The sequence below is a fragment of the Lactuca sativa genome, chromosome 4 (assembly GCF_002870075.4).
Source record: "Lactuca sativa cultivar Salinas chromosome 4, Lsat_Salinas_v11, whole genome shotgun sequence".
NCBI classification, from domain to species: domain Eukaryota; kingdom Viridiplantae; phylum Streptophyta; class Magnoliopsida; order Asterales; family Asteraceae; genus Lactuca; species Lactuca sativa.
The window spans coordinates 106,583,365-106,727,543 of record NC_056626.2 but is presented as its reverse complement, the minus strand read 5'-3'; the positions used below and the strand labels follow the sequence as shown (position 1 = coordinate 106,727,543).

The 144,179-nt window shown below is 36.7% G+C and overlaps 6 protein-coding genes across 8 annotated transcripts; 3 read left to right on the top strand and 3 right to left on the bottom strand.

Annotated features, from left to right (window-relative positions):
* Positions 1 to 89,207: 89,207 nt before the first annotated feature.
* Positions 89,208 to 90,193, top strand: LOC111886235 (uncharacterized). Its single transcript, XM_023882471.3, has one exon. The coding sequence runs from the start codon at positions 89,296 to 89,298 to the stop codon at positions 89,980 to 89,982; it is 687 nt and encodes a 228-aa protein (XP_023738239.1). The 5' UTR covers positions 89,208 to 89,295; the 3' UTR covers positions 89,983 to 90,193.
* A 1,100-nt stretch (positions 90,194 to 91,293) lies between these two features.
* Positions 91,294 to 95,331, bottom strand: LOC111886184 (chaperone protein dnaJ C76, chloroplastic). Its single transcript, XM_023882415.3, has 9 exons — positions 94,969 to 95,331; positions 93,749 to 93,877; positions 93,403 to 93,532; positions 92,768 to 92,888; positions 92,520 to 92,601; positions 92,326 to 92,376; positions 92,123 to 92,161; positions 91,726 to 91,840; positions 91,294 to 91,610 (listed from the first exon to the last, which is right to left on the bottom strand). Exons 1-9 carry the CDS (start codon positions 95,206 to 95,208, stop codon positions 91,477 to 91,479), a joined length of 1,041 nt encoding a protein of 346 aa, XP_023738183.1. The 5' UTR covers positions 95,209 to 95,331; the 3' UTR covers positions 91,294 to 91,476.
* Positions 95,332 to 111,651: 16,320 nt separating this feature from the next.
* On the top strand, positions 111,652 to 113,734 carry LOC111886227 (pentatricopeptide repeat-containing protein At2g20710, mitochondrial). Its single transcript, XM_023882463.3, has 2 exons — positions 111,652 to 112,075; positions 112,335 to 113,734. The coding sequence occupies exons 1-2, from the start codon at positions 111,782 to 111,784 to the stop codon at positions 113,457 to 113,459; spliced, it is 1,419 nt and encodes a 472-aa protein (XP_023738231.1). The 5' UTR covers positions 111,652 to 111,781; the 3' UTR covers positions 113,460 to 113,734.
* A 1,800-nt stretch (positions 113,735 to 115,534) lies between these two features.
* LOC111886206 (myb family transcription factor PHL7) lies at positions 115,535 to 120,429 on the top strand. 3 transcript variants are annotated; one of them, XM_042901118.2, is made up of 7 exons: positions 115,535 to 115,807; positions 115,886 to 115,931; positions 117,320 to 117,500; positions 119,194 to 119,313; positions 119,418 to 119,475; positions 119,643 to 119,712; positions 119,790 to 120,429. In XM_042901118.2, exons 2-7 carry the CDS (start codon positions 115,926 to 115,928, stop codon positions 120,123 to 120,125), a joined length of 771 nt encoding a protein of 256 aa, XP_042757052.1. In that variant the 5' UTR covers positions 115,535 to 115,807; positions 115,886 to 115,925; the 3' UTR covers positions 120,126 to 120,429. The 3 variants fall into 3 exon arrangements, with proteins under 3 accessions (XP_042757052.1, XP_042757053.1, XP_042757055.1); XM_042901119.2 differs by having other exon boundaries at positions 115,536 to 115,807; positions 117,287 to 117,500; XM_042901121.2 differs by having other exon boundaries at positions 115,536 to 115,807; positions 115,886 to 115,933; positions 117,308 to 117,500.
* Positions 120,430 to 120,472: 43 nt separating this feature from the next.
* On the bottom strand, positions 120,473 to 122,432 carry LOC111886181 (uncharacterized). Its single transcript, XM_023882411.3, has 4 exons — positions 122,097 to 122,432; positions 121,865 to 121,997; positions 121,481 to 121,642; positions 120,473 to 121,154 (listed from the first exon to the last, which is right to left on the bottom strand). Exons 1-4 carry the CDS (start codon positions 122,282 to 122,284, stop codon positions 120,642 to 120,644), a joined length of 996 nt encoding a protein of 331 aa, XP_023738179.1. The 5' UTR covers positions 122,285 to 122,432; the 3' UTR covers positions 120,473 to 120,641.
* A 4,436-nt stretch (positions 122,433 to 126,868) lies between these two features.
* Positions 126,869 to 129,508, bottom strand: LOC111886180 (protein ENDOSPERM DEFECTIVE 1). The gene is made up of 6 exons (XM_023882410.3): positions 128,176 to 129,508; positions 127,783 to 127,902; positions 127,584 to 127,700; positions 127,403 to 127,492; positions 127,177 to 127,284; positions 126,869 to 127,082 (listed from the first exon to the last, which is right to left on the bottom strand). Exons 1-6 carry the CDS (start codon positions 129,295 to 129,297, stop codon positions 127,014 to 127,016), a joined length of 1,626 nt encoding a protein of 541 aa, XP_023738178.1. The 5' UTR covers positions 129,298 to 129,508; the 3' UTR covers positions 126,869 to 127,013.
* Positions 129,509 to 144,179: the final 14,671 nt, after the last annotated feature.

Below are 144,179 nucleotides of genomic sequence, written 5' to 3'. Positions count from 1 at the left end.
AACTGTTTTTTTCTTTATTATAATTACTTTTAAAAAAACAGGTGGAATTTTGTTATTTAAATTCAAAAGCTTCCCGCAAAAAACTCATACGCGCTTTGTTCAACGTGCCCAGAACATCTCTGGAACACGTACCCTACTATTCGTGAATGGTTGCCACACTGTCAAGTTGTATGAAGGATGTCCCTTCTATGCTCTTGCTGTATTTGGAAGAAGAATTCAACTCTCTAATAAATAAAAAGCTTTTCTTCTTCTTAATGCACTTATGATAATAGCGTATCTTTTTCAACTATACAAATCACTTATCATCATCGTTAAATAAAATAAATACACAACAGGATCAAAGTGAACATCGAGACAAAGATCAGGAACATTCGATTTATTGGCGAGCTTTGAAAATTCAAAATCGCACCAGCTGGGCTCGTTTTCAGCTGCCTAAAGCTAACCTTTTCTTGATTTTGTTCTGGAGTGCGTGATTCCATTGTTTCTGGTGAAGTCACAGACATCCATCTCTCCAACCAATTCCAAGCAGAATCAGATTTTGAAGGGACACATTTGATGTTGATTTGTTTGTTCTTCGGTGCAGATTCCAGTAACTTTTTGAACAAAAAAAGGTTACTTTTTCCGATTATTATAACAAAAGGATAAAATGGTAATTTTGTTTACCTGTCGAGCAAGACTGTTACTTAGTAGCTTCTCAATGGAAATATATTTTGGATCCGAATGTAGTTCAGATGCCACGTTATCACGTCGAGCACGAACAAGAGCTTGCATCTTGACAATAGCTTGAACACATCTTAAAGTTCCCACAACATGATTCCTGACTAAATGCCCTCTCATAACAGCTTGGACATATTGAGATGTTTTCATTTAGAGGAAGAAGCCGATAACATGGAAGATGATGGTAATATGTTAAATCTGTATTTAACTTATTAAATTTATTTTTATTTATTTATTTATTTATTTTTAAGGGTTGACAGATGCATCTTTATCAGAGGAGACAATCGGAAACACCAATTAAGGGGCATTGGGCATGGCATTGCAGCTGCAAGAATGGATACAAAGTTAAACAGTGCAGGGTGGATTAGTGAACAAATGGGTGGTGTCAGGTTGGATTACAATTTACATGTATCATTTTAAATAAAATAAGTGGGAAAAAAAGAAAATGAAAATGAGTAATATTTATATTCTTTATACTTGTAGTTACTTGGAATATTTGAAAGATCTTGATGAGAAAGTTAGTTAGAAGGATTCACCATAAGAAACAAACATAATTTATTTATGGAATCTAACATTGGTTTTTCTTTGCTATCTGTATTCACTGTCATTGGTAGCTTTTTTACTTTTCAATTGATAACAGTAACCAGTTTGTCAAAAAATGTAATCAGATAGTGATGTTGATGATGATACATGAATCGGTTTATCAACATAGTTTATTTATGGAATCTAAACATAGTTTGCTGTGGGTGTTGGAGTTGGTGGTGGGAGCTCTGGAAACAAGATGCCAACTCTAGAGGATATGGTACCAATTTGACAAAGCTAGCAGAAGAGGTGCTTCTTTCAATGTATTAACAACAACGGTAAGTAAAATCTTACTATTATGAAGCTCTTTTCTTAAACCTACCTTATTGACCTGTAGCTGATTAAACATAAATTTAATTATGCAGGTTTTGAAGTTTTTGATGGAAAAGAATAGTTTTAATGCTCTTCATAGAAAAGTATGTTGGTATTTTAGGAAATTTGGCTAATAATTTTGTTAATTTTATAAAAAATATACTACGTTGCTTTCACATTTGTTGATGAATTTCATCGCTTTCACATTTGATTATTTGTATGACATTAATTTTTGTGCAATTTACTGTATTTTTTGTATATGGTATTTTATTTTCTATTATGAGACATGAAATGCAAATTTAATTTGAAAATTAGTAAACCTATAAATATTTTTTTTAAAAAAAAAAAATTAAAATTACGATACGCAAAAATGTGTGTCATCTTCATTTATGACATGGCCTTTCTTGACAGCGGCTTTAATGATATGCATTGCGTGTCGTAAATGCGTGTCATCTATAGACGACGCGCAAAAGCGTGTCGTCTCTCGTTATGACAGGGCCTTTCTTGACACGCATTTGCGCGTCATCTGAGCGTTTTACGACACGCATTGCGCGTCATAAAAGGCTGTTTTTCTAGTAGTGACCTATAAAAATATTGGATAAAGATGGGTAGATGAATGATTAGAGGTGAAAGATGATATAGATGAACATTGGTAGCTACACCATAATCTGTAGGTGTTTTTGAGCTATGATGTACTCAAAACATCCTAGCAGCTACGCCTAATAGAGAACATCAAAATCCTGGCAGCTGCGCCTAAATGATAATATTGGCAGTTATGCCTAATAGATAACATTGGCAGTTGTGTCATTGTCGGCGATGGACTTCATGCCTATTCCTTAGGACAATCCTTGGGAATGAATAAATGAAGAATAGATGATTCTTAGGGTATATACATAAGAATAAAGAAGATAATGGGAATGAGTAATTGGGTTAATTGTTTGATGATGAAACATAATAACTATATTATTGTGGGTTGAAAACCTTATGTACTCACCAGGTTTCCCAACCTGACCCACTAAGTTTATTTGTATCAAAGGTATCGATACGAAGTTGCATTAAATTGAGAGATTAAAGGATATGTAAATCACTAGTGTACATTAATGTAAGGTTTGTTTATGCTTATGTTTCTGTATTGACAATGACATCCCAGAGTTTTAATATAAACAAAATATATTTCTTCGGAAATGCTTTGATAATATATTTATCATGTTTTCTAGGAACAAATTTCACAATATTATTCTTTAAAATGAATACTCTGATTTTTCAAATAAGCATTTTAAAATGACCATGAATTTGGGGATGTCACATGAACAGTAATGAATTGATATTGGGCTAGATTTTGATTCAAAAGAACATTAGCAAATTGAGAATTCAATCAAACAAAAGAAGATTAGATTGGATTGGGCTTGATCAATGAAAATTTTATTGGATCACAACAATTGGGTTTTTCAAAAAAAAAATTGATCGAATGAGTCAAAATGATCTAAAATTTAATAAAGCAAGCACGAATTAAAGAGATTTTGAGAGATCATTAAAAGACTCACCATAAACGTTCAAATTGTGTTTAATGTAACCAAATCAAGAACCATTACTTCAAAAATCACTTTGATCTTCGAAGACCCGCTATGATACCAATTTTAGTGAATTATGAGCATTTGATTTGGCATGCGGAATTATAAGAACACAAAGAACACGGTGATTTGGTTGCTAAAATATGTATTCGATTATCATAAGGAGTATACAAAAAAATGAACTAGATCTAGTCTACAAAAGTAACTCACTCAAAACACTCTATCAACTACATCTCTCAAGCACACTCTACAATTGGTATGCAACCCACTATATTTAAAGGTGCTAACATCTCTCTCTCTTTCTCTTTCTCTCTCTCTCTCTCTATCTCTCTCTCTCTCCCTCCCTCTCTATCTCATGTCATAAGGCATCAATCCTATATGTAAGCGGGTCTTCTCAAGTCAAACCATTACAAAGTCAATCCATGAATAACTTTGCACCTCAATAGCCTCTCCAATGGATCCAGTCCCTTCTTAAACATTACATACATTGTGTCCACTTCATTTACCTTCTTTCACACCTTCAATTTATGTTCTTTCACCAATGGAAACTGAAACAAATCATACAGTTCATTTTCAAAATGAGTAGATATGTTCATCCCCAAAATTTCCTTCAACAAACCACACACATTTCTCTTGTCCTTTTTTATTCCTCCAAAATTCTCTCATACAAACTAATAATTAGTCATCCTAAAATAAATTAAGAAATTCAACCTCGATCAAATTAGAAACAATGAACTTAAGTGAGATTGAGAAAGGGAAGGTGTAACATCCCGATGATGAGGTATTTTATATTATGACCATTTATATGAAGAAATATTGGCATTTTCGTAATTTTGGGTCGAAGGTTAATACGTTAGGAGTACATTGTGTACTTTGGGTGTACATTGCATATGTAGGGTGTACATGGGAGGGTTTCAAACCCTAAATTTTAGGGTTCTGACCCTATTTAAGCGGCCTCCAACATCATCTCTAATCATCCTTTAACATCTTCATACAACTTTTGCAAACCCTAATCCACTTTTGAGCACTATTGAGCTTTGTATGTGTTTTGGTCACCTTGAAGGAGAGAGGAATAAGAGAACATCATATTGAAGGAGTAGGACACTTTGGATCCAGCATCTCATCACCATTTGTCATCACTTTGAGTTAAAAAGATTTGATCTTGATGAGGCTATGCATAGGTATAAGTTAGTCAAGAAGTTTGTGTCCTTTTGGTCCCATTAGTTTGTTATTGAAGTATGAGCTACTCCAATCCATTTAAGTTATCTTTTCAGGAGTTTTGAAGTGTTTAGAAGCATAATAATGTGGTATTAACCATTTTTCCCTTCCATGCATGTGCTACAACGACTTAATGGGCTAAGTGGTTAAGGTTTTTCATATTAAGAACGAATGATATTTGGGACTTGGATCTACATTTTGGACGTAAAAGGTGAAGTATTAAGCACTTAATGGGTTAAGTTAAGTTCCAGTTGTGTATGTTAGGCATACCATTTGGTACGTTGCGCAGGCTCTAGCACCAGCTACATTGAGAATCACCCATGTACGCCAGGGTACGACAGAGCTCCCGAAGGCTCGAGGTCGTGCTTTTCAGCTCAGAATAGAGGAGGCCAGGGTGGCACCAGATTCCTTACTAATATGTTTCCATTTTTCATTATGTCAATTATTTTATGGTATGCTTGTATGTCCCTAATTTGCCTGTGTATCAATCAGATCCGTTTGATGGTGCGGAATCCCAATCAAACGGATGATGCCAGATCACAATAAGAAGAGGAGAAGAAGAATATTAAGAATCTTGATTGTATTGATGATATGAATGAAATTCCTTACAATAGATTCTCTCACACAATATGCTCTCTCTTCCTCTCTCTCTTGGTCGTACAATCTCTAGGGTTCATCAATCTGTTCCTCACACCCTAACACCTATATTTATACTTGGGAGTATGGGCTAACAGAACTTGGGCCGTAAATGGGTTTACGGCCAGAAGGTGTATCAGTCAATATGCTCTCTCTTCCTCTCTCTCTTGGGTTTACGGCCGTAAGGTGTATCAGTCAATATGCTCTCTCACACAATATGCTCTCTCTTCCTCTCTCTCTTGGTATCAGAGCCAAGTTGTATCAGTCAATTTTGTCAGATTTGGAGCATTATTTGATCTTATTTTCGAAATATTCTTGCGTTTTTGGATAGATCTCTGAAAAATAAGGGGGGTTTGTTCTTCATGTTTTTCATAAAAAAAAAGGTTTTTGATCGAGTTTTGGAGCTTCAAAGTCGAAAAATCGGTGTTTTTGGTCGGAGTTTGCGGCCAACGGCTAGGGTTTCGGAGTTCACGGCCGGAAACTGTTCACGGTTGCTGGAGGATTGCGGCCGGTGTTTGCGGTCCGAGGAGTTCACGGCCTCGGTTTGCGGCCTCGGAGTCTACGGCCTCGCAAGAAGCAGCCTCGCTCAGCAGCCTCGTCGTCGCATAGCTCCTCGGCCTCGCAACTAGCTTCGCTTCGCATTTAAAAAAAATAGGAAACGAGTTTGGGGGCTGCCGAGAATCGAACTCGACACCTTCCATTCATCAACCAACGCTTTAACCAACTCCTCTAGAATCACCTTTGTTCCTTTCCTCCGCATTCTTTACTCAAAAACACTCCTTTTCGGTTCCAAGTTTCGCAAAATTGTCATTTTTAGCCCAAAAATTAAATTTCTTTTATTTTTAAATTCCTTTTTCGTCAAAAATAATAATAATAATAATAATAATAATAATAATAATAATAATAAATTAAAATAAAATAATAATAATAAATAATAATAATAATAATAATAATAACAAAATAATAAAAATATATATATTTATTTTTCACTTTTATTTTTTAACTTTTGACCTTAAATTTTGACTTTGACTTTCAAGTTTGACCTTTGACTTTAAACTTTGACTTTTTCGTTTAACTTTTAAAATTTCAAATTTAGCTTTACGGTTTGACTTTTAAGTTTGACTTTTCAAGTTTGACTTTTGAGTTTAGCTTTTTAAATTTGACTTTTAAGGTTGACTTTTAAGGTTGACTTTTAAGGTTTATAATCAAAGGGTTTGACTTTTAAGTTTGATTTTGGCTTCTAGTTGTGTTTTTCAATTGATTTTAAGGTCTACGAGGGAGTTGAAAACATGAAAGAGAGTCATCAGGATATGTTAAGAAAAAATTTCAATATTTTCGATTATATCCCTAGAGAAACCCTCGAAACTCAGTTGCAGCGATTTACTACACTTACTACTAAGATGAATATAGCTGGGATCTTCTTGTCTAAGTTTGAGATAAACAAAAAGCTACTGAATTCACTTCCGAAATCGTGGGATATGAACGTGGCTGTCATCAAGAAGACAAAAGATCTCAATCATCTTAGTCTTGCTAATGTAATTCAAGAACTTGATGCTTTGAAGTGCAGAGAAACAATGAGTTCTGAAAACATTCCGGTCACTGAAGTTACATGTACTCTAGCTTGTGAAGGCACGATTAAATTTCTTTGGGAACAAATTGATTTATTTAAAAGAAAATTTGAGGACCTGAGATATGAAGGATATCAACTCATGAAAGGACAGAAACCCCTGAAGGCTGAATTAGAAGCAAAAACCAAGGACTTTAGGAAACTTCAGGAAGAGTATAGCAACAAGTGTGAAAATTATGATTATGTTAAGAGACAACTTGCTGCTGTAACTGAAGAACTTGATGCTTTAAAAATTAAGTGTGGAAAAACTGATGTCAGTTTCAATAATTATACCGCGTCAAGTCAGACAGTCGAGTCCTTATATGAAACCTAATTAAAATTCAAAGAAAATCAAAACAAGGGTCTAGGGTATGATAGTGTACCTCCTCCTTATAATCATAACTATATATCCATCCCTATGACACAGGAAGAAACTGACAGGGAGCCACATCTTCGATATGGAAAACGAGCTGGATTTGTGTCAGGAGGAGTTATTAATGTTGAAAATACTGATGTTTCTGTTACATGTGCAGGCATAGTAACAGAGGATGAGAACAAGGAGAGTTCTTCTTAACAAACCAACATCTCCTTGAACTCTGAATCTGTTGCTTCGAACTCAACTGCTTCTGATCAACCTGCCGTTGAGAAATACAGGCCACCAATTCCAGTGAAACAGAGTTCCTGTTGCAAGTGTGCATGTGGGAACAATAAGAGACAATGCAAGGATACGCCACTAGGAGCAGGAAGAAATAACTTTACAGTGAAGAAAAATACTTGTTTTCACTGTGGAACACCTGGACACATTGCGAAAAATTGTCCTAATCGCGCATACGTTCCCTACTGCGCATAAGGATGGCAAAACGCGCCAAGAGGGAGATATTTCAAAAGAAACTCCTCAAGGTCACGTTCAGAAAATGATGAGTGGAATGCACATAAGAGCAAGAATCAAACCCCAAAGGATAAGACTCATAATCCCAAGGGTAAGAAGGGAATGTCGGCCAAGAAGCCAAATCCAAGAGATGCTCCTGTGAAGCCAAAATCAAAGTCATCTCAAAGGCTGACATCAAGATCAAAAGCAAGTACTGAGCCACCCATCCGATCGAAAAAGAAATGGGTTAAACCCGACTATAGATGGGTTCCGAAGGTTCACTCTCCCAAATCTCCTAATGCTTCTAACATTTCTACATCTTCTGTTTGTGATAAGCAGTATATGTCATGGGAGAGAGTACCATGCAAGGATGACAAAGGTCGACCCAGTTTCAAAATGGACTGGGTTCCAAAGACCAACTGATCCCGCTCTGTGTCGGAGCAGCTATGGAAGCATATCATCAGATTTGAGTTTGTTGATAGTAGCTATTCCAGGCACATGATAGGAGGCATCTCTCAATTGTGCAACATTTTGACCTTTGCTTGAGAGTATGTGTCCTTTTGCGGGAAGGGAAGAAAGGAAGGGATCACTCATCGGGTTAGTGCTTAATGATATGAAGAATTTTTGGATCTGTTCTGAGATTACGCATGCTGTTCTAGGACCTTCTGGATGCAAATTCAATCGGTCACCTATGGTTTGAATTTTCTTCTCTATACTCTTGAGTTTTTTTTTCTTAAACCGATTCACTTTAAAGACTAATTTTTGTTTTAGGATAGTTTAAATTTTCGCTTTTACTTTCGTATCTCTCCTATGCACAAATTTAGGGGGAGAAATAAAAACAAAACAAAAATTTTAAAATTTTAAAAAATCCAAAAACAATAGAAAATCAAAAAATCAAAAAAAAAAAATATATATATATATATATATATATATATATATATATATATATATATATATATATATATATATATATATATATATATATGTTGGTTATGAAATGTGCTTGCAGGAGATGTTTTGGGAAATGAAATTAGAAAGTGATAAAGGGCAATCTGAATCGGCGTAACGTACCTAAGTTGAATCGTCTACGCTCTGTTTTTGATGCGTCGGTAGGCACGAAAGATTCTAAATGGACTTGACTAGGCAGAGTTGAACTTAGGAAATTTATAGACTTGACAAATTTTGAACTAGTTAGATTCGTTCAGCCTGACAATACGACGCTCGGATAGGTTGAGCAGGGAGATATATATGGGAATCTACTCGTCACATTAACTGAACTCGTACTTGGAACCGTAGCTTAACTTTTCCTCAATGTGCGGATTCTGTCCTTAATTCCGGTTGGATGGAGCAACTGGTAAATTCCAATAAATTAGGTCTGTAGAATATCATTTTCTTTCTTTCCGTCTATTAGTCATATGTTGTCTCCTTTGCGTGACTTCCAATCTGACCTAGTACACAACTAATGCAACTCTATTTCTTTGCAAGTTATATATGTGAAATACTTCTTATCTGTTAGCCATATGCTGTCTCCTTTGCGTGACTTCTAATCCGACCTGGTACACAGCATATGCAACCTTCTACTTCTCAACCCCTCTGAAGTATAAGAAATAGAATTTTGAATCTATCCTCTCTCTGAATGGTTGTCTGCTCACCTGGTGTAAGGAGTACTCTGGAAGTTCTTGATGGCTGGGGCATATCAGGAAGCGGGAAACACGTTCTAGTACACTTAAAATTGAACACATACAGATTGTCTATAGATCTCGCTGCTCAATTTAGGTGGACAACAATATCCCTGGTCGTCGTTAGATGAATGGTCCTTAAGATATAGTATTTAAGGAATTAGGATCAGATATAATTTTTAGGAACTTAAGTTCACCTTGTCTTGTAACAAATAGTATGTCCTGAATCTGTCACAATTTTTCGTGTTTAAGTGGACAACAATACCGGTGATTGACCAGACAAAGACGTGAAGATAGAAGGTACCGACAAGTGGATTAAGGTTGTCTAAAAACTTTGATCCCAAATCACTCTTAAAGTTAGCTATCATTTTATTTTGTTAAATCTATTCATAGTTTCTTCTAATTTAAATATTAGGGAAGAATTAAAATTTTAAAAACCAAACAAAAATCAGAAAATTAAAAATCCAAAAATAGTGTTATTTCTGTTTTATTTCTTGTTCAGAAAAAAAAATCCAAAAATATTTTTGTTTCTGTTTTAATTTGTGCGCTAAGTTTTCTTTTAGTTTTGTTTTGTCTTGAAAAGTGATTTCAGGTATAGATAAGACTCATGGAGTTTGAGTTGAAGATTTCTGAGCCAAAGCTTCGTCCGTAAGAATCAAAGAATTTGCATTCGAAGGAGCAAGAAATGAAGATTATTCTTTCTACATTCAATCTTTCAACCCCAGAAGCAAGGTGAAGCTGAAATTGAAGAATATGTGATGGATTGCATTGAAGCCTCCTCAATCAATCTGCTGCTATCTTAAACCTGTTGAAGTGATCCAGAAGATTTGTTCTCTCTGATGTTCTCTCTGAAGATTCTCAAGCTGAAAGCGCTATCTTTCAAGAATCAGTACGTCAAGCCTCGTCACCCGACGTGTGTTCAAAGCCAAACTCTGAAGAAATGCCCAACTGCTCAACATGAAGTCATTCATTGAAGATAAAAGCTGAAGCTAAGCTCTCGATGAAGATTAACAAGAAAAGCCAGCTACTTTTTAGGGGGAGCTTGTTGGGTCATTTAAGAAAAGAAAAGAAAGCTATAAACCAAGGGGGAGATTGTTGGGTCAAAAATATGGTTTATACTTTGCTTTTCTGAGAAATTGTATTTTTATGTATTGTTTAGCTGTTTACGGTCGGTGAGTGAGTTTACGGCCGTAAACCCTGTTTACGGCCCATGTTTTCCGTGTGTATATATATATATATATATATATATATATATATAGGGGTGAGGGGTGTGAGGAATAGAGTGATGAACACCAAGGAGCTTAAGTGTGTGTATTCTAAGGTGTGAGAGAAACTAGAGATAGAAGAGTGTGTGTGAACTATGTGTATGGAGCTTCAATCATTTCATTGAATACATCATAGATTCATCTTCTTCTTTTTTTTCTTTTCTTCTATTTGATCTGACATCATTCTTTTGATTGGGATTCCGCACCATCAAACGGATATGATTGATACACAAGCAGATTGGGGACTTACAATGCTTATGTTTATGCTTCTGATAGGTACCTTCTTAGTGAATTATTTACCTGCTCTTGTGTTATTCAACTCGGGCGTGAGTCGATCCTTTGTATCTCAATCTTTTAGTAGGGGTTTCAATATGAACCTTGGAGAGCTGGAGTGTCCATTGCAGGTTTCTATCAACAACAAACATGAGATTTCTGTATCGGGTGTTTTCCGGGATTATGTTTTGGAGATTTTTTGCGTGCCTTACTCAATTGATTTGATCCCTATTCCCATGGGTGACATATGTGTGATTGTAAGGATGGATTGACTGAGTAAATTCGGGGCTATGATCAATTGCGAGGGTCAACAGGTAATAGTTCGAAACCCAAGTGGGGAAGAACTAGTTGTTTATGGAGAGGGTACCAGATTGGGATCAACCTTTTGTTCTGTTTCTAGAGCTCGATAGTATATTCAGCATGGATGTATAGGTTACCTTGCTTATGTAGTCGCTACCCGAATTGGGAATAAGGTTTCGATTTCAGAGGTACCAATGGTTAAAGACTTTGTTGATGTGTTCCCAAAGGAATTGTCTAGTATTCCTCCGGAGAGGCAAGTCGAGTTCAGGATTAACTTGGTTCCGGTGCCCCTATTGCTAAGGCGTCGTACCATTTGACACCTCCTGAGATGCAAGAGTTATCTTCTCAGTTTTAGGAAGTATCGGGCAAGCAGTTTATCAGACCAATTAGTTCTCCTTGGGGAGCACCGATTCTGTTCATCAACAAGAAGGATGGTTCGCACCGGATGTGCATTGATTATCGGTAGTTGAATAAGTTGACGGTGAAGAAATGTTATCCCCTTCCACGGATTTATGACCTCTTCGATCAGTTGCAGGGTGCATCTTGGTTCTCCAAGATCGACTTAAGGTCAAGGTATCATCAGATTAGGGTTTGTGCCATATTTAAACAACTTATTTTTCCTTAGTTGTATCCTTTAGTCATCCTTCACTGCTCTACACCCTAAGAATGAAACCCTAGCCTCCCATATGTGTTGATAAGCTTTGGAAATAATTTTGTGTTGTTTTGTGTGCATTAAAGAAGGTGGTGCTTGATGACCAAGCTTGGGTTGGACTTGAGGTTGTAGATCAAGAATCTTTATTGAATTTGCTAGCACCAGAAGGTATAAAGTTCTCATGTTGAACCTCTTTTTGTTAGATTGGGAATAGGGCTTGTTTTTTAGCTCATTATGGTCTTATGAGTTCGCCTTGTGAGTTTGAGCCACTCCAAGAGCTAGGAATAATAGATCTTAACCTCTCTGATGTCCCTTGAGTAGAAAAATGTTATCTTGATGAATCATATTGGTCCATGCATGAGTTAGAGACCTTATTATGGGTCTTAATGGACAAAATTAGGTTTTAGGTTCCATTAAGACATGAAAAGTGGTAAAGTTGCAAACTTTATGCATTAATACCTTGAAATGAAGTAGATCTGAGGTTTGGACGTTAAGAGCTTAAGTGGTTAAGACAAAATTTGGACAAATGGGATTGTGGACGGTACATGGGGCTTAATTCCTGGTACGTTGCGCGTACTGGGACAACTACCCGTTTTCGAGTTAACACTCATACACCGCACGTACAAAAAGTACGTCAAGCGTACGAGCTGAAGTGGACTTTCGTCATTTTGGGGCATTTTTGGACTCGGGATTCTTTTGTTCTTCGGGCCTTAACTGGATCTTGGGCCTTATGTATGTTAGTCCATCGTTGGGCCTTAGGTTTACGATTTGGACCATTTTTGGGCCTTGGGTCATTATTGGGTTTTTAAGCCAAGTTTGTTGGGCCCATTACGGAAAGGGTAAAATAGCCTTTTACCCTAGGAGTGAAGTTGTGGAGTTGGGACCCTAGTTATGGTTACTGACCTAATTATTAATTAGGGTTTTGTTCGTTTGGTTAGTAAGGTGATTACTAGTTACAGCAGCCTGCGTATTTCGTTATCAGTAGGATCGGGGTGAGTTTGTTCACTATATTGTAGGACACTAGGATATGTTATGTGCTTGTAGTTCTTGTGACTCATGTTTTATGTGTTATATGTGTGCTTGTTTGCTATATGTATGTGGGGTGAAATAGACCCTGGGGTGAAATAGACCTGGTACAGCCTTGTGTTGACATGTGAGTTCAAATAGACTCAGGGGTGAAATAGACTCGGTACGGCTTGGGCCGACTCATGAGTTGAAATAGACTCGTGGTGAAATAGACCCGGTATAGCCTTGAGCTGGCAGATATGTATGGTATGTGGTATTTTGCGGAACCCACTAAGCTTTGTGCTTAAAGTATTTAGTTTATGTTCCAGGTACTTCTGGATCCAAGGGTAAGAGCTTGGGGTTATTACATCGCCTACACCATATCGTTCCACTTTTTATTCGACTCAGATGTACTTGGATGTTTTGATCATACTCTGATTTTATCATGGTGTTATGAATATGTTTTAAATGATGGTTTTATTATAATTAAAAAAGAAAATTTTAGTCTTAATTTTTGGGATGTTACAAGTTGGTATCAGAGCCTTGGTTTGAAGGATTCAGGTATACTCTCGGGTGTGGCAGAACTCAAACTGAGGATTTGGTAAATTTTACAAAAAGAAAATGTTTTATAAAAAAGAGGTTTCTAATAAAAGAAAGGGGTATGGTGCATGCAATCGACTGTGCTCAAGTAAGTTTTTCCAAAATACTCATATATGTTTATGTTATGCTTTGAATTGTGAATATGAGAATCGTATGCTAGTTTAGGGCTAAGGATCTGCTTAGGATTTACATGATAGAATTCTAGGAGAGATGCCTTTGTATGCCTACTATATGAGCTTGTAGACTTGCATGCTAGCACTGATCATTCAGTGATAGGATGGATTGTTTAGGTTATACTTGATTTCGATTACTCAATGCTTGAATGTTGCTTGTTTTGTGCTTTTATGAGTTCTAACTAATTTCATCTAATTGGTAAGAAAATATGTGAAGTTACGTATTATTTAGATTAAATAATTTTAGAAGTTTAGGTTTTAACTCTATTGCGCAACCCTTTTTGGAGTCCAACCGTTGTAGTGTGAGACCTTTCATTCGAACAATTATCTGGTGTCGGTGATATGCAATTTTATTTGCAAGTTAGTTACAGGGTGTTAGGGGGAGTTCCTTCTGCAGCTGATGGCGGGGAGTAGTGTAGTGGTTGCCCTAGGAAAGCCTAGTTAGAGATTTAGTGTTGGGAGCCTTGTCTTGCTGAGGATTGTATGTATGGATAAGGGAGTGACTTGGAGAATTTGAAGTGATCCTTGAAGAAAGTATGGATAGATGTGGAAGGTAGTATGGTCTTGTACTACTGAAAGCAGAGGATCCGTACGCAATTCAAGGAAAGTTGCAATGATACGAGGAAGCTTGTAGGGTATGGGATTCCTCAATGTGTGTGTATATGTATATATATATATATATATAAGGTTCGGGTTCGGGTTCGGGTTCTAGATTCAGACAGTTAGATGATCAGATGTAGGAGTTCACTTCGTTAGAGATTGCCGACAACATACTCGAGCAGACTCATGTGATCTTTGGTACGATCAAGGAGGGTATCATGGAGGTTTTTGAGGAGTGCTTGGGATCATTCCATTCTAATATGGTAGTGTTGATGGGAGCTCTCACTTTGACTTTCTGTGAGTTCTGGGCATGTGGAGCCCCGGAGTTCTTCGGGAAGAAGGATCCGATCACGAGCAGACATTGGTTAGCCGATGTCGCTAATGCCTTCTGCACTAGCAGTTTCCCCAATGGGGCAAAGGTCAGACTCGCTTCCTGTCTTCTGAAAGACAGAACGTGAGACTGGTGGGAGGTAGGACATGCCTTGGTGGCGAGGCGGTTGAGTCCGTGACTTGGGAGGTCTTTGTGACAAGATTTCAGGTCGAGTTTGCATCTGTGATTGAGGTATAATAGTTGGTGCAAGAGTTTCAGGATCTCCACCAAACGACTAAGACGGTGGCTGAGCTCATCGCTATGTTCCGCAAGAGGACATTGTTGGTTCCATAGTATGTGGCGGATGAGGAGATGAAGAAGGCGAGGTACCATGAGATTTTGAGGAGCGATATCTGGCAGTTTGTGAGCCGATCCAGTTGCAGGACACTATAGGATATGATAGGGAGCACCAGGGAGATGGAGATTAATTTGGAGATGGAGAGGAAGAGGAAGTCGGATCAGGCTTAGGGTTCATATGGCTCGGGCAAGAAGCCCAAGGTATTTGATTCGAGATCGAGAGGCCAGTAGGGTCGTGGCCGCTATGGAAAGTATGGCAAGACGCATGATGGAGGTTGCAGGGTTGGTGGTGATTGAGGTTGTTATAAGTGCGACAAGACAGGGAATTTTAGTCAGGATTGCATAGCTACTACCCATGGATCAAGCCAAATATTCTTCTATTTCAATAAGATGGGCCATAAAAGGCCCATTGTCTAAGTCTAGGAGAGGTAGGACCGGTTGCAGCTCCCGCTCTAACGACTTTGAGGATCATAGATGGCCGCCAGGGCAAGGTGGATGTGCCTATTGTGAGGAGCATGGATTTTCTACTAACAGCCGAGGAGGCTCGTGTAGCACCTGATGTGGTGACGGGTATGTATATTCTCCTTATCTATTTATTTATTTGGAATTATTCTAGTTATATTTGTGTGTTTCATTTTAGGATTGTTCCTCGTGAACGGTATCTCTACCTTAAAATTATTTGATTCGGGGGCTACCCGTTCTTTTATATCTCTTACGCTCAGCAAGAGGTTTGTTGGTACTCCGGGGGAGATAGTGATGGGTTGTATACAAACAATCCTATGTGTACATGCAACCCTAGCATTGGATCTATGTTTTCACTATTAGATACACAACATTATGAACACATAATGAAACCCTAAAGATGATTTCTATTTTCGAAATTAACCAAGAAGGTTAGATTACATACCTCTTGTTGTTATATTGTAATAACAACTTAAATCTTCAAACCCTAAGTCTTTAAAGCAAGCACCACAAGTGTAGTGCCTCTAATGGCTCACAAACAAACCTAGCAACCAAGGATTACTATGGAGAGAGAAGGGAAATGTAAAATTCGGCTCTAAGCCTCTCTTGGAGTGCCTTAGACGAAATCCAACCCTATAAGGGTTTATATAGGTGATAAGGAAGGTTTAGGATAAGGCAGGTGTATCTTAGATAACCCTAATCCCTTAACTTCCCCCCTAAGGCTTCCAAGGCACCCTTAGAGCCCAAGGAAACCCTAAGACATTCTAGATTTCGTTCCCCACCTCTAAGGGAGGTTCTAGAATGCTTCAATGCTCAACTTGTGAACATTATCACCTTTAGTCCCTGCAGTTTCAATTAATTCCTTTAATCCTAAAATTAATTCCAAATTAATTTCTGATTAAATATTAATTAAACAATATGATTTCTAATTAATATATTATATCCATAATACATTAATAAATCATTTATCTTGATTTCAAATTAATTTATTAACCAAGTAATAAATTAATAAATCATTCTTCTCTCTCCAACAATTATCCTATTCCATTGCCAGGTTTGAAGGCAACCCAAAAAGACTATGCACAATCGGGTCAAGTACTTGACAAACATGGTTACGGGCTTAGACACTAATCCAACAGTCTCCCACATGGATAATTCTAGTAACCACAAATGTAAGTACAACTCGATTAGCAATCGTAGCTCTCAAAGACGCTGTCAAACTCTGATCTTATTAGTAACCTGTCCTTCAGATAAGGGATCATATATTCCTCCATTCTAGATATCGTATAGACACGAGACATGGATTAAAATCATTCTCTTAGTCTATGTGTTGTTTCTCGATTTCCGATTTACGACGATCGACTAATTGAACAAATCAAATCAGCCCTAGCCCGGCCGAGCATTTACGTTTGTCATCACTAAATCATCGAGGGGCCAACATATATCACTTTTATCCCACTTTGGGTAAAAGGAACGGATAAACTTTGACTCAATGTTTGCTTGCACTCACTCACCAAATCATACACAACAATAAGTTTTATAACATCGAGTTACCGGTGCATTTACATATTAGCAATGTGCAACCGATTCACAAGATACAACTCACACATCTTGGTTTAAAGAATACAAGATATTATCGTCTCACCAATCGCTCGTGATAAAATCCATGAAGCGATCCAAGTGAACATGGGTTTAATCCAATGCTCAAAATCATATTCATAAGCACTCATTAACGTTGTAGCAAACCTTTGCTATGTCTAATATGCTCTAGACAATCTACAAACCAATTCATGACAGTCTTCATTCATACTTACTTCCAACGTATGACTGACTGTGGTCCGTTTGAATAATTCGATTATTCTTAATAAACTCAATTATTCTGGAAGTCAAAACATGCAAAGTGAAACACAAAGGTAATACTAATCCTATATGGTCCCAACCCTTGAGTATAAATAAAACACCTTTATTTAATCACCATATTGATTACTCATTATCTATTGTTTAACGTTTCAGATAATAAACTTTATAACTTGAATTATAACCACAATTGTCCCATGCTCCAAGCATGCACACTTTGGTTTTCAATGGTCTATTACTTTGTGAAATAGATCAAGTGAACACATTTTCAATCATTCTCATTTCACAAATCTGAATTCTTTACCATAAGCACAAGAATATCAAATTCTTGTTACTTATAGAATATGTCAGATTCTAATATTTTATGCAATGATCCTCTTGTGAAGTTACATCACAAAATCACAAAGACTCGGCCATCGAAATCACAAGGTACTCTATCAAAATAGTTACAGAAGAATTCTATAAATGTGATGTCTCTCACTCAAAGTACATTCTTTGAACATCCTTTTGCATAAAATTTTCTAATCTAGACATAAATTCTTTTAATTTCCAACTCCCTATTATGGAAACATTTCCATATTTACTATATGACAACTCATTCTTAATAGAATCTTATTTATTCATAATGATGTCGATATGGTCCATTCAATGCCATACTTCTAACTACTCACAAGCGACCAATCCTTAGCGAGCTTTGGATCGTCCTTTGATATTTGTTTAATTATCTTAGTCAAAACCGATTCTTGTCCTTTTCCCCTCTTAATGCGCTAGACATTTGGAAAAATTTTAGAATGGTGAAATATTATAGCATTTGCAATCGATCCTATACCCAAAGCGTATGGGACACGATGCATAATGTCTTACATAAAGATACGATAAATCTATCAATCTTTTGACATAATATTTCATGTGTCACGTTCTTACAATTTGAACTATGAAGAGGGATACCGTAATCATAATCAAAATTTTAAGAACACACTATGTATCCTTTGACTAAATTTATTAAAATTTCTCAATCTAAGCTTTAGATCTTGAAACGAAGTACAATATTCTCTCCCTTAATTACAGCAAAACAATTTTTCAACCCTTACGACATTGCAAAGTTCAACACTTGTTTTTCTATAATTAATATTGCTAACTTGCAATACTTACCATAATAATCATGCTCCCACTTACATGATGATTATTTCTTTACCAGCATAACACTTATGCTCCCACTAGCTTTAACATGTATTCAGAATTCAACTGAACTTCTAGAAAACAATTTCATAAGTTCATATTTCTAATACTAGATTCTTCGATAAGACTCTATCTAAGCTTCTCAAACTCATACACCTTTCCCTGGACAGCTCATATGTATATGTCTAAACGATTTTAAGACTCATATCAATAAGTCTAAGATGTTCAGACTATTTGCCATTTCCCACAATTCGAACTATGAAGAGGTATGCCGTAATTAAAGTTGAATTTGAGAAACCCAAATCATATAATGCTATCTTCAAAATATCTCTTAGTGAAAGCATTTCCTTACCATCATTCTTATGAACGAAAGAAACCTTATGACACTTAGATTTTGTGGTGTATTCATTCTCGTCCATGTGAATTTTTCGTAACCATAATCACAAGATAATGTTGATGACAAATCCAAAATCTTATGGATAGAACTTGCTTTTCTTAATTTCTTGCCATCAAGGTTCCCACCATTGCTTCCAAGTTATTTAGCACTTCACCCCTCCATTTCAATGTACTTTCCATTGAACAAGGTGCCTTGCCCTTATACAATCCATTGAGAACTCGTAGAACTCATTTGCATAATTAACTCAATTTGGAATGGCACAGAAACAAAATTATGTCAACACGATAGGTCGTAAACCTCAAGTCATGTGTTAATGTTGTATTATAAGGTCTATTCTTGATTTGTTCTTGAAACTTTTCAAGACCATTAAGACTCCCACTGACTCATTGACATATAAGATTCCCGTGTTAAGAAACATTTCTTGACAAACAAATATTCAAGAGTTAGTGCAACTTTTATCAAGACAAAACTTTTCACATAATTGGTCTTAGTTGGTCTTTGTCTTATCCAAGACATCACAACTTACCAATTTCAAATGTGCGAGAACAAGAAAACCTTTTCCAAGTTCCACATTTGATGAATGTTATAGACCTTCTTAAGACTTATCACCTAATTCACAATCTTGGAGTATAACTCTAAGACTTGACATTGGAACGAAGTATGATTGACTTCTTGATTTAACCATTTTCACAATTCTCATTTCCTCTTCTTAGACATACAAATTGTACTAAGAATCACTTAGAGGATCAATTGAGATATGGTTCTTAATCATTAAGTCTGATCATAAAACAGAATAAAAGGTACTCTCCCTTCTTCTTAGAACAGAGAAACTTTTATCATTCTGCCTACTTGATTCTTCTTATTCGTTCTGCTATTGATTGAAACTCTTTTAATAAATTCAAAATTATACTTAATCTTATAAGTGTAACCATATTTACTAAACATTAGTAAATCACGACGAATATCTTGTCACTCTTGTGGTGGACTTGATCAACACACAACTTTGTGTACTTGATCTCATTGTCCTTCACTTGACACTTTGCCAACGACTAGTCTAAATTTCCCAAATGTGATAGTTTTCATTCATCATGCAATTCTTGTTGCACGATTCCAAGTTCCTATCCACTTGAAACTTGGGGGATGAAAACTCTCCCTACTTGTTAAACTTTTGACGCTTCCACAAGTAATCTAATTAAGAATCAAATCCATATTTCTAATATTTAGAAGTACATAAACATCAATTTTTTCATATATTCCATTGCAAGGATAATCAAATAAGATAAAATCCAAAATTTATTTTATTCATCAAAACAGCTGAAAACATGTCCTTACAACGCAAAATTCAAATGAAAAACTATGTATTCTAATACTCCTAACAAATATATCATAACTTCCTAAGCTCAAAATCTTATCTTCGAATCCATGCGATCGCAATCCATTTCTTCGTGACCAGACTCATCTTGCTATTCCATCAACCTTCCTTTCTTTTCTTTGATCCTACAAAACATGCACATGTAATCTTATCACATCATTTATAAAGAATAGGAATTTAATGGAGTTAGATAGTGGATTTTTATACCCACTACCAGAAAACAGGGCTTTAATGACGCGCAATCTATGACACACAGTGATTTATGACCCGTAAAAGTGGGTATCGTAAAAAAATGTCATCTCTGTTAAAATTTAAAGGATTTAGGGTACGCATTTTCGCGTGCCCTAGGATTAGATGTCGTTTTATAATTTTTTTCACCTAAAACGCGCCTCCTCTTTACTAAATTTGAGCGGGAAATGAAATCCTAAAAATTAGAAAAGCCCGCCTTCCTTTTCTCCATCACTTTTGTTTCCCTCTTTGCCCTAAGCCCTAAGCATGTTTTGTTGATACTTCCCCCTCAAACGTCATTGTGACTCCAGTCGTGTTACCCTTCACTACAGTTCCAAAACCATAACCACATGAGCCGCTTAATAGGCCACGAACCACATTCTAAACGTTCCGTACCCAAACGCAGTACAAAATTAATCCCGACGCCGGCCGAAACGCTCTCTGTTACAGCGTCGTCACGATCCAATCAATCAGTCAGTTTGTGATGCGAATGTGTTTGTATCGACTTGGGTTGCTCCGATTCATGATTGGGTTCAGCGAATTGATGATTTATTTGGTGATTGGATCACCGATTTGGTGATTGGATCGCCAATTCGGCGATTGGCAGGAATTCCGTCGACAATTCCAAAAATCACTGATTCATCAAAAAACCACTTCGACTCTTGTTTTGATTCCTCGATACTAGGTAAGATTAGCATATTATTTCAAACCCCTCTCCCCTTATACTTCAACTTCTTCAATTACATGACTCTCGTTTTTAAATGTTAACAATTTACCACTGAGCAGTGACTTTCAGTCTCCAATTTATATTTTGCTTCTCTTCTATTGCTATTCTTCGTATTGAGTTCACGTGGTTCATTAGTTAATATGAACTTAACTCAAATCCTTGAATTTTGTACATGAATGTGGTTGAATATAGTTACATTGTCCTCACATAGAATATTGTTAATCCCACCTACAGGCTACACAACGGTCAGGGCATCCTATTAAATCCATATGCAGTAGGCTCAAGGCAAAGGAGGGTAGGATCAGAGGCAATCTGATGGGGAAGCGTGTTGACTTTCAGTACGTACAATCATCACTCCAGGTCCAACCATTAACATTGATCAACTGGGAGTACCATGAAGTATTGCTTTGAATCTTACTTATCCTGAGACTGTTACTCCTTAATCCTTATAACATTGAAAAGTCTTCTTCTTCTTCTTCGCTTTATTATATTTTTCTCTACTTCTTCTTGTTTGAGTTTTAGCTAAACTTGTTTTTTCTTCCATTTTCCATTAGGCTTAAGGAGCTTGTTGAGTATGGTCCTCATCCTCCTCCTGGTAAACCTGGAGCCAAGCATATTATCAGGGACGATGGTCAAAGGCTTGATCTTCGTTACTTGAAGAAAAGCAGTGATCATCATCTGGATTTTGGATACAAGGCATGTTGTACCTTCTGTATATCCTTAATTATGTTGTCATTCTTGATAAATGATAACCTTGTTATCCTACACAGGTGGAGAGGCACTTGAATGATGGAGATTTTGTGCTTTTCAATCGACAACCGAGTCTGCATAAGATGTCTATAATGGGGCATAGGATTAAGATCATGCCATACTCCACCTTCTGGTTAAATCTATCTGTCACTTCACCATACTTCACTTGAATGATGGAGATTTTGAGTTGTTAAAGGTATGCCATTGTAGCTTATGTTCTAAATTATATAAATGACAAATATACCCTTCTGTTTGTAATATACACACTTTACTTGAAACAACATAAATTCATAGGAAAATGAACATATGGAACTTCTGCAATGTTGCCCAAGCTTGAGAAGGCAAAGATAAATAGGGCCGATGTGGTTTTGGAAGCAGAAAATGTTGCTTCAGAGACTATACTATTCCATCTAATCCTTATCAAGTGCCTAATGGAGTACCTATTGTGGGTAGTTCAGTAAAACTTGATGTTTTCAGAAGGAGATATGCTTGATAAATTATATATGATTTTGCATTTTTTTTGTTTTCAGAAGGAGATATGCCTGATGGGAGTTGGAAGTGTGGTAAATGTAACAACATAAACTACCATTCATAACGAAATGTAACAGAAATAATTGTGGTGCTGAAAATGAGAAAATCTACATCCAAATGGAACTGTGTGATTAGATTCTTTCCATGATCAACAACTCCAACAGATTATGTGCAGAGAGTGAAGTGTTGGAAGCAATGCACCAGGTTAATTTTTTTAATCTTCAATAATATTCATATCATATTGCACTATAAATGCGTATACATAATAGACATGTTTGTATATTTGGCTTGAATACTCGTATTTTTATTCCTAAGTAGTGGAACCGAATTCCTTGGTTGACCCACCCACGACATGGCATCAACCTCACCATACTTCCTTTTTTTATGTTTTGATTATGAAAAATTTTAAGGCGATTGCTGGAGAAGCTGGGGTTCCATTTTTCTACCGGGTAGGTTTCGAATTTGAAGAAATGTAAGTAAATTTTATCACACTTTTATAAACATAATGCTCGATTGCTTGTGTTGTGGGAAAAACTTTATCAATTTTATGCTTTCAAACTGTTTACATGATGACATAGAACAGATTTATTTATGTTTTAGACTAAATGTATTGCTGGTTGTTTCAGGCTCCATGTATCATCTTTATTGATGAGATAGATGCTGTTGGATCCACTAGAAAGCAGTGGGAAGGTCATACAAAGAAAACACTTCATCAACTGCTTGTGGAAATGGACAGGTTTGAACAAAATGAGGTACCCACAGAAAAGTCAAGTCCTTTTTTGTTTTTTTTTCTTCTTATACTTATCACGTACCCCTCTTCTTCTTCAGAGCTATGAACTTAATTTTTATAACAAGGCATAATTTGAATGGTTGCGACAAACTTGCCTGATATTCTTGATCCAGCTTTAACAAGACCTTCAGTGAGTTATGATGATGTCCCTTAATAGCAATGTAGTATTAGGTTATATAGTTAGCGATGATTATTTGTATTTGACATTTTAGTGCAATGAATTATCTTTCTTATTTATTGTATTTTATGTTGTATTTTGTGTGACATTAACTTTTGTGCAATGGATTGTATTTTTTGTATATGGTATTTTATTTTCTATTATCAGACATGAAATGCAAATTTAATTTGAAAATTAATAAATCTATAAATAATTTTTTTTTTAAAATAAAAATAAAAATTACGATACGCAAAAATGTGTGTCATCTTCATTTATGACATGGCCTTTCTTGACAGCGGCTTTAATGATACGCATTGTGTGTCATAAATGCGTGTCATAAATGCATGTCGTAAATGCGCGTCATCTCTCGTTATGACAGGGCCTTCCTTGACGCGCATTTGCACGTCGTCTGAGCGTTTTACTACGCGCAATGAGCGTCGTAAAAGGCCTTTTTCTAGTAGTGACCTGAAGCAGAGCCACACTTCTTGACTCTTCCATCTCTTAGACTCTTCAGTTCCTTTGGCAGCTTCGAATCCATTTCCCTTTCCCTTGGCAGCAGAAACATGTGGCCTCTCCTAGAGCGTCCACGGAAGCATGGTTGGTTGATTCACTAGACAAATATGCTTCATTACTTCGCCAAATCATTTCTGATTCAACAACAATAAGCATGTAAGTTAAGTCAATGAGGGTCGCGTCAATTTCCATCATATAATACTCTCTTATGAACTTATCATATGATTCAGGGAGTGACTGAAGAACCCAGTCCACAGCCACCTTATTGGGGAAAGACGCACCTAACATAATCAACCTATCGATGTGTGATTTCATCCCTAGCTAGGACGTGAGCACACACAGGTTTACCATCTTCATGTTGCATTGCCAATAGGGTCTCGATGATCTTGAACCTTTCAAATCTTCGATCTTGTGGGTTGGGGAGAACAACGGGAGAGGAGGAGGGAGTGAGATCAAGCTAGTCCATATTGATCCTTCACTTTGGAACAAGCTATCACTTTCAATAGGAACACCTTTTCTTTGGGATCCAGGAAGACCACGGTTAGAATCAGACATCTACAAAACGAGAGAAATTTCAAGTTAGTTGATTGATTGAGTCCTTAATAAATCACCCAAATGAGATATTAAGGCTAGGACCCAACACAATACGCCACAACCTAGAAAAGGGATGCCGTAATCTAGTTGCAGAATATTTGAAGGTAAGTGAATGACGATTCACTAATTTTCCACCATGAAAAACGAAAAAAAAAAATTTAAGTTTTAAATTTATGAAAAACTCCTAGATACTTTGAGATTCATTGAACATTTCAATGGCATGTTTAAATCTCGATATGCCCCTCTAGTTTGTGACTGGGATACCGAGGATCACAAAGCGGGTGTGAATAACCATGCAAACTTACATGGTGCCCCCACATGTTACAATCATCTATTCGATGTGCCGGTAAACCACACACGCTCCACCGAACTATGACAAACATTGAGTCACCCTTTGCTACCTTCGCTTAGAGCCATTTAGTGTGCCGGTAAACCACACGCTCCACTAACGTCTTCACAAGGGTACAAAGTGTAATTTCATGGAATTGCATCAATTCACTTTTGCCTAAGTAAATAAGATTGGGAATTTGTAGAACATTTAATTACTTTTGTACTTCATTATACTTCTAATGGAAGGTTTGTGTCCTATCCTACCCGTTCGGCTAACGACCCTCCACTAATCAAGAGTGCGGTGGGTAAGAGTGGATACCCATTCAATCGCCATTTTATAGGCAATTTTCTTAAACACGCCTTATAGACCAACTTCGTGAATGAGGCCTACTAACGGTAAGACTGACTTTTACTTATACATATATATAATGTTAGACTTTTAATGTTATATATAGTATACGGTGTGTTTTACACTTTTAAAATACTAGGTGGTCAAATATAACAATTATACTTTTAACTGTAAACCAAAACTTTTATGGATTTATTAAACTTCTTTTAATTATACACCTTAATTAATTAATAAAACCATAAGGGTGTGATTTTAACTTTTTAAAACAATACTAGGGTTTTAGAATTTAACATTCCAAAATTAAACTTTTAATCAACTTTTAAATTCCAAAACTTGAGGGCAAGATTTTGAAACTTTTTCAAAACAATTTAGTTTTAATTTCTCTTAAAAATTTTCGAATTTATGACATGTAAATTAAAATTTTAAATGTTAAAACTCTTGATTTAATAATTATCTTGTATTAGACTATTAATTTAATTATTAAATCATAAGGGATTATCTAAATCATGAGGATAATTACCATTTATACATTTAAAATATCCTAATCCCTTAATTATCTCCCTAGATCTCGAAAATAAAGATAGGATAATGCAAAATCTATAATTAACATATATAACAATTAGAGGATAATTACAAGATATGGGATAATCCAAATCCCTAAAATTTAGGATTTTATCTTGGGGAGGAGGCAAATTTCGAAAATCAAGGGATTAAAACAAACCCTAGATTTCGAAATTTAAGGGTTTAAGTAAAGGATTTGAAGATCTTATTCAAACTCTTGCAAATTAGGGTTTGCAAACCCTAATCTCGAAAAACCCTAGCCTCCTAGGGTTTATTGGCAATAAACCCTAATATGTCAAGTTCATACAATTGAATAAGCTAATTGAAAACGAGTTAACCAATGGCTCTGATACCACTGATGGGTTTTATACAAACAATCCTATGTGTACATGCAACCCTAGCATTGGATCTATGTTTTCACTATTAGATACACAGCATTATGAACACATAATGAAACCCTAAATATGATTGCTATTTTCGAAATTCACCAACAAGGTTAGATTACATACCTCTTGTTGTTATATTGTAATAACAACTTAAATCTTCAAACCCTAAGTCTTGAAAGCAAGCACCACAAGTGTAGTGCCTCTAATGGCTCACAAACAAACCTAGCAACCAAGGATTACTATGGAGAGAGAAGGGAAGTGTAAAATTCGGATCTAAGCCTCTCTTGGATTGCCTTAGACGAAATCCAACCCTATAAGGGCTTATATAGGTGATAAGGAAGGTTTAGGATAAGGCAGGTGTATCTTAGATAACCCTAATCTCTTAACTTCCTCCCTAAGGCTTCCAAGGCACCCTTAGAACCTAAGGAAACCCTAAGACATTATAGATTTCGTTCCCCACCTCTAAGGGAGGTTCTAGAATGCTTCAATGCTCAACTTTTGAACATTGTCACCTTTAGTCCCTACAGTTTCAATTAATTCCTTTAATCCTAAACTTAATTCCAAATTAATTTCTGATTAAATATTAATTAAACAATATGATTTCTAATTAATATATTATATCCATAATACATTAATAAATCATTTATCTTGATTTCAAATTAATTTATTAACCAAGTAATAAATTAATAAATCATTCTTCTCTCTCCAACAATTATCCTATTCCATTGCCAGGTTTGAAGGCAACCCAAAAGGACCATGCACAATCGGGTCAAGTACTTGACAAACATGGTTACGGGCTTAGACACTAATCCAACAGATAGATTGTCCATTAGAGGTTGAGATTGCGGATGATCGATTAGTCCGGGTAACGAGGGTTCATTGGGGTTGTGTTCTAGATATGTTCAGCGAGCGGTATTCGATTGATTTGGTTCCTATTCCTTTGTGTGGGAACAAGGTTAATGTAGGGATGGACTGGTTAAGTCCCAATGGGGCAGTGATTGATTGTGAGCATCAAATGGTACGTATTCAGACGCCAAGTGGGGGAGAGTTAAGAGAGTGCTCAGCGTGGGTCGATTCTATGTTCAGCAGCTAGGGCTAGAAGCTATCTTCAGCAGGATTGTTCCGAATATGTCGCCTATGGTATGGATACCCAGGAGAAGGGTAAGGCGACTATGGATGATGTGTCGGTTGTTGGGGAATATCCGGATGTGTTCCTAGAGGACTTTCCTAGAGTGCCTTCGGAGAGGAAGGTGGAGTTTAGGATTGACTTGGTTCCTGGTGGGGTTTTGATAGCCAAAGCACCACATCTAGGGATGCCAATGGGGGCAAACGAGACGAGGAGTGCATCCCCCGCCTCCGCCCCTGAAATTTCCCCGTTTCCCCGTCCCCCCGGATGTGGTACTTTGGCTATTGGAGTCGTACCAACAATCCCCTTTATTACCCGGATATGTTCCCAGAGGACTTGCCTACAGCCTTTCTACCCCCGCCCCTACCCCCAAATCCCCTTTATTACCACCTCCCCTGCCCCCTACTGATTTTGGGCTGCCTTTTTTTAGGCTAAAAGAAGTTGTTGTTTGGGCTAAAAGAATGGATTTTTTACGTAACAAATAATATTTATAGAAGAATTTTACATGTTAAAAATAAAAAAGTTATGAAATCTTAGAAACATTGTACTAACAACTTAACATGTTTTTTGTTGAATTTTAGAAGCTCAAAATCATGTTATTGTTTATTATATTTAAATAATTAATATATGTATAATTTATTAACGGGGTCCCCATGGAGGTTCAGGACGGGACTGCCCACCTAGGCCCCTGCTCCTGAAATTAAAAGGGGGGTTTAACCTTGCCCCCGTCCCCATCCCTGCCCCCGGTTTTTTTAATAAATACCCTTGAACGAGACAGGGCCCCCACGAGAATTTTTGACATCCCTAACCGTATCGGTTGGCTCCTCCAGAGATGCAAGTGTTGTCTACACAGCTGCATGAACTATTAAACAAGGGGTTCATTCCACCGAGTAGTTCTCCATGGGGAGAACCAATCATGTTTGTGAAGAAAAAGGATAGGTCACATCATATGTGTATCGACTACCGAGAGTTGAATAAGTTGACAGTGAAGAACCGTTATCCACTCCCGAGGATTGATGATTTTTTTGACCAGCTTCAGGGTGCATCTTGGTTTTCCAAGATTAATCTCCATTTAGGTTATCATCAGATGAGGGTTAGAGAGGAGGATGTATAGAAGACGACATTTCAGACTTGTTATGGTCATTACGAGTTCGTGGTAATGCCTTTTGGGCTCACCAATGCTCCAGCCGCATTCGTGGATCTCATGAACCGCGTGTGCCGACCCATGTTGGTCCCTGGCCGAGTACGCTAGGCGTACTCCATGAGTATGTTGAGGGTACTAGCTCAAAGTTTGGTTGCATAGGCACCCACGTACGTTGGGCGTACGTGGAAGTATGTTGGGCATACGCTAAGCAGGGGCGAACCCTAATTTTTAGGGTTTATGCCCTATTTAAACAACTTATGTTTCCTTGGTTGTATCCTTTAGTCATCCTCCACTCCTCTACACCCTAAGAACAAAACCCTAGCCTCCCACAGTGTATTCTTGAGCTTTGGAAGTAATTTTGTGTTATTTTATGTGCATTAAAGAAGGTGGTGCTTGGTGACCAAGCTTGGGTTGGACTTGAGGTTATAGATATAGAATCTTCATCAAATTTGCTATCTATAGAAGGTATAAAGTTCTCATCTTGAACCTCTTTGTGTTGGATTCAGATTAGGGCTTTTTTTGAGCTCATTATGATCTTATGAGCTCTCTTTGTGAGTTTAAGCCACTCCAGGAGCTAGGAATGATAGATCTTAACCTCTCTGATGTCCCTTGAGTAGAAAAATGTTATCTTGATGAATCATATTGGTCCATAAATTAGTTAGAGTCCTTATTATGGGTCTTAATGGGCAAAATTAGGTGTTGGGTCCCATTAAGACATGCAAAGTATAGTTGCAAACTTTATGCATTAATACCTTGAAATAAAGTAAACCTAAGGTTTGGATGTTAAGAGCTTAAGTGGTTAGGACAAAATTTAGACAAATGGGACTATGGATGGTACGTGGGGCGTAATTCCTGGTACGCTGCGCTTACTGGGTCAACTGGTCGTTTTCGAGTCAACACATGTACGCCACATGTACGAGGAGTACATCGAGCGTACTCGGTGAAGTGGACTTTCGGCGTTCTGAGATCTTTTTGGACTCGAGATTCTTTAGGGCTTTTGGCCTTAACTGGATTTTAGGCCTTATCTTTGTTGGGCCATGGTTAGACTTAGGTTTATGAGATGGGCACTTTTTGGGCCTTGGGCCATTATTTGGTTTTTGGGCCATGTTAGCTAGGCCGATAAGGAAATGGTAAAATAGTCTTTTACCCAAGGAGTGAAGTTGTGGAGTCGGGACCCTGGTTATGATTATTAACCTAATTATTAATTAGGGTTTTGTTTGTTTTGTTAGTGAGGTGATTAGCAGTTGCAGCAACCTGTGGATTTCGTTATCAGTAGGGTTGAGATGAGTTTGCTTACTATATTGTAAAACACTAGGATATGTTATGTGCATGTACTCTTTGTGACTCCTGATGTATGTATTATATGCTTGTGTGCCTGTTTGCTATATGTATGTGGGGGTGAAATAGACCCCGCAGTGAAATAGACCTGGTATAGGTTTGTGCTGACATATGAGTTGAAATTGACTCAGGGGTGAAATAGATCCGGTTTGGCTTGGGCTGACGCATGAGTTGAAATAGACTCATGGTTGAAATAGACCCGGGGATAAAATTGACCCGGCACAACCTTGAGCTTGCAGATATGTATGGTATGTGGTATTTTGGGGAACTCGCTAAGCTTTATGCTTACGGTTTTTATTGATGTTTTAGGTATTTCTAGATACAAGGGGAAGAGCTCAGGGTGATCGCATCACACACACCATATTATTCGTCTTTTTATTCGACTCTGATGTACATGGATGTTTTGATCATACTCTGATTTAAGGATGTTATGAATATTTTTTGAATGATGGTTTTATTATAATTAAAAAAGAAATTTTTAGTCTTAGTTTTTGGTACGTTACAGGAGGTATGTGTATGAGGATTTCGATTGTTTCGCCATTGTTGGATTTCATCAAAGAGTCTCATGTTGAGGGAGTCAAGGAGGAAAACTGGAAACAAGAGAGGATCAGGGGCGAGATCGACAAATTTGTCACCGATAGTCGGGGAGTGTTAACCCAATGTGGTCGGGTTTCTGTTTCGGTTTCTGGCGGGGTCAGGCTGACAATTTTGGATGAGGGATATAAGTCTCGCTTTTCGATACACCCAGGAGCCATCAAGATGTACATGGATTTGAGACTTAGCTACTGGTGGTCGTGCATGAAGAGGGAGATAGCTTGGTATGTCAAGACTTCCTTGAGTTGTCAGATTGACAAGGTCGAGCACCAGAGACAGCATGGCAAGTTGCAGCCATTGGAGGTTCCCATGTGGAAATAGGAACATATTACTATGGATTTCATCACCAAGCTACCCCGAACGGCTAAGGTGCACGATGCAATTTGGGTGATAGTGGATCGGTTGACCAAGAGTGCCCAGTTCTTAGCTATTTGTGAGAGCAACTCGATCGAGAAATAGGCCGAGTTGTATGTTCTCAACATTGTTGCTCGACATGGTATTCCAGTCTCCATTGTATCTTATCGAGTTGTTACGTTCACATCTAGTTTCTAGTAGAAGTTCCATGAGAAATTGTGTATGAGATTGCATCTCGGCACTACTTATCATCTGTAGACAGATGGTCAGAGTGAGCAGACCGTTTAGACACTTGAGGATATATTGAGAGCTTGTGTTATTGATTGTGGGGGGAGATGGGAATCCTACCTTCCTTTAGTTGAGTGCTCGTACAAAAATAGCTACCACGCCAGTATCGATGCACCGCCTTTTGAGCTCCTCTATGGGAGGAAGTATCATACCCCAGTGTATTGGGGAGAGGTTGGACATAGAATCATGGGAAGGACCAAAGTAGTACTTCGGACGACAACACTTATTCAACAGATTAGACAAAGACTTCAGACGGGTCAGAGTCAGCTGAAGAATTATGACGACAAGCGACGATCCAAGTTGAAGTTCCAGGTCGGAGATATGGTTTTACTAAAGGTGTCACCCTGGAAGGTTGTAATACGCTTCAAAAAGAGGGGCAAGTTGGGTGTAACAGACCAAAATCTTAGTTAAAAATTTTCATTTTTAATTAAGAAATTCATTCCCATAAATTATAAAATTCCAATTACAATTGTTTTCAAGATTCATAACATCAAATAAAACCAGAGCGGCCCAAATAAAATGCCAAAGAATGCATGTCGCGCCATCACGCCGGGCTCTTGCCCTTAGATCCTGAAGTACCTAAAACAACCAACAAACTGTAAGCTAATGCTTAGTGAGTTCCCCAGAGCATACCCCATATAATCCACATAACCATATAATTTGTATCAATCAGATAAGCCATGCATATAAACATATAAGGAGGCCCTGGAAACCGTCCAGGGTCTTACCCCGGGTGCCCTGGAAACCCTATAGGGTCTTAGCCCATTGCCTCAGGAACCCCCTGAGGTCTTAACTAAGGATGCCATGGAAACCCTCCAAGGTCTTACACCCTAGTGCCTCGGGAACCCCCCGAGGTCTTTACTTAGGATTCCATGGAAACCCTCCAAGGTCTTAAACCCAAGTGCATCGGGAACCCCCCCCCCCCCTCTTCGAGGTCTTTCATGCAAGTGTTGGATTAATGTCTAAGTCCATAACTATAATTCGTTAGACTTGACCCGACCCGGCATGGTCCATTTGGGTTGCATGGCGTCATGCATTTGGATAAACTATAATGAGAGAAATAACACTTAAGTTTTGTTAATATATTATAAGTTCTAATATATTAATAAGATTGTTTAATTAGTATTGTTCAAGAATTAATCTAGGATTAATTAAGTGATCAAAAGGAGACTAATTAAATATATGGGTTGATTGTGTAAATCATTCATTCTTATATATGTGGGCTTGTGATCCAAGATTCCTTATGTTGGACTAAGTCCATGGGGTGACCCATGGATACTCCATGGAGGTTAAAATCCATGGAGCATAAGGAATGGGAAAAGTTATGAGTTACATGGTGTAAGCCTAATAGCCACCATATAAAAGAATCCCATGGCTCAAGAAATCGTGCACTAATGTGTGAAAGAAAGGGCTAGCCAATTTTCATGAAATTTGGATTTCTCTCTAATCTATTCCAAGTGTATTTGGTGTTGTGTGAACCATTTGAGGTGTCACACTTGGGGCACTAGGCACTCAAGCTTCATGAAGACATTCCACATCCAATAGGTATGTAATTCTAACTTAATATATTCATATTAATCTTGTTATTATGCTAGTTAGGATGAATACCTTGGAAAGTTCATATTTGTATGTATAATAGAGAAAACATAGATCCAAGGTATTTAGGGTTGCATGTACACTTAGGAGTGTTAGAATGCTCAAAACCCAACAACAAGTACCACAAATACAACTAGCATACCACATAGCAAATAATCAACTAGCACATCACATAGTAATAATGGGTCGGCCTTGATGCCTTCGACCCATTGGTATGGTAAGGAGACTCACCTCTCAAGAAATGTTGAATTGATAAGTTCAAATCCTAACTCACACTCCGAACTCAACCGTCTACAACCTCCCTGTAATCACTTCGACAAAACCCCGAATTAACAAAGATACCCTTACAGTCAAACTCGGTCAACCTAGTTCAAGTCAAAGTCAACAGTCAAGGTCAACATTCCATGCTTGACCTATCTAGTTGAGTGCATCTGGCAACATGTCAAGTTCCTTCATTGTTCAGAAAGCCAGGATAACCCTAGCCAACTCATCGAGGTATCTCACCAACTCGCCGAGTTCGCTCAGTATTCAAAAGGCAGGAAAACCCTATCCAACTCGCCGAGTTGGTAAGGCAACTCGTCGTGTTTTTCCCCTGTTGCATACGTTTGGATTTTCCTTTGATTCTAGGGACTTTAATGCTTAGATTTGAATTCATAATGTGTCTTAAAGGATAAAGTTTCCAACTTTAACCTTTGCTACCATCACAAATGTCCAAAACTCTTAACCAAGTCTTTTAAACCCAAAAGCTTAACCATTAAACCCAAGACCTTAGAGATCTGGATCCCACCCCTTTTTAGAAGAGGTTCTAACCTCAAGGACGTCCCAAAGATTGAAGTTTTATAGACATGCATGTCCAATGCATGTCTTGAAAATATAATGGCCCCAAAAGGAGAAATATGCCCTAACTTCCAAGCATGGCATCAATACTTGATCAAAAGTCAGATCTAGCCCACTAAGAGGCTCTCTTACCCGGGAGATTCATAAAGTTGCATGCTTTATGAATCCGATGCATGCACAACTAAGAATGAGGAGGGATGAAGGGAAAAAATATGAGGTCTAGCTATGCATGTACATAAAAGTTGGTTTTTGAATACTCACAACAGTTCACCCCAGGACCAACACGAAGATGCTTGCTAAATCCTTGCCTCTTTCTCACCAACTTCTCTTCATCTTGCTCCAAAGTGCCAACTAGCTCACAATATGGAAGTAAATAGGGATTAAAGTTTGTGATATCGATATTAGGGTTTATGGGGGGCTGATAAGGGTTCATCCTCTAAGGCTTAAGGAGATTATATAGGGTGAAAACCCTAAAAATTAGTGGTTTCCTTTACAGCGTCAACTCGTCGAGTTAGGGCTCCCCAACTCGTCAAGTTCCAGTCCAAAACCCTAAAATATTGAGAAATAAATAATACCTGGACTAAGCGTTACATTGGGGCCCTGATATATTGGGCCATTTCGGGTGATAGCCAGGATTGGCAAGGTAGCATACAGATTGGATCTTCTTATGGATTTTAACCAGATCTACAACACCTTCCATGTGTCTCAACTTCATAAGTATGTAGCTGATGATTCGGCGGTCGTTCCTTTGGAGGATGTTCAGGTTGATGATCGCATGAATTACATTGCGAGGCCGATGGCGATCTTGGATCGGAAAACGAAGGCTCTACGCAATAAGGTGGTAACATTAGTCAAAGCTCAGCGGCAGCATCGGAAGGGTTCTGAATGGACTTGGGAACCCAAGTCTGAGATGCGAGAGCATTACCCGGAGTTGTTCATGGCAATGGACTTCGAGGACGAATTCTAGTTAAAGTGGGGGAGAACTATAACATCCTGATGGTGACGTATATTCAATTTTAACCCTTTATATGAAGAAATATTGCATTTTTCCCCAGTGCATGAGAAAGATTGTAAAATGACCCATAGTGGCATTTTCGTAATTTTATGTCGAAGGTTAGTACATCGTACGTACATGTGCGGGGCTCGTACGTCACATACGCAGGGCATACATGCGAGGGTTTCAAACTGTAACAACCCAATTTTTCACGTCCAAAAATTTCATTTTTAAATCAATACTTTGGAAAGCATTTGTAAATAAAACATTGTCTGATCAAATCATTCCACAATCATAAATCGTGTTTGAAAACCAAAATACGAAATCAACTAAATATCAGAGTACAAATCCCAGAACAATCTCGTATGGCGGAAACAGTGTATGTGTGTGATGTATCGCTACCGCGCCAGCTCCTTCCCCTTCGATGAAGAGGTACCTGAAACCAAAACTGAGAACTGTAAGCACGAAGCTTAGTGAGTTCCCCCAACGTACCACATACCATACAATCAAATAACCTACAGTACAATCATATATCATACCATACTTGTCAGGCATTTCTAGGGTGCCTGACCTACCCGGTACGGCCATTCTGGGGTGCCGACCTACCCGTGCGGCCATTCTGGGGTGCCGTCCTACCCGTGCGGCTATTCTGGGGTGCCGACCACCCTTCGGTCCTAACAACTGAACCTCGGGGACTGTTTTACCCCCTACCACTACTACTATCACATATCATAACATAACATATTATCAGACATATCTGGGGTGTCTGACTACCCTTCGGTCCTAACAACCGAACTCGGGGACTGTTCCCCTCCTACTACCCCTCACACATATCTCAGATCATGCTAGCATATAATCATGACATCAGATATTGTCAGACGTATCTGGGGTGTCTGACTACCCTTCGGTCCTAACAACTTAACTCTACTACTATAACACATCAAGCTAGCATATAACATATCAGGTAGTAGCAAACCTAAATGATATCACAAAGACAATCATCTAACATACAACTCCTACTGGTGGGTCGGCATTATGGCTGTAGACCCTCCGATACTGGAAGGTAGCTCACCTCGAAGTAGCTGCTGATCTGCGTGGGAACTGTATGCCTGTTGCTGCTGCTCCGGAAATCCTCCGGCTGTAAATCCCACGAAACACTCAATCAAACAGTGCTAACTGTTCTTAGGGTAAAATGACCATTTTACCCCTGACCAAGTCAAAAGTCAAAGTCAAAGTCAACTTCCAATTGACCCGACTCGCCTAGTTGGCTTGCTAACTCGTCAAGTCCCTATCCAGTCGATTGTCCTCACTCCCGTCCCTACTCGTCGAGTTAGGCATTGACTCGACGAGTTCTCCTTCTATACAGATATCCAATAGTCCTTCATTCGACTCGCCGAGTTGTATGAACAACTCGTCGAGTTCATCTTCATCCGATGAACACTCTGGTCCGCGACTCGCCGAGTTGTATGATCAACTGGCCGAGTCTGTTCTTGAGGCAAGAAGATTGCCTTGGACTCGCCGAGTCAGGGAATTGACTTGTTGAGTTCCTCCATTACTGAGTATGGCTTCTGACTCACTGATTCCACTTAAAACTCACTGATCCCACTCAGCGTAACTCAAAAGGGGGAAAATCGAGAACTCGCCGAGTCCAAAGAACGAGTCGCCGAGTCGCATGCATGCAACTACTATATACTCGATTCTGCTTGAATCCAATGCATTCCATTCATAGATATGGGTTCTTAGGGTAGGTTTTACACATAAAGTTTCCAACTTTACGTGTATTCATGCATCAAAAGGGAAATAAGAGGCTTAACAAGGACTAGAAGAGTAGATCTAGGACTTATACACAAGTTAGGCTCATAAAGGCAATAGATCCGAGCTCCTAGAGCTCAATCATTCCTAGATCTGAAGTCCCTTAACACTATAAGCTCATTACTCAAAGATCAAGACTAGAAGAGGCCTCAAAATGACTATCTTAAGCTCTTAATGAGATAATAATGAAGGAGCAGAGAGGGTTTCGAGTCTAATACCTCTAGAAGCTCTGAAATGGCACAAAGATTCTGGATCTTCTTCCTCTCCTCTTGATCTACCTTCTTCTTTTCTCCAAAACTTCAAGGAATTGCACCAAAAGCACTCAAATTACTAAAAGAAGGGTTAGGGCTTCGTGAGGGGTGTTCTGGATGCAATGGGGGCTGTTATGAGGCACAAAACGATGTTTAAATAGGGTGCAAACCTTTGAAATTAGGGTTTCATCCAGACTGGCGGACTCGCCGAGTCCAAAATATGGACTCGTCGAGTCGCCAACTTAAACGTGCTCGATATCTCGTCTCTACTCGGTGAGTCGGGCCTGCAACTCGCCGAGTTCCAGCTAAAAATGCAAAAATACTTAAATTAAAATACATACCAGGTGCTACACAAACCCTAAATTTTAGGGTTTGAACCCTATTTAAGCATCTTTATGGCCTCGAACCTCATCTTTAATTAGCCTCCAACATCTTCATACGATTTTTTCAAACCCTAATCCACTTTTGAGCACTATTGAGCTTTGTGTGTGTGTATGTGTGTTAGTTACCTTGAAGGAGAGACGAAGCAAAGAAGATCATCCTAAAGGAGTATGACTCTTTAGATACAGCATCTCATCACCATTTGTCATCACTTTTAGGTAAAATGCTTTGATCTTGATGAAGCTATGCATAGATCTAAGTTAGTCATGAAGTTTGTTTCCTTTTGGTCCCATTAGTTGGTTATTTTTAGTATGAGCTACTCCAATCCATTTAAGTTTTCCTTTCAGGCATTTTGAAGTGTTTAGAAGCATAAAAATGTGGTTTTAATCATTTCTTCCCTTCAATTCATGTGCTGCAAGGACTTAATGGGCTAAGTGGTTAAGGTTTTTGATATTAAACACTTATTGGCCATGCAAGAACATAAAGTTGGAAACTTTATGGTCAAGAACGATATTTGGGACTTGGATCTGCATTTTGGATGTAAAAGGTGAAGTATTAAGAAATTAATGGGTTAAGTTGAGGTCCAAATGCGTATGTTGGGTGTACCATTTGGTACGTTGCGCGTACGCAGCCAAAACCTCGATCCTGGTCAGCCATCAAGTATGCCCCACATACAAAAGAGTACGCCCTGCGTACGAGGCCTGAGTTGACTCGGCTGGGTTGACTCGGTTGATTTTGTTGATTTTGACCGGTTTTAACCAAGGGTATTTTGGGGAAAAAAATTATTAATTTAGAATGGGAAATGTTTTGATTCTTAGGAGTCAAGTAGAGCCAGTTGTCGGAGCAGGTATTCATTCCGATTGTATTCAGACTGAGATGTGAGTTTTCCTTACAGTACACATGGGTCGAAGGCACCAATGTCGTCCAACTAGATTATGTTTTCTGGTTATGAGATAGTACTCTGCTAGGATGTAACTGATTTGTAGATATGTATGATTATCTGTATTTGTTGGTTCTGTGTTTTTGTTTATCTGTTACATATGTCGATATATTTTGGTTGGGTTGAGGCAGTCCTGCTTTAGACACCCGGGAACGACCAGATAGGCTGTAGGCCCTACGACGCAGTCTAGTCAGGCCGGCGGCCCGTGGAGCGGTCCAGGTAGGATGTAGGCCTTACAAGGCGGTCCAATCAAGCTAGCTGCTTGTATTTGTATGTTTGATTTTCATGTGGTGTGTTGGTACTTTGAGCGAACTCACTAAGCTTTGACTTACAGTTTTAGTTTATTGTTCCAGGTACTTTAGAGGATCGTAGGAAAGAGAAGGTCTGATCATGCACATCTTCCTATTTTCATGTGATTGGTTTATTTGGGACACTTTGATATGATGTTACTTTTGAAACAATGAGTATTTTTGTAAACAATGATGGTTCATGGTTGATTTTAAAAAAAAAAAATTCTTTGATTTTTGGAGTGTTACAGAAGGTGTCAGTGTCAGATATGAGAAGCATATATAAGATTGAGGGTATCGTTAAAGTTTCACTAGCTGAACAACGATGGGAAAAGGTCGTGATGAAGAGCGAAGGGAAGATGAGGAAGGTGACCTTTGTTTTTAGAGATAAGAATTGTGTGACTTCATTGTCGAAGAAGAGGACGGTAAGGTTTCATTGCCAGAGATAAAGATAGTAAGGCGTCATTTTCGGAGATGAAAAGGATGACTGGGGGCGAGGTTCAAAAAGAGAATTGTCGATTGTTTGAGGAGAACGAGTTTTGGTTGAGGAAAAGAAAGAAAATGATTTTTTGTACAAGAGTCAGAAGTAAGGATATAATCGTCATTTTATATGACTTAAACGGGGCAAAGTAAATGACATCAAGTTAAGACTATTTGTGTGACAAAAACAATCCTCGGGTACTCTTCATGTCCAAATTAAAAAGATTGGATTTGATTAAAAAAAAACACATAGTTACACGAACCATTTTGTAATTTACTTTGTATTTAAGATATTTAAAGTTTATTTGACGATACATACTTTCCAGGACAGTTTTGTAATTTACTCTTGTATTTTAAGATATTTAAGATTTATTGGAGAGTACATGTGGAATCAAATAATTGATAAGAGTTAATTATATAAATAATCTTTGTGGTTTGGTTTATTTTATAGGTTTAGACCAACCTTTGAAATATTAACATGCAGTGGTTTGGAAAAATTACACATGCGAGCACCACCTGAGATAAAAATATAAATTTACCAGTATAAATTATTTTTACTCGCCTATATTAATTAATTAATAATATAAAGTAAAAATGACTTACTTTCACATCACTCCACAGTCCACCCCCACCCTCATTGTCTTAATCTCCTCCCTCCACCACCTTCACCAAACCAACTCCGGTTACCACCTCGCCGTCTCCGGATACCATCGCCAACCCACATCCTTCAAAAATGATTCTGGTATATATTTTGTGATGTTGTCTGCTACTTATTGAAACCTGCTACATTTTTTGTAGCTAAAACTATGAAAATTGATGTTAAATTCGTTCTGAGCTCCAATTATTTGACAAAGCTACGAAATTTTATCATTTTGATCATAATAAATTGATTACCTAGAGTGCCATAGCTACCACCATCATTACCCACATGCTAAAAACCAAAAAATCACAAAAATGGTTGGTTTTCATTATCAGAGTAAAATACTACTTTGAAAAGGGAATCAATGGTGGAACCAAAGGCTCTACAAACCGGTAATTCATGAACCAAAATCAAGGTTTGTATAAAACCTACCACCTTATAATTGGGTACAAAATTATGTCAATGAGACCTCCATACCACTTCTGGGAGCCCTGCTTCCAATTCTTTACTTCATTTCTCTTCACTTAGAACACCCCATAAAATTCTTGAATTCACTTTAAAGAAGACAACCACTTCGTTTACTCTAATAAAATCAAATCCCAATATGTATAAATCAAACACAAAATCTCAAATGACCTCAACGTAAAACTCTATTTTTATATGATAACCATTTGTATTTAAAAACTTATTAATGACACTGCAATATGAATTAATAATTTTTTAATAATAACATTGAGATTTAATAAAATGCGACTCCAAATTCAAATTTTACTTATATTCTCTATACATATCTATTTTATTTAACGGTCGATCATGTTTATAGCTTGGTTTATCGAGCCCTTGTGTTCTACTCCTCACAGTTCAATGAAAATTGTATCTCACTTTCTTCTCCACATGGATCCAATCCTTTCTTAAAGATTTCATACATTTTGTCCACTTCATTCACCCTCTTAACTTCGATTCATGTTCTTTCACCAATGGAAATCGAAGCAAATCTTACAATTCGTTTTCAAAATGAGTAGATATATCGATCCCCAAAATTTTCTTCAACAAACCACATGTGTTTCTCTTGTCCTTCTTTTTTATTCCTCCAAAATTTCCTCGTGCAGACCAATAATAGGTCATCCTAAAACAAAATTAAGAAACTAAGCCGTCGATCAAATTAGAAACGATGAACCTACGTGAGAATGAGAAAGGGAGGGAATCAATGTCGAATATGAGAAACCTATCTAAGATTGAGATTGAAGGTGACAATGATGGGGAAAGGTCACAATGAAAAGGGAAGGGAAGATGAGGATGGTTGTCATCGTTTTAAGAGACAATAACTATGCGACTTCGTTGCCGAAGAAGAGGACAGTAAGGCTTTGGGGGTGTTTGGCTTAGCTTTTCACAGCCAAAAGTCCATTTTGTAAAAGAAAAAAATAAAAAGATATTTGGCAAACTAGTAACTTTTGGAGTTTTAATACAAGGAAAATCTAACTTTTTGGAAAACTCAGGATTTCCTAACTTTTTGTAACTTTTTGAAAAAGAACTTTTGAGCTTTTAAAAGTTAAACCAAACACCCTCTTCATTGCCGGAGATGAGAAGGATGACCGAGGGCAAGGGTCAAAAAAGGAATTGCCAATTGTCCGAGTTTTGGCCTTTTGGGTGAGGGAAAATAGATACAGGGTTTTTTTTGGTACAATAGTCAAAAGTAAGGGCATAAACGTCAACTCATATTTTTTAACCATATGACTTAAACGGGGCAAAGTTAACGGCGTCAAGTGCAGACACTATCCTCGGGTACTCTTGGTGTCCAAATTAAAAAGATTGGACTTGATTCAAAAAAAACATACTTACGGGGACCATTTTGTAATTTACTTTGGATTTAAGATATTTAAGGATCATTTGACAGCGACCATTTTCCAATTTACTCCTTGTATTTAAGATATTTAAGGATTATTTGATAGCACATGTGGAATCAAATAATTGACAGAGAAAATTACAAAAATGATCCTTATGGTTTTATTTATTTTGTATATTTTGTACGTTTATCCAATATTTGAAAATTTGACTGGGGTCATCCATATAGTTTGAAGAAATTACACATGTGAACCCTAACAAAGATAAACAAAATAATTTTGTCCTTTCGAACTTTTTTTTCTTTTACTCGCCTATATCAAATAATATAAAATAAAAAGAACTCATTTGTACCTTACTCCGGAATCCACCACCCCCACCCTATCGTCTTAGTCTCCTCCTTCACCACCTTCACAAAACCAACTCCGGTTACCTCCCTCATTGTCTCCAGATGCCATCTACAACCCATATCCTTCAAAAATGATTATCGACATATTTTGTTATGCTGTCTACTACTTCTTGAAACCCTTTGCATATTTTCTAGCTAAAATATGAAAATTGATGTTAAATTCGTTCTGAGCTCCAATTATTTGATAAAAGCTACGAAGTTGTATAATTTCGATCCCAATAAATTGATTGCCTTGACCGTCATAGGTACCATCATCATTACCCTTCAAAAAAACACAAAAATGGTTGGTTTTCATGATCAAAGTAAAATACTACTTTGAAAAGGGAATCAATGGTGGAACCAAAGGTTCTCTAAACCGGCAATTCCGGAAACCTACCTCCTTGTAATTGGGTCCAAAATTATGTCGATGAAACAAATAAATAAGCTAATAAGGATAATCTAATTAATCAAATAAGTTGAAGTATAAGGTTTGACCATAAAAGTCTTAGGTTTCCGCCACAACAATGAATCTCGGCAGTTTTAACTTAATTTCTGATGCGATTTCAGCGAGATAACTGTTGGAAAGGGTAAACTGATATTTTCATGGACCACGGGCGTAATTTCTCCAAACCGTAGGGATGCCCCTATCAATTTTTCACCAAACTTACGAAATGAACCAAATCCCGGAACCATAGGGACCATTTACGCAATTTACTCTAATTGAGATTTGAGAACAGAAATATCAGTGTGCACACAGCACAGCACAGTACGCGGGTGATTCGTCGATAACTTGATAAATATTCTTGTCCACTCGCGTCTTTTTCCTTCTTTTTTTAATTTCTTATTATATTTTCTTTTTGCATCATACGAAAACATGATGAAACTTCCCAGAAGGCAGAAGCAACCATTTGTCCACGTTTCACAACTCAATCAAGACTTACAAGGCGTAAAAAACTCCTTATAAATCACATACCATGGATAACACGTAGCACCACATCATATATATCCCACCATCAAAATGTCAAGCGAAGAATACATCTACAAACTCTTAGATTCATACTGGTATAAACACCAGATTCTTACACGAAATCGACCATCAATTCGGATTCCCGAATCCTATAAGGAAGAATATGGATCAACGCCTTCGCCCAAGACACCTAAAGATGAGATCATGGCGTTGACGACGGGTAATTGTAAAAATGATGTGGAGATGAAAGGTCTACTAAGATTCTGGGCTCATTCGGTTGCTTCAACTTCCACATAAATGTTTAGCTCCCTCTTTTTCATCGATTTTTTAGTGTGAAAAGTAGGAATTACCACTTGATCTGAATACTACTGAATCAAGGAATAATTAGTATAGCTTATATGATATATATGTGTGTAAGCTATACATGTATGCATGTGTTTGGAGATTGAACAAGTGCTCCATTTGTTTCGGTTAAAAGCTGTAAATCTGCCGGATTTAAACAATCTTATATATTAGCACCAAGTGCACTCGAGTGTATGGATTTTAGTGTCTTTTGGATCCTGAATGCATAGAATTTTCTCAGAATTATTCGTGCAGTGAACAGTGATCCAATCGAAAGCCACATTAATGCTTTTTTTTTAGAACAACGAGTTAGTATATGTCTATGTTAACTAACTGATTAGTTAGAATTAGTTATACAGTGGGTTAGAAGAAGAGCATTTATGTAATTTCAATTATTTGTTCAGTTAGTTTGATAGCTTGTACATATTAGAACTTATGCATTGTATTGATTCAATTCGGTAATGAGAAATGAAGAATATCGAAGAGTTTCTTTCCCAAATTTCTCTCTTCAATCTCAGTTGTAACATGGTATCAGTTTGGTGATCCGATCTTCCGCATTCACTCTGTTCTTCTTCAATTTCTTTCTTCTTCATCGATTTACTTCAATTCATTTTCAAAAGAAATGTCTCAATCTGTTAATTCCTCATCTCAATCTCATGTTATTGATATTTCGAATCCATTCTATCTTGGATCTTCCGATAATCCAAGTAATGCTCTTGTTTCTAATGTTTTCAATGGTGTTGGATTTTCTTCCTGGAAACGTTCCATGACGATTGCCTTATCTGCCAAAAACAATATTACATTTGTTGATGGCACGACATTGAAGCCTCCTGATAATTCTCCATTATTTGCAAATTGGTCGAGAGTAAACTCCATGGTTATCAGTTGGATACTCAATTCATTACATCGTAACATTGTTGATAGTCTTATCTTTCTCCCAACTGCTTACGACATCTGGAAAGAACTTAATCGCCGATATGAACAAGCAAATGGCACTCAGATCTATCAAATTCAACAGTAAATTTACTCTTTATCTCAAGGATCCGACAATTTTTCAACTTACTTCACCAAACTGAGTAAAATTTGGGATGAACTTCGTCTTGTTCAAAACATTCCTGCATGTACATGCGCTACTGCTACAAGTATTGCTAAATACTTTGATGAACAACGATTTATTCAATTACTCATGGGATTGAATGATACTTATAAAGTTCTTCGTGGTCAAATCCTAATGATGAAGCCTTTGCCAAATATTTCAATTGTTTATTCTATGATTGTTCAAGAAGAACGACAGAGAGAAATCACTATCCCTACTAACATCAATCATTAGACAATTGCAATGAATTTTTCACACGATTCTTCTTCTAATTTCTCAAAGAAATCGTTAGTTTGCACTCATTGTAAAAAGACAGGGCATTCCAAATCTCAGTGCTATCGACTTATTGGTTTTCCATCCAATTTCAATTTCACGAAGACAAAGAAAGATGAGACAAAGTCTGTTGTTCAAATTGCAACTTCTGATACTTCTTCTGCAATTTCTCAAGAACAGTACAATCAACTTTTGCAGTTACTCTCACAACATAATATGTCATCATCCAGTCAAGCAAATTCTTCTATTCTTCAAGAAGCAATGACACATGATGGTAATGATTTCTCTTATGCTCACTTTGTAGTTAATGTGTCCAAGTCATCTACATTTCTTACACCGCATCTTTCATTCATCATAGAAACAGGTGCTACTGACCATTTGTGTTCTAATTCTAAACTTTTCCTATCTTTAATTCCTTTCACGCAACCACATTCGATTGGGCTTCCTAATGGTCATTCTTTGTTCATTATACACTATGGTGATGTTCAAATTCATGCATCAATCATTCTCAAAAATGTATTATATGTTCCATCCTTCAAATATAATCTTGTGTCAATCTCCAAGCTTACATCACAGTTGAAAACATTTATTTTGTTTACTGATGAGACATGTCTCATGCAGGACCCCATATTGAAGAGTAGATTAGCTCTTGGAGTCATTGGAAAACGGATAAATGATCTTTATGTGTTTGAGTATCATGTTCTTAAACAAAATCTTTCTCACAGTTTTTCTATTTTCACTTCTGTATTCAATTCTCCTTTGTCCTCAGTTTCTCATGTAACTCATAATTCTTCTGATTCGAATGTTATGTTGTGGCATAAACGTTTGGGACATGTTTCTATTGATAAACTCAAACATTTCTTACATTTACCTATGAAGTATGATAATGATGCTATTACATCTTGTTTAACTTGTGCTCAAGCAAAACAAACATGTAACGCCCCGATTCTCAAGTATGGAATTAAATGAAATCTTTTTGGTTGAAAGATCTACTCGACGAGTTGGTTGCCCTACTCGTCGAGTAGCAGCGAGGTGGGATCGCGCATTTAGTGGTCTACTCACCGAGTCCATAAAGGGACTCGACGAGTAGGAGCTAACAGATGAAACCCTAAATTTCGGGGTATTTCACCCTATTTAAAGGATCATTGGCCTTCCCCAGCCTCCCCTTCACTGCTTCTTGCCCTTCTAAAGCCCTAATCGTGTGTGTGTGCTCATTTTGTGCATTCTTACGCTTGGAGGAGGATTTTCTTGGTGAAAAAATCTTGGAGATCAAGCATTAAGAAGCAAGGAGCTTGAAGGACCTGAGATCTATTGTATTTAGCATCTTCTGGAAGGTATAAATCGTTACCCTAACCTCATTCATTCTAGATCCCCTCTTTGGTCAAATTCTAGGGTTTTCATAGTATGATTGGAATCTATTCTTCTATGCAATCTCAGATCTGAAGTTGTAACTTCAGAACTGAGCTCCTTTGGGCTTCTTGGTACATAAAGTTTCCATCTTTTGCAAGAATGAGACTCTCCCAAGGTGTAAAGCTCCATTGGAAGCATAGATTGGTCATTTAGGGCCTTTAGAACCTTTCATGTGCGTAAAGTTTTCAACTTTACGTGATAAACATACCTTAAAAGTTTGGATCTGTAATATGGAGCCTTACCATGGCTTAAAAAGCGTCTGCATGGATGAAGGTCTGCGAGGACTTGGCGAGTTAAATGAACAACTCGGCGAGCCCGATGAAGATGGCCATGAACTCGACGAGTTAGATGAACAACTCGGCGAGTCCGTTGAAGTTTGTAATCTGGAGCCTTACTCGGCGAGTCATTAAAAGACTCGGCGAGTCGACTAGGGTTCTCCCAATTCTTGGACACGTATGAACTCGGCGAGTTAAAGGAGAACTCGACGAGCCAATCAAGGATTTCACGACTTCTCGAGTTCAGGAAGGACTCGACGAGTAAGTGAACTACACTCGACGAGTCGAGTCAACATGGACTGTTGACTTTGACTGTGGACTTTGATTTTGACCATGAGTTGACCAGTTGACTTCTAAGGATATTCTGGTAATTTGGAGATTTATGAAAGAGGACTTTATGGTATCTATAGGTAGTGAAGTTCGTGTTGGTGATCCAGGAGTTGAAGCTTTCTAGTTTCAGACATCCATTGCGAGGTGAGTTCTCCTCACTATATCAACAGGGTCTAAGGCACCAATGCCGGCCCTTATTGGATTGGTATCCGAGTTTATTCCATGTTATGCTTATTGATTTACATCCTGGTAGTTAGGATGGTGATATGCTTAGTGACCTGGTTAAGTCGATATCCTGGAATATAGGATGATGATATGTTAGTGACTGGTTAGGTCGGTATCCTGGTTATACGATGTTGTTATGCTATTTGATCTGTTAGATCGGTTGACTGTTATATATGCTAGCATATGATATGTATGTGCACATGTTTGTTGATTGGGGGTTGGGTTGAGGCGGTCCTGCTTTGTGCTGAAGGCCAACATACCCAGGGCAGTCTGGATAGACTACAGACCCCGAAGGGTATGTTAGTCAAACCGAAGGCCCGGCGAGCGGTCCGGATAGGCTGAAGGCCCGGCGAAGCGGTCCAAACGTGCCGAAGGCTCGGAGAGCGGTCCAGATAGACTGAAGTCCTGTGAGGCGGTCCAGTCAAGCTAAAGGCTCATCATGCATGTTGTTTTGTATTTGTTGTTATGTTATGAGTATGGTTTTATGAGGTTGGTTTGGGGGAATTCACTAAGCTCTCGGGCTTACAGTTTCAGTTTATTGTTTCAGGTACATCAGGGGATTGCGGCAAGGTGATGGCGTGATCGTACAACTCCTCATGTTTTATCTATGTCTCTGGGAAAAATTATCATATTATACATTTGAAAACAAAGTTGTAATGATTTTTAATGGTTTGAAATGTTTTTAAAAATTTTAAATTGGTTTGAATTTTTGGGTGTCACAAAACAATATTGTCTTATCCACATAGCATTTCAACTTCCAAGGCTTCTTTTGATCTTATACATATTGATGTATGGGGTCCTCATAAACATAACACATATGATGGTTACAAATACTTTGTTACTATTGTTGATGACCATACACGACACACTTGAATTCATTTGTCGACAAACAAGAGTTGTGCCTTCTCTATAATCCAAGCATTTGTCAATCTTGTCAAAACCCAATTTCACAAAATCATCAAATGTGTCAGAAGTGATAATGCCAAAGAACTTGGATCAAGCAATGATGGAGTTGCTTATTTCAAGGAACAAGGGATTAGTCATCAAAAATCAACACCACATACACCTTAACAAAATGGGCTTGTTGAGAGGAAGCATAGACACATTTTAGAGGTGGCTACAGCTTTATTCTTTCAATCAAGAATAGGAGTTCCATATCGGGGAGAATGTGTCAAAACTGATGTTCATATCATTAACAGAACCTCTTCCAAACTTCTGCAAAACAGAACGCCATTCGAAGTTTTATATGGCACTCAACCTAATATGCAAATGTTAAAAGCCTTTGGATGCTTATGTTTAGTTTCTTCTACTCCAATTGGTAGAGACAAATTTATGCCTAAAGCCGACCCTTCGCGTATTCCTTGGCTATCCTTTTGGTCAAAAGGCATACAAAGTTTTAAATCTTGTCACTCACAAGATACATGTCTCTCGAGATATCAAGTTTTTTGAACATATGTTTCCATTACATGCTCTCAAATCTGTTGAGTCATTTAGCCCAACACCTTCCTACATTCCTAATATTCAACCAGAGAATCATGTTTCAAATGATTTTATTCACAATTTTGTTCCCATTCAACCTTCCAATCCTTCTTCTATATCAAATTCCCAAAATACCCCTGAACCTCCCATACAACTCAGAAGGTCTTCTAGAGTCCATATTCCTCCTGCTCATCTTCATGATTATGTGTGCAATGCTGCTATTAGTTTTGATCTTAATTGTACTCACACTATTACAAATTTTTGCATCAACAATTATCAACAATATACATCTATAATATGGTTTCGCATGATTCATATATTTTTAATGTGGGAACTATCATCAACGAGCCAACTTTTATCATCAAGCAAAGGGCATACCAGAGTGGGAACAAGCGATGCATAATGAGTTGGATGCATTACAAGAAAATGGGACATGGGATGTTGTTAAACTTCCTAAAGGAAAAAAGGCTATAGCTTGTAGATGGGTCTATAAGATCAAACAAAAATCTGATGGAACTATAGAGAGGTATAAGGTTCGTTTAGTAGCCAAAGGGTTCACTCAAAGACATGGAATAGACTTTCATGAAACCTTCTCTCCTGTGGTTAAATTCACCACTGTTAGGAGTCTTGTTTCTATTGCAGTCAAAAGGAATTGGATTATACATCAATTTGATGTTAATAACGCATTTTTACATGGTGAATTACAAGAAGAGGTATATATGCGTTTACCACCTGGTCATGAGTCTTCTTCCTCTTCTTCACTTGTTTGCAAACTCAAAAAATCTCTTTATGGGTTAAGACAAGCATCTAGACAGTGGTATGCTAAACTCTCCACTGCATTACGTTCTAAAGGGTGTTTTCATTCTCCTAATGATTATTCTCTTTTCTTAAAGAAATCCTCTTCTTCAATTACAATTGTTGAAATTTATGTTGATGATATACTTGTTACGGGTGATGACATTGGAGAGATACGATGCTTAAATGAGTTTTTACATCATCAAATTAAGATTAAAGACTTAGGTCTTTTACATTTCCTTCTTGGAATAGAGTTTAATAAACTTGATCATGGCATGATGATACATCAAACCAAGTTCATCAAACAACTACTTCAAGATTATGATCTAGATGATGTTACACCAGTTTCAAGCCCTCTTCCTCCTCAAGTGAAGTTACTTCCAAAAATCGACAATCCACTTCCAGATGCAACAATTTACCGACAGCTTATTGGTAAACACAATTTCTTGTTGCATACTCATCCTGACTTAGCCTTCTTTGTACAACATTTAAGTCAGTTTAATCAGACACCTTCTCAAGAACATTATTCTGCTGCTATTCACATTCTCAAATACATCAAAGGTACTATTTCACAAGCTTTGTATTTTAACAATAACAAAGATTTCAAGTTGGATGCGTTTTGTGACTCGAATTGTGCAGCATGTCCCATTACCCGAAAATCAGTTAGTGGATACTATATTCTGTTTGGTGGATCTCCGATTTCATGGAAATCAAAGAAGCAATCAACTATATCCTTATCTTCTACAGAAGCTGAGTACCAATCAATGCGACGAGTCACTGCTAAACTTTCATGGTTGAGTCGTCTTCTTGATGAATTAGGAGTTACATAAATTACTCATATACCCCTTAAGTGTGATAATATGGCTGCTATCTATATTGCCAGTAATCATGTATTTCATGAACGTACGAAAGATATTGAAATTGATTGCCACTTCATCCGTAACAAGGTTCAAGAAGGTTTAATCTGTCTATCTCATGTTGATACTAATGAACAATTGGCAAACATTCTTACAAAACTAGTTTCAGGTTCTCGACATTTTGAGGCTACATCCAAGCTTGGTCTGATCAATGGTCCTAAGCTTGACGGGGGGTGCTAACTAATTGATTAGTTAGAATTAGTTATACAGTCGGTTAGAAGAAGGGCATTTATGTAATTTCAATTATTTGTTCAGTTAGTTTGATAGCTTGTACATATTAGAACTTATGCATTGTATTGATTCAATTCGGTAATGAGAAATGAAAAATATCGAAGTGTTTCTTTCCCAAATTCCTCTCTCCAATCTCAGTTGTAACAGTCTAAGATTGAACTCAATACCTCCATGTTAGAAACACCTTGTTAGATACATTGTTAGCCATGTGGTCTAACCCAACTTGTTCATTAATTTATATGATCAAGAAAGCTTACCCTAATTTTATGATGTTCTCTTCTATACTATTATAGTCTTACTTTTGGCTTGGAATAAGGATTTTCTAAATGTCAAACTCTAGATTTTACCTTTGATTTAATCCACTACAATGCCATGATCAATTTAGAATGTATTATTCTTGGGTCTTCTTGTTGATTATATCTAGGGGATCGTATATTTGGAGAAGTAAGTTTTCTCTGTTGGGTTTTTGGAAGTTCAGTTTTGTAACTTCTTTTTCGATCTCCCTAAAACTTAAAACTCTATTATTGTTTACATATAATAGTCTAATTTTAGATTGATTGTTTGTGGCTATGACTACTTAGACTTAGAATCAATTTTGTTCATTCGATTATTTTTTTCAAACTAATATAACCGGAACGCATCCTCTAGTAACATGTTATAAGTTTCTGTTGATCCTATGTTTTGTCTTCCTTTTTATCTTCTTTATTATGTATGAATCTGAAAAATATCTTTCCAACGAGTCCACCATCCTCAATGTTTCCAGTCCTTTTGTAATTGGATCTTCTGATAATCCATGATAATCCAAACTGTGTTCTTTTTTTTTAATATTTTTAATGACGTTGGTTTCACAGCTTGGAAGTGATCAATGATGATTGTGTTTATCTGCTAAAACATAATTGGATTTGTTGATGACACACGCATTCAACCCCTATCAGGGGCGGATTTAGCCTGGTCCCGGTGTTGCACCGGCAATACCTACTTTTTCTGTCCGCAGTAAAAAAAATTCGATTTTTTTTTGTTTTTACCTATTTTCATGTATCAGGAACACCTATTTCATCTCGGCAACACCTACTACGTATTCCTGCATCCGCCCCTGACCCCTATCACTTCACCTTCATATTCTAGTTTGTATCGTGACAATTCTATGGTTATTAGCCGGATCTTGAAGTCTTTTACTAAGAACATTGTCAATAATGCTCTTTTTTTTTCAAACCGCATATGAAATTTGGATAGCATTAAATCAAAGGTACAAACAATCTAATGGTGCTTTGATTTACCAAATTCAACAATAATTATGTAAACTAACACGACACAGAACGGCTAGGGTTTTATATTATTATCGAATGAGAAGTATAGGATACAATGAAACAAAAAGACATAATATATACATTGGCTAACTGGCACATAAAACCCAACACAAAATAAAGCCCAAATCTTATTAGGCTAACATCCTCCCTTAAATTCACAATGCAACAAGAATAAGCATTGAGAGCTTGTCAGACAAAAAATGAAATTGATGAGCAGTTAATGGCTTCGTATGAATATCAATGATCTGCAAAGTAGAAGGAACATAAGGAAGGGAGATAGTGCCCTTCTAGAGATGATGTCGTGTGAAATGACAATCAATCTCAGTGTGTTTTGTGCGCTCATGAAACACTGAATTCTTGGCAATCATTATTGCACTTTCGTTGTCACAATACAAAGGCATAGACTAAGAGATGTGAACGCCCATATCTGCAAAAAAGCCATTTTAACCAAACAATCTCACAAGGAGCGATAGTCATGGCCCGATACTCGAATTATGTAGAAGCTCAAGAGGCAACATCTTTTTTCTTACACTTCCATGATATCAATAAATCTCCAAAAAAAAAACACAATACCCAGTAGTGGACTTAAGATCATTAATATCATTATCCCAGTTAGCATCACTATAGGCACGCAGCTCAAGAGATGATGTAGATGGAAAAACAAGGGTGTGGAACTAAGTACCACGAAGATATCTCAAAATACGTAGAACAGCTCCCCAATGAACAGTAGAAAGGGCACTAACAAACTGGCTAACCACATGATCTGCATGAGCAATATCCGGTCTAGTGACATTCAGGTAACCCAAACTCCCTATAATCGTACGATAAAGGCTTGGATCTGATAAGGAGACACCATTGGTTGGAGAATACTTTGCATTACTCTCTATAGGCGTATCAACTGTCCGATTATTTGTGAGTCGTGCGTGTTCAAACAAATCTCAAATATACTTCGTTTGAGATAAAAGATAACCGTTTGAAGATTGAGTAAATTTAATTCACAAAAAATAACGTAGCAAACCCAAGTCTTTCATAGCAAAACGGTGAGTCAAATCACGCTTTAAAGACTTTATACCATCATGATCATCAGCAATAATAATCATGTCATCGACATATAAGGAAAGAATATTTCGACCTGCACTTCTACATCGGACAAATAGAGCCGAGTCATGGTTACTTGGTTGTAAACCAAGCGAAGTAACCCCCATATAAAATTCCTAAAACCAAGCACGAGGGACTTGTTTGAGGCCATATAGTGCTTTTTGAAGTCGATAAATGTCACACCCCAAAACCGGAACGGCGGAATCGTTTGGCGGTGGAGGACGTCATGTACAGTATCACAACAGTGAATAGTAGTAAACAAGCAACAACATCATCCATTGCATTAATAATATAATTTCATACAAGTGTGTTCTATCAAGTTATATAGACACCAAATATATACATCAAAATAAAAGAGGAGTCTTGAACAAGCTCCATCTTCTCAAAAACCTGGCACCGGTACCTGTCTACTGGTGACCTGAGAATACAAGTTATTTTGAAAGCGAGTATCAGCTTTAAAGCTGGTGAGATTCAGAAGTATATTAGTGTCTGTGTTTGTATGAAAGCATTTGTAAGATGTTTGTAAGATGTAATGTATAAGTTTTGTAAAGTTTGTATGTTTGAACACTCCTAGAAAACCTTATGTTTCCTACTAAAAGTAGCCTTCTACCAAGGCATCTAGTATATGTGTGTGTGTCTTGTAAGAGTGTGTATTTTCCCTTATCCGACTATCATTAACCAAAAATATAGTTTTTACATTACCGTGCATCGTGTGAATGTTCACGAAGTGAATGTAATGGGAAAATATTATAGTACTGTAGCGTTGTATTAAGAACTATTGCTGTACTAACTACTTTAAACTAATTGTTATTTAAAGTACCATGTGATCGGCATGTATCCTGCCACCGACTCAATAGTAAAACGACGATGTAAGACGTCGTAAGAAATGACATTTGGCACCCGTAGACTTGCAAGTCTCACTGTAGCGAGCAACAAGGTGTAGGATAGTCAATCCAGTATAGATCTATACGCAAACTCATACGCTCTCCAATTAAGGAGATTCTGGATACAAAAACGATCATGGCAGGTAGTGTCATGCCCCGTTTAGTGGCTCACATAATTGTATTAATGTATATGTAATGTATGTGCTGGCTGTATTGTGTGTTCTTTCTCTGTCTAGCCTGTATGTTTTGTTTCTCATCATAGTATCTATTTTTAGTTTCTCGGCATAGTATTTATTGTTTGTTGCTGACTCATGTATGAACTGACTCATTGTATGTTTCATTGTTCTAGTAATAGTATTAGTCTCTCCCTAAACTATACCTATTATAGTTTACTAGTAATGTTATTTGTATATATAAACTTGTTTATATACCCTTGCTACCCAAAGGTATTGAACTGAATGAAGTAACCTTTTATATCTATATACATATATATAATATATAACTAGGATTCAAATGACCCTCGGACAGATAACCTTGATACCCTAAGTCCACAACCAAATAAGGACAGGAAGTAAGGTGAGCTATCAGTCCTAGGTCCTTTCAATCCTACTTATATAACTATATCTATATATATATATATATATATATATATATATATATATATATATATATATATATATATACACACACACATTTAACAGAAATATAAGTTTAAAAGAGTTTAAGTATCAGTAATTGACATGTGAAAGAGTTGATAAAAGCATTTTATATGTAAAAGAGTTTTTAAAACAGTTTGAAGTAAAATAGTTTGATAACACAGTTTGAAAGGTAAGAAAACCACTTGTTTGGTAGTTATTAATCACATGTAATTGATGTAATAACTATAATTGTTCAACTTGTATACCCCCCCCCCCCATAAAAGCATATAAAAACATATAAAAGGTTGTTTAAGGGGTATGAACTCACCTGTAGTGAGTGGTATGGATGAACTGAAGAAACAGGATTGCTAGGTGTCAAGTGAAGACTTGAGCACACTCAAAGATCCTAGTTAACATATCATAACACATATATGTATCCAATTAGTCTTTAAACAACTAATCAACAAAGTTTAGACATCCTAGGACATGTTAAACACCTTATATAAGTGTTATAAGTCCCATGTATTGCATCTAAGTTGTAGGACATTGCTATTGGGTTTAGGGTTCAAGGGAACCCCCTTATATGAGTTTACGGTTTTGTGAACATCACTCATTGAGTTTATGGTCGTAAACTCATGAGTTTACGGTCGTAAACTCATGCTTGTTTGACCATGTTTTGTTTTGATGCCCTACAAGTCCTTAGAAGCATTTCCACTTGAAGTATAAGCATATGGAAGGGATTAGGGCACCATTTCACTCCTAAATGGAGTTTACGGCCCTTAGACCATTTTCCCTTGGGTTTACGGTCGTAAACCCCTATGGTTAATGGTCTTTTGATGTTTTCATGTGCTAAGCTCATCAAGGAAAGGATCTATGCTATTTTCCAAGGCTTAGAAGGGACTAGGTCACACTTTGGCACACTTTTTAGTGTTTACGGTTCAAGAACTTCTTGGATTGTAAACACCTTCTTCACGGTGATTCTTGGGTGATTTCTTGATATATGGAAGTTTAACAAGCCTTAAGATACTCTAGGATAGAAGTATTTACTAGATAGAGGCTTGAAAAGGTGCTAAAAGTCCAAGAACACTAGTGTGTGTTCTTGGTGTTCTTGGTGAAACTTGAAGATCTAACCTTTTGGAATGATTTCACGGATAGAAGTGTGTTAGATCACTAGATTAAGTAATATATCAACTTAATAGGGCTAGAAACACTTACAAGTTGAAGATCTTGAAGAATTGTTGGATGATACTTGAGAGAGAATTGATATTTGGATCTTGATTTTGTTAAAAAGGGTAAATAATGACTAAGTGTCACTTATATACCCCCAATTTAGGGTTTACGACCGTAAACACCTTTGTTTATGTCGTCAACTCCAAACTCTTGGATCATTGGGGTATTATTGTTGCACAATAAACCCTAGAGCATCCTCTCTCCTGATATTTCCTAAAGTGCTAATCCTAAAATACTCAAACTTATTACAAAAAGCTTGAAAATTAGCAGCAGCAGTTTTGACTTCTATTGAATTGAAATGTTGTATAGAATAGAAATTTCGGGTTGTCACATCATCCCCACGTTAGAAGGAATTTCGTCCCGAAATTAGAGTTTAAGCAAATAAGTAGTTACAAATAACTAAGTAAAAAGAAGAGGATATTTCAGTTTCATCTGATCCTCTCGCTCCCAAGTGAATTCCGGTCCTCGCTTGGCGTTCCAGCGAACCTTCACTAACGGGATACGGATTTGCTTCGTTTGCTTGACCTCCCGGTCCATGATCTCTATTGGTTCTTCCACGAAGTTGAGGCTCTCGTTGATCTCGATCTCGTCGAGTGGGATTACAAGAGTGTCGTCGGACAGACACTTTTTCAAGTTCGAGTCGTGGAAGGTAGAAAGTACGTTACTAAGTTCGCGTGGTAAGTTAAGTTTGTAAGCTACAGGGCGGATTCTTGCTAGAATCTCGAAAGGCCCTATGTACCTGATGGGTTTTATCCATAAGAACTTTCCTATGTGCGCATGCAAAACCCTAATGCTTGGATCTAGGCTTTCTAATTAAACATGCTTTGAATCCAAGACTTCTAATGACTAATTAGGTTAAATAACAACATTGAAACAGATCTAGAACCATACCTTTTAATTCCTTGTTGATCTTGTAGTCTTGGAGCTTCTAGAGTCACAATTGTCACTCCTCTAATGGCTTACAAACACCAATAGCAAGAAAGATGATTTAGGAGAGAGGAGAGGGGAGGAAATCGGCCAGGGTTCTCTTACTTTTAGGTGAAGTTCCGATTTCCCTTAGCCATGGGGTCTATTTATACTTGTAGACTCCTTAAGGGTTACAACCTAAACCCTAATTGGATAATCTTCTCTTAAGGCTATCCAAATCCATTCCATAGATAACTCCTTGGACGATTTTGAAGCTATCCTTGCTTCTAGAATCCGTCCCTTGTATATCTATATGGATTTACAGTCTAAAGCTTAACTACCAAACAATTGACAGTTTATACCCTCTTATTTAATTAATCTCTTTAAGTCACCAAATTAATTCCAATTAATTCTATGACTTATATTAATCAAATAACAATATATTATTCTTTATATTATTCTCATAATATATTAATAATATTTACTCTCTCTTAATAAATCATCCTATCAAGCTGCTATGGTGAAGGCAACCCAAAAGGACCATGCACAACCGGGTCAAATACTTGCCTAATATAGTTGCAGCCTTAGACACTATTCCAACAGTCTCCCACTTGGATAAGTCTAGTAACTATATGCACAAGTACAATTCGGTTTGCAATCGTAGCTCTCAAAGACGCTGTCAAACTCTGATCTAATCAATCTTGTCCTTTAGATAAGGGATCGTACAGTCCTCTGTTAGATATCATGCTGACAATCCTATGGAACAGTTAGTCAAGCATTTAGGTTTCTTGATCTCTGATTTATTTGACATAGAACTTAATCGAACACATCAATTCAGTTCTGACCGGGCCCGGCACATAAGTCAAATCAAATCATCGAGCGGCCGAGATATCGCTTTTACCTTCTTAGATAAAAGTTACAGATAAACTTCGACTTATATGCATTTACTTATTCATTAACTAACTATACACAACAATGCGTTTTATAACACCAAGTTACTGATGCATTTTCGCATTATCAATGTACAATCAATCAACAAATAATAAACCATATACCTAGGTTTTAAGACTATATGATATTATCGTCTTACGATCACCCTTTTATATCATATTCCATAAGGTGATTCCAGCAAGCGCGGGTTTGTTCCAATGCTCAAAACTAGTTCATAAGCACTCATGAATGTTGCAGCAACCCTTTGCTATGTCTAATACCATTTAGACAATCTACACACCAATTCATGACAATCTTCATTCATATCTACTTCCAATATATGAACGATTGTGGACAATTTGAACAATTCGATTATTCCTAATGAACTCAATTATTCTGGAAGTCAAAACATGCAAAGTGAAACAATAGCTAAATAATTAACATAAGATAGTAACATTACTCATAAATAAAACTCCTTTATTTAATCATCAAATGTTAATTACATTTATCTATTACACGTTTCTAATACTATCTAATCTATGCTAATATCATCCTTCAGCCCAATACTCCTAGCATGCTGCAAGTGCTTAACCCTACTCAGTCCCTTCGTAAGCGGATCTGCTGGGTTATCTTCTGATGATATCCTCTTCACTACGAGTTGTCCTTCTTCTACACGATGTCTAATGAAGTGATATTTTCTGTCGATATGTCTTGATCTACCATGATCCCTTGGTTCCTTGGTTAAGGCAACCGCTCCTTCGTTATCACAGAAAATCTCCATGGGCTCCTTTATGGCAGGTACAACTCCAAGATCACCGATGAAGTTCTTTAGCCATATTGCCTCCTTCGACGCTTCGCTCGCTGCAATGTACTCTGATTCGCACGTTGAATCAGCTACGGTCTCCTGCTTGGAACTCTTCCATGTCACTGCTCCTCCATTCAGGGTAAAGACCCAGCCCGACTGCGAACGGTAGTTGTCCCTGTCGGTCTGGAAACCAGCATCACTATACCCTCGTACCTTCAAGTCATCACTCCCTCCGAGGACTAAGAACCATTCCTTCGTCCTCCGAAGGTACTTAAGGATATTCTTCACCGCAATCCAATGTGCTCTGCCAGGATTCCCTTGATATCTGCTAACCATGCTCAAAGAGAAGGCTACATCAGGGCGAGTACAAGTCATAGCGTACATGATTGAGCCAACTGCGGAAGCGTATGGTACTCGGCTCAATTCTGCTATCTCAGCTTCGGTACTCGGACTTTGAGTCTTACTCAACTTGGCATTACTTTGTATCGGTAATTCTCCCTTCTTCGAATTTTCCATACTAAAGCGTTTTAGTACTTTATCCAAGTAAGTATTCTGACTAAGTCCTATTAGTCTCTTACTTATTTCTCTTACTATCCTTATTCCCAAAATGTAAGAAGCCTTTCTGAGGTCCTTCATAGCGAAGCACTCCCCGAGCCAGGACTTAACCTCCTACAGAGTCGGGATGTCGTTTCCTATGAGTAATATGTCATCGACATATAGAACGAGGAAGCTTACTATACTCCCACTGGCTTTGACATATACACATGATTCGTCTTCGCTTCGTACAAATCCAAAATCTTTGACTTTCTCATCGAAGCAAAGATTCCATCTGCGAGACGCTTGCTTAAGTCCATAAATGGACTTCTCAAGCTTACACACTCTATTTGGATGCTTCGGATCCACAAACCCCTCTGGCTGAGCCATGTAAACATCCTCAGCCAACTTCCCGTTAAGGAAAGCGGTCTTGACATCCATTTTCCAAATCTCATAATCATGAAATGCGGCAATTGCTAGCATCACTCTAATAGATTTTATCTTCGCAACTGGTGAGAAGGTCTCGTCATAGTCAACTCCGGGAGTTTGAGTAAAGCCCTTCACAACTAATCGCGCTTTATATGTGTGTACTTTTCCATCCATGTCGGTCTTCTTCTTGAAGATCCATTTGCACCCAACGGTCTTACGTCTGGGCACATAATCAACCAAATTCCAAACTTGGTTGGCATACATGGATTGGATCTCGCTATCCATTTCCTCTTTCCATTTCGCAGACTCCGGGCCTGCCATGGCTTCCTTATAGCTATTAGGTTCATCGAGATTTATTAGTGTACCATCACTAATATACGTGTCCCCTTCGGTAGTAATATGAAAACCATAAAACTGGGGATGAACTCTAACTCTATCGGAACGTCTAAGAGGTAAGGACTCGTCAATCGGTTCAACCGGAGTTTCCTCCTCGGGTTGTATGCCAGCGGTAGAGGTTCCTTCATCTATCGACTCTTGAATCTCTTCAAGTTCGATCTGCCTCCCACTGTCTCCTTGGCTTATGAGTTCTCGCTCTCGGAAAACTCCTCTCCTCGCAACAAAGACAACATTGTCCTTCGGTCTATAGAAGAGATATCCAAAGGATTTCTGCGGGTAGCCGATGAAAATGCATCGCTCACTTTGAGGTTCGAGCTTGTCGTGAGTATCTCGTCTTACGAAAGCCTCCCAACCCCAAACCTTGATATGTGCCAACGAGGGAGCTTTCCCTGTCCACATCTCGTGAGGTGTTTTGGCAACCTTCTTAGTAGGGACTCGGTTAAGGATATGGGCGGCAGTCTCTAAGGCATACCCCCAAAAAGAGATAGGTAGTGAAGCACGACTCATCATAGAGCGAACCATATCCAATAAGGTTCGATTACGCCTTTCTGCCACACCATTCAACTGCGGTGTCCTAGGAGGCGTCAATTGCGAAACTATTCCACACTCCTTGAGATAATCGTGGAATTCAAGACTTAGGTACTCTCCTCCTCGATCGGATCGAAGCATCTTGATTTTCCTGCCCAGTTGATTCTCCACTTCATTCTTGAACTCTTTGAACTTTTCAAAGGTTTCTGACTTTTGCTTGATTAAATAGATATACCCATATCTACTATAATCATCGGTAAAAGTCACGTAGAAGCGGTTCCCATCCTTCGTGGTTGATCTAAACGGTCCACATACATCGGTATGTATTAAGTCCAATAGACCTTCACCCCTTTCACACGTACTCGTGAAGGGTGACTTAGTCATCTTTCCAATTAAACAAGACTCGCATGTGTCATCTTCCCTAAGGTCAAATGACTCCAACACTCCATCCTTTTGGAGTTGGGCTATGTGTTTCTTGTTGACATGTCCTAGACGACAATGCTACAAGGATGCTTTATCCATACTAGTGGAAGAATCAATATTCAAAACATCATTTCCTAAGTTATCAACAATCATAACAGTTTCATAAATTCCATTACATGGTATAGCTTCAAAGTAAATTACACCATTTAGATAAGCCAAAATAGAACCATTCTCATTATTAAAAGAAAATCTAAAACCTTGTCTATATAAACCATGAAATGAAATGATGTTTCTAGCCATTTCTGGAGAATAGCAACAATTGTTCAAATCTAAACACAAATTATTCCTAAGCACTAAAGAATACACTCCAATCTGGGTCACAGGCGACGATCTTCTGTTCCCCATGATTAGATTGATTCTTCCTTGCTCCACATCCCTACTTCTTCTTAGTCCCTGCACATTAGAACAAATGTGGTAACCACAACCGGTATCAAGAACCCAAGAAATAGCATGATTAGAATCGTTAGATTTAATTGTGTATATACCTGCGAAAGATGGCTTGATCTTTCCTTCCTTGATGGCTTGCAGATACTCTGGGCAGCTTCTCTTCCAATGTCCTATCTTGTGGCAGTGGTGGCACTCTGCCTCCTTAGGGTTAGGGCAGGGCTTAGCGGAATCAACTTTTGTCCCACTATAAGAGGCACCATCTCGGGCTTTAACCTTGCGATAGTTCTTAGACGAAGCCTTCCTCTTCTTTCCCTTTCCTTGACCAATAGCCAAGACAGGAGCAGCAGGTGGATTAGGAGTTGGTGCAACAGACTTGTCTTTGAACTTGCTCTCAGCGACCCTCAAGAGACCTTGGAGTTTGCTTAGGGTGACCTCCTCTTTGTTCATGTGGTAGGTCATCCTAAATTTATTGTACATCGGAGGCAACGAGTGAAGCACCATGTCAATCGCCAAGTCTTCCCCAAAGTCAACATTTAACTTGCGAAGGCGGTCGACATACCTTTGCATCTTTTGCAGGTGCACGGTAAGAGATTCTCCATGACCCATCTTAGCGGAAATCATGTTGGTCAAAATCTCATAACGCTCTTGTCTCGCGTTCTGGTGGTATCTCTCCAATAAGTCTTGATGCATCTCGTACAGGTACATGTCCTCGTAGGACTTTTGGAATTCGGAGTTCATGGTGGAAATCATGATGCAATGTACCTTCGTTGCATCTCGCTCATGAGTTTCAAAAGCGGTGATTTCAGCCGGAGTAGCGATTTCAGGGTTGATCTTCTCAAGCTTCTCATCGAGGACATACTCCTTATCCTCATAGCGAGCAATGGTGCGAATGTATCTTATCCATTCGCTAAAGTTCGTTCCATCGAAGGTGACCTTTTGGCAAAGGCTCATCAACGTGAAAGAACTAGCAGCAGCGTTGTTTGCGTTCGACATCTATAAATAGAAAGGACAAAGATAGATTAGAATAAGAATCCCTAATTATCACCCAATAAGAAAATTAGGGCTAGGATCCAACAATAACATTTACATACTAGAAAAGGGATGTCGTAATCTAACACGTAAATAAATTGAAGGTAAGTGAATGACGATTCACTAATTCTCCATCACAAAGCTTAAACTATTAGTCCTAAGTGTTTTGAGAATTCCTAGGTTCGGATGAGATTCATTGAAACTATTCAATGGCATGTTTAAATCTCGATATGCCCCTCTTGTTTGTGACTGGGATACCGAGGATCACAAAGCGGGTGTGAATTACCATGCAAATTCACATGGTGCCTTCATTGTAACGATCACCTATTCGATGTGCCGGTAAACCACACATGCTCCATCGAACTATGATAAACAATGAATCACCCTTTGCCACCTTTGCTTAGAACCAATTAGTGTGTCGGTAAACCACACATGCTCCACTAACTTCTTAGCAAGGGTGCAAAGTGTAATTTCATGGGATTTGCATCAATTCACTTTTCCTAAAGTAACTAAGATTGGGAAATTTTAAAATATGTGTAGTTACTTTGTATTACTTATTATACTTTTAATGAGAGGATGAGGTTGCCCTATCCTACCCGTTTGGCTAACGACTCTCCACCAATCAAGCAAGCGGTGGGTGTGAGTGTACACCCATTAAGCGCCATTTTATAGGCCGCAACCTTATACCCACCTTATAGATCGGCTTCGTGAATGAGGCCTACTAACGGTAAGACTAGCATTTAGTTATACATATATATATATATATTATTCTAGTAATATCATATTAGTATAAGGTTGTATTTTAAATCTTTTAAAATCTAGGGTTTGAAATTTAAGTTGTCTAAATTAAAACTTTTAATCACAAAATATAAATTTCAAAACTTGAGGGCAAGTTTTAAACATTTAAAACATGGAGGATCAAATAAAAAATAATTCCAATTAACAATTAATATCCTAATTATCTATATTTGATTTTATTCAAGATTTCTTTTTTAAGATAATTACCAAAATAATCAAAATAATTAATTAATTATCATATAAGGAAATTAAATATTTTATTAGTTGATAAATATCTTTAATTAGATCAAGATAATAGTCATATATATCAAAAAATCGGATTAGGGTTGATCTAATATGATTAAGGTAAGTTTCCATAAGATAATTATGAAGAAATCCCGAATCTGGCCATTCCTGACGCTTGGACTCGCCGAGTGCACAAAGGGACTCGCCGAGTCAGGCCAACTCGCCGAGTCCATGACTCAGAAACACAAAATTCGAATTTTACAGTTATGTTTCAGAAAATTAAGCAACAATTTAATGAAAACCAAGCTAGGCTCTGATACCACTGATGGGTTTTAGCCATAAGAACTTTCCTATGTGCGCATGCAAAACCCTAATGCTTGGATCTAGGCTTTCTAATTAAACATGGTTTGAATCCAAGACTTCTAATGACTAATTAGGTTAAATAACAACATTGAAACAGATCTAGAACCATACCTTTTAATTCCTTGTTGATCTTGTAGTCTTGGAGCTTCTAGAGTCACAATTGTCACTCCTCTAATGGCTTACAAACACCAATAGCAAGAAAGATGATTTAGGAGAGAGGAGAGGGGAGGAAATCGGCCAGGGTTCTCTTACTTTTATGTGAAGTTCCGATTTCCCTTAGCCATGGAGTCTATTTATATTTGTAGACTCCTTAAGGGTTACAACCTAAACCCTAATTGGATAATCTTCTCTTAAGGCTATCCAAATCCATTCCATAGATAACTCCTTGGACGATTTTGAAGCTATCCTTGCTTCTAGAATCCGTCCCTTGTATATCTATATGGATTTACAGTCTAAAGCTTAACTACCAAACAATTGACAGTTTATACCCTCTTATTTAATTAATCTCTTTAAGTCACCAAATTAATTCCAATTAATTCTATGACTTATATTAATCAAATAACAATATATTATTCTTTATATTATTCTCATAATATATTAATAATATTTACTCTCTCTTAATAAATCATCCTATCAAGTTGCTATGGTGAAGGCAACCCAAAAGGACCATGCACAACCGGGTCAAATACTTGTCTAATATAGTTGCAGCCTTAGACACTATTCCAACAGTACCTTGGATTTAGCTTTCCACGCTTTCCGAAGCGTATCAAGCCCTTCCAGGGTGAGACCTTCTGTAGAACACGATCGCCCACTTGGAATTCCAACGGTTTCCTTCGTTTATCAGCGTAGCTTTTATGTCGGTCTTTAGAGGCTTTCAATCGTTTTCGAATCTGAATGATCTTCTCTGTCGTTTCCCGTATGATCTCCGGACCTGTGAGAGTGCTGTCAAGAACTCGTCCTTTAGATAACTGGGTATCACCCACCTTAGCCCAGCACAGAGGGGATCTGCACTTTCGGCCATAGAGGGCCTCGAATGGAGCAGCCTTTATGCTCGTGTGATAACTGTTGTTGTAGGAAAATTCGACAAGGGGTAAATGAGTATCCCATGTTTTCCCAAAGTCGATCACACAGGCTCGCAACATATCTTCCAAGGTTTGGATAGTTCTCTCACTTTGTCCGTCGGTCTGTGGATGGTAGGCTGTACTCATGTCCAGCCTAGTTCCTAAGGAACTTTGTAGCGACTGCCAGAACCTCGAAGTGAACCTACTATCTCTGTCCGAGATAATGGATATGGAAACACCGTGCAGTCGTACAATCTCCCGTATGTAATTTCTTGTAAGCTTCTCCATCTTGTCTGTTTCTTTAATTGGCAGGAAGTGTGCAGACTCGGTCAATCTATCAATGATGACCCATATGGTATCAAGTCCACCCGTTGTCTTGGGAAACTTGGTTATAAAGTCCATAGTAATCCACTCCCACTTCCATTCCGGTATTTCCGGTTGTTGTAGTAAACCGGAGGGTTTCTGGTATTCGTCCTTGACCTTCGCACAAGTAAGGCATTTACTCACGAAGGTAGCAATCTCTGCTTTCATGTTAGGCCACCAATATAACTTTTTAAGATCCAGATACATCTTATCTGAACCTGGGTGGACGGAATAACGAGTGTTGTGCGCCTCGTTCATGACCAAGTCTCTGAAACCACCGAGTTTCGGGGTCCAAATCCGATCCATGAAATAATAAGCTCCACCACCCTTAACCTCCAAGTTCTTATTCATCCCTCTTCGGGATTCACCCGCCACATATTCAGGTTTCAAAGCGTTGAGATGAGCCGCCTTAATTTGTGTGGACAAGTGTGAATGGATAGTCATAGGTAATGATTTGATTCAACGACCAGAATATTCCTTCCAACTGAGGGCGTCAGCTACTACATTGGCTTTACCCGGATGATAACGAATTTCACTTTCGTAATCACTGAGTAGCTCGACCCACCGTCGTTGTCTCATGTTGAGCTCCTTCTGGTCGAATATGTGTTGCAGGCTTTTATGGTCTGTAAAAGATAGTGTTTTTTGTACCGTACAGGTAGTGTCTCCAGATCTTCAGAGCAAACACAACTACTCCTAGTTCAAGATCGTGGGTGGTGTAGTTAACCTCATGTGTGTTCAGCTGTCTCGAGGAATAGGCGATGACCTTACCTCGCTGCATCAGAACACGTCCGAGCCCTTGATTTGACGCATCGCAATAGACAACGAAGTCTTCTATCCCTTCGAGGAGGGATAGTATTGGTGCAGTGCACAAGGCTCATTTGAGTGTTTGGAACGCTCTCTCCTGCTTCTCTTCCCAGTCAAAGGCCACACCCTTCTGGGTCAGTGTTGTAAAAGGTTTCGCAATGCGGGAGAAGTTCGGAATGAACTTGCGATAGTAGCCAGCGAGGCCTAGAAATTGACGAATTTTTGTAGGCGTCTTCGGTGCCCACCAGTTCTCAATGGCTTTGATTTTGGAAGGGTCCACGTGTATTCCCTCTTCTCTAACCACGTGCCCTAAGAATTCAACTCGTCGGATCCAAAATTCGCATTTCGAGAACTTCACATAGAGCTTCTCCGAACGTAATGTTTCTAGGACTTGTCGCAGATGTTGACTATGCTCCTCCTTACTACGAGAGTAGATAAGTATGTCATCGTATGAAGATGATGACAAACTGATCCAAGTAAGAACGACACACCCTATTCATTAAGTCCATGAATACAGCAAGCGCGTTTTTTAATCCGAACGGCATCACTACGAATTCGTAGTGCCCATAACGAGTTCGGAAGGCTGTCTTCGGAACATCCTCCCCTAGCACTCGTAGTTGGTGATATCCGGATCTTAAGTCGATTTTTGAAATGAAGTTATCCCCTTGAAGTTGTTCAAATAAATCGTCGATACGAGGCAACGGATAACAATTTTTGACGGTCAGTTTGTTGAGCTCTCTGTAGTCGATGCACATACGAAACGATCTGTCTTTCTTCTTGACGAACAAGACTAGAGCTCCCTAGGGTGAGAAGCTTGGTCTTATAAAGCCCTTGTTGAGCAGTTCGTTAAGTTGACAGGACAGTTCTTGCATCTCTGCAGGTGCTAGACGATAGGGCGATTTGGCTACGGGGGTAGCCCCTGGAACTAAGTCGATTTGGAACTCGACTTGACGTTGCGGAGGTAATCTTGGGAGTTCTTCTGGAAAGACGTCGGGAAAGTCGCGTACTACTGGAATGTTCTGAATGTCCTTCGTTTCTTGGCTCACATCGACCACATGAGCAAGGAATGCGCGACATTCCTTTCGCAAGAATTTCTGAGCTTGAATGCTCGAGATGATACGAAGGTTCGTGCCGGGTTTGTCGCCATAAACTACTAAGGTTTCGCCAGACAGTAGATTAAGGCGAACACCTTTTCGTAACACGTGATGTCGGCACGATGAAAACTCAACCAATCCATGCCGATAATGATGTCGAAACTTTTAATTGAGACCGAAATGAGATCGATCGAAAATGAATGGCTATCTAAAGTTAGGGTACACCCTATGAATATGTTGCTACTGCTCTCTGTCTTTCCATTAGCCATTTCTACAATGAACGGTTCTTTAAGTGCTCGTGATTTTTGCTTAAGTAAATGAGCAAATTTTTGGTTCACGAAACTCCTCTCCGCTTCACTATCAAATAGAATGCATGCATAAGAGTTATCTAGGAGAAACGTACCAGTGACCACTGTGGGGTCGGCAACCGCTTCCTCATGGCCTATGGCCAAAACTCTTGTCACTCCACTGGAAAACCCTGCCTTCGGGCAGTTCCTTTTGAAGTGGCCGACCTCACCACATCCATAGCAAGCTTGGCCTGCTCCTGCGTCGGGGACTTGGTTGATTGGCTTCGCCAGAGCTTTACAGAAACGGGCAGTGTGCCCCTTCCTGTTGCAGTTCAAACACTGCATTTCCCGGCAGGCACCGACATGATGGAAGTTGCATTTGTTGCACTTGGGCAAACTTCCAGCGTACTACTTTACCGGAGCAGCAGCGGCAGGTACTATTGCAGCATGTACTGCTACGACCTGCTGATTTTTGGTAGCCTTTGTCTTCTTTTTGTCATCCCAAAACTTTCGCTTGGAATCAGCGGTTCTTGCGGGTTCTGAGATGGCCAGGGTTGTTGTTGCGGCCGGGGTACAAACCCCATGGTCTATGAGCCGCTGTGCCAATCGTTTGGCACTATCAAATGTAGTGGGGTGTGATGCCAAAACATTTCCCTGGTATGGTGGCATCATCCCCCATATATATCTCTCGATTTTCTTTCCCTCAGTATGAACCATGTTGGGACAGAGGGCCACCAGTTCACAGAATCTGGCGGTGTAGGCGACTACGTTGGAGCCCTTCATGGTTAGGCTCCACAGTTCTTCCTCCATCTTCTGGATCTCGCCCCTCGGGCAGTACTCCTCAATCATTAGGTCTTTCAAAGTTTTCCAGCCCATAGCATTAGCCACTATGAGACATAGTGACTTAACATGGCTATTCCACCATGTTAGGGCTTTTTTTTCAAAGGTGCAAGCAGCAAACTTGACCTTGCTCTCCTCTGGACAAGAGCAAATTTCGAAAACCGATTCGATTTTCTCGAACCATTGCGAGAGGGCAATGACTCCGCCAGTCCCTTTGAAGGATAATGGCTTGCAGTTGGTAAAGTCCTTCTAGGATCACTCTTTCAAGCGCACAAGGATCTCACCATGAGTAGATAGGATAGGGGTTCCTCCTCCAGTGGAACCGGATGAATGATATTGAGCCATAGTTGTAGCCACAGCTGCAGCTACAGCAGCATTTAGAGTTGTCGTGTCGAACTGAGGCGTAGGTGGTGTTGGTGGGAGAGGATAGCGTCTTGGTGATTTACGTGGAGGCATCTTTGAACTATAAGTTTACAAAGATGAAAACATTGATAAGAATTTAATAGAATAATTGATGAGAATGACTCATGGACTAAATCGCCATAGTCCAACAGTACAAATGAATAACACAATTAATTGTAAATGAAAGCATTTGGATATAATTTCCATGAGATTTAGATATCTGTCAATATTACTGGAATTACAGATGTAACAAGTTCGGGAAAAATGGCCAACAGAAAGAGGCCTCACATCAACCAAAATGGGAAAATTTTGATAGGGCTACAACCTAACCAAGACCTAACAGGCCTAAGATTTACAACGATAGGAAATTAGACCAGAGTTTTACATAACTAGGTTATATCCAAAAAGAGAAGTTGATGAGAATCTATCGGCGACGAGAACTACCAGAGTGAGTTCTTGACTCCGACAGAAGAAGTTCTATGTCCCTCACGCGCCTATCAGATCTTGCTTGCTGAGCTCGAAGTTCCCTGACTTCAGCTTGAGTTTCAGTGAGTTCCCTCTGAAGAGCTGCATTATGGACCAGAGTCCTTTCATGAGCAAACTCTAGCTGGCAAATGTGGACTGTGTTAATGCCAGAGTTGGCGTCAATCTCCATGACTCGGTCGATAGCAGCTCGACCCTGCTCTGTGTTCCGAGCAATCCTACGAACTACGATGGGTAGGACTCTGTCAGCTGAACCTCCCTCAGTGAGGTTGTAGAAGCTTCTGTCTCCGTTGTAGGGAATGGGTTGACCTTGTTCTTGACTCCATCTATTAGAGTTTATGTCCCATGGGGGAGTGGGTCCTTGAAATGTTGGACGAGGGTTTGGGTTTTGAACAACTGGGGGTAGGTTGTTGACTTCTGGCTCCGAGTCAGAACCATCAGAAAATCCGTCAGCTTCATGATCATCCAGAGGGATTGGGTGATCATCTTCTGGTTCTTCTTCCATCCATCCTGCATTGCCGTGGTTGGGGTAGTACGGGTCTCCGGGAAGATGGAATCCAGCCATTATATCTACGCGAGAAAAGGGATAAGGAAATAATTAATAAATAAACTAACTAGATAATTATAAGATGAACTTTATCAGTTACTCCGATAATTGTTTAGAGCATACCAGTTATATGTATTCCAAAGCATGATAGACCTTCGAATAAGTCATCCTAACTCTAAGCCCACAACCAAACAAGGAACTGGAAGTAAAGCAAAGATCACAGATTCTATGTCTATGACATCCTAGTTACATATAACCTTAGCGTATCCACTAAACAACTATTGACATACTAATAAAGACCTTTAGTTCTCAGATAAGTAATTGTAGTAACACAAAATACTCTTATAGTATTTTAAGTTTATGTTATGTTCTACTGTTCTTATTGTAGTAGTGTTGGTAAGTTTTTAGACTTGTTGCAACCTCACAACCACACTTAGGCACATGCTAATCACTCCTTGGATAATGTAGTTGATCAGACTACATCTTCCCAGGGTTGACCATATGTCTCTAAGTCTACTTGTGTTGTCCAACAATCGTAATACTTTTGTTATGTCCTAGTGACACTGATTTTAGTATGAATGCAGGTATGTATACTTGGTGAAATATTTTATTAGTTAAAAGGATAAACTCTTTATTAGAGTATTTTAATCCCGCTTGTGTTTATAGTTCGTATATCTTTTATGGGTAGATACACTTGATTCACTATAAACAAAGCTCTGATACCAATCTGTCACACCCTAAAACCGGAACGGCGGAATCGTTCGGGGGTAGAGGACGTCATGTATAATATCACAACAATGAATAGTAATAAACAAGCAACAATATCATCCATTTCATTAATAATATAATTTCATACAAGTGTGTTCTGTCAAGTTATATAAACACCAAAAATATACATCAAAATAAAAGATGAGTCTTGAACAAGCTCCATCTTCTCAAAAACCTGGCATCGTTACCTGTCTATTGGTGACCTGAGAATACAAGTTATTTTGAAAGCGAGTATCAGCTTTAAAGCTGGTGAGATTCATAAGTATATTAGTGTCTTTGTTTGTATGAAAGCATTTGTAAGATGTTTGTAAGATGTAATGTATAAGTTTTGTAAAGTTTGTATGTTTGAACACTCCTAGAAAACCTTATGTTTCCTACTAAAAGTAGCCTTCTACCAAGGCATCTAGTATATGTGTGTGTGTCTTGTAAGAGTGTGTATTTTCCCTTATCCGACTATCATTAACCAAAAATATAGTTTTTACATTACCGTGCATCGTGTGAATGTTCACGAAGTGAATGTAATGGGAAAATATTATAGTACTGTAGCGTTGTATTAAGAACTATTGCTGTACTAACTACTTTAAACTAATTGTTATTTAAAGTACCATGTGATCGGCATGTATCCTGCCACCGACTCAATAGTAAAACGACGATGTAAGACGTCGTAAGAAATGACATTTGGCACCCGTAGACTTGCAAGTCTCACTGTAGCGAGCAACAAGGTGTAGGATAGTCAATCCAGTATAGATCTATACGCAAACTCATACGCTCTCCGATTAAGGAGATTCTGGATAAAAAAAATGATCATGGCAGGTAGTGCCATGCCTGTTTAGTGGCTCACATAACTGTATTAATGTATATGTAATGTATGTGTTGGCTGTATTGTGTGTTCTTTCTCTGTCTAGCCTGTATGTTTTGTTTCTCATCATAGTATCTATTGTTAGTTTCTCGTCATAGTATCTATTGTTTGTTGCTGACTCATGTATGAACTGACTCATTGTATGTTTCATTGTTCTAGTAATAGTATTAGTCACTCCCTAAACTATACCTATTATAGTTTACTAGTAATGTTATTTGTATATATGAACTTGTTTATATACCCTTGCTACCCAAAGGTATTAAACTGAATGAAGTAACCTTTTATATCTATATACATATACATAATATATAACTAGGATTCAAACGACCCTCAGACAGATAACCCTGATACCCTAAGTCCACAACCAAACAAGGACAGGAAGTAAGGTGAACTATCAGTCCTAAGTCCTTTCAATCCTACTTATATAACTATATCTATATAGATACACAATTAACAGAAATATAAGTTTAAAAGAGTTTAAGTATCAGTAATTGACATGTGAAAAGTTGATAAAAGCATTTGATATGTAAAACAGTTTGAAGTAAAATAGTTTGATAAAATAGTTTGAAAGGTAAGAAAACCACTTGTTTGGTAGTTATTAATCACATGTGATTGATGTAATAACTATAATTGTTCAACTTGTATACCCCCCCCCCAAAAAAAGTATTTAAAAACATTTAAAAGGTTGTTTAAGGGGTATGAACTCACCTGTAGTGAGTGGTATGGATGAACTGAAGAAACAGGATTGCTAGGTGTCAAGTGAAGACTTGAGCACACTCAAAGATCCTAGTTAACATATAATAACACATATATGTATCCAATTAGTCTTTAAACAACTAATCAACAAATTTAAGACATCCTAGGACATGTTAAACACCTTATATAAGTGTTATAAGTCCCATGTATTGCATCTAAGTTGTAGGACATTGCTATTGGGTTTAGGGTTCAAGGGAACCCCCTTATATGAGTTTACGGTTTTGTGAACATCACTCATTGAGTTTATGGTCGTAAACTCATGAGTTTACGGTCATAAACTCATGCTTGTTTGACCATGTTTTGTTTTGATGCCCTACAAGTCCTTAGAAGCATTTCCACTTGAAGTATAAGCATATGGAAGGGATTAGGGCACCATTTCACTCCTAAATGGAGTTTACGGCCCTTAGACCATTTTCCCTTGGGTTTACGGTCGTAAACCCCTATGGTTAATGGTCTTTTGATGTTTTAATGTGCTAAGCTCATCAAGGAAAGGATCTATGCTATTTTCCAAGGCTTAGAAGGGACTAGGTCACACTTTGGCACACTTTTTAGTGTTTACGGTTCAAGAACTTCTTGGATTGTAAACACCTTCTTCACGGTGATTCTTGGGTGATTTCTTGATATATGGAAGTTTAACAAGCCTTAAGATACTCTAGGATAGAAGTATTTACTAGATAGAGGCTTGAAAAGGTGCTAAAAGTCCAAGAACACTAGTGTGTGTTCTTGGTGTTCTTGGTGAAACTTGAAGATCTAACCTTTTGGAATGATTTCACGGATGGAAGTGTGTTAGATCACTATATTAAGTAATATATCAACTTAATAGGGTTAGAAACACTTACAAGTTGAAGATCTTGAAGAATTGTTAGATGATACTTGAGAGAGAATTGAGATTTGGATCTTGATTTTGTGAAAAAAGGTAAATAATGAGTAAGTGTCACTTATATACCCCCAATTTAGGGTTTACGACCGTAAACACCTTTGTTTAGGCCATAAACTCCAAACTCTTGGATCATTGGGGTATTATTGTTGTACAATAAACCCTAGAGCATCCTCTTTCCTGATATCTCCTAAAGTGCTAATCCTAAAATACTCAAACTTATTCCAAAAAGCTTGAAAATTAGCAGCGACAGTTCTGACTTCTATTGAATTGAAATGTTGTACATAATAGAAATTTCGGGTTGTCACAATAAATTTCACCTAGTTGGTGAGCAATACTAGGGGAGGAGACATGTATTGAAATGCCCCAAAAATAATAAGCTAAAATTTTGTTCTTAAATTAATAAATCGTTAATACATATCCTTTACATGAAACCAAAGTGATTCAGAATTAACAAAACATTATCAAATCGGAGTAAAACACAGAATGCGAAAACATATGGTGTGTGCTCTGCAATCATCTCGAGCTCTTCCTTTTGAAAACCAAAGTACCTGAAACATAAAACTGAAAACCGTAAGCACAAAGCTTAGTGAGTTCCCCAAGTTACCACATATCGTACATAACAAAACATATAATGGGCCCCGCCTGGCATCGGGCCTCGCCCGGTACAAACATGTAAACAAATAAACATATAAACATATATCATAAAAACACACAACATGTGCCATAATCACAGAGATAAATAGCATATATACTAGTCTTTGGGCCCTACCCGGCATCGGGTCTTACCCGGTACTCATAAAAACGTATACAGATAACTAGCATACAATACACTCATTAGGCCCCGCCTGGCATCGAGCCCCGCTCGGTAAACATAAAATACATAACACATGCAAGATTCATGTAGAAAACAAGCATGTTGAGCATAACAACCATGGGCCAGCATTGGTGCCTTCGACCCACTAAATATAGTGAGGCGACTCACATCGCACTGTTGAAGTCCTGCGGATAAAACTCTAGCTGCTGGCTGGCAGATCCTCGAACTGTCAACATCAAAACAACACCTAATTAATAATTGTGTTCCAAAGCATAACCATAAATCCATACTTGGGGTAAAAAGACTACTTTCACTCCCAACCTAGCTTAATCCAAGCCTAAGGCCCAAACTCACACCATGAAGGCCCAAAAGTCAAACAATCAACAAAGGTCCAACATATGGCCCTATTTTCCAAATTGAGCCCAAACCCCTTACATGGGCCTTACCCTAAAGCCCATCCAATTTTTTCCTAGTCCATACACTTGTTCTCTGGTGGCCCATCAAAAGAAAGGCCCAACTTGAAGCCCAAACACGATTAGTGTTTCACATAAAATGACGATTAGATTTAAGTAAGAACACTTAAACCATTAAGGACTTAATACATTAAGCCCATCACTCCACTAGGTCAATCATACAATGTGGTCAGGCATAATTCATAATTCCAATCCAACGATCAACAACGCGGGTCCCGGCAAGTCCCAAACAAAAGTCTCCAAGATTAGGGTTTCCAACCCAAAAACATGCTAATTAGGTCCAAGGTTAATTAGGGTTCCACTAGGTTGGGCACCACCCACTGCCACCTCGGGTGGTGGTGCTCGACGGCAGTTCACGGCGGCAGCCACCACCTTACTATGGTAGTCTTTATGATTTTAGGCCAAAAAAATAACAAAAGCAATCCAAACATTGGTCCAATCGCACACAAATGCACACAGCCACCAGAGATGGTGGCTAGTGGTGGTGATGGGTTTTCTTTGGTTTCCCGGCCAAGCAAAGTCCATACAATATCATACCCATAAAATACACTCACACACACACAGACACCCCTCACGGTGGCTGGTGGCGACAAAAGAAGGCACCATAGCGGCAGCCACCATGGTTCGCTGCCATGGTGGTCCGTCTAGCTCTCCAGCCAACATCACACCCACGCACACTTCATGGTGAAGCAGCAACACACACACACAAACACGACTTTTATCGTAAAACAAGCACCCATCTCAACCATTTCAGGTGGCAGGCGACAACCAGAGCACAACAAAAGGCAGCCACTCGGATCTACGGCGGCAAAGGAACGTGGGTCGGGGTGAGCAACCGAGGAGCAGAGAAAAAGATGCGATCGAGAATTACAGCAGCGGCAACCATGACATCGACTTTTCTCCTCTGGTCTCCAACTGATGTGACATCTTCCCGGTTTCCCGTCGGTCTTCGATATCGCCGACAACAAAAGCCACCGGTGGACACTCGGTGGTGCTAGGTGGTTGAAGTTGATAGCAGCGGCTAGAGGTAGGGGAATAAGGTGGCGGTTGTATGAAGGCTTTAGGGTTAGGGTTTGAATGAAAGGAGGTGACAGATTTACGGATGTCCATATACAAACTAAACTCATAATTACACTTCCAACCCCTCCCTCTCAATTCTTTTCAACTTAAATCCATAATTTACCAAACAACCCTCATCCTTCATAATTCTTAACAAAACCAATCCAGAATTTACACTTTAACCCCCAAAATCCCAATTATGACATTTAACTCCCCGAAAATCAACACCCTGCTAAGTTATTACTAATTTAGGGCTACAATAAAATGTAATATACATCTCGAGGTTTAGGGTTAATTATTTATTTACTTCTTTTATTTAATTGATTTTTTTTAATTTCAAACGGAATGTTACATGTATACATCCTCATGAAGATCACCATTCAAGAACACTTTCTTGACATCTATCTAATAAATCTTCCATTGGCGAATGGAAGAAACTACAATCAAGGTGCGAACAGTCATCATTTTTGCAACAGGAGAAAACGTGTCCACATAATCCATACCACACTTTGTGTGTACCCTTTCGCAACAAGTCTGGCTTTATAATGCTCAACGAATCCATCAAACTTTTTTTTGATTTTATATACCCAACTATAACCAATCAAGTGCTTTCCAATCGAATGCAGAACCAGCTCCCATATATGAGTCTAATAAAGAGCTGCAAGTTCCTCAACCATAGCGGTCTGCCAAAGGAGATTAGAAATGACCTCTTTGTAGGATGTTGGCTTAGAGAGATAATGTACATTAGCAATAAAGGAGGCAAACACTGGTGAGTAAGAGGAATACACAAAGTCAGGAAGCTTTGTGGACATATTATTAAGATAAGGCCTCAATAATGGGGGATCTTGATGATTTGTAGGCAGAGGATCAGGGAAAGGTGGTGGATCAACAACACGTGGTAGATCAGTAGTAGGTGATGGATCAGTAGAAGTTGGTAGATCATCAATGTCAATGCTAAACGGGTCAATAGTATGAAGCTCCTACCGGGTTGCTGACTGAATAGCAATGTTATAGAATGTAATGTGCTCCAAAAATGTGACATTATGAGAGACATACATGTAAGGTTCAAAGTATTCCATGGATGATGACAGGGGGCCTCCTTTTATGACATGTGGTTTATTGGCCTAAACTTGTTTGTACCCTATAAATAGTCATGTAATGGTCATTTTAGGGAAAGAGATGCAAGATGTAGTCACTAAATGAGATGAGGTTTCTTAGGTAGAATAGATAGATTTCAATCTTTTCCTTTAGTGTAATTTCCTCATCATTGTTGAATAAAATATCTTGTTCACCAATTACATCTTCATGATTTTTTTCGTTCTTATATTCCGCATCATCAAATCGTTCTTGTGATTTTTCCCCAACTAGTGGTCTCAGAGCAGGTATTTCAAGATCAATGTGATTTTGAAGTATCGGTTCAGGATTTGATGAATTTCTACACAACTTATTGGAGATTCTTGTATTTTTGGTGTTTTGGAATCAAGCTTCAAGTTCAATCTACTGCTCATGGAGATTTATGGTGTTTGATACTGTTCATTATGGTAATTCCAATCCCATTCTCATTTAGTTCATATTTTTCTATGGATCTGATTTGTTTTATACTCAAAGTCTTTTGATTCAATTATTATCTATAGATCCATATGTTTTTGCATAAATCACGAGTTACCACTGATCATTATATTCATTATTTTAGGATATGATATTCATTTGATCAAGCCGAAAGTTCAGCCCAGTTATATTCACAAATTCATTTTTTCTTGTTACTGTTCATTCGTTCCATTCTTGAGCCCATAGTTCTTAATTATTGTTCATTGGTTTAGCCCACATATTTTTCTTTGAAATCGTATGTTCTGAATCATGCAATTTAACTCATCTCAAAATTATGAATGTTGTATCTGCAAATCCTTCATTCTTCTGTTCTTGAGTCGAAATTCCTAAACATTACCATTCTCAAAATCGATTATGATTTTATTATTTGATTATGTGTTCGAATTGAGTCAATTTAATCAATAATGTTCCCATATCGATTTTGTTTCTTGATTGTATTGATCTGAGAAGTTAAAGATGATTTGCAGATTCGATGATTTAGGGTTTTTGTGATTACCAACATAAGTTAGGAATCAAGAATTAGATGAAGAACAGATGACACATAGTGAAGAACAGATAAATATGGTGATGAATTTGATTAAAAGTGGTGTTTGATCTGGAAATTGATTTGTGAAAATCAATTTGGTGTTTGTCAAGTATTTGAATCGAAACTGAAAGTGAATGTCTCTTTTTTGAATATTAATATCATGTGAATCAGTTTATTTGCTCAAATCGGAATTGGAATTGATTACCTCATAATCGGAATAAAGCACTTACACTGATGAAGCCAATTGTGTAATCAGAACGTTGCGGGAAAGATGGCTTGAGGGCTCAACACTTACTAGATGCCCTTTGTGGAGAAGGGTCTGCTATTGCCACGGATCTCATACATGCTATCACTTCAGTGGTTAATTTATGGTTAGCGGGAAGATGTCCAACCATTTTGGCAGAGTTTGTTGTGACCGCTCCTCTCACGCCTCTACTTAAACCTGACAACGGGATCTGTTCGATTGCAGTAGGCACTATATGGAGACGTCTGGTTTCCAAGGTTGCTATGAAAGGTGTGGGTAAAGAAATGGCCAAGTACCTTAATGATTTTCAGTTCGGGGTTGGTGTATCCGGCAGTGCTGAGGCTGTGTTACACAGTGCCAATAGGGTGTTGAGTGAACACCATGCTGATGGGTCTCTTGTAATGTTGACTGTGGATTTCTCAAATGCCTTTAACCTGGTGGATCGATCAGCATTGCTCCATGAGGTTAAGAAGATGTGCCCTTCCATTTCTTTGTGGGTGAATTTCTTATACGGGCAATCAGCGAGACTTTATATCGGAGACCAACAAATATGGTCTGCCACTGGGGTACAGCAAGGTGACCCTTTGGGCCCTCTTCTTTTTGCCCTCGTTTTGCACCCGCTTGTGCACAAGATTAGAGACAATTGTAAGCTCCTTCTCTATGCTTGGTATCTAGATGATGGGATTGTCATTGGGGATCCAGAGGAGGTGGCTAGGGTGTTGAACATTATTCGGTTGCATGGTCCCGGCTTGGGTCTTGAGTTGAACATCAATAAAACAGAGATTTTTTGGCCCTCCTGTGATGGTAGGAAGCTTCGTGCCGATTTATTCCCAACGGATATAGGGAGATCTTCTTTGGGGGTGAAGCTCCTTGAGGGGGTTGTTAGCAGAGACCTAGGGTTTATTAGCGGGCTGGCTATGAAGAGAGTGGTCAATGTTGTTGATTTGATGGGCCTTCTTCCACAACTATGTGACCCGCACAATGAGCTACTTTTGCTTTGATCATGTATGGGCATTGCAAAGCTTTTCATTGGTTTAAGGACATGTTAGCCGGTACACATAGAAGAGGCAGCTTTGTTCTTTGACAAAGGATTGCGCAGGTCTATCGAGGATATGGTGACGTCCAATGGCGCCTGGCCTCCTTACCTATTCATTTCGGTGGTTTGGGTTTGTACTCGGCATACGAGGTTTTCTCCTACGCATTTGTAGCCTCTAAGGCCCAATCTTGGGCATTATAAGACCACATCTTACGTGACAGTGGCGTATGTGGTATGGACTCGAATTACATATGTGCTATGACTCATCTTCGCGATACGATTCCAGGATTTGACTATAGCAGTTTCACTAATAAGGACACCGCCCCCCCCCCTAAATCCCAAAAAACTTTGGCGTGTGCCCTTTTTAGTTAAATCGTCCAAGATATGGAAGTCGACTTCGACATGACTGTCAGACAGAAAGCAGTCTTTGAGTGTTTTCACGCACCTCATGCTCAGGATTTTATGTTAACTATCCCTATTGATGGTCTTGGCCAGCATATGTCTCCTGTGGAGTACCGAACTATCCTTCGTTACTGCCTCATGATTCCCATATTCCCAATTGACGATATATGCCTAGTTTGCTGCAAGGCATGTTTGGATACCTTTGGGGAACACGTGGTTCATTGTAGAGAGCTCCTTGGTTTCAAGTACAGACATGATGTGGTTCGAGATGTTCTCTTTGATGTTTGTCGGCATGCTGGTATTTTGTGAAGAAAGAAGTGTCAGTGAACTTTTTGATGGACCCGCAGGATGGAAGGTCCACACTTAGACCGGTTGACATTTTGGTCTTTGGATGGATAAGAGGGAAGCATGTATGTGTGGATCTTACTGGGGTTTCTCCTCTCGTTGGTTTGGGGAGTGGCGGTTTCACAGCAGGGCATGCCGCTTTGAAAGTCGCTGTGTGCAAAGTGGTAAAGCACGAGAATGCATGTATAGAAAATCAACATGTGTTTGTACCTTTTGCATTCGATACATTTGGGTTTCTTGCACCAGAGGCGGTGGAACTCCTCAATAGAGTCCAAAGGGTCATGTATTCTAATGTCATATCTCCTAGATCCACAAATGTTGTTTTCAAAAGAATTGGTTTTGCCATCCAGAAAGTGCTAGCGGCGTAGCTTGTTGCCCGTTTGCCTTCAATCGATATGTATTGAACTTTATAAATTGTTCAATTTGCACTAATGGTCTTCGTAGTTGAATGAATGTTATCGGAGTGGAAGAGTTTAGAACTAGAACCGTATTCGGAATTGGGATGATGGTTGGTATGAATTAGAACGAGATGAGAGGTCATCGGAACTTATTTTGGTTTTGTAATCGGAACTTTTGGCATCTCAGTTGATTTCATTTCCGAATGATATGTTTTGATCTCTCAATTTGACTTGACTTCGCATCTTAATGCAATTTGACTTGTTGTTTGGTCTCGCAAGCGATTAATGGGTCTCGCAAATTGATTCAGATTTCACATCTGATCTTGATTTCGCATATGAAAGCAAATTGAAGCAATTGTGACTGGTGTCGCAAGTCGCTGTTGACGTTCGTATTTTATCTGATCAAGTGGGGAAGGAAGCTAATGTTCTACATATCTAGTCCCCTAACTTTCATCAAAATGGCAATTTTAGTCCAAATTTCGAAATGATTACAAATTCAAGGGTTGATGAACAAATTTGGATTTTTTGTGAACATATTTTTTTCGTGACCAGTAAATATTGGATTCCAACAAGTCTTGGCGGTTCAAAAGGTCGTGTTTCGCAAAATTTCACATTTTTGTCGACTTTTTTGAATTTTAAACTTCAATGTTTATTCCATTTTGTCGAGGGGGAGCATAGCAATGATTTATCCAATTTAATATCATTCTCATGACCATTTGAAGGTTTTATAATCATTTTTTATTTTTTATTATAAAATGGGGAGAATTTGACATGGCCATTCGAAGTTGGATTGTGACTTTTCAAACTGGAGATTTTTTATTAAGCTTGTGGTTGGCTGCCTCCATTATGTTGTTGTTAGCAAATACCACTATTTTTGGTTTTGGCTCTTCCAAATCATTCCCGCAGGAGATCCGGACCCTTTTTTCTGATCATTCGATAAAAAGATTCATTCTCTTCATAAAAAATAGGAAGTAGAACCAATAAAACCAATAAAGATGTCGTTTTCCATTCATACCTGGAGTTGAATACCAAATCTGTCACACCCCATTAAAGCGGAAATATGAAGTGCGACAGGTTAAGGTCTCATCACAAAGGTAAATAGGAGTACCAACCATAAACATTAAGCGTTTTAAGTTTACATCACGTACAAAACAAATACATAGTTTAATACATAACAAAAGTGACAACTAAAATCATGTTGGCGTCTCATTGATTCACTTATTGTTCCCTGAAAAGCATGAAAAAACAAAGGCCAACTATAAAATAGTTGGTGAGTTCACAGGTTTATAATGGTACATTATTTCAAAAATGTAGTTATTCTATAAAAGTTCCAATTCAAATAAGGATGAATGTCATTGCATTCTATTCACAACCAAGCCTAACGACCGTTCTTGTCCCATTCCATCATGTCCATGGTTCCCATGATGTCAGTTCATGGAAATATGCACTCGCGGTTCTGGGTGAGTGGGGGCTGTCGACCCCAAATATCGCTATCGATAAGACCATCAGCTCAAATATGAGTTAATAGGTTGTATCGATTCTCCGGGGACTTAATCATACAAGTTCATAACACCAAATTCATAGTACAAGTTCATAATACAAGGTTCATATAACAAAGTCCATATCATATAGTTCATAGCACAAGTTCATAAAATAATAATGTTCATAGAAATTGTAGCATGCTTTCCACCCCAAAACATTAAAAACGTAAAATAGGGGCTGTGAATGCTCACCATGGAAAGTTTGTGGCTCGGGCTTCGTGGTTTGATGTTGACAAGTGCGATTCCTACTAGCGTCCTAGGGAACAAATAGTTTTTAGTGAGATATAATCTACTAATCTATTTTCTAGGAACTACCTATCCAACTAGTGATGTCGTAATAGTGCCCAAAGTGTGTACGATTCATTATTGGTAACATTAGTTCATATTACATTGTGTTAAAAATTTTAGAAATGCATGGAATTAAATTCCCAAAAATTACAAAAAAATTGGTTATCTGGTTCTAACAAAGGGAATTGGTGTCCAGAAATTTTGTAAACATTTTTGAAGGTTATTTGATATTTTTTGTAAATTAAAGCCCAAATAATGGATAAAATTCAAAATAAATAGTAAACAATTTCTAAAATTATCAATTTAATTTTTACAGGCGCCCATAATGTTCCTAAGGCTGAAAAAAATATTGGTTAGGGTCTTTGAGTGCAATGACCCGAATTTGTAAATTCATGCTCTAATTTAATGAAAAATATGTATAAAATACCAAACAGTGTCAAAATCATCTAAAAATTTACATGTTTTTCTCATTCTATGAACACATTACTACTGAAAATTTTCAGATTTTTATCTCTTTTGGAAACAATTATTTTGAATTTATAGCCATTAAATCATTATTTTTATAGAAAATTAAGGAATTTGTTCTAGGTCTTAGGATTTTACAGATCATCACTTGTATATATGAACTTTCATAAAACAATTTTATTCGAAATATATTTTGAATAAAAATAGGGTATTCAACCCCCAACAAGTTAAGCAATGTAGCACAATATAGTGCATGAGTTCTAGATGTAGCTGAAAGTTTACGAATTTTTATAGAACATTCTATGGGGTTTTAACCCACAAAATTTTAGACATAGCTTGATGGATGTGTTAAGTTTGTAAAATATTTTTCCCCAGATTTAATTTGGGTTTTAAGACCCTTGATCATGTAAATCAAAACTAATGATCATAGAAAGAGTGTTGTTTGCGCAATTATTTTGTAAAAATTGTCAAAAATCCGATTTTTAATATTTTACAGTAATACCAACTGGGTTCGAAAGTTAAATCATCTAGAACTTCTTCATTTCCTTGTGTGCACTTAACTTGGCTCAAGAGTTACAAGTTGAACTAGGTTCACGACTTAATAGATCCCTCGGAACAATTTGTGTATCTTAGCTTGTATTGAACAATCACATTGATATTTGTATGAACCAACTGAGTGGTAAAGTGCCAAATTTGAACCTTAAGTCCAAACACAACACTATGTTCGATAGATCATAACCCAAGGTAAGTTAGCAACCCTAAAATTTCCATATTGGAAAAATCTAATGCTTAACAAGGTTAAGTATTTTAAGCTAATATGAACAAAATTAAATCATAATATGAACCAACTATAAAGTTGATGAGAAATTCATATAATTCATGATTCGAAATGTGAACCAAAAGAAAAATCCAAGGATATCAAAATCTTACAACCACATATTATGAATCTTTGTTACAATTGTTGAAATATGAGAAATTGATTTTTATAAAAATTAAATAATAGGTTATCATTTTCTAAATTAATTCAACAAATATAAGTTTACAAGTTATTACCAAGTGTAAATATTTCAACAAAACCCAATAATTAAAACCTTAGGAGATTATGATAATGTTTGAGTTTTTATAAAATATAAAAATCTAGATTTATAAAAATTCAAGGGAGGCTTTTATTATTTGATCAAATATCAATAAAAATACCATCCCTCTCTTAAAATTTCGACCATTAGGCTTTTCCCTCTCCCCCATGCCTTAAACCCCATCATTACACCTCATTTGAACCACTTACACACTCCATCTCATACTCCTTCTCCAAGAAAACTCTCCCACTTCCAAGACCACTCCTACACATCAGAAAATCCTCCATTCTCTATCCTAATTTTGGATTTTTGAAGGTCAAGAAGTGTTCTTGCTTCTCTCAAGATCAAAACCAAGGTAAATAACACAATCCTTTATCATAGTTTTATGATTTTACTTCCTCTTCTTCATAGTTCTTCTTTACTTTTCGGATTATATGCCCTTATATGGCTAGAAATACTTGTTTTTCCTCTTAGTATTTGTAGATTCTCACCATAACACAATACGTGTGTTTGAGATGGTGAAAATCTGGGATCAAACCCGTGCAAAGAGTGAAAAGATGCACATATGTTCATATGATTTCAAAAATTGAGTTTTACATCTTCTTCTTCGTTTATTTTGTGTTCTTACATGACAAAAAGTATTTAAACCATTTCTAGTACATCTTGGATTCTTATTCACTACATGCATGTGCTAGAAATTAGATTTGTGGTGCAATCCTAGTGTAAGATTTGGTGGTTCCAAGGAGTTCTCTATCACATGAATGAAACACCCACTTTGGGGCCTTGGAATACAAAGGGTTTCATATCAAATGATAAAGACAACACCAACCATAGTATTAAAAACATTACAAATTTACAATGGGTTTGAACAACTTTAAAAAAATTACAATGTGAATTGAGGTATAATTGGTATAGGTTTCGACTTAAGATTATTACTTGTGTCTATCTAGATACTAACCTTATGTCTAAAGTCAATAGCTACCGATGAATACTCATTCTCAATACTAAGTATATCGCTCCTAAATTGGCTAGTGATATAACCTAACTGGTTAACCTAGCACTTGATAAGAGATAAAAATATTTCTGAATAAGACATTATGGTAAAAGTGCACTTAGTATGAAAGTGCATATATCATTTTTAGGTATTGATGAATTTTAGGACAGGGATCCCAAAGGTTCTACCAATGACCTGGTGCTTTGATTGACTCTAACTTTTAGAGATTTATCGATCAATTGAAGTTACAAATCTTTAATTTGATTTGTTACATGATATTTTTTGGTGGCTTATATCAATAGCATATTTGAAGATCTTTGTGACTTGGAGGGGGAGTTCTTCAAGATAAGAAGTGATTTGGTTTCTTAATTCCGAAATGGGTTTTTATGGCGGGTTTGGCTTTCTTGACAATCTTTGGGATTACATTAAAAGATGAAGTTGAAAAATATTACTTCTATGCTTGGTTTCGTATTTCTAAATCCTAGAACCCGTTTTGAAGACTATTGGAGAATCAAGATTTGTGGATTTCTTTGATATTCCTCGTCACAAGATCTTTTCTTATTTGCTAGAGACTTGTTTTGGAAGTTGAAGCCTTGTCATCCATTCCATACTTTAAGGGGGAGAATGTAAGATTCAAAGTATTCCATGGATGATGACAAGGGGCCTCCTTTTATGACATGTGGTTTATTGGCCTAGACTTGTTTGTACCCTATAAATAGTTATGTAATACTCATTTTAAGGAAAGAGAGGCAAGATGTAGTCACTAAATGAGATGAGGTTTCTTAGGTAAAATAGATTGATTTCAATTTTTTCTTTTAGTGTAATTTCGTCATCATTGTTGAATAAAATATCTTGTTCACCAAATACATCTTCATAATTGTGTTCGTTCTTATATTCCGCATCATCAAATCGTTCTTGTGATTTTTCCCTAACAAGCTAGCACATCTCTTGGACCTTGGTAAGTGTCCAGGATCCAACCTTTTTCTTGTCATGTTACTAGATCTCTTGAATTTTTCCCTTTTATTCATGTCTTGATGGATTTGAGTGGTGGGATCTCATAAAGTTTGCAACTTTATGAATCTCCAGGTTAAATAGAGTATTTGGTGTCTTAGATCTGGATTATGAATGAGTTTTGGTGTCATACATGGGGTTTTGGTCATTAAACCCTAGTTTTTGACCAAAAATGGAAAGGGCATGCATGTCCATAAAGCCACGATCTTTAGGGTTTATTAGGAGTATGAAGTCATTCTGGAAACTTTGGAGGTGCAACTCTAAGGATTGGGTGCTTAATGAGAGTCTTGATGCATTAAGTTATGTGTAGGAGTGTGGGTCTGGGATCTTGACTTATTGAGGGGTATTGAGGAATAAAGTAGGAAACTTTATCCCTTTAGACCATGTAATGGACCAGATCTGAGTTGTGGAGCTTTTAGAATCGAAGAAAATGACTTAACCAATTAAGTTGTTCGGAACCCAGTGCCCACGGCCTGGCCTTAGGTCGCCATGGCATGCCAACTGGGCTAGAGTCAACTGTTCTATCATTTTACTGCCATGGCGTGGCAACCGACTGGAGTTGACTTCAAATTTTGACCATTGACCGTTGACTTTGACCAAGTTTGATTTATGGGCATTTTGGTTATTTTGAGCTGAAGTTTGAGTATAGGTCATTGTTTGTTGTATAGATGACTTATAGAGTTGGCATTTGGATCAGCGTTCTTTCTGCTATCTTTTTCAGACTGTGATGTAAGTTTTTCCTCATTATACTTATGGTTCGAAGGCACTAATGTCGTCCCACTTGATTATGTAGCCTTGTATATTGGATTGATGTTATGTTGAGTATACGTTAAATTGGTAGATCTGTATGATTACGTGTCTTCACTAAGTGTGCGTTAGATTGGTAGATATGTATGATTACATGCGTTGTTGGTTATTGATTATTATTGTGTATGTCGACATGTTATGGTTTGTTGCATTGAGGAGGTCCTACTTTGTGCTGAAGGACAAGATACCTAGGGCGGTCCGGATAGACTGAAGGCCTGCGAGGCGGTCCAGTCAGGCCAAAAGCCCGATGAGTGGTCTAGATAGGTTGTAGGCCCAGCGAGGCAGTCCATTCAGGATGAAGGTTCATGTATGTATATTGTTATCTATATTGGTTGTGTGTGGTATTTCGGGGGAACTCAGTAAGTTTTGGCTTACAGTTTAAGTTTTATGTTTCAGGTACTTCAGATGATCGAGGAAAATCAAATGCGTGATCGTACACATCCTTTGGTGATATGTCTTGGGAGATGTTATGATAGAATGATTTTGGAACAATTGTACTTGATCTTGGGATTTTATTACTTGGTTTTGATTGAAAATAATGACTTCTCTTTAATTTAAAAATGAAAATTTTATTGTGATTTTGGGATGTCGCAAACATAATGCTGGTGAGTCCACAGATTTGGTTTACTTGAAAAATACTTTGTCGAGTTTCGTTGTTGTATTCTTATGTTGCGTGTTAATTGTTCCTTTAATGTTTCTACTAGTGGGTTCAGATAGTTTAGTGACTAAATCTGAACCTATATGGTAGATGGGTGTATTGTATTACTTTCGTTGATTTCGAAACCCGTTGTTGGTACCAAGGTAATATTCCCCTAATATTCTTTTATCGTGTGGTAAGTACTACTTTCTTATTCAAGGTGTTTTAAGTTTGATAAGGGTAGTCTGAACTCCTTTCCCCGAGTTTGAGTGTACTATCACTACTTATTTAATTAGTAGTATTTGATAGCTAGTTTTAGTTTAACAAAGTTACGATGAGTTCCTATAATCGAGTTATGATTGTTGATCCCGAAAACCACGATGCTTCATCGGGCGTCGTAAATGTGTTTAGAAAGTTATGTTTGCTTCGATTTGTAGTCAAGTTGCTATCAACCATATGTGGGAGTGCCAATCCCGTATAGATCTATACATATCTCTCCTGCTCACTTAAGATTTAACGATTATAGGTCAGGAGCTAGCTAAAAATATTTAGCGTGTTAATGAATCGTGTCTCATCTAACACTTGTTGTGGGAGCCACCCATGGTTGTTCGTATTGTTATTCTTGTTGTATTCATAAGGTTTTACTTATTATATATATATATATATATATATATATATATATATATATATATATATATATAATTAGTGTGTTTTGTGTAGCCGAGTATTTGAGAAGAGTAACCACTAGGTACTAAGCTTATCCAAAAGGTGACTATAATATCAACTAGAATATCAACGTTTCATGGCATCTGGTCAATGTAATAACTAGGTATGATCCTATCTATCACCGTGAATCAGTATAACAACTAGACATAATATTAGCTAAAACGTTTAGGCAGAGTTTCTATGGGGCATGATATTATCCTAATGTGATGAGCATACCTATCTAACTATAATTAGTAATAACTATGTAATAGTTGCATTTTAAATTGTATCCCCCCCCCCTCCGAAAACGTTTAGAAATGGGGTCCTGAACTCACTTGTAATTCCTGAAACCGTTGATGTAGGATAGAATTTGGGAGTCCGGAACTCAAGAGACGCTTTGGGAATTAGTGGCGCAAAAATCGAGAGAGAGCGAGAAAGTGGTGGTGTTGAGGTGAGAGAAAATATCAGTCTGAGCTTGCTATTTATAGGGAGTTTTGAGATGCACGCCACGCAGTGTGTGCCGCGCAATGCACGTGAACCACCAGGTGTTGTTGACACATGTCCTCTTCTTATCGTGCCACGTCATCTGTATCTTGACGAATCGGGATGTCAAAATACACGTTGCGCGCAGCGTGCGTGAGAGAATGTTTTAAAATTTTTGAAAAGTCGTAACTCTCACATATGAACTCCGTTTTCAACGATTCTTATATATCCGTGTAGGTCTCAACGTACTCTACAACTTTCCTTTTGGTCGTTTTGGCTAGTTTTGACTTTCGTTTTTCAACTAGTTTTAATTAGTATTATGATTTTATAAAAATCATAACTCTCTCATAAGGTTTCCGTTTTATGCGTTCTTTGTCTCATAATTCCTACTTTAAGTAGTATTATGATTTGCTTAGTTGGTGATTTTTTTTTAAAAGTCAATCATTCCCTTTGTAGTTTTCGTAGTTTTATCTTCTTACATATGGTAGATATTTATTTATTAAAATAGTCATATATCACTCATATTGTATTAGATTGTTGCGAAATTTATTTTTCTAGGATCGTGGTAGTTTCACTAATCTATAAATGTTAACATGCCCTCAAAGTGATGCGATTTTTCATGCACTTATTTTTGGGCCTAATTGTTGACAAAATCAAGAATTTGAGCATATTAGGGGGTTACATGACCGCCCTTCTTACGTTTTCATGTTTTATCGTTAAGTACTAATGGCGATTGTTGACGTATTTTCCAGGTTAGTACCCAACTGGATATATGTTATTATTGTTGTTGTGAGTAGATTTCTAGATAATCCTCACATGCATGAGTCTCGCTACCCCTCGTCAGGAGGCCTTGTTTGTGGATGTAAGGGAAAACTTGACAAATTGTCATGTGTTCTTCACATTCTTCCATCAATTTGTGAGTTTAACTTTGAGATTTGACATGAGGTTGGAATAGTTGCATGCATAACATGTCATTCATCATGAAAATCTTATTCAGCTCTTGATATTGTTTAAACAAAATATTTAAGCCCATTGTTTTGGGAGGATCATTTCGAGTATTGGGAGCTATTCCTTACCCAAAATGAATTGACCCCTGAGTAACTCACCAAACATTTCATTGTCTAACTTATTTTGGATGTATGTTCAAATCAAGAGGATTGGTGGTTAAGAGATATCATGGATTTTAGAAAACCTTGGCTTGTAGGGAACTTGAACCTTTGTTATGATACCTAATGGACAACCTTGATACTTAAAACTTTTATATAACTTCTAGGACCATTAAACTTTTCTACATTAAAACTTGAAATGTTTGAACTTTGTTTTGAAAATGATTTTACAAAAGGGCCCTAGCGAGGGATGTTATAGAGGAGACGAACTAAAATAGATGTGCTCCGATTTTCTTATGGTGATTGATGTGACGTCAGAATCCGATCATCGAGTCTTGAGTGTTGGATCTGGATCGTGGATCGGAGATGTGCACTGTTAGCATGTTCCTAACGGGATTCTTAGCTGCAACAGGTAACAAGACCGTTAGAACCACCCCAGAGATTGTGCCCCGGGAGCAGGCTTCAACGATCAATTTAGATCGGTCTGTGAAAGAAAATGGTTCCTCCTAGCGGAAAGAACCATCTAGGTGTGTTGGGAGAGTGTATGGACATTATGGATGTTGAGGACAAAGTCTAAAGAGAGTTAATAGAATTTGTCACCTCATGGAGGAGGAAACATTCTATTTATAGGGGACAATCGGGTCAAATAGAATTATGTTAGGCCTTAGGTTAGCCCAATTCAGGCCCAACTAGCTGGCAGCGGTGCCAACAAGTTGCACGGTTGTGTGGTGGTGCCAGGCTGGAGCGCCAGGCAGGGGAGGCCTCCTGACGGAGACGCAAGGAAGACGAGACTTCCTGGCGCAGGTGTCAGGCAGATAGGTCTAGCAAAAAGACATATGACTATCAAGTCCCTCCGGTCCGATGTGATTAGTGTGCAACCAATTGCATTGAGTTAGACATAGTCATATAAATCACACGTCATCAATGCCTGTCAGAGGCGCTAGACAGATAGGTTGTCAAGCTATTGGGTCGCACGAATGGACCCAATACCATCAGTGATGTGGTGATAGGAGATAAAGTAGCGACAACTAAAGCTCTGAGGATGTTTTCGGTGGTGCCCAGGATGCACAGACAACGTGTGGGGTTTTCTTTTTGGAGAGATAGGCAATTAGAGAGGGAGGGGGTGAAATTTTCTTTTTGATTTTTTAATTAAAATGTCTTAAAAAATAATAATAATAAATTAAAAAGGAATTACTAAATAGACATATTAGTCATTGGATGCGAACAAAATCTAAAAAATAATAATAATCAAAATAAAAAATAAAAAAAAATCTCATACTAAAATCATACTACAAAATATCCAACATTAAATGGGTGGCCAAACATTTTTGGACCAACGATTTTTGCATCTGTTTAGATTTTTATCATTTTATGAGAAAGATCGTCGCATTTGGTATATTTGATAAAACATAGACACGTGAAAATCACGTGATTTCGAGCTAAACAAGAAGCTGACTGTATATGGTACAAAACAAAAAGATATACACGTGTTTTTTGTTTTTATATGTTGGGTCTACCAAGGGTAATAAAGTCAATCTACTCCGCTCCATATTCCTATCCCACTGCAAACCTAATTATCCATCTTTCTCTTCAATCTGATTGCATTTTCCTGCCGACATACACACTTATGGCAGCTGAAGCTCAACAATTCTTCGATCTTTTCGATTCTTACTGGTTTGCACATCAAATCTTCAACAAAACCCTCATCCCACCTCCCAAATCCAACAAAAACGCAGAATCAATCGCTATAACAACTCAAACTCATGATTTCCCGGCTGTCCCCACCGTTAATGTCAGATCTTACAGTGACATGGTGTTCATGGACGCCAAGAACCAGAGTTTCATCTCCGATTCCCCAAACTCCGTTCTTAATCTCCAAACTCCAAAGCTCGAAACCATTTTCTCCGGCATGGATATGAAAGAAATCCAAGAATTACCAGTCCGAGAAAAGGATAGAGTATCAGGAAGGCGCAGAAAGAGGAAGAGCAAAAGCAAGAGCTTGTCGGAGCTTGAATTCGAGGAGGTAAAAGGGTTTATGGATTTGGGTTTTGTGTTTTCTGAAAAGGATAAAGATTCAAGCTTGGTTTCGATCATTCCTGGGCTTCAGAGATTAGGGAAATATGAAAAAGAAGAAGTCGATGGTTCTATTGTTGTTGCTTCGAGGCCTTATCTTTCTGAAGCATGGGATGATATGAAGAAGAAAAGGGAAGAAGAAGCATTAAGGCTGATAAGAATTCCACCGCTTGGGAACGAAGTTGAGATTAAGCATCAGCTTAGATTCTGGGCTCATTCTGTTGCTTCTGTTGTTAGATGACATAAAATTAATATACTCGAAGAGTGTTTTCATGGGGATTTTCTGAGTAGTTTTTACGATTTGTTTTGTGTACAAATTATGGTTTTCTGAAGTGTGAAATGAGTAAGATTACAGTCAAGTGTTGTCTTGGTTTGGGATTGATGTTAATGGTTTTTGGATATGTATTGGACTCATACTCATGTTAAGTGAACAAATTTAAAGTTGCAATTCCTATAGCGTGTGTATATGATGCAAAGTTATTCGAAGAAACTGATATAGATGTTGAACTAGAAAGCATATCTTAGGTGGGTGTAAGTAAAAGTCACTTTCCCAACAACTCCCTATTTCCAAAGGATAAACTATGTTACTCAATTTTCAACTTCCAATTATTTTTTATAACATGTGTCAGTGTGTTACCAATTACATATCAGTTTTTATAACATGTGTCAGTGTGTTACCAATTACATATCAGTATGAGTGTTTAAATTTTCTCTCTTCAATATTTTTATTAATCAGATTTTAAAAGTCAATAAGTTATATGTAGGTTTTTTATATATAAAATCGGTATCTTATGGTTTGAAAACGGAAATATGATAACATGTGTGGTAATTAGTCATTTAGTGACTTTTTATCCTATGCATTTAAGTCTAAAATAATTTACGCTTAGAACCTGAAGAAACAAACGATTGTATTTGTTATTGCTTTTCGGCTCGTTGCACATCTACATATTGGTATTGTTGCTATTGATTCTTATTAATTTAGTTTTCATATTAACTACAACTAATAAAACATAAATATTTCAAACGAACACCAAGTATTTTAATTTTTAACATGCAACCTACTTAGTGTATGCTAATAAGATTAGATTTATATATAGAGAGAGTAGCATTTTTGTTCTTTATTTATCAAGTTTAACAAACAACAAATATTGTAGTTGGCAAGTAGTTTAAACTTCAAAGTCTGGGCCCTACTAGAATAGACCCATTGGTCATTCCGCTCCATAATTGTGATTCTATTCGGCAATAGAAAACAAACAATAGATTAGAGAATAAAGGACGGCAAAAAAGTCAAAAAAAACTACAAGTTTGACTCGGTTTTTAATAATTTAATAATCTTTTCCTTATCCTTTAATTAATACAAAAATATAAAATGTTATATTTTACATCGGATGACATGACATGATATACAACCCCTCAGCCTTTGTATTTAATGTCGTTTTTCAACTGTGTTGTGGGGTTTATAGATGATAACAGAGAGTGTCGACTAACACATATTCAGATCATATTAGGGTCTTGATTGTTATGCATATATCATATCACAAAACAAGACACAAAGACAACAAGTGCAATTTTTTTGTCACGCCCAAAAAAGGTGGAAGACATATGTTTTAATTTATCTATACAACTATTATATACATTACATACACATCCAAATTATATATATATATATATATCATGAGAGAGACATGAAATGCATAGAGCATATGTGTTATAAAGAAGAGTCTTTCTTCTTGATTTAATTTTCAGACTGTGACTGTGACTGTGATGGAAGCTTATAGGTGGCTGGTTTGTCAACACCCCGTCTTGAATACTCTCTCCATCTTCTTGCAGCTGCAGCCGCTCTTCTTGCTCTCTCTTTCACCTCCTCATCTGTATATCATGCCATCAAACTTCCTTTCAGACTTATGCAACAAATACTTTCTTTCCATTCATTTTTTTTTTTTTTTTATTTCTTTTTAAGTATTTTAAAAAGAAAGTACAATACCTGTACTTTGACTTTGACCACCGGTTTTACCATTGCCCCCCCAAAGGTTGCTCCAGTAAGGGTCAGATTTGTCATTTGAATCTTTCGATTTCGTCATTCTTACTCTAGCTTGCTCCTGTAATCAAATAATAAACTTCATCATTATTAGTTACTAACTCATATTCTACATTTCTAATTCAACCATGATAAAAACATGTTTATATTTCCTACTTGTATGTATTTACTAAAACAAAAAATATAAACCTGAAATTGTAAGTAGGTTGTTATTCTAGACTCTAGAGAGTTTACTTCTTTTTATTAGTGAGCAAGAACCACACACATAAGAACATAAAAGTGAGAATGAAATGTGAAGAAATGGGAATTCAGTGTTTAATAAATAAATAATACTATTTATTACCAGAACTTTGTTTTGTCTCTTTTCCCATCGACTGCTTGCCTGTCAAAACAAACAGAACCATCATAAAGATGAAAGCATTGACCATGGAGACGAGGAGGGTATTTACGTCTTTTGAACAGACAATAGATGAACAGGGTTCATTAAAGAAAAAAAAAAAAAAAAAACTAATCACGAATAACCAATTTATAAGAAATGAGTCTTGCCATTCTAAAAACATCTGCAGATGAACCCATCCCTGCAAGCATCAGGGCAACCTGGTCAAAATAACCAAAGGCAGAGTCAGCAGTATCATTTTATATAACTAAAAAGAAAAAAATAGAATTAAGATATAGCAATAAGTTATTGTTCATGTAAGAAATTATTATTAAGATGATGAATCGTTTACAGTATTTCTTACATTGACTCTTTCTACCCTCCGCATTTCATCTTCAAGCAAAGATACTTGTGCAGCAGAAGTCCAATGGATGCAATCAACAGGGCTGAAGAAAAATAATAATAATTTTCTTAAATACCTTTCAAAGATTCAAACTTTAATGTATGCATAAATATATAATAATCGTAAATCCTAATAGAATAATGTCAAATTTTGGTGTGAAATGGTGGAGTAAATCCAAATTTGATGTAAACATTTTTTAAAAAATTTACCAGCTATCAATAGCTTGTTGAACTAAGTCAGTGCTTCCTTGCTGACTACATGCTCTAGCTCTACCAAAATCCTCCTCTATCATGAACACGTCTGAGCAAACATTGGCACAATTTTTGCAGCCTATTATAAACAACAATAATTAATTAATTATATTCTACACAAGCAAAGTTAATTGTTTCTGTAGAGATGTTTATCTACTCAGAAATCAAACGAATTAGAATATATGAACAAGTTGAAATTTGTCCATTCCTATGTGATCAAGGATTTCAAATGCAAATACTGAAACATGACAAAATTGTTGTCTGTTGATTTCTTGTTTTTGGAAATTCTTCTAAAACTTGTTGAAATATTTATGTTATGCTTTATTTAGATTCTTGTTCAATAAACTTTTTTACAACTGTTTTTAGGTAAAAAGACAATAATGTTATACATATTACTAACATAAATTATCCAAACACAACAACAAATATTAGATAATGGATTACAAAATCTAAAAATGGAAAAAAGGAACTAACAAATTAATATGTTAATAGTAGGGTTTAGAAAAGGTATTTCAGTCATTTAGCAACCAAACATGCCATATGTAACAAAATGTCAAAAGTACCCTTCTTGCATAATGTAGTAAAACACGTACCTATACAGCTAAACTCATCAACAAATACATGATCCTTAGGAGAGGAATCATCAAAAAACGGATTTATTGCAGTCAAAGCATATCCATGGATTTCATCGTATACCATTCGCTGAGCTGGATCACTGAGAACCTACACTGCAATATTTGCTTTACATAAGAAGCACAAGACACAATAATGTGTGTAGCATATGCAATTTCATTGACTTGAGTTTGTATGAACCCATTATAGCAGTGAAATTTTGAAAATTGCTTTGTATTTGGATGACATGTAATAGGAGAACATGAAAGTGGGATGATATGATAAACATATGAATGAAAAAAGTTTCCCTGGTATGAATGAACCCACCTCATAAATCTCATTAATGAAGATACAAAAGTTTGTAGTGTCTGGATTATTGCCACTCAAGTCAGGGTGACATGATTTCATGCAATTATAATAGGCTTTCTTGATTTGCTCTGGAGTTGCATCTGGAAGCTGATTACAAAGGAGAAACAATGAGATAAGTATAAACCAATAATCATGAAGGTAAAGAATATTTGACTGATGATAAGATATATGTAAAAGAGTCAAATGAAAGAAATGACAATGTACTTTAATTGATTTGTTTGATATAGGTTTACTGTTATTTGGATGATTTACTTTCTCATTGCTAGTACTTTTATGCCCAAACAGTTTTCTTCCTTTTTCTATAATGGTATATTTTTTTGCTCTAAATTTTAATAGTACATATACTTTTCGGAAATACCCAAGAAAACACACCTAACCAAACAACTATGACATGGTTCTGAAAATTTGGAGCAAGAGTTGATTACATAAATAGTCTTTGGATATTGTTTTGTTAGAATGCTTCAACTTACAAACATAATAGTGCACATTTGTAGGGGAAAAAAAGGAAAAAAGGCCTAAGACAACAACAAAAGTTTGACATTCACTTTGGCTTATTTCATTATGAGATAATCCTTCCATCAAAAAAAATGACTTGACATGCAGATAAGATCTTTTAACTAATGATCAAATACCTAAACTAACCCTTAATAAGACAAAACTAAGACAGCTTGTGGACCACAACTCAATCAGTTCCACCAATATCTTCTAATGGTTGCTAACAGTTCAATTTCAAAATTAATCTTTTCAAAAAATAAAAGTTGCGAATTTTAGGACAAGCCAAAATAAAAAAAAGCTTTACATTCTTAAGCACCAAGGATTCATGAAAGTTTGTTTTATGGAATATATTTCTTAGGATGATCACCAATTTAATGTAACGTATTGGAACTAGCCAGCTAGGGTTTAATGCTTTTCTAGAAAACAGATTAGGGCTTAATGCTGTTCCTTCTAAATCCAATTCCATATATCCCTAATACTGAACTATTGTTACTTTATATATGTAAATCAATGTACGCAACTAGTCAAAAGTGTTAAAATGTCGGCTTCCTGGGGAACGATGGAGTTTTTCAAAAGTAAGCATATGAAATCAAGGAAGAAACAGAAGCCTAAACAAGAAGATGAAACTGAATTTCAACTAAAAAGAGTGAAATGCGAACAGAGATTAAGAGAATTTGACATACCAGTCCTAAGACAGCATAGTAATCATCAGCAACAGCATCCGATGAATACCGCGACGAATCAGTGGCGACTTTAACTCTGCTAAATTTTCTTCTTCTTCCCTCACCATGGCCGATTCCATTCCATCTTATACTGTTGTTGGTCGCCAGCATCGACCATCTGTTGCTTGGTGGACACAAGCTGCTCATTCCGTTTTGAAATTTAATTGGATCTGTGCAAACCGGAGATAGTAATTGAGCCATTATTGAATGATCTTACGAAGAAGAAGAAGAAGAAGAAGAAGAAGAAGAAAAAGAGATGGTGAATTGGAGAAAGAAGAAAGAGTGAAAATGGTGTGTGTGGCTCCAGGGAATTAACGCAAAATAAATAGTGAGGAAAATTGAGAGCCATGAGTTTAGTAGAGCCTCGTCTCGTACAAGTAAGATTTTGGCATGTAGATACACGTGTCGTCACGTGGATGTACAACTCTTGCACGCTTCATGCACCATCATAAAAAAATTATAGAAATTAAAAAAAAATTAAAAAAAATTAATAATAATAAACATGCATATCTTATATTTTACTCGAAACAAATTATTTGTAATAAAAACTAACTTCGGATGTATCTCTAATGTTAGTAAATCGAAAAGTAGTTCGACATTCAAAACCTTGTATCCACCACGATAACTAATTTGTTTTAGATACCCATTTCATAGTCACTCCAAGAAGCCATGTCTTTAACGGCGACATAATTACCGGTGACATAAGGTTTTAGCGGCGACACTGCTATTTGTCGCCAATAATTGTGTCGCCACTAAAGGTATTCCATCTGAATCTGCGTTATCACTTCTGATACACCTCAGCCGTTCGATCGAGTATCTCATCCAACGGTTCGGCTGTCTTATCTGCATATACCCAATACTGGTGACATTTTGTCACCGCTAATAGCGGTCTAAAAAATGGCGTAGTACCCTTCCCTTCAGATAGTCGCCGCTAACATTTGTCGCCGCTAAAAGTGTCGCCGCTAAGGGCTATCACAGATTTAAGGCACAAAAATGAATGCCTTATGTTCTTTTGTTTCCTCTCTTCCATCAAATGTTGTTGCTTCTTCTTCCCCCATTCTTTGTGTTGTTTCCGTCGATTTAACATAAAATCTCACTATAATGTGAGATTAGGGATCAAAGGTGTTTAGGGGCTTCAATTAAACAGGGTAACTCACGATTTCTACCTCCATCTCGGGAAAAAATGTAACTCTATGTTGTTATATCTCATTATCTTTCACTTTTAACTTCGATTTCTAGCTCTATTTGATGATTGATTGGAAATTATTTTTCAATTTCTTGTTTTTGGTAGTTTTGTATTTGGGTTGGTGAGGGTATTTCCGGGTGAAGAACAATTTCCCGGCAACATATTTGTTGATTTCCGCCACTACAGGTTCTATTTACTTCAATCCCTTGTAAAATTTGAGTTTAATTGCAAGCTATGTGTAGTTGTATCAATTATGTGAAAATTGCCATATGTATCTATATATGTGAAATTATATGCATTTGGTGTGTGTATCTATGTAAATTTGGTGTGAAAGTTATGTGAAAATTTCCGTATGTATCTGTATATGTGAAATTATATGTATTTGTTATAAGTAGGATGTTATTATGTGTGTATGTGAATGTATGTATATTTTTTCTATATGTGGTACATGAATGTAAAATTTATGTATTTTGTATAAGTAGGATGTTATGGTTTTATTTATGTGAAAGTATGTGTATTTGGTTTAAGTACGATGTTAGTATATGTGTATGTGAATGTATGCATGTTTGTTGTATATGTGGTACATGAATGTAAAATTTATAGGATGTTATGGTTTTATTTATGTGAAAGTATATGTATTTGGTTTAAGTAGGATGTTATTATGTGTGTATGTGAATGTATTTGTATTTGGTGTATATGTGGTATATGTATGTGAATGTATTTGTATTTGCTGTATATGTGCTACAATTTACAAAACAACCCCCAACATTCAAGATTCATAACAATTCAAGTCCCATAAGTTACCATATAGCCCCTCCATGAAAAATCTTTTTCAAAGTAAGTCCCAAAACTATACTTTAACCCCCGAATAATCTAATTTATAACATTTGGCTCCCCAAAACCCACTCTGTGACATCCCCAAAATCATGGCCAGAAAAGACCGTTTTAATTTATGCTTTTAAAATAATTTCAGAGTAAATCCTTTGATTTAAAAGAGTTGCGGAATTTGTTCCCAAAACAAAATATGATAAAATAAAGATTATCAAAGCATTTCATCAAGAGATGCATTTTCATTATATAACAATATTCGGGGTGTCATGTTTCGATAAACAGACCAAAAGCATAAACAACAAAAGATAGACCATACAACAGTTACATATAACAACTGGTCTAATATCAAAAGATCTTGATATGTCATCCAACTTATGCTCTCGCGCCACTACCTGTAATACAACAAAACTGAGTGACAACATCTATCTCAAGGGACCTAATCTAGGATTTTCATCGGGACGGACATTACTGCAAAGGGGTTTCCTCAACAGTAGATGTCCTAAAGGCAACCATGAGGGGGATAGAGTACACCGGTGAACACATCGTTCACAACACCTACAGGTTATGAGCCTGCTAGCGTTCCACAGAACTGTCTAGAAAGAGTCTGTGGTCGTTATCCAGACTCCGCTGAATAACTAGATCAACAATAACAACATCGAGGCCTCTCATCTGTTTATCACACATCAACTATCTACCCATGTTCTACCCAACATATTAATAGATAAAAATATATATTTATATACATAGTTTAAAACATATATAGCATTCTCATTCAATATATATTCCAAACAACAGATGAGACACATACGCATAACACGTATTTCATAGAGAACAAATCATATCTATGAGATAGAAGAAAGTGAATATACATTCACACATATAACAACAAAATATACACATAAAACGTATTTTGTATAAAATACTTCATAAGTATGCGTTAGAAGAAAGTGACTACACACTCACTTGATCAGAAGATGATCGGACACCACTACGGCTCTAAGAGTAATATTCTTCGGTGAAAATGGGACACTTCACACACCGGGCTTCTCGCGGGCAGAGCTTCGGCTCGGAAACTCTTTTCTTCTCGGGATCTTCGGGCTTCGGGACTCGCATCGGGTCTCGGGAATGATACCGGGGCTTCGGGGGGTTAAAATAGGGCTTAGAGAGAGTATCGGGAGTGGGAGAGTAAGAGATGAGCAACCTAAATCGGTTGACCCTTGATTTCTATTTATAGGGTGAATTTTCTGGGTTCACCTCGTGAGTTTCTGATATTCACCTCGTGAACTGGCTCACCTCGTGAGTTTCTAATATTCACCTCGTGAGCTCGATACGTCATTGCATTCGTCATGGCCACTTGCCCTGGAAGACGTCCATCATCTGTTCACCTCGTGAGTCACTAATGCTCACCTCGTGAACTACATATGTTCACCTCGTGAGCTCTGACACAGCCTTGGGGTTCACGCCCCGAACTTCAAAAATTCATAACTTTCGCATGCAAGCTCCGTTTTCGACGCTCTTTATATCCACACGTAGGTTAGATTATGCTCTACAACTCTCATTTAGACTCCATTGGATAATTTTGACTTTATTTTTAATATATTATAAATATATTAGTTTTAGTAGGCCGGGACAGGAAAACTCCGTTATAAACTCATAACTTCTTCATCCGTCGTTCGTTTTCGTCTGTCTTTTCACCATTGGACTGCTATCGACGAGATCTTCAATTCTCGTTTAGATTCTTTCGGCTAAAAACCGCTCGATCTCAAATCGAGTATTCGGGTTACATACTGCTAAGTTGAAACTTCGGAAAATCATAACTTCCTCATACGAAGTCAGATTTGGACGTTCTTTTTATGCACGCTCTCGGTTTAACGAACTCTACGACTTTCGTTTAATTTACTAGGGCTAAATATCGCTCTATATTAATTTCGTATTTTACGTCATTCAGCGTTGTGCCGGTTCTGTCGCGAAACTTCGACAGGTCATAACTTCTTCGTTATAACTCGGATTTCGGCATTCTTTATATATTCGGAAACCTCGTTTCAACTACTATAACATTGTCCATAGATATCAGCTTTATCTAATATTTCATTTTGACGCTTATTTTTATTAATTTTTAATTAAATTAAGACACACAATTAAGCACAAAACACATAATACTCAAATAATACACTTTTATTATTTCAAAACGGGTTACAAAGGTTAACCTAGACTATTATATCAACATTAATGACAAGCCCAGAAACACAGACGTTACACACTCCCCATTAAATAATATGGATTTAGGGCGACTATTCATTCATCAATGTTATCTATCTACTTATTTAATAAACTGGATGTTACAAATAAACGACTGGCTAGCTCTTAGTAGTCTTTCAGGTTGGAGTGGGCAAGGGTATAGACTTATAGAGCATGTGCTACTTGCAATGAAGACACTCCTTCGTACCGTGCAACAAACAAAGTCGTATATATCGGTCATCGTCATTTTCTAGATGCTAATGATCCGTTAAGAAAGAGGTTGGACTTAAACGGGATGGAAGAGACAAGCCCTGCTCCGAGACACTTTAGTAATGACGACATACAAGAGCAACTAGGTCGTCTACTAACTCATAAACCGGGTAAACATCCTAAGCTTGGAGGTGGGGAGCCAAAGCGACAAGATTACGAGTTGAATTGGTTGAAACGAAGCATTTTCTTCGAACTCGAGTATTGGTCTTCTCTACAGTTGAAGCACAACATAGATCTCATGTGTGTCCAGAAAAATGTGGACGAGAGTTTGTTAGATACTCTTCTAATGAACAATAAAAGTGAGGACACATCAAATGCCCGAGAGGACTTGATAATTCTAAACATTCGGAGAAATGAATGGTTGCAAAAAAAAATGTTGACAAGTTTCATGGACCCCATGCAAGATACTCTTTCACGAAATCTATTCGACAACTCTTTTGTCAATTTATAAAAGATGTTAAATTGTCAGATATGTTTGGTTCTAACATTAGTATGAAAGTGAACGATACCAAAACTAACATTATTGGGTTGAAAGCGCATGACCACCACATTCTTATGCAACGTTTGATACCGAAGCATTTTCTTTGAACTCGAGTATTGGTCTTCTCTACAGTTGAAGCACAACATAGATCTTATGCATGTCCAGAAAAATGTGGACGAGGATTTGTTAGGTACTCTTCTAATGAACGATAAAAGTAAAGACACATCAAATGCACGAGAGGACTTGAGAATTCTAAACATTCGGAGAAATGAATGGTTGCAAAAAATGGTGACAAGTTTCATAGACCCCATGCAAGATACTCTTTCACGAAATCTAGTCGACAACTTTTTTGTCAATTTATAAAAGATGTTAAACTGCCGGATAGGTTTGGTTCTAAAATTAGTAAGAAAGTGAACGATACCAATACTAACATTATTGGGTTGAAAGAGCATGACCACCACATTCTTATGCAACGTTTGATACTGATTGGAGTAAAAGGGTTGTTAGACAAAGACACTTATACACCTATTGTAGACCTTTATACGTTTTTCAAGCAACTTTGTTCCAAAACATTGAAGGTGGAGGATATGAGGAAAGAAAAAGTAGACATTATTACAATCTTATGCAAGTTAGAATTGATTTATCCTCCAACATTTTTTTTGACGTTATGGTTCATTTATTTTGCATTTACCTGATGAAGCGATTGTCGGAGGCCCGGTATGTATGGGATGGATATATCCCTTCGAAAGGTATATGAAAAAACTAAAAAACTATGTCAGAAATAAGGCGAGGCCGGAAGGTTCTATAGATGAGGGTTATGCTGCGAAAGAAGCTTTATCATTTTGTTTGATGTACCTTCGAGATGTAAAGAATCAATTCAATCGTCCGGAAAGAAATGAAGATGTTGTCATTGAAAAAAACAAAGCTTTGGATGTTTGAGTCTAAATGTCGACCGACCAGCACAACTCAAATCAAAACTCTTAATTTAACGGAAATGCGTAACATGGAATGGTTTGTAATGAATATCTGTGAAGAAGTCACACAATATATCAAGTAACTAATCTTATCTCTAACTTTCATCCTTAATTTTTTTTATCTTTTTAAATCTATATCTTTTGGTCATCAGCATAGGAAATTCTAATATGAAAATCCCAAAAGTGATGAAAAGCAAGAATTTCGTAATTGGTTTCGTGAAAAGGTAATATCCCTATACTAATAAAAGATTAGTTGTTTTGCCATGTGTCATCGTATTAGACATCCTAATTAATATGATGCCACTTGTCAACCAATTAATTCTTCATTTCAAATTTATTAGACCTCCTAATTAATGTGATGTTACTTGTCAATCTATTTATTTTCCATTTTCCATTTTAAATTTTATATTATTGTTTACATTAATTCACAAATAAAAGTTATTCGGTATAAATTAAAAATTAATTTCATATATTTATTTGAATCAGCGAATATAATTTTACATAACTAATAAACATATCTCTTAATTAATAATTTAATTAAAATAATTGATTAACAATTTTGAATTTTTACAATGAAATTTTAATTAATTTTGTAACCGTGGTTCTCACGGGTTATAAACTAATAAATTAATAAACAAATTTGTTTCATTGATCTAATGAATACATAATACATATTACTTTATAATTGCTAGGTTCATCAAATGAAAATAGAAAACTCTCCAAAATTCCACAAAGAGTTGTCGGCTCTTGCAATGGGTCTGCAAATGAATGCTTATTATTAAACTGCATGCATAGTCAACGATGTTAAGTTTATGGTACTTAGTCGTGACGCACAACACACAACACAAAACTCTGGGGTTTTAGCGGTAGGTGAGAAAGACGAGAAATATTATGGCCAGTTAGAAGAGATTATAGAGTTGAGGTATACACATGATTATTCAACTGTACTATTTCGTTGTAAGTGGTTTGATACTCAAACAAGAGTTATTTCTAGTGATAATTTCACCAGTATCGACACACGACGCAAAGCATACAAAGATGATTAACTCATATATGCTTCACAAGCCAAACAAGTGTTCTATATCAGAGAGCCAAACAATAACCATTGGTGTGTTGTCAAGCATGTTAATCATGGAAGTATTTGGGATCTGCCATCAAACGATGATCGTGTCCAAAATGTTGACAATGGCTCACACGAAAATGTAGACAATGTCGATGTACTTCAAAATATCTCTTCATCCGATGCTCCACTTTTTATCGATTTCAACGTGTACTTTCAAAACATTCCTAGAGTCATTGTTGATGTTGTGACATCCTCATTTTCACGGCCAGAAAAGACCGATTTTGTTTATGCTTTATAAAAATCAGAGTACCTCTTTTAATAAAAATGTTGCGGAATTTGTTCCCAGTAAAACATGATAAATACGTTATCAGAGCATTTTCGAAGAAAAGTATTTTTAATTCGTTTTAAAACATTTGGGATGTCATCATCAATACATAAACATAAGCATAAACAGAACTTACATTTATTTACACTAGTGATCTACATCTCTTTAATCTCTCAGTGTAATGTGACTTCATCTCAACACCTGTAATATAAATAAACTGAGTGGGTCAGGTTGGGAAACCTGGTGAGTACATAGGGTTTTCAACCCATAATAATATAATTATTATGTTTAAACAATCAAACAATCGACCCAATTACCGATCCCCATTATCTTCTTTACTCTTAAGGATCTATCCTAAGAGTCATCTATCCCACATTCGTTCATTCTGAAGTCCTTTGCTTCCAGAGTTATAGGACTGGCACTAAATACATAGCTGCCAATGCTCGTTCGTAAAGCACTAATCCCATAGCTGTTGGGTACTAAATCCATAGCTACCAATTCCTAACAGGTACTAAGTCCATAGTTACCAGTGTTTGTCCAATAGGCACTAAGTCCATAGTTGCCGATGTTATTTGTTAGGCACTAAGTCTATAGCTGCCAATGTTTACTCACATCATCTTTTATCTCTCATCATTCATCTACCCATCTCATACCCAACATACTTGTATATTTAAAATACGTATACAGTTCAAATCATTTAAAACATGTATAAAAAACAACGTTCATCCAGCATAGACAGCAAGTATTCAGATAATATGCACACATAGCATGTAGTTTATATAAAATACTTCATATCTATGTGTAAGATGAAAGTAACTATGCACTCACCTGAGAAGGTGGTGACTCGATACTCGGACAGCGCTTCGTTTACTTTAAAATAATTTCCTTCGACGAAACCTAGTATTATTACCACTAGATTTTAGTCTAATATTTACCGTGACTAATTATTAGTCTTATTATTATTATTATATAAGCGTTTAAACAATATTTTCCAACCACTATGTACAGACAGGGGCCAGACATAAAACATCGGAGGGCAGGACCATTTTGGCATATAGCACTTCTGAAATCCAACAACCCTATGTGGCCCTTTAAATCAGATTCTCCATACCGCGAGTAGTTAAAAATATATTATAACGACACTTATATAAGTCATAATAATAGCTAAAATATTTATTATAAATTTATAATAACAATACTAATTTTAAATATAAACTATATTTAAAATAGGGTAAGCATAATTTACTTACAAGAGGATTTTAGCTAGGAGTCGGGCTCTGCAGGGACAGAACTTCGTCGCTGAATCTTTCTAAGAAAGATTCGTGCAACGCTTCAGCGCTCACCTTACTATACTAAAACTGCAGAAAGAGAAGTCGAATCACGAGGGACCGAAATGCTCGGGGGATAAGAAGAGAAAAACTCTTGAATCAAGAGAATGGTGCAAGAAATATGAGAGCCAAAGGCTCTTATTTATACTAATTAAATTTTCAAAAACTACCATCAATTATTACTTAATGACCTTTTAGTTATATAAACAACTAAACACCCCTTTATAAAACTATTTTAAATAGATTTAACGATATTTGTACTAAACTAATGTCGAAAGAACTCAACATTAGTCTTATAATGACCGCATCGTCGATACCTTTCTAATGATATATACATATGTATATATATGTGTACGTATATATGATTTATACTTTATTTTAATACGTAAATATGCTATTATAATTTGTAACTCGTTCATACGAACTCCGTTTGTGATGTTATTTATATCCACGCATAGGTGGAGACGTACTTTACAACTTTCGTTTAGACTCTGTCGGCTAATTTTGACTTTATTTTTAAAGTTATATTTTTAACAGGCCGGGACAGGATTGGTCCGTTAAAATCTCATAACTTCTTCATCCGATGTCCATTTTCGTCTGTCTTTTTATCGTTACGCTACTAATAACGAGATTGTCGATTCTCTTTTAGGTTGTGTCTGCTAAAAACCGCTCGATCTAATATTCGAATTTCGGGTTGTACACACATAATCCGAAACTTCGAAAAATCATAACTTCCTCATACGAAGTCAGATTTGGGCATTCTTATTATGGACGCTTTTGGTTTAACGTATTCTACGATTTTCGTTTAGATCGCTAAGGCTAAATCTCGCTCTATCGTAAATTTACTATTTACGTTTCCCGGTATCGTGTCGGTTCCGTCGCGAAACTTCGACGGGTCATAACTTCTTCGTTATAACTTGGATTTCGGCGGTCTTTATATGTTCGGAAACTTTGTAACATACACTACAACTTGGTTAAGATTATTTATTCTAAATAATATTTTTCCAAAAAGTCATTTTCGACACTTATTGCCTCTAAATTGACTAGCCCGGATCTTCGGGCGTTACAGATGTAGAAAGTGCAACTGAAGTTCCTCCACCACTAGTAGAGTCAATGATGTTTCTGATTGGGAGACTGATTACGATGACACCGATTCTGATTATGATATCGAAGAAGACATTGAAGGATATGAGGAAGATTCTGATTAGAATAGTTCTTATGTAATACGTGTTTGTAATATGAACTTCATTTGGATTTCTAGTTAAATAGAAATGTTTATTCCTATGTAAATGTTTATTTATATGTAATGTGTATTTGTAATAAAAATTGTATTTGTATATCTTATAATTTTTCAAGAAATGATGTCAATATGGCTTTTGTTTGTGTATACCATGGTTGTTGTTATGGGTCGTGGACAAGGGGGTGATGAAGTTAAGGACCCACGTAGAGGTGTTGGTCATCACGAGCAGGACTGTAAGTCTTATTATGAATTTTTATTTACTATTTTTATTCAGTTATTATAAATTAAATACCGTTTCTAATAATTTTTAATTACACTTGTAGTTAAGCAACGTGCACGTAGGAAAGTTCGAGGCAAAGCCAAAAATATAAAGCTTGAAAGAGCGATCTTATGGAATCAGGGCAAACCAATTAGCATGGAATATGATAGGGATATAACATTTGATCCCGTAGGATAGCTGAAAGACATGTTTTCACGAGAAGTTAGAAAAACAATGTGGCAAATGGTCCCTTTTGATAAATGGACATGGAAAAAAGTTTCCCCTGCAATACAGGACACCGTATTACAACATTTAGGGGTAATTATTTATTTAAAAATAATTTATATGGTTAACTATAACTGGGTTTTACTTGGTTAACTTTTTTTTGTAGACAAAGTTTGATTTGGATCAGATGTACCAGGATGTACAACCTAATATGTTGACAGAGAGTTTTCAAGCAGCTTTGTTAAAAGGTTATCGAGAACATAAAACTGACGCAAAAGAATATTTTATGTTAGTCGGAGGGTATGAAGATACCCCAAGAGCATTAGCCAACCCTACAGAGGGTACGGAAGTTGATAACTGGAAGAAAGCAGTTGATTATTTCCAAACGGACGAACACATAATTTCTTCAGAAAAGAACAAAAAAGTCTGTGAAAAGCAAACAAATGTGAATCGTGGGGGGTCAAGCTCGTATATCAGTACTTGATATAAGAAGGAAACGTATGATACATGTAATTATTTATTTAAAATATACTCTTATTTTTAAAGTTAAACATAACCTTAAGAGAGTGGAAACGTTTCACAAAGCTCATACCGATAGGATGGTGTATTTGTTATTGTTGAGGCGGAACAACAATATGTAAGTATTTAATTATAATTTTATCATATAATTAAATGTTTATTTATACTTAATTGTTACTTACTTTTGGGAGTTACATAATCAGTTAGTCGAAGAGCTCTTAGAAAAAACCCAAGGTGAAAGTGAGTTAACACCCGCTCAAGAAAGAGCTGCTTTTGAGAAAGTATTAGGAGAGCGACGTGACCATATCAGAGGCATCGACCGTAAACCTTTTGGAAAAAACGTTTTGAGAAAGTATTAAGAGAGTAGGATATAGAGAAGACTGCATTCAGAACACGATATGGACACTACGAGTTTTTGGTTATGTCGTTTGGACTAACTAATGCTCCAACAATATTCATGGATTTAATGAACAGGGTTTGTAATCCGTTCCTAGATAAATCTGTGATAGTGTTCATAGATGAAATTCTGATTTATTCGAAAAGCCAAGAAGAGCATGACAGACACTTGTGAGAAGTGTTGGAAGTCTTGAGGAAGGAGAAGTTGTATGCTAAGTTCTCCAAATATGATTTTTGGATTCGAGAAGTCTAATTCTTGGGTCACGTGGTCAACCAAGAAGGGATAATGGTTGATCCAGCAAAGATTGAAGTTGTAATGAAGTGGGAACAACCGAAAAGTCCACACGGAGATCCAAAGCTTTTTAGGATTAGTCGGATATTACCGAAGGTTTATCTAAGGCTTTTCTACGATCGCTAGTCCATTGACAGCTTTGACCCACAAAGGAGCTACTTATGCTTGGAGTGATAAGCATAAAGAAGCATTCGAGAAGCTAAAGAAGAAACTATGCGAGACACCGATACTTTCTCTACCCGATGGAGTTGAAGACTTCGCTGTTTATAGCGATGCGTCTGGGGTTGGATTGGGTTGTGTTTTGACCCAAAGAGATAAGGTGATCGCGTATGCATCTCAACAACTGAAAGAGAATGAAAAGAACTACCTGACTCATGATTTGGAGTTGGCAGCGGTAGTTTTCGCTCTAAAAATATGGAGGCATTACCTCTATGGCACGAAGTGCAAACTTTTCACTGATCATAAGAGTCTCCAATATCACTTTAGTCAGAAAGAATTGAATATGAGGCAATGACGCTGGCTAGAATTACTTAAGGACTATGACTGTGAGATACTTTACCACCCCGGTAAAGCAAATGTTGTTGCTGATGCTCTCAGTCTGAAAGTCAATCTTGAAAGAAAAGGCCGTCTCGACAATTGTGGAGAGTATAAAGAAAGCTCAAGAGGAAGCTTTTGAGAAGAATGACCAAAAGGGAGAACGTTTGGATAAAACGTTGGTGTTCGGTATAAACAGTCATGGACTGAAGGTGTTCCAAGATCGGATTTGGATACCTAAGAAAAGGCCGTCTCGACAATTATGGAGAGTATAAAGAAAGCTCAAGAGGAAGCTTTTGAGAAGAATGACCGAAAGGGAGAACGTCTGGACAAAAAGTTGGTGTTCGGTATAAACAGTCATGGACTGAAGGTGTTCCAAGATCGGATTTGGATACCTAAGACAGGAGGAGTCAGAGATCTTCTGATGGAAGAAGCTCACAAAACCATGTACTCAATTCATCCCAGTAGCACTAAAATGTATAGGGACCTGAAACCCTACTACTGGTGGCCGACGATGAAGCTTGATGTTGCAAAGTATGTGGTCGAGTGTGTGACTTGTGCGAGAGTCAAGACACAACATCAGAAACCATATGGGAGTTTAGAACCTTTACATGTGCCTATGGGTAAATGGGAAGACATTGCTATGGATTTTGTCACTAAACTACCCAGAACAAAGAATGGTCATGACATGATTTGGGTGGTCGTTGATCGATTCACTAAGAGTGCGCATTTCATAGCGGCCAAGGAGAAATGGTCTATGGATAAGCTTGCGAATTCTTACGTGAAGGAAATTGTGAGGCTTCATGGTGTTCCGTTAATGATTGTGTCAGATCGTGACAGCCGTTTCACCTCACGATTTTGGAAAAGTCTACAAGAGGAATTGGCTACCAAGTTGTGTTTGAGTACAACTTACCATCCATAGACTGATGGTCAGAGCGAACGGACGATACAAACACTTGAAGATATGCTGAGAGCATGTACCCTGGAATTCCAAGGTAATTGGGATGAACATTTACCTTTGGTAGAATTTTCCTACAATAATAGTTTCCACTCGAGCATTAAGATGGCACCTTATCAAGCTTTGTACGGGCAAAAGTGTCGTACGCTGTCTTGTTGGCTTGAGGCTGGGGAAAAGCAGTTTATGGGACCAGAGATAGTCTATCAAACTGCTGAAAAGTTGAAAATAATTAGGGAGAGAATGTTAGCAGCTCAGGATCGTCAAAAGAGCTATGCTGACAACAAGCGAAGACCGATGACTTTTGAAGTTGGAGATTTGGTTTTGCTTAAAGTCTCGTCATGGAAGGGACTTATAAGATTTGGTAAAAGAGGAAAATCAAGTCTAAGGTTTACTGGACCGTTTAAAGTTCTTCAGAGGATTGGGAACCAAGCTTACAAGCTCGAACTACCAGAAGAACTGAATGGAATTCATAGCACTTTCCATGTGTGTTATTTGAAGAAGTTCATGGGAGAAGTTCCCGACATGATTCCACTTTCGAAGTTGAGAATCGATGAGAACAAAAGGTTGATTGAAGAACCAGAGGCAATCGTTGACCGAAAGACTAAGAAGTTGCGACGCAAGATGGTCGAGTTAGTGCTTGTCCTATGGAAACACACGAATGGGTCGAATCTCACCTGGGATACGGAGAGTGACATGATGAGTCGCTACCCGCATTTGTTTGTTGATGTGTGATTCAGGGGACAGAATCATTCTAAGGTGGAGAGAATTGTAACGCCTGTGTTCCTGGGCTTGTCATTAATGTTGATATAATAGTCTTGGTTAACCTTTGTAACCCGTTTTGAAATAATAGAAGTGTATTATTTGAGTATTATGTGTTTTGTGCTTAATTGTGTGACTTAATTTAATTAAGAATAAAAATAAGCGTCAAAATGAAATGTTAGATAAAGCCAATATCTATGGATAATGTTGTAGTAGTTGAAACGAGGTTTCCGAATATATAAAGAATGTCGAAATCCGAGTTATAACGAAGAAGTTATGACTTGTCGAAGTTTCGCGACAGAACCGGCACAACGTTGAATGACGTAAAATACGAATTTAAGATAGAGCGATATCTAGCCTTAGTAATCTAAATGAAATTCGTAGAGTTCGTTAAACCGAGAGCGTGCATAAAAAGAACGCTCAAATCTGACTTCGTATGAGGAAGTTATGATTTTTCCGAAGTTTCGACTTAGTAGTATGCAGCCCGAATCCTCGATTTGAGATCGAGTGATTTTTAGCCGAAACAATCTAAACGAGAATCGAAGATCTCGTTAATAGTAGTGAAACGATAAAAAGACAGACGAAAACGAAGTTCAGATGAAGGAGTTATGAATTTCGAACGGAGTTTTCCTGTCCCGGCCTACTAAAAATAATATATTAAAATTAAAGTCAAAATTAGCCAACGGAGTCTAAACGAGAGTTGTAGAGAATATTCTCACCTTCGCGTCGATATAAAGAACGTCGAAAACAAAGTTCGTATGCGAAAGTTATGAATTTATGAAGTTCGGGGCGCGAACCCAAAGTTGTGTCAGAGTTCAAGACGTGAACTGACTTCTGACGCCTTCTGGAGCCTGACAGAGCAAGTAGACGATGACGCATGCAATGACGATCAATCCCCACGACGTGAGAATTAGAAACTCATGACGTGAACCCAGAAAATTCACCTTATAAATAGAAATCAAGGGTCAACTGGTTTTGGATGCTCCTCCCTTGCTCTCTCACTCCCAATACCCTCTCTAAGCCCTATTTTAACCCCCGCCCCCCCTTCCGGAAGCCCCGATATCATCCCGAGACCCGAAGCTCGATGATCCCGCGAAGAAAAGAGTTTCCGAGTCGAAGCTCTGCCCGTAAGAAGCCCGGTGAGTAAAGTGAACCCAGTTTCACCGAAGAAGTACTACTCTTATATCCGTAGTGTTGTCCGATCATCTTCTGATCAAGTGAGTGTGTAGTCACTTTCTTCTAACGCATAATTACGAAATATTTTATACGAAATACGTGTTATGTGTATATTTTGTTGTTATATGTATGAATGTATATTCACTTTCTTCTATCTCATAGATATGATTTATTCTCTATGAAATACGTGTTATGTGTATGTGTCTCATCTGTTGTTTGGAATATGTATTGAATGAGAATGCTATACAGGTTTTAAACTATGTATAAAAATATATATTTTTATCTACTAAAATGTTGGGTAGAACATGGGTAGATAGTTGATGTGTGATAAACATATGAGAGGCCTCGATGTTGTTGTTGTTGATCTAGTTATTCAGTGGAGTATGGATAACGACCACAGACTCTTTCTAGACAGTCCTGTGGAATGCTAGCAGACTCATAACCTATAGGTGTTGTGAACGATGTGTTCACCGGTGTACTCTATCCCCCTCATGGTTGTCTTTAGGACATCTACTGTTGAGGAAACCCCTTTGCAGTAATGTCCGTCCCGATGAAAATCCTAGATTAGGTCCCTTGAGATAGATGTTGTTTTAGGGACGTAAAGTGAGGATAACGGGAATGGGTAATCGGGTTATTGTTGGTTGGTGAAATTAAATATAATTATTTATTGTGGGTTGAAAACCCTATATGCTCACTAGGCTCTCAAGCCTGACCCACTCAGTTTTGTTGTATTATAGGTAGTGGCGCGAGAGCATAAGTTGGATGACTTATCAAGATCTTTTGATATTAGACCAGTTGTTATATGTAACTGTTGTATGGTCTATCTTTTGTTGTTTATGCTTTTGGTCTGTTTATTGGAACATGACATCCCGAATATTGTTATATAATGAAAATGCATATCTTGAAGAAATGCTTTGATAAAATTTATTTTATCATATTTTGTTTTGGGAACTAATTCCGCAACTCTTTTAAATCAATGGATTTACTCTGAAATTATTTTAAAAGCATAAATTAAAACGGTATTTTCTGGTCGTGATTTTGGGGATGTCACATGTTTCTTTTTCTATGTCTCCGATTAGACTAAACGAGGAGCATTTCCCCAACATTTGTGTTGCCGAATCTCTAGTGGATCTACAATCGATGCCTGAGCTAAGGATGAAGAAGACCGGAGAGAGAGAGAGAGAAAGAGAGAGAGAGAGAGAGAGAGAGCGGGGGGGGGGGGCATTCATATACAAAAAACAAAGGGTATTTTCGTCATTTACAATTATTTAACAGGATCTGTTAACACAGTTAGTCATAAGGGTCTTTTACGTGCAATGTTTGCTCCGGAAGAACATCTCAGGGAAAAAAGTTTCGTAGGGACAAATCAAGGTAAAACTATAAAGTTAAAGGACCATCCGTGTAATTTGTTCGTTTTTTTATCAGGAAGGATACAAAGAACTTTTTCATTTTGATTTTTTTATAAAGAAGCTAAAGAAAAAGTCTTTCCACTTGATGCTCTAAAATCTAAATAATCGAAATCTCTGCTCCAAGATTAATGTAACAAATTTTTGAAAACCGAAACAAATGTGGGCATTCTGCAAAATACAGAAACTATGGAGACCAAAATGTGAAATTCATCAAACATTTCCTTTGATGGAATCCTAACCTAAACCCTCATATCCTCAGACCTCTCTGTAGTTACGCTTAGCTTCCAGAAATTTTGAAATCTTTCAAATCAATGGTGGCTTTTCGATCCTGTAATTTTGCTGATCACTCTTTATTATCAAATTCGAATCGCATTTCTAGAATTTTGTTTAAAAACTCATTTTCCTCAACAAACGCACAAAACCCTATTATTCGAAATCATGATGCTCTGTATAAGCGCATATCGCCGGCGGCAATAACGCCAAAGACTTCAGTTGTTCCGATACTCGATCAATGGGTACAAGAAGGTAAAAATATCGTAGCTGATGAGCTCAAAAACATGATCAGAGTTTTCAGGAATCACAATCGATATTCCCAAGCTCTCCAGGTTAGTATATGATTCTATCTTCGCTTTTGTTTAATGCCATTACATTACTAGTATATGAAAGTTAGGCAACATTTGGTCTTTGTAGATCTGCCATTCTGGTGTAAGAAGTTGAAATTTTGTTGGCCATGATTTAGTGATCAAATCCTTAGCTTTGAACTTGAAATCACTTGGATTGGGTTCGACATATGAATGTTATAAGAATTTGAACAAAATTGCACTTATTTATCCCTGAATATCTTGCTACATATTCTGATTTCAGCTCTCTGAATGGATGACTAACAGAAGTTACCTTGACCAATCATCTGGGAACCTTGCGATTCACTTGGATTTGATTTCAAGAGTCCATGGTCTAGAACAAGCTGAGAAGTTCTTCGATTCAATCCCAGACTCTTTAAAGAATTTCAAAGTCTATGGAACACTCTTAAACTGTTACGCCTTCAAGAAATCCTTAACAAAAGCAGAAGCCACCATGGAAAAGATGAAACAGTTAGGGTTCATGACTACACATTCTTACCATAGCATGTTAAGTCTATACACCAAAACCGAAAACCATGAGAAGCTAGTCAAACTCATTGACCAAATGGATAAAGCAAATGTTCGCTATCACAGACAAACATATTACATTCTGTTAACAGCATACGCCTCTTTTGACATCAAGTCAATGGAAAATCTTCTTGCTTACATGGAAGCCAATCCTTACCTCCCCCTCGATTGGCATGTTTACATCGTTCTTGCAAAAGGGTATCTAAACTTTAATCAAGTTGAGAAAACCCTAGAAATGTTAAAGAAATCAGAGGAAAACATCTTTCAGAATACAAAAGGTGTTGCTTATGAAATCTTGCTTACAATGTACGCTAGTTTAGGTAAAAAGGATCATGTTTATCGTATATGGAATTTGTACAAGAAAACATGGAGGAAAGTTGATAACAAAGGGTATCACCATATGGCAAGTTCATTAGTGAAGTTGGATGACATTGATGGAGTAGAAAAGATTGTGGAGGAATGGGAATCAGTAACTCCAATGTTTGACTTTTGGGTAGCTAATGTTTTAGTCAATGGGTATAGCAAGAAGGGTGATTGGAAGAAAGCTGAAGCTTTTGTAGATAGATTGGTTAGTGAAGGTAAGAAACCTCCTAGAAGCACGTGGGATAGTTTGGCAACTGTGTTTAGTAAACATGGAGAGATGGAGAAGGCTATGGATGCAATGAGGAAGGCGATTTTGAGTAATGGTGATCATTGGAAACTAAATGAAGTTACTTTGAGGACATGTGTGAAGTATTTGGAAGAAAAAGGTGAGATGGAAGTCGCAAAGGAGTTGTTGAAATCAAGTGAGGGTTGTAGAGATTTGAAATTTGTTAGTGATGTGGTGGAGGTGAGTGGATGAAGGGAGATGACTTTGTCAGGTCAGTTTGACTTAATACAGAAACAACGACTTGATAAAGAAAGTCAGGAGAAGGAAATGCACTTTCATCTGTCAAGTCCTAACTTTTTATAAATTTGCTTTTATTTACTTTTTCGGACTTGATAAAGAAAGTTAGGGTAGGGAGGTGTACCATTTTGGTAATGATTTTCTATTGTTCGGTTTTTAGTTGTATTTGTAAGGTTGATTTTAGTTTGTATTTCGGTGGTAGGAGTGGACTTGACATTATTTTATTTTAATCGGTATAAAATACCAAAAACTTGCACAAAATAACAACCTATCTACCCCTTACTATAAAAAAAGATAAAAATATAGTATTTTTTCTTGTAATGTCAACAAACTTACATTTTTTTGATGGCATGGTTCTCGTTGCAATTTTATCATCCGCGTCCACTAGCACATGAACAAACACGTTTAATTATGTCGGATTTTATGAGATTTAAATAACATTTAAAGTGGTATTTAGTTTTAGTTTTTCTTTTAATATTTTACTTATTTTAATCAACCAATGGTATTATGATATTGACTATTCAACAACACGATTTATACCATAAACTACTATATCTTAAAATAGATATGTATGAATTCATGGTTATCCAAAGTTTTTTTTTTTTTTTTTTTTTTTTTTTCTTTATGGGGGAGGGGAATGGGAGAAGACTGATTAAAATAATTAAACTAAACCTATATTATAAGCTAAGAAACTTATATACTAAATTAATGCAAAGGCTTCTAACTTATAATTCTAAACAAATGTCAAATGGTAATGTTTCCTAATCCTTTAGACTTGGAAACCAAGCAACCAAATAACTCCCAAAGAGGGAGTATTCACTCATACTTAGCATTTTAAACAAATAACCATCATTATATTGTTGGATTTGTCGAGGAAAGAAAGATTATTATCATTACTATATAATAGGAAAAGTATTGAGAAAATATCTAAGAACGATAAGGGGGAAAATTTTAGAATATCATATAAATAGTTATGGATCTCACAAAGATAAGAGTTTATGAACTAAATTTAATTGTTGTAATACTAATTCTTAGTCATGGTGGGTTGTGAGAACACCACTTCAAATACAATTTCATCACACAATATTATAGAATGAGGGGCTTGAATATAATAATTTGAAGTTTTAAATAATAGAGTCTTATTAACAAAACTTTACAGGTTTAGTAAATTGGTGTTGTTCACTTAATTAGATCACTTGCATTAGTATTGTTTAGTGTTATTTGTTTGTTTTCCTGTTAACTATTCTATTTGTATTATCGTCAATAGTTGATTTTTTGTTTTTTTATTGTTTTACTTATGTTAAAAAGATAAATAATATGAGAGACAAATGATCTGAAATGGGAAAGAGAGACGTGTAAGGTTAAATTAAATTAATGGAATTTTTGAAAGAAACATAAAGCAAAACAAACATTTTAAAATGAAGATGATGCATATTTTAGATATAATTGTAATTTTGGGAAGGACTAGGAAGACAAAAATTTAAAGGAAACGACATTGTGAGGCTTATTTTGGACAAAATTGGTGTTACTTTGGGGCATATTTTTTTTAAAATTCCTTGACAAATTATTTTTTATGACGATTCCAAACAATTTATTTGTATTTATATTTAGAAGTTAATATTGTATGTTTTGCCCAAAAAAAAAAATGAAAAAGAAATCCTTTGACATAAGTCTTTAACTTTTATTTATTTTTATGTATTTATGAAGAAAACTTGATATTTTTTTAGTTTATGTTAACATTGATAAGGTTGTTTGATATGAACTTATGAAGGAACATAAATTATGGAGACAAAAATATTATGTACTGTGTACAGATCAAGTAAAATTATTTATAAAAAACATAAAAATAAATAGACATTAAAAATATATACTTTTTTGAATTTTCTAACAAATGAATATGTTAGAAAAACATGAAAATATTAATATTGTAATGCTTAGAAAATGAGAAAATAAAGGGAAGTTAGCCAAGAGATGAAACGATGAAAAAGACAAAAACGTGAAAAGCAAAGCATCACCATAACAATTTACACCAATAGCAATAGCCAATGGATGATGACTTGCCTTTGGACTTTCTTTCTTCCTTCAGCCCAAACCACTACCAGGAGGCAGAAGGAGATAGCATAGCCATAGCCATAGCCATAGCCAATCCATAGCCATACCCATATCACTGTAGCAGCAGGCGCAATCCAATCATCTCCCTCCATTGTCACTTCGATCTCATCTCCTCCAAATTTCAAACAACATTCAAATCCCGGGGCTTTTGCTATCTTTCTGTGCATCTGATTCTTTGGCATCTGGAGCCGGTCGGTGTTATCTTCTTCTGTTTCATGTCTTATCAATTGCATAAACATCTAAACAAAATTTCCATTCCAATTTCACAGTTTGCAGTCCATCGGAAGCAGTCGATCGAATTGCAACTATATGGAGGTGTAGTTGCTTCACTTCAACCTAACTTTGTACCTAAATATTGATTCTGTTTGTGTACCTTTGTACGAATTCAATTTTATGCTATCGTGATTTAGATGCGTAACATAAACTTCTGTACGAATTCAATTTTCTGAATAATTCGTGAGCTTTCATACCTTAATAATCTGACGATCCTATCTGATCGAGTCACGTGAATAGCTTCTAGATCACCTTAATTTTAACCTTTCTCGGGATCTTCAGCCTGTTTTTCGCTTAGCCTAAAGATACTTTCTGGTTGAATTGGAATCAGTGAACTCTGACGTTTTTGTATAACAAAAATAGATACTCAAATAGAATGATCCTGCATTAGACAATACCATTGTTTTCACGGCCTTTCCATTTCCAATTGCTGCTTGTTTTGTACATTTTTTGTTATTATCTTTCAACTAAGAAAAATACAGCCCTGTTTCTTTTCTGTCCCATGAATCGTTGTTTTGACAAGTGCTGTCTAGATAAATGATGCCTAAAAACATAGGCATTCTTGCGCTAATGGAAGTGATTAAATGAGATAAATGTGTAAAAGGTTTAGGACTTAATGAGGGAAACCTTCTTTTCCCCAACTTTCTCTACGAGTATGAAGTAATTGTTTCCTCTGAATTAAGTTATAAAGAAATACCCATATATAACTTACCAGATCAAGTCCATTAAGTAAAACAAGAAACAATATGTTTTAGAGGGATACATGGTTCAGTTTCTGCCTTTTCCTTTTGCTGTCTGCTTTTGTAGTTGTTTTCTCCACACTCTATGGTGTTGTTTGATGTTTCTTTAGACTTGAGCCTTCAATGTTTATTACTTCTTCCATTGATGGTTGGTTTTCATACTTATGAACTTTGTTGTAGCTTTTTCTGTTCAATTTTGCAATTCACTTGTTTTATCTAGCTGCCTGTTTCTGGATAAGCTTAGTACCAATTGTAATTAGGATCAGTGTAGACCTTACTCTTCCATGGCTGAATGAGTCGAGATCAGCAATATGGTTGAAGTTTTTGTTGATTATGTTTTTGCTATTGGAATGATATACAATACTTTTGTCATCTTTAAGATTAATTTCATTAGCCACACGTAGTGAATATACTATTTTGTCTCAATCATTCCACTTGTATTAACCCTAAATTTGTCGCAAGTGTAAATAAATCATTACTCTAAATTAGAAAGCTAACTTGTTTTCATGTCGGTATTTTAGCACTTAGATATTTCACTTTTTTTGGGTTCAACTTTTTATCCTTACACTATGTTTCCTCCTGTTTTGGAATACATGCTGATCAAGGTTTGAGTTTTATGGCTGTTTCTATGTTAATTTGTTATTCATTTTCATTTAGGTGAATTAAATGTGTGTCTAGTTTTAAGTCTAGGAAAGAAGATATTATGTGTTGATCATCAAGCAATTAGTGGTGCAAATTATTATGGATGTGGTGAGTGGAGCTAATGGTCATGACAACAGCTCAAGTCTAGCTTCTAAACAACGCCTTCGTTGGACACATGAGCTTCATGAACGATTTGTTGATGCTGTGGCACAATTGGGTGGCCCTGATAGTAAGTTTCCTTGATCTTCATTATCTGAATTTAAGTTTATTGGTTGCATTTTCTTCTTGCTTTCTTTTTTTTTTGAGCATATAGTTGAGTTTTCTACCATTCTCTCTATATAAGCAGACTATCACTATACATACTTCCAGGCATTAGACTATGCATGTGTGTCTTTCTATTGCACAAGAACTGGAATAAATTGTTTTTCTTAGAAGTCTAATAAGATATGCAGTGTTTCCATTTTTGAGAATTTGTTCAAGTGAACTAATATATAGTCGTATATTAATCATTACAAAATCAGTTATGGTTCATTTTGGTCCACAAGATCTTTAAGTTGAAGTGAAAAGATATATTGGGTATTTGGGTATCTGTGTTAGTTGTTTGTTGATATCTTTTTTCAAGTCAAACTCTGCAATTCTAAGTGGAGAGGGATTAAGCTATTGTTTCTTTTTTACTTAATGGTCTTACTCTGAGAAGCTATTTATGGGTGTTTCTTTTTTACTTGATGTAGAAAGAATGGTTTAATAGATGTAGTTGAGTAAAAGAGGCTTTCCCCATTAAGTCCTTACTATTTAGTATTTACAAATTTATCCATCTTAATTTTTTACTTTTCGCAAGTGTGGAATTGTCTTCTCAAGTATCTTTTAAACATCAATCATCTGGAATGGACTTTATTGATAAGACACTGAATGGGGAAAAGCAAGAAATACCAATATGTCCTTAAAAAGAAAAAGGTTCTTAAAGCTGCAATTTTAATAACCAAGAAACACCAATATATCCTTGTTGTCATAACCTTAACTAACAGTTTCCTTAAATGTTGGTATTTCATTGTTTATATGAAATAAGCAAATATCATCTAAGCTAGAAACAGAAAAACCAGGAAAGAAGTTGTTTGTTTTGTAATTTGTATGATGGAATGGAATTGAGCATTATAGTAGGAATGTGTTTCCTTCCATTTTGTTATTTTTGTTCCTTAGCAGGGAGTATAGTTTTACTGATGTAACCTTTAGTGACACAAATGCTTTTAAAAAATTTCGTGTTTTTTAATTAACTTACAGTTTTATTTACTTTTAGTAACTAGAGAATATATTTTATTATTATAATGAGGTTTTATTATATTTAATTTCTATTAATGTAAACAGAAAATACGATAAATTTGTACTTGAATAATATGAAGAGTAGAGTTAAAAAGTTGATAAGAAAAATCATTCCATTCCTGAAGTGAGAACCAAACATAATAATGGAAAGTAACGTGTGATTCCATTGCCTGTTGTGTCTATTCCGTTCCATTCAACTAAAGAAGGAATCGGCTTGCAGCTGTGCCTCCATTATTTTTTAGGGTTAAATCAGGAAATATCAAATTATCAATTTACTTTCACTCCTACCTTCATTTCTTCCTATCTCAGTTGTCAGTGTTCTACTCTGAAAAATAAAAAATCTGCCCTATTATTATATATAGCAATATCATCAAAATACAAAGCAATTTTCACAGATAGATTTCTCAAAGTATTATGTCCTAAATATTGAATTATTATTGGGTGGCTCGTTTAAACTACAATGTGTTAATAAGAAAAAAAATTACAATTACAATACTAATATGCTGTTAATAAAGTAGTGATAAATGAAAGTATGTTGTTATTTATTGCATGTAATCCTATTTTTAATTGCATGACTGATTTGTGAGGCTTGACATGTTTTACAGGGGCTACACCAAAAGGCGTGCTGAGAGTGATGGGTGTTCAAGGTCTAACAATTTATCATGTCAAGAGCCACTTGCAGAAATATAGGCTGGCAAAGTACCTCCCGGATTCCTCTTCTGAAGGTATTCAGTATTCTATTCTGTATTTTAATCTTTATTGCATTTAGCCTCAAAAAATAGATGTGCTGACTGCTGATTGATTATTTTGGTGAAATTCGTAATGCAAGGAAAAGTGTTTGACCAGAAAGAATCGGGTGACATGCTTTCCAGCTTGGATGGATCATCGTAAGTCTTGTTTGTTTTGTATTGTCTGATGGAATGGAATTATCGACAATTCTTGAAGGATTGTTGATTTTGCAATATAACCCATTTTTTTTTTTTTTTTTTTTTTTTATAATGATAAAAGTATTTAATAAAATTAGAACTTTATTTTCTGAAATATGTTTGTGCAGTGGAATGCAGATTACAGAAGCACTGAAGCTGCAGATGGAGGTGCAAAAGCGACTGCATGAGCAATTAGAGGTCTTATTTTGCCTAAAATAAAATGCTATAATTAGCTTTAAAAGTAAAGTAGGTTTACATATATGAAAGTGTTATAGGTCCAAAGACAGCTTCAACTACGAATAGAAGCCCAAGGGAAGTACCTAAAGAAGATCATCGAAGAGCAACAGAAGCTGAGTGAAGTCCTATCAGACGACAACTGCCAGGAATCCAAAAACCCAACCGACCCTATCACTCCACCTCCTCCCATCATCAAAAACTCTGCCACCGATGAACATGAGCCCTTAACCCCAGACTCTGACCGTGGTTCACCGGTTATCAAGAAGCAACGAGTGAGCCTCAGCCAAGGGGTCGGCTTAACTCACCAAATACTCGACTCCAGCTTAAGGCAACACCCGGTTGTTTATGGAATGTCAGTTAACAATCAAGATTAAAAATTAGACTGAGCCAATTGAAATTGGAATTTGTCCTCAGGGAATCGGGATTGTTTTCTACTTTGTGCAGTTTCTTTATATATATATATATATATATATATATATATATATATATATATATATATATATATATATATATATATATATATATATATATATATATATAATTTATGTTTGATTAGGTGGGATGGGTTTGGGTGTGGTAATACTCTTAAAACTTGTAATTCATGTTATGATGCCAAGACAAATTAAATGATGATGATGATGATATTTATGTATTTTATTCATGGTGTGATGTTCTCCACTGGACGTTCCGTGTTATATAAGGTCCAAATTCTACTCAACTGTAACAATAAAAACAGTTTTGTATATATATATAAATATAATGAACAATCAATAAAAAATTACATTGTTATTTCTTTCTTGCATTTAACAATGAAACATATCAAATCAGCAACTCAACTCAAAACACAAAGATGAAAACTGATAAAACATTTCCGACAACCAGTAGGCTACCTACCGCCTAAATGCATTCCCTTCACTCTTCCTTTGTGAATAATGTGTTCTCCGGCGAACACTCTCCTCTATGGTGGAGCTGCCGCCCTTCTCAGCCCCATAAACGCTTTTATGAGCCGCATCCAGGAAGTTCCGCCCACCGGAACTTCCATGGCTAATCTCCTTAGCATCATCATCCTCCGCCTGCTTCAACCGCTTCCATCTTTGTTCTTCATGAAGCTCCGCATCCATTTGCATCTCCTTAAGCTTTCTAGCCCTATCCTCTTTCGAAAGTGCATTGCTATTTCTATGAACTGGCGGCCGATGATGCCTCCGCTCTTCCCTGTCCCTGTGATATCGTTCCGGTGAAACCCTATCCCTAGCGGCATTCTTTGAGCGGTCCTCCACTTGTCGAACATCATCATCATCAGAACTCATACGATGTTTAGAAACCGTATGTTTTTCATGTTTTGACTTCTTGCGGTGATGTTTTTCTTTGTCTGAGGTTTTATCCTTCTGCTTCTTTGCTTCAACCTGATAAACAAGATTATGATGGTTAGATACATTGTGTTTATTACACAGGACACTTTGTTGGGCTATTTTCGATGATATGGGGTAGAGAAAGGGCATTCACGTCTTTCGCCATAGACAAGGGAGATCAAGAACAAGTCCCAGTCCCACCCAAAAAGGTGGGACAGGGAACTGCTCTTGATCTTCCATATGCATCAAAAGACATGAATGCCCTTTCTCTACCACATATCATCGAAAATAACCTACAAAGCTTGCCTAACTGACTTCTGTCCCATGAAATGCATCTAAAATGACTATAAATTCTAATGAAAACAAAATTTTGAACTTACAGATTTACGGATCATTGCCATCTGGACTGGATTATTCTTTACACGAGCTAGTGCTTCCTGTTCACGCTGCTTTATCATAAGCAAAGGATCCGAATGCAGTTTCCTCCATGCATCATTAGCAGACTGTGGCTTATCTTCGAATAAAGCCCCTGGTGCACCCGCCTGTTACAGCAGAGATTGTTAAATATGAAGCCCCAAGATAATAAAAACTGTTCAAATGTAAAAAGATTGATGTAAATTAGAAAAAAAACTGAGGATGTGATTGTAACAACTCATAACGGGAAGGATAGTTATAGTGGGATCACTTGATATGATTGAAAGCTAGTGTAACCTATGATGTCAAATTTAGGATGAAGAAGAAACTGAAAGGAAGAATTAGGGCACCTTGTTTGCAGAGGTGGAGGGTTCAGGTTCCGCCTTCGGGGGGAAAGATTCAAGAGCCTTGAACCCCGTATCTGAACTGTCCTTCCTTGAGGATAATCCCGAATCGTATAAGAAATCCAATCGTTCTTGCTTCCTGAAATATTAGAAAAATGAATCGGTAAGAATGTGAAAGATGAAACCCTAACCCTAAATCTGCGAATATGAAATTAGGGAAATAGAAAGAGGAGCTTACGGAACTAAGCCGGCCTGTTCCTGAAGTTGACGAAATTCGGCTTTCTCCCTTTCCTCGTGGATTTGCTTTCGGAGTTCCTCGAGCTTCTTCTGTTCGGCATCGTGCTTCTGCTCTGCTTTCCAAACGTTTTCAATATTACGCAGACTACCCGTGTGCCATCCTTTCTTGTTCAGAAACTTCAAAGCCATTCTTGAAGAGCGGTGATTTGGTGTTTACTTGATGATCGAAACGACTCCCTCTTTATCGTCCTCAGATCGCCTCAAGAGTAGAAGATTTTGCTTGAAAGAAGATTTGATTATCTATACAGACGATAAAAGGTCAGATGAAGGGTTAAGGGACATTCACAATCACATTTGACAATTAATTACTTCAAATATCTTTTTTGTTTTAAGTTTTTTTAATATTTTTAAAGAAAAAATTAACTCTGACTGAATTTATTTATAATTTTCCAAGATTAATCAATTATAGAATTTACCAAAATAGCCCACTAATTTTATAAAGTACATATGTAAGGTTGGAAAAATATTTATGAAATTCGCCAAAATTACGTTGTTTAAAAAAATTAGAAGAAAAAAAACATAGATTATCCACAAAAATCCAAGCTTTTATCCAATATTACCAATTTTTTGAGTTATAAATCTTCAAAACGCATTTTCACAAAAAAAAAAAAAAAATTTGATATTGTACCTTTGATATGTAAAAATAAAAAATAATTTTTATCAAAAGTTTTAATGGATTCTTTGTATGATCGACCGAACAAAAACAAATAAATCATGAGGCTGAAGACAAACTATGTATATGTTTATTTCAATTAAGATAATGATATACTACAAAATTTGAACCGGACAATTAACCGTCTATAGATTATTTTTCATGTTAATTTATATTATTTTAAAAAAATAAACTAACAACTACAAAATAGATTTAAATAAACACCTAGTTAATTATTTTGATAAAAACACAATTTAAACTAAAAATTCACAGATAATTAAAAGAAATTGATTTATTAATCAAAAAATTTGTGAACCTAACGTGGAAATATGATGATAACTAAATAAATTAAGATTAAGTATGCATAAAATATTTTTTATAAACCTACTAAATAAATAAATAAATAAATACTAATATCAAATGTTACACTATAATATAACAAACAATTAAACATATGAAATAATTAAAATAAAATATACAACTTTATAATATCTTCATTTGTCATGATTATCACATATACATAGATATAGATGTGATCTAAGATTGTTACATTCACAACAGGTTATCATTGACCAAAAAGTTTCTTGAAACTCAGAGTGAAACGACAGATATCATAGGGAAGTCAATCAAAAGTCTAGTATGTATAAAATATCTTTTATAAAATACTAAATAAATAAATAAATAAATAATTACTAATATCAAATTGTTACGGTATAATATAACAAACAATCAAACATATGCAATAATTAAATAAAATATAAAGTGTTATAATATCTTCAACCAAGAGTTTTTTAATATATTCATTTTATATTCATGCCAAGTAGAGAAAGTCAGAAAGCAAAAGCGAGAGACAGAGAAATAGAATGAGGTTGTATATATGAGGAGAGAAAAATGCAATACATACAACGGCAAGCTGAGTTACCACTAAAGAAGTGTGACGGGAAGTGGCGAGAGATAGGGCAAGAGTCAGAGATGGTTTGGGAGTGATAGGCCCAATGGGCTCACGAATGGGAAACGACGATGATGTCTGGTGGTTTTGAGGTTTCTTGATTTTTGGCTTTTTGAGATCTAAAGGATACTTGGAAATATTTTTATTGTTACATTGATTGATACGATCTCTCTCTTCTAGGGATGTCAACGAGAGCAAACAGGACGGTGATTGCTGATGGGTTTTGAGCATATCAAACAATCTTATGTGTGCATGCAACTCTAAATAATTTGATCTACATTTTCTCTAATTGAACATACAAATTAAACAACAAAGTAGAAACCCTAAAACACTAGTATATACTCAAAATACACAGTTAGGGTTAAGAAAATCATACCTCAATTGATATGTAGTAATAACAATGAAAACATTGTGTTGTTGAAGCCTTAAGAGCAAGCGCCACAAATGTCGCGCCTCTAATAGTTCACACCCAACACTAGCAAGAAGATGAGAGATGAGAGATGAGAGGTAAGAGAGAAATTTTGGCCCTTGCTTCAATAATAGAGTAGTCGAAATATCCAAGGTGTAGGACTCATTATGTAGTGCTAATAGGAAACCCTAGATAAACTCAAAACCAATATAATAATATTATATTGTTTTGGTAATTATCCAGTTTCCTAGTTATTCTCCAAGGATAATTCTTAAGCTCCAAGAAAGCCCTTAAAACCATCCACACCATGCATCTTGCTTAACTATTTAATAATTGCACTTTGATTCCCTGTCTTTTAATTTATTCTTTTAATCCCAAAATTAATTCCAATTAATTTCTGATTTATTATTAATTAAATAATATGATTTCTAATTAATATATTATTTCCATATATAATACATTAATAAATCATTTATTTCAATTTATTAATCAAATAATAAATTCAACATATCTCTCCAAAAGTCATCATGTCCAGTTGCTAGTTTTGAGGGCAACCAAAAAGGACTGTGCTACTATTAATTTAAGTATATACCAATTATAATTATGAGCTTAGACACCTAATCCAACAATTGTATCCCCCCCAAAAAAAATTTACCCACTCCCTCGCCCCCGCCCTCGATTGATTTTGGGCTAACTTATTTGGGCTAAAAATACTATTTTTTGGGTAACAAATAGTTATTTATAGCACAATTTCACATGTTACAAACAACTTAAAAACATATTTTTTGTTGAATTTTGGTACATAAAAATCATTCTATTGTTTATTGTATTTATATAATTAATATATGTAATAATGTAAATATATTTAATTTATTAACGAGGCCCCCATGGCGGTTTCGGGACGGGACTGTCAACCCTCGCTCCCGCTCCTGTCCCCGATTTTTTTCAGCAAATACCCCTATACTTGACGGGGACCCCACGGGATCGAGGTCCCACGAGACCTTTTGACATCCATACTCTTCCGTGCATCTCTCTTTGATAGTTGTTATCTTCCTATCTTTTAAGCATATCTTTTAAATTTTAGTTACAATCTTCTTGAAAGTTAATTTGTTTCTAGAATATGTACTTATTTCTTCATATGAAATTTTAATTGTTGCAAGAATAATAGTAAATAAGGTTTAAAAAAAAATAGGGGGGGGGGGGGGGGGGGTCGATGGCCCCTCCTGGCCCCCATCGAATTCCACCAATGTATATGAATAGTATCATGATGAGGATTTTGCAAAATCCTAAAATGTGTCCAAAAATTCTTCTTTGAAATAGTGAGAAATCATTTTTTTGTTATTTACACGTATTAAAACTACATTATCATAAAAAATAAACTTCAAATATCAAATAATAATCTATACTAATAAATAAAACCTATTTTCTGCCACATGTCATGTCCTCATTAATTTGGACACATGACATTTTAATAGATTTTTAGAATTTATTTAATTCCACATGTAATTTTCTGATTTGTTTACATATCACAACTTATTTTGGTTACAATATTGAGAGATGTAAATATTTCCTTGAAAAATAATTGATATATTTATAATGTAATAAATGTCATAATTAATGAGAGCTCTAAAATTGATATTGATATTAAATATTGATATTAAATTTAATGTTTAAATATGGGTCTCACACCTAGTAATAATAATAACAGCAAAATATATCTATGTTATCAAGTTTTAATTTGGGATATCAAAATCAGGATCTTACTTTTTTTTTTCTAGAATCCATTTCATTTTCTAAGGTATTGATTAAGTTTGAATTGGGATCAAAATCTTACTACATTTAAATAGTTATAAGTTTAAAACTAAAAATATATCTCTATATTTGACTAATAAGAAGTTACATAGTGTTTGGAACATAGTGATCAGCTTAAAATTAATATATGAACTTAAATCTAAGTATCTAGATAATCTTCCATGACAAATGATGTACACATGTCATTTTCCCCCTTTATAGTACAATTATTTTTTCTCATAAAACTCTTTTAGTAAGTGTAATGAATGCAATAAAATCGTCTAATAAACAAATAACAACTCACCAAGATGTGAGGCTTATGTGGCTTTCTTCGATATACGATGTTTAATTTTCGAGCTCAATAGACAAATTTGGGGCTCGACATTCAAGTAGAACTTTAGATGCTCATTGTTAGATACTAAAGACCAAACAAAAAATGGGTTGGATCATATCATCATACGATCTTATGATCATACGATCTTACGATCATATGATCTTATGTCGATCTTGCTACAAATCGATCATGTTGCAATTTAGATCGTTTTTACTTGTACGTTCTTACGATCAAAATCATGATCTTAAAAACACTAGTTCCAATAGAATCATCAATTATCCCAGAATAACGACATGTTTTTCATGTTTGTTTTGTTTAAATAATGATCGTCAAAACACATTCTCGTGATATGTTTTTAAAGAGTCTTTTCCGTATAACAAGCAATACAATTATGTAGTTTACTTTGGCTAAAGATTGGATTTGGAAGGATAATTTGCAAGTTTTCTTGCAACGAATTAGTCGTTTCAATTGTATTGTGAGTAGGTGTCCGTAAAAATCAACAAATAAACAGCTACTCATAAAAAAGTTCACACATCAAAATAACCTAGAAAAATTAGCACACTTTGTAACAAGTAATATAAACAAACGAAACATCAATCAACTTGATTGCAGCACGCAAAAAGACCATTTTATTATTATATTTTGTTACTATATAGAATACAAATCTTGTTGTCTTCTTTTCTTTTCATGCTTTGAATAAATTTAACACCCAAACGTGTCTTGTTATTTTTGTTTGGAAACATTGCTACAATGTAATTGAATTAGATGTCCCCGTAAACTGCACTCTTTCACCTGCAATGCAATTCAAACAAAAAACAGTTAGCCAAAATTTCAAGATCCATTAATTTTTTTTTTTTTGCATAAAAGTTCTTGAAGAAAGTCAAACCTGTGATGTATTTGTGTTTGCCAATAAATTTCCGCATTCCTCTACAAGTGCTTTTTCTATATTGATAACTGTCGCTAATTCTGAGCTCAAACTATCCATTTCTTCCGCCTGGATTTCGAACAAGATTCAGTAAATTACATCTTTTTGGACATTTTTTAAAAGTATTTCAGAAAATGATGATGGACTTTGATATTTAACTCATGTCTCCTATATGTAATGTTGTTACCTTAGGCAGGAATGTTTGCATGTGATCAACTATCATTTCTGTTGTTTTTACTGCTGAATCAAGAGCCTCAGCTGCTTCTTTTATGTTAACCTGCCAGAAAAAACCGCCTCTTCATCATCATCAAAACATACCAATAGGGATAATATGGTAATTTCACAAGGTAAAACAAGTCATGTCTTACCTGAACATTTCCAGTTACAGGAAGCCGAAGCAATGAGTTGGTCAAAGCAGTGGTTGTGCCTGATAAGGAACATGTGTAATCTTCCTCAAAACCAGACCATTCATCAAGATAAGGCATCTAGAATAACCCACAAATAGAGCCTCAATACTAATGAAATTGTAAAAAATATAAATGAATAATACAAAAATCATTTATTCACCTGAGCCTCAATAATGGTGGAAACTGCTTTTATGCGTTGCAGTATTGCAAGTTCAGCTTGCTTCTTCTTCACAGTCTCACGTAGATGAGCTATATCAGCTCCAAAGGAAAATAGTTGATTCTACAGAAAAATACAAACTTTCTTTAATCAGAAATATTAGACAATTATGTTAGAAATATACTTGACTTTCATCAAGATCAAGTTGATTCCACAGAAAGAGTAAGTTTCTTGATTACAAGTATTAGACAATTATGATAATAACAATATACAGATGTAAAAGGTGCTAAAGACTATTATTATATCCTGAAATAGGTAATAGATGTCATCAGATCAGCCTGCATTTATCAAAAAAATACTTTATGTACTCATAATTATCAACAAGGAGAGACAAACCTCCATTGATGTTTTGTGGGTTTGCGTAGTGACTTGTGCTTTAGCGTTTGCGTATCTCCATTGCAAGTAATGATTATGAAGCAATTTTAAAGAATGGATATCTTCTTGGGAAGATTGAGGTTTCCTTGCCTTTCTTGAATCAACACCGAGTTTCATACTGGTGGGTTGTGGTGGCAGGGAGTTGGTTTTGAAAGAATTCTGACAAGAGGATATTGACAAATTAAGAGATCGGGAGCAAAGGGAAGACGAAGAAAACTTGGATAACGGAGGACAATTGCCAACGTCGGTGGTGCTGCTGCAACTGCTACTTCGAACGATCAATCTGGTGGATAATGTATCTTCGGCTGTCATGGAAGATCTCGTATCCGGAAGAGGCCATGTTCTGGTGTGTTGAGAGGAGATTGGGGAATTAGGGCACGAAGTTGAACCCCCGTGCATCTGTTCCGATTCGTTTGAGGGAGGTTGGGATTCAACAAAGCTCTGAGAAATTGCTACAGCGGTATCATTATTGGAGCTAAGATTGGACGATGAGAAGGACAATCCCGTCGATTGCAAGAGTTTAGCAGCATCAGTTACCGATGAACTCGTCGTCTGACGCTGTGGGAGCCTGAACCTTGAGGGAACGATCCTATCTGTCGTAGCTATTGGCGTATCAGATCTGGAAGATTTGCCTGTTCTCAGAGAGGTTGATTTAAATTTCTGAACTCCAAATCCATTCTCTTTGGCACTTTGTTTCCGGTGAATCGGAAAGGTATCAGGTTTAGCGTGCTGAAACGGGGTGTCCATGCTCCGAAAAGTCTCTGGGATGTTGTCGTGAGAAGAAGAAAAAGAAGCAGAAGAAGAAAGGGGTTCATGTTCATGGCTGCGCAGCACCAAGCGTCTCTGAGAGGGTGAGGGTTTTGATGATCTTTCAGGCACCGGAGTTGAGACGGAGTGATTAGATCTGGATATAGGTGACTTCATGGTCAGAGAGTGGAGATCGCCGGCAGATGAAGAAGCGGCTGGAGACATAAACCTGGAGCTGACCTCTCTAACTCTTGGGCGGCGGTGAGGCAGAGGAGGAGGAGGAGCCCCCTGATCCGCCGTTGAGCCTGGAACAACTGCGGCAATGGAGTTGCTCATTGTCACCGGAAACAATGGAGGTGATTCAAGTGAGAAATGGTGAGGGAGGTCGGAAAAGGAAGATGGAGAAAGTAGCCGTTGCTGATTGTTTTCAAATCTTGGGGGAGCAACGGTTCACGACCATAAAAATTGTTAATGTTTGCTTCCGTTTTAAATCCATAAATAATGTCTTTATTTTAGATATATTTCCGCCCAATTATCTTTTTAATCATTAACTAAGTTTTGCACGATTATTTATGATGTATACATTTATATACATTATATTAGATTATATTAGATATAGTCATTACATACCTAATAAATAAAAAAAGTAAAATGATATCAAGTCACTTCACCTTTACCACATCCTTACTGTCATAGATACCATAATCTAAAGGGAAAATGACTTAAAGGTAAAAATGTTTTAAAAATCATTGAAGTTTTGATTTAAAAAAAAAATCATCCAACTAAAACCATTGTATTAATAAAAACACCAACCAAGTATAAGTTTTGTTCAGATCCAAGCTAATGGTAACCGATTGTTGTGGGTTATAAGATGACTTGGATTAAAATTTAAAGAGTTGGCATAACAATCAATGACATGAGATAAGAGTGGGTGACATGGAAAAAAGTTTAGGGTTTGTCCCAACCGAATGATAAGTTATTATACCCTTATACTCCATGTTTGCTTGGTTATGTCATATTTCATATTTGGTTAGTTATTTGATTTATTTTTGTTGTATATGAAAGATCCAATCAAAACAAAATGTTCACTCTGGAAATGGGTTGATGAAGATGCATGACCAATAAATAAGAATAAGAAAGATGATGTAGAAGCAGAAGCAGTAGTCGATTCCATTGAAGTGAGAATATCAATTTTGGAAACGATTTCAATGAGCACAAAGGGAAGGCGAATAAGAAATCTATGAGTTTTACGAAGGACTTTGCTCAAATGAGTAGGGAATTGTGGGTTCATAAGTTTTTGATAATCACGCACACACACACACACACACACACACACACACACACACACACACACACACACACATATATATATATATATATATATATATATATATATATATAGGGAGGATCATTTGAGAACTTATAGTTTTCCGAGAACCTGAGAACCAAATAACAGTCGTAAGATCAAAATAATAAAAGGTTAAGATGCTTTATGACATTTTTGTAAATACTTGAACAAAATAAAGCATGGGGGTACGGTAGTGAAATTAATTGAGGGACATTTTTTGGGATGACAAAATCCGCTTAGTTCCCCAAATTAAATCCATTATTCAAGTCTCTCTCTCTCTCTCTTGTTCCGCCTCCTTAACGATCGACGCTTCCTGATCTCAGATGATGTCTCCCACCTATCTCCGAAGCCTTTATTCTTTTGTGCTTTCGCCTTTATCGTCAACAGGAGATATCAATTTCAAAAATCAAAGATTGTTTTGGTTAATCTGATACCAAGCTGCCATTGGACTCCTTCAACTTCGATATATTACTCGAGGCTACTGTGTTGGATATCTCCCTTTTTTTCGTCGGTCGTCACACCATCGGAGAACTCACTCGTATACATAGATCCTTTTTTTTTCCAGAGAATAGTGTTCCAGATCGTAACCTTGATGATGGCAGGGGCTCTATAGTTTTCGACCTAATCTTACCTTCTTCTTGACGGTATATTAAGATCGAGGCTGCGATGACCCCCGACCTGTGTGATTTTTAGGTTTTGTCCACAACCACAACCACATCTGTCGTTTCTAAAACTGAGGTAAAATCCGTTGTTGTTGTGTGATTATGATTCAATTTTGGTTTATCGTTGGTTGAGTAGTACCTACATTTGAATGAAAAATATATCAAACAATTTATTGTGTTAGTAGACGTGATTGAAAGGCTAAATGCTGCTATTTGTTTTATCATCATGTTTGATACTTTATAGTTTTCTTCACATGATTATGTATATAGTAAACGAGATGTTAAGTCTGAGTTATTATTTTATCTTGTTCTGGTTAATGACTTTGAATGAAACATCCCAAAAATACGACCTGAAAATTTCATTTTTAATATAACCAAAAATCATAAAGCTGAGTATCACATATTAAACCATACGCTGCATATGATAGGTTTAATACAAACAATCCTATGTGTGCATGCAACCCTAGTTGGATCTATGTTTTCACTATGAGACATACAACTTTATGAACACAAAATAAACCCTGGCATGCTTCTATAATTTTCGAAAATTACATAGAAGTGTAGTAGACATACCTTGTTGTTATATAGCAATAACAACTAGTTTCCTTGATCTCTTGAACTCTCTTGAACTCTTGAAAGCAAGCACCACAATTGTAGTGCCTCTAATGGCTCACAAACACCTTGAAGCAAGAAGGCAACTAAGAGAGAGAAGGGAATGATGCTAATTTCGGCCCTAGGGTTCCCTTGGAATCAAGTGGCCTTAAATTGAAGCATAGGGCATGTATTTATACTATAGGGTGCTAGGGTTTTAGTCTAAACCCTAATGGACAGCTTAGCCACCAAGCAGCCCAAGGAACCTTATGGAATAAGGCCTTGGACGAAAATATGATGATCCTTCATCATAATTTCGTTCCCCCTTAGTCCATTAGGTTTCCTAGCCCAAAACTCAACTATCACACATTTGACAGTTTATACCCCTTTATTTAATTAGTCTCTTTTAGTCACCAAATTAATTCCTAATTAATTTATGACTAATACTAATCAAATAAATATGATTTCTCCTTTAATATATTATTCTTATAATATATAAATAAATCATAATATCTCCTCTCTCTTATCAAATTACCTTGTCAAGTTGCTTTGGTGAAGGCAACCCAAAAGGACCATGCACACTCGGGTCAAGTATATACCAAATATGGTTACTGACTTAGACACTAATCCAACAGTCTCCCACTTGGATAAGTCTAGTAACTATATCTCACGTATAACTTCCGTACCCGATAGCAATCGTAGCTTTCAATAGCCGCTGTCAACTCTGACCAATAATCTGTCCTTCAGATAAGGGATCGTATAATCCTCTGTTCTAGATATCATGCTAACAATACTTATTGTCTAGCACTCTATTTCTTGATCTCTGATTTGTTCGACATAGAACTCAGTTGAACACATCAACTTTATCCTGACCGGGCCCGGCACATAAGTCAAACCAAATCATCAAGTGGCCGAGATATCGCTTTTATCCTCATAGAATAAAAGGAACAGAAAAACGTTGACTAATATGCCTTTATCATTTACTAGTTAAACCACACACAATAATACGTTTTATAACATCAAGTTACTGATGCGTTTTCGCATTATCAATGTATAATCAACTAGCAAACAATAACCATATCTCTAGGTTTAAAGATTATATGATATTATCATCTTGCGATCACTTGTGATAACATTCATGAAGTAATACCAGCAAGTGTGGGTCTATTTCAATGCTCAATACAAATTTCATAAGCACTCATAAACTTTGCAGCAAACCTTTGCTATGTCTAAAATTTTTCAGACAATCTACAAACAAATTTATGACAATCTTCCTTCATATCTACTTCCAACATATGAGCGATTGTGAACTGTTCGAATAATCTTATTATTCAGGAAGTCAAAACATGCAAAATCGACACAATAGATAAATAATCAACACAAGATAGAAACTTTCTTATAAATAACACACCTTTATTTAATCATCATTTGTTGAATATGACATTATCTATTACAAGTTTCCTACCTATCTAATCTAAACTAATATCGTCCTTCAGCCCTACGCTCCTAGCGTGCTGCAAATGCTTGACCCTACTCAGTCCCTTAGTAAGGGGATCTGCTGGGTTATCTTCTGACGATACCCTCTTCACAACGAGGAGTCCCTCTTCTACCCGATGTCTAATAAAGTGGTATTTCCTGTCGATATGTCGAGATCTGCCATGATCCCTTGGTTCCTTGGTTAAGGCAACCGCTCCTTCATTATCACAGAAAATTTCCACGGGCTCCTTTATGGATGGCACAACTCCAAGGTCTCCAATGAAGTTCTTCAACCATATAGACTCCTTTGACGCTTCGCTCGCCGCAATATACTCTGATTCGCACGTTGAATCAGCTACGGTCTCTTGCTTGGAACTTTTCCAAGTTACTGCTCCTCCATTTAGGGTAAAGACCCAGCCCGACTGCGATCGGAAGTTATCCCGATCCGTCTGAAAACTAGCATCACTGTACCCTCGTACCCTTAAGTCATCACTCCCACCGAGAACTAGAAACCATTCCTTGGTCCTCCGAAGGTACTTAAGAATATTCTTAACCGCAATCCAATGTGCTCTACCAGGATTCCCTTGATATCTGCTGACCATGCTTAAAGCGAAGGCCACATCAGGGCGAGTACAAGTCATAGCGTACATGATAGAGCCTACTGCGGAAGCGTAAGGTACTCGGCTCATATCAGCTATCTCTGTCTCTGTACTCGGGCTCTGTGTCTTACTCAGCTTGGTATTGCTTTGGATTGGCAACTCCCCTTTCTTGGAATTTTCCATACTAAAACGCTTTAGCACTTTTTCCAAGTATGTATCCTGACTGAGTCCTATCAGTCTCCTTTCCCTGTTTCTTACTATTCTTATTCCCAGAATATAAGCGGCTTCTCCGAGGTCCTTCATAGCGAAACATTTCCCAAGCCAGGACTTGACTTCCTGCAAGGTTGGGACATCGTTTCCTATGAGTAGTATGTCGTCAACATACAATACGAGAAAGCTTACTATACTCCCACTGGCTTTGACATACACACAAGATTCATCTTCGCTTCGCCGAAAGCCAAACTCTTTAACCTTCTCATTAAAACAAAGATTCCATCTACGAGATGCTTGTTTCAATCCATAAATAGATTTCTCAAGCTTGCATACTCTATTGGGATGCTTCACATCGACAAAACCCTCTGGCTGATTCATGTAGACATCCTCAGCCAACTTTCCATTAAGGAAAGCGGTTTTCACGTCCATCTGCCATATTTCATAATCATGAAACGCAGCTATGGCAAGCATCACCCTAATAGACTTTATCTTCGCAACTGGTGAGAAGGTCTCATCATAGTCAACTCCGGGAGTTTGAGTAAAGCCCTTCGCAACCAATCGCGCTTTATAAGTATGCACTTTCCCATCCATGTCCGTCTTCTTCTTGAAGATCCACTTGCACCCGACTGTCTTACGACCCGGTACATTATCAACCAAATTCCAAACTTGGTTGTCGTACATGGACTGAATCTCGCTGTCCATAGCCTCTTTCCATTTTGCAGACTCCGGGCCTGCCATGGCTTCCTTATAGCTGCTAGGTTCATCCAAATTTACCAGTGTACTATCACTAATAAATGTATCCCCTTCAGTAGTAATATGAAAACCATAAAACTAGGGTGGAACACTAGCCCTAGTGGAACGTCGAAGAGGTAAGGACACGTCAACAGGTTCAACAGGAGTTTCCTCCTCAAGTTGAGTGCCAGTGTCAGAGGTTCCTTCATCGCTTTGATCTTGAATTTCTTCAAGTTCAATTTGCCTCCCACTGTCTTCTTGGCCTATCAATTCCTTTTCTCGGAAAACTCCTCTTCTAGCAACGAAGACAACATTGTCACTCGGTCTATAGAAAAGGTAGCCAAAAGACTTCTGCGGATATCCGATGAAATAACACTTCTCACTGCGAGGTTCTAGTTTGTCGTGAGTCTCTCGTCTTACGAAAGCCTCACAACCCCAAACCTTGATATGCGCCAACGAGGGAGCCTTCCCTGTCCACATCTCGTGAGGAGTCTTGGAAACCTTCTTAGTGGGAACTAAGTTAAGTATATGGGCGGCAGTCTCTAAGGCATACCCCCAGAAAGCCATTGGTAACGAAGTCCGACTCATCATAGAACAAACCATGTCCAACAAGGTCTGATTACGTCTCTCAGCCACACCATTCAATTGTGGCGTTCTCGGAGGCGTCAATTGCGAAACGATTCCACATTCTTTTAGATAGTCGTGAAACTCAAGACTTAGGTACTCTCCTCCTCGGTCTGACCGAAGCATCTTGATTTTCCTGCCCAGCTGATTCTCCACTTCATTCTTAAACTCTTTGAACTTTTCAAAGGTTTCCGACTTTTGCTTGATCAAGTAGATATATCCATATCTGCTATAATCATCTGTAAAAGTCACGTAGAAGCGGCAAGCATCCCTTGTGGTGGATCTAAAGGGCCCACACACATCGGTGTGTATGAGATCCAATAAACCCTCACCCCTTTCACAAGTGCCAGTAAAGGGTGACTTGGTCATCTTCCCAAGTAAACAAGACTCACACGTGTCATCGTCCCTAAGGTCGAATGACTCCAACACTCCATCCTTTTGGAGTTGGGCTATGCGTTTCTTGTTGACATGGCCAAGGCGACAATGCCACAAGCATGCTTTGTCTAGACTAGTAGACGAATCAATATTCAAAACATTATTTCCAAAATTATCAACAATCATCACTGATTCATAAATCCCATTACAAGGTAATGCATTGAAATAAAAGACACCATTCAAATAAACATTAATAGAACCATTACTATTATCAAAAGAATATCTGAAACCTTGTCTAAACAACCCATGAAAAGAAATAATGTTTCTTGCCATATCTGGCGAATAACAGCAATTCTCTAAATCTATTCCTAACCCATTACTTAACACTAAAGAATAAACACCGACTTTGGTCACAGGCGACGATCTTCTGTTTCCCATAATCAGGTTCATCTTCCCATGCTCCATCTCCCTACTTCTTTTTAGGCCCTGCAAATCAGAACAAATGTGGTAACCACATCCTGTATCAAGAACCCATGAAGTAGCAAATGATGAGTTATTAGATTTAATAGAATACATACCTGCAAATGTGGGCTTGATCTTCCCATCTCTTATGTCCTGCAGATATTGTGGGCAGCTTCGCTTCCAGTGGCCCTTTTGGTGCCAGTAGAAGCACTCTGCTTCTTTAGGGTCGGAAGAGGGTTTAATGGGGCCAGCTTTGGTCCCACTTGAGGACGAACCATCACGGGGTTTCCCCTTATGGTGGCTCTTACATGGAGCCTTCCTCTTTTTACCCTTTCCTTGACCTATCGCCATCACAGGAGCGGCCACAGCAGGCGACGGTGCAACGGATTTGTCTTTGAGGTTGCTTTCAGCAGTCCTCAAGAGTCCTTGGAGCTTGCTCAAGGAGACCTCCTCTTTGTTCATATGGTAGGTCATCCTAAACTGATTGTAGCAGGAGGGCAAGGAGTGGAGGATTATGTCAATAGCCAAATCCTCATCAAACTTAACATTAAGTTTGAGAAGACGATCAACATACCTCTGCATTTTCTGCAAATGAGAGGTTAGGGATTCTCCACTCCCCATCTTAGCGGTGATCATGCTAGTAATGATCTCATAGCGCTCTTGCCTCGCGCTCTGGTGATACCTGTCCAGCAAATCCTGATGCATTTCATATGGATACATGTCCTCATAGGACTTTTGGAGTTCGAGGTTCATGGTGGCCAGCATGATGCAGTGAACTTTCGTGGCATCACGCTCGTGGGCCTCAAAGGCGGCCAGTTCCTCAGGAGTAGCAACATCTGGGATGATCTTCTCAATCTTTTCATCGAGGACATATTCTTTGTCCTCGTAGCGTGTGATCATGCGAATGTACCTCATCCACTCGTTGAAGTTTGAACCATCAAATGTCACTTTCTGACACAAGTTCATCAACGAGAATGACCCAGAAGCGTTGTTGTTGTTGTTGTTAGCAGACATCTGAAAAAGAAAGGGACAAAGCTTGATTAGAAATGAATCCCTAATTAAACACCCAAATGAGAAATTAGGGCTAGGATCCAACAACATTATTTACAACTTAGAAAGGGATGCCGTACTCTAAAAGTAAATAACTTGAAGGTAAGTGAATGACGATTCACTAATTCTCACCATGAAAAACGAAAAAGCAATTTAGGTTTTAAATGTATTGAAAACTCCTAGATCTTTGAGATTCATTGAACTTTTCAATGGCATGTTTAAATCTCGATATGCATTTCACATTTGCGACTGGGATGCCGAGGATCGCAAACAAATTTGTGAATAACCATGCGAATTAACGTGGTGCACTCAACGTCACTATCACCTAATCAATGTGCCGGTAAACCACACACGCTCCATTGATCTATGACAAACATCGAGTCACCCTTCGCTACCTATGTCATCCCCAAATTGATGTGCCGGTTAACCACACGCGCTCCATCAATGTTTGACAAGGGTACGAAGTGTAATTCCATGGATTAGCATCATTTTCACATTTTACCCTAAAGTAACTAAGAGTGGGAATTTGTAAAATAATGTAGTTACTTTAATATTTTCATTATACTTTTAATGAGGAATTAAGTGCCCTATCCTATCCGTTCGGCTAACGACCCTCCACCAGTCAAGCAAGCGGTAGATGTGAGTGTACATCCATTAAGCGCCATTTTATAGGCAGCAACCTTATACCCACCTTATAGACCGGCTTCGTGAATGAGGCCTACTAGCGATAAGACTAGCTTATTCTTATACATATATAATAATTAATCTTATAATATCATAATTGTATAAGGGTGTATTTTAAAGCATTTCAAAATACTAGTATCTTAATGTGTATTTAAAATTTTCGAATATTAAGGCTATTTAATTTAAAAATTTTAAACACCAAGAAAACTTTGATTTAATAATTATCAAAATTAAACAATTAATTTGAACTATTAAATCTTTAAGGTTTATCATAAAATTAAATTATTAATTTAATTAATCCTTTTATCCCCTAGATTTTTAAATATATGGAAAGGATAATACAAGATCTTCAATTATCTAGTTTAAACAATTAAATGGATAATCATAAAGATAGCAATATCCAAATCCCTAAAATCTTGGGATCTTATCTTGGGGGGCAAGGGATTTTCGAAATCCTTAGGGTTTCTTAACCCTAATTTTCGAAATATGGAGGCTAGGCAAAAGAGTTTTAAGAACCCTATCAAAAATCGCCAACTAGGGTTTTGCAACCCTAATTTGCGAAAATCACCAAGCCTTAGGGTTTACTTGCCATAAACCCTAATTTGTCAAATTCATAATATGCATCAAATCCAATTGAAAACAAAAAACCAATGTCTCTGATACCACTGATAGGTTTAATACAAACAATCCTATGTGTGCATGCAACCCTAGTTGGATCTATGTTTTCACTATGAGACATACAACTTTATGAACAAAAAATAAACCCTGGCATGCTTCTATAATTTTCGAAAATTACATAGAAGTGTAGTAGACATACCTTGTTGTTATATAGCAATAACAACTAGTTTCCTTGATCTCTTGAACTCTCTTGAACTCTTGAAAGCAAGCACCACAATTGTAGTGCCTCTAATGGCTCACAAACACCTTGAAGCAAGAAGGCAACTAAGAGAGAGAAGGGAATGATGCTAATTTCGGCCCTAGGGTTCCCTTGGAATCAAGTGGCCTTAAATTGAAGCATAGGGCATGTATTTATACTATAGGGTGCTAGGGTTTTAGTCTAAACCCTAATGGACAGCTTAGCCACCAAGCAGCCCAAGGAACCTTATGGAATAAGGCCTTGGACGAAAATATGATGATCCTTCATCATAATTTCGTTCCCCCTTAGTCCATTAGGTTTCCTAGCCCAAAACTCAACTATCACACATTTGACAGTTTATACCCCTTTATTTAATTAGTCTCTTTTAGTCACCAAATTAATTCCTAATTAATTTATGACTAATACTAATCAAATAAATATGATTTCTCCTTTAATATATTATTCTTATAATATATAAATAAATCATAATATCTCCTCTCTCTTATCAAATTACCTTGTCAAGTTGCTTTGGTGAAGGCAACCCAAAAGGACCATGCACACTCGGGTCAAGTATATACCAAATATGGTTACTGACTTAGACACTAATCCAACAGCATATCTCAAACCATACTAAAATACTGTGAGAAAAACTATGTCACAACTGTATCAAAACATATCTAAGAAACTAAATCGACTCCCAGGACAGAACTGAAGTTGTGGTGTGCGCGATGCCATCATCCCGAACTCTTCCCTTTACTTGCGGAAGTACCTGAAACCAAAAACTGAAACCGTAAGCACGAAGCTTAGTGAGCTCCCCCAAACTACCACATACCACACAATAACAAATAAAGCACATACTGGGCCTTGCCCACTGCATCAGACCGAAGTCCGGAACTAGCTGCATCGGACCGAAGTCCGGAACTGACTGGGACCTTGTCCCCTGCATCGGACCGGAGTCCGGAACTAACTGCATCGGACCGAAGTCCGAAACTACCTGAACATAGCATATCATAAACACGTATTCGCTAACATAACACATATACTGCATCAGACCGAAGTCCGAAACACATAGCACAAAACATGCTTGAATCACAAAGACATCAAGCACTCTAACTACTGCATCGGACTGAGGTCCGAAACTACTGTTAACTAAACTGGCCAGCATTGTGGCCGTAGACCCGTTCCTACTGGAAGGAAACTCACCTCGTGAACTGGCTGCTGTGTGTATGGCTCTGGAAGCTATCTGCTGCTGCTCCGGTATCTCCCCGGCTACAATTCCATAAACACACTCAATCAACTACTAATAACTGAATTGGGGTAAAATGACTCTTTTACCCCTGGTCAAAGTCAACTCTCCCGGTCAAAGTCAACCTACAGTTGACCTGACTCGCCGAGTTGGGCCACCAACTCGCCGAGTCTCTATTCTCATTTCTTAACCCTACTCGCTGCTACTCGTCGAGTATGGCATCGACTCGACGAGTTCCCTTTCGATTCTAAGACTCAGGCAATCTGCATCCGACTCGCCGAGTCGTATGAACAACTCGACGAGTTGTTCTTGAGCTAAGAAGATTGTCTTGGACTCGCCGAGTTGTATGAACAACTCGTCGAGTCCCTCCATCACTGAGTCTGACCTCCAACTCACTGAGTCCACTCTACTACTCACTGGTCCCCACTCGTCATCACTCAAAAGGGGAAAAATCGGGGACTCGCGACTCGACTCGCCGAGTCGTTCTTCCGACTCGCCGAGTCGCATGCATGCAGCTACTCTAAACTCAATTCTGCTTGAATCCAGCGTATAAAACTTATAGATCTGGGCTCCCTTAGCTCGATTAACACGTAAAGATTCTATCTTTACGTGCCCATAAGCATCCATGAAGATTATAAGGCTCAAAAAGCATAATAAAGGCTAGATCTAGGGTTCTCATGCGAAGCAACTTCAAAAAGGCAATAGATCCGGGCTCTACAACTCCTAAATGAACAGATATAGGGATATCTCGACCTATTAAGGCATCCAAACAACTATAAGGTTTGGAAACTACATCAAACTAGCCCTAGAAGTGTTCTAATGGAGGTTTTAAGCATAAAACAGAAGGATTCCGAGAAATACCTCAATGAACTCTGATTTTGACATTGGATCCTTGCTCTACACCTCTTCTCTTTGATCCTTTCTTCTTTTTCTTCTTCAAGCCTTCAAGAATTCACACAAAACACATTAAATCAATCAAGGGATGGTTTAGGGTTTCTCACAACTCTCTGAGGGTGAAGGAGGCGAGTTTGGGGCACATAACATTGCTTAAATAGTGAGCAACCCGGGGATTTAGGGTTTCTTCCTGGCAGGCAGACTCGCCGAGTCCCGAATATGGACTCGCCGAGTCGCCGACTTACACGTGCTCAAAATCCCGTCCCTACTCGACGAGTCGGGCTATAGACTCGCCGAGTCCCTCTTGAAAACTTCTAAATAAATATCATGGATGCAACATACCAGAGACGGGTTGTTACATTGAAGCAGGCATTGCACAAACCGTTAACATTCTCTTTCAATAATGTAACAAGTTGGCTATTTCATAAATCTCTTTTAGGAAATTGACTCAAATATATTTATTAAATTGGTGCTTTGGACTCTTATATGTATGTCTATATTCATCATCACCAATCATCTGTAATTGTACTCGAAATCAACTTTAACTATTGACAATGAAAACTTTTATTCATTATGAAGTATGCAGCAAAAGAAGGACTTCTTTTGAACTCTAGTACTAGTATGTATTGAATTGCAACCAACAATGATTGGGTTGCAAGTATTGTTTGATCTGTGACATTTATAGCTCAAATTGCCACAAATCTTCATTAGTCATTAGGATATAGTTTTTTTTTTATCAAAATGAATCTACAAAAGATTATGGAAAGAAACTATATTAAATCTTACAACTTATCATGTTGCTTAATTTGCCTGTTTTATTGAACATATGATTGATGAAAACTACAAATATTTAGAATTAAACTTTTCTTTTTTAATTTTTCTCTTACTTTATAAAGCAGGAAAGATGTAACAACTGTTGAAGATCCATTTGACGTTCCCACTTACAATATACCAGAGAAGCCAATGACATTTACAGAGGGAGCTTCATATAGTGTTGTAGCAGGATATGTTGTTTTCAAAGAGCTTATATTTAAACCAAAAGAGTAAGTTTTAGTTGTATATAAGCTATATTTTATAATTTATATATGTTCTTTTTATATATTTACAAAAGGCATTCTTACTAAACTTTTTTAAATTTCTTGTTTCAATGCATGATTTTTTCTGTTAAATCTGATATAATTCCTTATTAATCTTCTAGTTGAATTATTTAAGTTAAAATTATTTGAGTTTTAATGAACATTATTATCTTCAATGGCACTAGCCTCATACTTTTATTTATTTACTTTACTAGGTACGAGAAAGATTATTTATTTACATATGTGATTCACATGTGATTTACATGTGAATCAAATGTGATTTACATGTAAATCAAATGTGATTCATATGTGAATCACATATGATTTACATGTGAATTATATGTGATTCACAAGTAAATCACATGTTATTCACATGTAAATCACATGTGATTCACATGTAAATCATATGTGATTCACATGTAAATCACATTTGATTCACATGTAATCACATGTAAATCACATGTGAATCACATATGATTAATATGTGAATTGCATTTAATTTACATATGATGTCATATGTAAATGTGATTCATATGTGAATTGCATGTGATTCATATGTTAATCACATGAAAATCACATATGTATTTTTGTGAGTGTTTTCGCATTAATCAATTTTTTTTTTTAATTTTCTTGTAAATTTGGAAGAAATTGTGGTGAATGTTGAAGAGGTGAAAATGATAAATTGAAGAAAATAAGGAAATATTGACACGAAGACATGAAAATGCTTTGAAATTTGTAGCATTTTTTAATTTTTTATATTGTATTTTGTATCGAATAGAATACTTGTACTATTATATTTATAGATTAATTAATAAAAATGAGATTTGTTGTGATTTACTTACGAATATTATAGTATAAGAAATATACATATATGCACCTAAAAATTTACTTTTTAAAAAAAATGCAATTTTTTTTAAATACATTTTTTTTTGAAAACAATGTAACTTTCTTTAAAAAACTTGTAGTTTTTTTTATTTAAAAATGCAGTTTTTTTTAAAAAAAATCATGTTTTTTTTTTGAAAAAAATGCAGTTTTCCTTAAAAAAAATTGCAGTTTTTTTGAAAAAAAAATTGTTGTTTTTTGAAAAAATTGCATTTTAAAAAAAATGTATATATTTTCAATTTTTTTCAAAAATTCTTGTTTTCTATAAAAAATTAAAAAATATGTATTTTTTCTTAAAAAAACGAAAAAAATATTATTTTTAAAAAATATGAAAATTTGATTTATGATGTAAATTTTTAAACATTTATATTAATATATTAAATAACACAAAAAAATTAAATATTAAATGAGATTGGTAATATGACGATCATGTCCTTAATGAATTACTTTTGATCCAACGCTCAACTTTTAGTTCTTGGGTTCTCGGGAAACTATGAGTTCTCAATCGATCTCAATCCTATATATATATATATATATATATATATATATATATATATATATATATATATATATATCATATCATATCATATCATATCATATCATATCATACTATATTATAAAGGAAACATTTTTTCTTTCACCACATTCATTTGAAACTCTCATGCATTTTTCCTTTCACTACATTCATTTGAAACTCCCATGACTTTTCAATTTCTTTATAATAATGATTATAAGTTGGTTAATAAGATTAGATAAATATCAAACCTAAAATGTAATCATATATAAACTAAATTTCATTATTAAAAGAATATATTTACTTCTCTTAATTAAGTTATGTTTTTTTAACTTTTTACATATTATACTTAATTTAGTGGTTTCAATATATTGTCGGATGTAAACCATTATCATTTTAAAGCTACAACTTTTGAACAATTTGTATAAAATATTTAAATTATAAACTTAAATATAACATTACGGGATCAGCTTAAATATAAATTTTAGTTTAATTTAACCAACCCAAATAACATTTTGTAATAGTTAAAAGTCATAAATTATAGTGTCTTTCTAATAATGATTATAATTTGGTTAATAAGATTAAATAAATATCAAACCTAAAGTGTAATCTTAAATAAACTAAATTTCTACATTAAAATAATATCTTACTTCTATTTATAAAGTTATGTCTTTAACTTTTAATATATTATACTTAATTTATTAGATTTAATATGTTGTATATAAAACGATTATCAATTTAAAGCTACAACTTTGGAACAGTTTGGAAAAAATACTTAAGCTGTTAATTTAAATATAACATTATAGTGTCAACTTTAATATAAATTTCAGTTCTACTTAAAAATCCAATGAATATTTTGTGAATAGTTAAAAGTGATAAATTGTAGTGCTAAATGCAAAAATTAAATTATAATATCAATTTAACTAAAATATTT

Bases quoted from the DNA above. Each gene is read 5' to 3' on its own strand.
- LOC111886235 (XM_023882471.3), top strand. From the start codon at position 89,296: ATGGCAGCTGAAGCTCAACAATTCTTCGATCTTTTCGATTCTTACTGG.
- LOC111886184 (XM_023882415.3), bottom strand. From the start codon at position 95,208: ATGGCTCAATTACTATCTCCGGTTTGCACAGATCCAATTAAATTTCAA. The intron at 93,878-94,968 runs GTATGTCAAATT...CTTTGTAATCAG, and splicing joins ACTATGCTGTCTTAGGACTG to CTTCCAGATGCAACTCCAGA. The intron at 92,377-92,519 runs GTAAGAAATACT...TATTTTGACCAG, and splicing joins GGAGGGTAGAAAGAGTCAAT to GTTGCCCTGATGCTTGCAGG.
- LOC111886227 (XM_023882463.3), top strand. From the start codon at position 111,782: ATGGTGGCTTTTCGATCCTGTAATTTTGCTGATCACTCTTTATTATCA. The intron at 112,076-112,334 runs GTTAGTATATGA...TTCTGATTTCAG, and splicing joins GATATTCCCAAGCTCTCCAG to CTCTCTGAATGGATGACTAA.
- LOC111886206 (XM_042901118.2), top strand. The intron at 117,501-119,193 runs GTAAGTTTCCTT...CATGTTTTACAG, and splicing joins ACAATTGGGTGGCCCTGATA to GGGCTACACCAAAAGGCGTG. The intron at 119,314-119,417 runs GTATTCAGTATT...TCGTAATGCAAG, and splicing joins CCCGGATTCCTCTTCTGAAG to GAAAAGTGTTTGACCAGAAA.
- LOC111886181 (XM_023882411.3), bottom strand. From the start codon at position 122,284: ATGGCTTTGAAGTTTCTGAACAAGAAAGGATGGCACACGGGTAGTCTG. The intron at 121,998-122,096 runs GTAAGCTCCTCT...CTAATATTTCAG, and splicing joins GAACAGGCCGGCTTAGTTCC to GAAGCAAGAACGATTGGATT. The intron at 121,155-121,480 runs GTAAGTTCAAAA...CTTGTTTATCAG, and splicing joins TGGCAATGATCCGTAAATCT to GTTGAAGCAAAGAAGCAGAA.
- LOC111886180 (XM_023882410.3), bottom strand. From the start codon at position 129,297: ATGAGCAACTCCATTGCCGCAGTTGTTCCAGGCTCAACGGCGGATCAG. The intron at 127,285-127,402 runs GTAACAACATTA...TTCGAAATCCAG, and splicing joins TGCAAACATTCCTGCCTAAG to GCGGAAGAAATGGATAGTTT. The intron at 127,083-127,176 runs GTTTGACTTTCT...ATTGCATTGCAG, and splicing joins CAAACACAAATACATCACAG to GTGAAAGAGTGCAGTTTACG.